A 144,179-nucleotide genomic window follows, 5' to 3' on the forward strand; every position below is an offset into this window, starting at 1 on the left:
TTTCTAGGTTCCACTACATGCATTAATATACGATATTTATTTTTCTCTTTCTGACTTACTTCACTCTGTATAACAGTCTCTAGATCCATCCACGTCTCAACAAATGACTCAATTTCGTTCATTTTTATGGCTGAGTAATATTCCACTGTATATATGTACCAAATCTTCTTTATCTATTCATCTGTCGATGGGCATTTAGGTTGCTTCCATGACCTGGCTATTGTAAATAGTGCTGCAATGACTACTGAGGTGCATGTGTCTTTTTTTTTTTTTTTTTTTTGGTACGCAGGCCTCTCACTGTTGTGGCCTCTCCCGATGCGGAGCACAGGCTCCAGACGCGCAGGCTCAGCGGCCATGGCTCACGGGCCCAGCTGCTCCACGGCATGTGGGATCTTCCCGGACAAGGGCATGAACCCGTGTCCCCTGCATTGGCAGGCGGACTCTCAACCACTGCATCACCAGGGAAGCCCGCATGTGTCTTTTTGAATTGTGGTTTTCTCTGGGTATATGCCCAGTAGTGGGATTGCTGGATCATATGGTAATTCTATTTTTAGTTTTTTAAGAAACCTTCACATTGTTCTCCATAGTGGCTGTATCAGTTTACATTCCCACCAACAGTGCAAGAGGGTTCCCTTTTCTCCACACCCTCTCCAGCATTTGTTGTTTGTAGATTTTGTGATGATGCCCATTCTAACTGGTGTGAGGTGATACCCCATTGTAGTTTTGATTTCCATTTCTCTAATAATTAGTGATGTTGAGCAGCTTTTCATGTGCTTCTTGGCCATCTGTATATCTTCTTTGGAGAACTGTCTATTTAGGTCTTCTGACCATTTTTCAATTGGGTTGTTTTTTTAATATTGAGCTACATGAGCTGTTTATATTTTTTGGAGATTATTCCTTTGTCCGTTGATTCGTTTGCAAATGTTTTCCCTCATTCTGAGGGTTGTGTTTTCGTCTTGTTTATGGTTTCCTTTGCTGTGCAAAAGCTTTGAAGTTTCATTAGGTCCCATTTGTTTATTTTCCTTTTTATTTCCATTACTCTAGGAGGTGGATCAAAAAATATCTTGCTGTGATTTATGTCAAAGAGTGTTCTTCTTATGTTTTCCTCTAAGTTTTATAGTGTCCTGTCTTACATTTCGATCTTGAATCCATTTTGAGTTTATTTTTGTGTATGGTGTTAGGGAGTGTTCTAATTTCATCCTTTTCCATGTAGCTGTTCAGTTTTCCCAGCACCACTTATTGAAGAGACTGTCTTTTCTCCATTGTATACCTTTGCCTCCTTTGTCATAGATTAGTTGACCACAGGTGTGTGGGTTTATCTCTGGGCTTTCTATCTTGTTCCATTGATCTATGTTTCTGTTTCTATGCCAGTACCATATTGTCTTGATTATTGTACCTCTGTAGTATAGTCTGAAGTCAGGGAATCTGATTCCTCCAGCTCCGTCTTTTTCCCTCAAGACTGCTTTGGCTATTCGAGGTCTTTTTTGTCTCCATACAAATTTTAAGATGATTTGTTCTAGTTCCGTAAAAAATGCCATTGGTAATTTGATAGGGATTGCATTGAATCTGTAGATTACTTTGGGTAGTATAGTCATTTTCACAATATTGATTCTTCCAATCCAAGAACATGGGATATCTCTCCATCTGTTGGTATCATCTTTAATTTCTTTCATCAGTGTCTTATAGTTTTCTGCATACAGGTATTTTGTCTCCCTAGGTAGGTTTATTCCTATGTATTTTATTCTTTTTTTTTGCAGTGGTAAATGGGAGTGTTTCCATAATTTCTCTTTCAAATTTTTCATCATGAGTGTATAGGAATGCCAGAGATTTCTGTGCATTAATTTTGTATCCTGCAACTTTACCAAATTCATTGATTAGCTATAGTAGTTTTCTGGTGGCATTTTTAGGATTCTCTAGATATAGTATCATGTCATCTGCAAACAGTGACAGTTTTACTTCTTTTCCAATTTGTATTCCTTTTATTTCTTTTTCTTGTCTGATTGCCGTGGCTAGGACTTCCAAAACTACGTTGCATAATAGTGGTGAGAGTGGACATCCTTGTCTCTTTCCTGATCTTAGAGGAAATGCTTTCAGTTTTTCACCATTGAGAAGGATGTTTGCTGTGGGTTTGTCATATATGGCCTTTATTATGTTGAGGTAGGTTCTTGCTATGCCCACTTTCTGGAGAGTTTTTATCATAAATCGGTGTTGAATTTTGTCAAAAGCTTTTTCTGCATCTATTGAGATGATCACATGGTTTTTATTCTTCAGTTTGTTAATATGGTGTATCACATTGATTGATTTGTGTATATTGAAGAATGCTTGCATCCCTGGGATAAATCCCACTTAATCATGGTCTATGATCCTTTTAATGTGTTGTTGGATTCTGTTTGCCAGTATTTTGTTGAGGAATTTTGCATCTATATTCATCAGTGATATTGGTCTGTAATTTTCCTTTTTTTGTAGTATCTTTGTGTGGTTTTGGTATCAGGGTGATGGTGGCCTCATAGAATGAGTTTGGGAGTGTTCCTTCCTCTGCAATTTTTGGAAGGGTTTGAGAAGGATGGGTGTTAGCTCTTCTCTAAATGTTTGATAGAATTCTCCTGTGAAGCCATCTGGTCCTGGACTTTTGTTTGTTGGAAGATTATCAATTACAGTTTCAATTTCATTACCTGTGATTGGTGTGTTCATAATTTGTTTCTTCCTGGTTCAGTCTTGGAAGATTATACCTTTCTAAGAATTGGTCCACCTCTTCCAGGTTGTCCATTTTATTGGCATAGAGTTACTTGTAGTAGTCTCTTAGGATGCTTTCTATTTCTGCGATGTCTGTTGTAACTTCTCCTTTTTCATTTCTAATTTTATTGATTTGAGTCCTCTCCCTCTTTTTCTTGATGAGTCTGGCAATGGTTTATCAATTTTGTTTATCTTCTCAAAGAACCAGCTTTTAGTTTTATTAACCTTTGCTATTGTTTTCTTTGTTTCCATTTTATTTATTTCTGCTCTGATCTTTATGATTTCTTTCCTTCTGCTAAGTTTGGGTTTTGTTTGTTCTTTCTCTAATTGCTTTAGGTGTAAGGTTAGATTGTTTACTTGAGATTTTTCTTGTTTCCTGAGGTAGACCTGTATAGCTATAAACTTCTCTCTTAGAACTGCTTTTGCTGCATCCCATAGGTTTTGGATCGTCATGTTTTCATTGTCATTTGTCTCTAGGTATTTTTTGATTTCCTCTTTGATATCTTCAGTGATCTCTTGGTTATTTAGTAACGTATTGTTTAGCCTCCATGTGTTTGTGTTTTTTACGTTTTTTTCCCTGTAATTCATTTCTAATCTCATAGTGTTGTGGTCAGAAAAGATGCTTGATATGATTTCAATTTTCTTAAATTTACTGAGGCTTGATTTGTGACCCAAGATGTGATCTATCCTGGAGAATGTTCCTTGCACACTTGAGAAGAAAGTGTAATCTGCTGTTTCTGGATGGAATGTCCTATAAATATCAATTAAATCTATCTGGTCTATTGTGTCATTTAAAGCTTCTGTTTCCTTATTTATTTTCATTTTGGATGATCTGTCCATTGATGTAAATGAGGTGTTAAAGTCCCCCACTATTATTGTATTACTGTCGATTTCCTCTTTTATAGCTGTTAGCAGTTGCCTTATGTATTGAGGTGGTCCTATGTTGGGTGCATATATATTTATAATTGTTATATCTATTTCTTGGATTGATCCCTTGATCATTATGTAGTGTCCTTCCTTGTCTCTTGTAACATTCTTTATTTTAAAGTCTATTTTATCTGATATGAGTATTGCTACTCCAGCTTTCTTTTGATTTCCATTTTCATGGAATATCTTTTTCCATCCCCTCCTTTTCAGTCGGTATGTGCCCCTAGGTCTGAAGTGGGTCTCTTGTAGACAGCATATAGATGGGTCTTGTTTTTGTACCCATTCAGCAAGCCTGTGTCTTTTGGTTGGAGCATTTAATCCATTCACATTTAAGGTAATTAGTTATATGTATGTTCCTATGACTATTTTCTTAATTGTTTTGGGTTTGTTTTTGTAGGTCCTTTTCTTCTGTGTGTTTCCCACTTAGAAAAGTTCCTTTAGCATTTGTTGTAGAGCTGGTTTGGTGGCGCTGAATCCTCTTAGCTTTTGCTTGTCTGTAAAGGTTTTGATTTCTCTGTCAAATCTGAACGGAGATCCTTGCCAAGTAGAGTAATCTTGGTTGTACGTTCTTCCCTTTCATCACTTTAATTATATCATGCCACTCCCTTCTGGCTTGTAGAGTTTCTGCTGAGAAATCTGCTGTTAACCTTATGAGAGTTCCCTTTTATGTTATTTTTCGTTTTTCCCTTGCTGCTTTTAATAATTTTTCTTTGTCTTTAATTTTTTCCAATTTGATTACTATGTATCTCAGCCTGTTTCTCCTTGGATTTATCCTGTATGGGACTCACTGCACTTCCTGGACTTGGGTGGCTATTTCCTTTCCCATGTTAGGGAACTTTTTGACTATAATCTCTTCAAATATTTTCTTGGATCATTTCTCTCTCTCTTCTCCTTCTGGGACCCCTATAATGCAAATGTTGTTGCATTTAATGTTGTCCCAGAGGTCTCTTATGCTGTCTTCATTTCTTTTCATTCTTTTTTCTTTAATCTGTCCCACAGCAGTGAATTCCACCGTTCTGTCTTCCAGGTCACTTATCAGTTCTTCTGCCTCAGTTATTCTGCTATTGATTCATTCTACTGTAGTTTTCATTTCAGTTATTGAATTGTTCATGTCTGTTTGTTCTTTAATTCTTCTAGGTCTTTGCTAAACATTTCTTGCATCTTCTTGATCTTTGCCTCCATTCTTTTTCCGACGTCCTGGATCATCTTCACTATCATTATTGTGAATTCTTTTTCTGGAAGGTTGCCTATCTCCACTTCATTTAGTCGTTTTTCTGTGGTTTTATCTTGTTCCTTCATCTGGTACATAGACCTCTGCCTTTTCATCTTGTCTATCTTTCTGTGAATGTGGTTTTTGTTCCACAGGCTGCAGGATTGTAGTTCTTCTTGTTTCTGCTGTCTGCCTTCTGGTGGATGAGGCTATCTAAGAGGCTTGTGTAAGTTTCCTGATGAGAAGGATTGGTGGTGGTTAGAGCTGACTGTTGCTCTGGTGGGCAGAGCTCAGCTTGACTGTTGATGGGTGGGGCTGGGTTCCCTCCCTGTTGGTTGTTTGGCCTGAGGCAACAGTACACTGGAGCCTACCTGTGCTCTTTGGTGGGGCTAATGACAGACTCTGGGAGGACTCACGCCAAAGAGTACTTCCCAAAACTTCTGCTGCCAGTGTCCTTGTCCCCATGGTGAGCCACTGCCACCCCCCACCTCTTCCTCCAACACTAGCTGGCAGCTCTGGTTCAATCTCCCCTGGGGTCACTCCTCCTTTCCCTGGGTCCTGATGCGCACACTACTTTGTGTGTGCCCTCCAACAGTGGAGTCTCTGTTTCCCCAAGTCCTGTTGAAGTCCTGCAATCAATTCCCACTAGGCTTCAAAGTCTAGGAATTCTCTAAAAGTCTAGGATTCTCTAGGAATTCCTCCTTCCGTTGCTGGCTCCCCAGGTTGGGAAGCCTGACATGGGGCTCAGAACCTTCCCTCCAGTGGGTGGACTTCTGTGGTAGAAGTGTTCTCCATTCTGTGAGTCACCCTGTGAGTGACTCACTCTGTGAGTCACTTCTTTCTTAGACTCCAGTTCAAGTTTTTGGTCCATTTTTCTAATGGGTCATCTGCCTATTTCTCACTGATTTGTAGGAATTATTTATATATTCAGGTTCTTTACACAATGTTCACAAACAGGCAAAGCTTATCTATTTTAGTTTTTCGAAAATATTTTAAATTGAAATAAATTTACTTATACACACACACACACACACACCACCACCACCACCACCACCACCACCACCACCACATGCACAGAGTAATTGGTCTGACCTAAAGAGGTGGTTGCAATTCTCAGTCCTGGGAGGAACACGAGAGCTTTGGGTCTTCTAGGCCATACAGTGTGCTTGAATCTGCTCAGATGCCTCCATGTTAGCGTGGTCACTGAAGGGCATGACTTTCAGGGGCTGACTGCATAGGACATGGAAGAAGTCAGCACCAATTGCCATGGTCTCATGGCCTTACAGCAGGTCCCCACTATTGACCTGGTCATCAGCAATTGAGATCATTGGAATCAAGAACAATGTGGTGCCCATTCTCATTTCACTAGATTTCCCCAAACCTTGCATTCTGGTGTGACCCAAGCATAAGAGAGAAAGTGCTAAACATGCACTGATATTAAATTTACTGCTAGTCTCAGGGTGTAAATTTTGAGGTAAAAGTTAATCTAATTTATAACTTAAAGAAATATTATATTTCTCCTATCCTCATGTTGTAATTCCAATAGCTACCAAACAAAAAGAGCTAACATACTTGTACTAAGATCTTATATCTCTGCCTCTCTACATTTTCTTTTGTGGGTGAGAAATCGTAGATAAAACAGAAACTCAAATTCAATGGTGGCTTAGTATCTATTACTGTGTGACTTAGGAAAATGAGTGAATAATTTGGTGGGTCAATTCTTATACTCCTACTAGCAGGATCATGCTAGGATTAGTAACTTAATGTTTCACAAGTCTTTTTTATCCTTGAATATGGTATCCCCATTCCTCTCAATATTAGCCTAACAAAAGAGAATAAGATGGTCACATTGGCTATTGTAACTAATTTTACCCCAATAAATTTTCAAGAAATCTGGGGGGAGAAAAATTAAGATGTGTGTTAAGGTCAAGAGGTCAAAGTCTGCATTCTAGGTTCAAGGAGAGCAAAAGAGCTATTTAAATCCAAAGTTGTGAAATTTCGGGTTTCCTAATGACAGCTTAATTACAAAACATTTTGTACACAAATTCTCCTATAAACTTTAGTAATTTGTGCTATCATAATGATTTTTCTTTTATTCAATATGTCAACCTACTTGCAGCAAAACTTTCTAATGGAAAAGAAAAAATATATAAACTCATTGCATGATGATATTAGTTTGAGTAATAGATATTTATTCAAAAATCCAATTGGCAGGAACACTTTTTCACTGCTGGTAGGAATACAAAATGGCACTGCCCTTTGGAAGATAGCCTGACAGTTTCTTACAAAATTAAACATCGTCTTAGGATACAATTCAGTGATCGCACTCCTAGATACTTACTCTAATGAATTGGGAAAATTATTTTACCACAAAAATATGCACACAAATGATTGTAGCAGCTTTATTCATAATTGCCAAAAATTGATAGCAACCAAGATATCCTTTAAGAGCTGAATGGATAAACTGACCATTATACAACCATACAATAGAATTTTACTCAACAATAAAAAGAAATGTGTTCTCAAACCAGGAAATGACATGGAGGAATCTAAAATGTGTATTGCTAAATTAAATAAGGCAGTATGAAAAGGCAGTATACCGTATGATTTCAACTATATGACATTCTGTAAAGGCAAACTCTAGAGAGTGCAAAAACATCAGTGGTTGCCAGGAGTTTGGGGGAAGGGTAAGAGAATGAGTGGGTGGAGTGCAGGGGATTTTTAGGGCAGGGAAATTTTTCTGTACTATCATAATGTTATATACAAGGTATTTTGCATTTGGCAAAATCCATAGAACTGTACAGCATGAAGAGTGAGCCCTAATGTAAACTCTGGCATTAGTTAATAATAATGTATCAATAGTGGTTCACCAGTTATAATAAATGTACCACACCAATGCAAGATATTAATAATAGAGGAAACTGAGGCCAGGGGAAGAGGAATTTTATGGGAACTCTATACTTTCTGCTCAATTTTTCAGTAAACCTTAAACTGCACTAAAAACTAAATTCTATTAATTAAAAAGAAAAGCTCAGTTGACTATATAACAATAGAGTCACATCCTTAAATTGAGTAATGATGTTATTTTCAACTTCTATTTGAACTCAATAGATTAAGCAAGTAATTTAAAACAATTCTTCAAATGGAAACAATTAGAAAAACTGGATCCCCATTTCATACCATATTAAAAAATAATGTCCAGAGGGGTCTAAGATTTAAATGGAAGTAAATATACAAATAACATACATAATCTTTGGATTGGCAAACTGTTATCTATGCATGGAAATCTAATATGATTAACAGAGGGAGATTTTTAATACACACACATAAAAATGCACATGTGGAAAAATATAAACAAAATCAGTAGGTTCTCACTAAAAGTTCAAATTTTGTTTCCATGTATTAACAAGACTGATATCTATATTATACCAGGAGCTCTTATAAATTGTTGAGGAAAAAAGACAAGCAACCTGAAAAACAACAAAAATGAAGGGAAAATATGAATATTCAGAGAAGCAAATCCAAATAGCCAAACAGGAAAAGTTGTTCAAATGCACAGTAGTGAAGGAAATACTGTTCAAAAAACCGATGAATATCTATCTATCTATACATATCCATTAGACTGAAGATGGTTTAAAACTTTCTATAACATCTTAACTGGCGAGACTATTTGAAAAGGGATATACCCTCATACATTGCTGGTGCTCATTTGTTTGGAGAGCAATTTGACAATAACTATCAAAATAAAATAAATACAGAAGACGATATGTCAGAGTAGCAGGAAGCAAATGAAGAGAAAGTAATCTGGAAGAAACAACAGCAAGAGGAGAAATTATCAGGAAGGAAGATGTGGGTAATATTGCCAAAGCTACAGAATGGTCATTTTGAAGGAGGATTAAAAATGGGCCTTAAATTTGGTAATTAAGAGAGATGATGGCCTTCAGGATAAGAGTTTCAGAAGCAGAGTAGAGAGAAAGTGGTCTGAAAAGAGCATAGAAGCTGAGAATGTGAAGTGTAGGCAACTCTTAGACCTCACACTTTCATAAAATGGTGGGAAAATGAGAAGCAGCAACGTACTCATTGTGATGTATTTTTAAGTGGAATAGTAAATTATTAAATTAAAGAAATTAAAGAGAGTTGAAGATTAATTATTAAAGAAAGAGAGATGAAGATTAAAACCAAAACCAAAACCGAAAACAGGCTAGTTATTGTAATAAGCTTTCACAAGATTTGGGAGGACAGAAGAACCGGTACAGCAAAAGAATTACTACCCTTAGGGATGAGGGATAACCCTTCCACTAAGGATATTTTCATATCCTCCTTTCTAGTTGAAGATTTGATGGGAGGAAAGAGAACACCTAGTCCTCGGGTGGGACAACTAATTAGGAGGGGCAGAGATGGAAAATCAGTGGCAAGAAACCTCACCGATGTTCAAAGGGAAGAAAATATGAATACAAAAAAAAAGAATGCAGCCACCTACAAGCCAAGGAAAGCAGCCCGGAACAGGTTCTTCCCTGATGGCCCTTAGAAGGAACCATCCCTGCCAACACCTTGGTCTCAGGCTTCTAGTCTCCAGAAATGTGAGAAATTAAATATCTGTTGGTTAAACCACCCAGTCTATTTGGTACTTTGTCACAGCAGTCCTAGCAAACTATTACAGATTTATTATTTATCTAAGGACATCCTTGGTTAGATGGCCCACTAACAGTCCCCATATAATTAATAGTTTTTCCTCGTAGAGAATTAAATGAATTAGCCAATTTTGAGTGTTGATTATTGTTTTTTTTTTTATAGCTCCCACTAAATCTGTAGGCCCAGCTTTCAGAGATAATTTACACGTATATTATAATGGAGAGAAGACGTAATGTACGATGGATTTGTGTGCGAAATCTCTCTTTGTTCAAAAGGTATTCCTTCTTTCCTCCTCCTTATTCCTCTCCATTGACCTGGTCTGGATGATGTAGCAGAACTGGGACTAGATGTTCCCGTGGTTGTAGGAGAGGCAGTGGCTGGGTCCCAATGCCTCCCCCCACGGGTTGCCCTGTCAGCCCTGCAGAACTGTGGCTAAAGAGTACCAACAAATCCCTTGGTGTGCACCCCGCAGAAAGTGCAGGTCCTGCACTGCTTGCAGTTGAAAAGGAAATTTATCTCACCAGTGGAGAGTAAAAAACAAATTTTCTTTGCACAGTTTTGGATAGCGGTGGACATTAGAACAGCCTTTGACTGTTGTCTCTTAGTGTCCTGAAGTATTGATTATTATGAAGAATTTAAAAGCCATTTTGTCTAGAGTATATGGTTATCTGATTTCAACAAGGTCCTAAAGCAATTTTACTTTCCTCTTTCACTTTGCTATTGCAAGACAGATGTTACCGTAGTTTAACAGTAGAGTTTTGCCACGACATACCACATTTTTTTGACATGCATAACAGTGGCAGGGGATTTAAGACCAATTTTAATAACTGAAGGATTCAAAAATGTCTTTCAATGCCATAATTGTACAAAAATATTGGATGTGACCCCTGTGTAGCTAGCTGGTATATAAAAATCATTTTTTAAATTTTTATAAAAGATATTTTATAGTTTTTATACATCCCTACTACAAAAGGTTGTGAAATTGCCATAAAATAAGTATCAAAATATAAGGTAAAAAAGAGAGGAAAAGCTGCACACTTTTTATAACCAAGATCATCTTTAAGCTCAAAGCCAAACATGCAAATTCTAACATTTTCCCTAAATCTGCTACATAACCAGGAGTCTTTTGGAGAGACTAAAAATAAGCAAAATGTGAAAAAGAAACAATTCTAAATTCCATGCGTGATAGCCAGGTTCAGAAGAACCCCAAGAAATTTAAATTCAGCTAATGGGTTTATAGTAAGCAATCCAGAGAATTAAAGATCCTTAGGCAGTTCTTCCTTCCATTTGAAACTATATCCTGTTGCCTGGTTAAGGTTTTGCATTTTTTAGAGGCTGTGGCAGGTGCTTGCAATGTGCACATTTCAGTTTAATTTCCATCTGGGTGAACAAGAAGTCAGCTGCCTGGAGCTGAGGCATATTTACCGTGGACACAGGTAAATTTGCTCAAACTGCTCTAAGTGTAAAGAGAATAAAGGCTTAGTTGAGTAAAGAGAGAGCACAAAAACTCACTGGGATTAGAAATGATGGGTTAGACAAATATTCTTTGTAGCATTTGATATTTGCAATACGGAAATGAAATGCAGATCAGAAGAACTGACTCTTGGACCTCTTAAAACGCAGTGTCTCCTAAAGTTCCTTTAAACAAAAACATCTAAGTTACATTTCTATGTAGCTTGAGTGTACTAAGTTTACTATCACTATAAGGTATTTTTTAAAACTCTATAGATGGGGTTTTGTGAAAACTAGTACCGCATTGAAGAGAACTATTGTATCATGAATGTCACTACCATACAAGAGATTTGCTGAGAAGAATTAATGAAGAATCCATTTTGTGAACAAACCTGTTTTGCAGAAGGAGTCAGCGCAGTTCAGAATGTCTAACTGTGGTCTGATGAATCATGACTTTAAAATTTGCCACAGGGTGAGGAAGAGGGGGAGGGAGACTTGCCGGGGATTGCACGATACTGCCGAAACTTAAGTAAGGAAAAGAAAATGCCTTTCCTTTCCTTGAATTACTTGTATTTTTCTTTACGAGGCAATTCGAGTTTAATGTGACACATGCTTCAAACTGAAACATAAACTCTTAAAAATAAAAACAGAAGAAGTTTTTTTCAAGTTACTCATTTCACTTTAAGGAAAAATGGTAGAAAGGCCACATTTTTTTCCATGGGAGGGCACTCGGAAGTGCTTAAATACTTGTGTCTTGAAGAAGCTGCAGTGCTTAACAAATTACAGTAAAGTTATTTCAGCTACTGAAACATACTATTCTTTATTTCTGCTGGTCTCATGAAGGCTCAGAAAAGATTTTAAGACTGATTTCTAGGGCAAGGCATTCTCTGCCTTTGAGCTTCTCTCTGCGGAAATTCTATTCATATTTTAAGACACAGCTCAAAAGCCAATCCTCTATAGCATAACTTCAAATCTCTACAGAAAGGAGTGTTACTTCTCAAGAAAGCAAACAGCACATTGGTTGGATCTTGAATACAGAATCATTTCACTTGAATGTTTAGCGTACCTATTTTTATATTGTTGCTCTCCCCTACTAGATCAAGTTTCTGCAGGATGCACTCTTATTCGTTCTCTAATTGTCCACAGGGCTGTGCAAGTTGTAGGGGCACACACACTGAAAAGCAAACATTTATTCAATTATTTAGCAAAATAATTCAGCTCTACAGTCACTATGTGTGAGCTCTCCAACAAATGTTAGCAATCACATGTACTAGGTCCTCTTCTAAGCACTGGGGACTTGGTGAAAAACAAGACAAAAATCTATGACCCTCACAGAACTTACATTTTAATGACACAAGTTGTATTATGTCAGAGAACCCACTCCAAAAAAAACCCAAAAAACTTACACTTTTTGTCCCTATGGAATTTTTAAATAATCTACTCATTAGAGTGTAGACTTTGAAATTGCACTTTTGCCTTATGAGGTAATTGCAGCCAATAGATCATAAATGGAAGATTGTCTGATAGTTTAGGTCATTCTCTTATAATCATAGCCAATATCTTTGATTAAAAAAAAAAGAAGAAGAACCAGAGTAAGTTGATAACATAAGGCAGTAAAAATTTAACCTTTGAAAGCATCTAAATTCAATTCTCTGCCCCTTGTGGACATACTGTGAAGAAATCCCATCTATCCCTCCATAATATGGATCAGAAAGGGTTGTGAGAAAAAAGAACCTTGAAAAATCCAGGATTGGCATTGTGTCCAAAAGTGAAAGTCAAATTCAGGAGGAATAGCTTATCCCACATTGGCCAATAGAAGCAGGAACACACAGAGGAGGATCAGAAGACAAATCTACTCCAATAAAAATTAATTAAAAAAAAAAAAAAGACAAATCAACTAAAGCTAACTGTAGTAGCTCTCAACAGTAGAGGGGCAAAAGGCCAGACTGTTCAAAGTCTATGTAAAGGGCCAGAACAGGTCGGATGGTATTAAGGAATTACTAATACTTACTGAGCTTTTGCAGTGGGCTAGGTAATGGCAAGTAGGCTTTACTAGGGAGGAGGGTAGAGGACTAGATTCAAGACACAGAGAGAAGGTTTTGGCAAGTTAAGCCTTGTGGGAGTCTCAGCAACTCACCCGGGGAAGATAGCATTAGAAGTAAGGGAAGCTTTTCAACTAGCTTGTCATCATTGTACAAGTAAATTAACCTCTTCTTAATGTAAATAATATCTGTGGTATTGTTGATTTGTGCTGTCAAATGTAAGTTCCCTGGATTAGTCAGGATTGCTAATGCAGAAACTGAACTCCAACAAGCTCAGTCAGAAAGGGGGAAATAGAGGAGAACAGGACTAGAGGTCTTTTTTGTAACTCAAGTACAGATCTAGCCCTCAGACTCTTAGAGCTAGGAATTTGCATGTTGTTTGAAGTTTCTGTCTCTTTCTCTTATCTCTGCATTAATCAGACTAGTTTTTCTCCTAATGGTGGGAAACTTAACAGACAAAATTCTTGTCCTTCACACTTCTCATCACTTCTCTATCAGAGGAGCATTGCTCCTTCCCCTGTCTGGGAAAAAAAAAAATCCTGGAAGGGTTCCAATTGTCCTAGCTTGGCCGATACCTTATACCTTAAACCATCCACTGGGGACAGAGAGCTGATGTATTATGACTGGAGGACTTTACCAGAAATGGTTGGTTGGTTTTACACAAAAGAAGGTAGGGTTATTCTTAACATCAATAAGAATGTTTCTCAGAACAAGCAACAAATGTCTGCAACATTCTTTCAGGGACGGAATCCACTGTCTTCCTTAGTATCTCCACTTTTATTGCCTGGAAAGGTTTAAAATCCTTAACTTTCAGCCTACAATGCATTGCCTTTATTTTCCCCTTGGTATAGCTGGAAAAAAGTCATCTACATTCTATACAGTGATTTATGGATAATAGGAAATTTTAAAAGTAAGGAAAGGCTCGACTCTCCCAGACTACCAGGAATTCGGCCCACTGTTCTGGCAGCAACCCTTCCCTCTAATAAATTCTATCTTTACATTAAAAAAAAAAAAAAAAAGTAAGGAAAATTTTTGTACATTGCTTCCATCATGAACAACAGGCAAAGAATAAATTCTCCCTTTGGTACTGACTTAATGTGAAAAAACAATCAAATCCTACTTTCCGTATAAGTAGCATCAAAGTTAATCGGTTTAATTATTTATGCATTTGCTGTTTTTGCAAATGTGTTATAAATTTGTAACCACTTGCCATGAACAGATAAGGCCTACTTTCTTTTTACAATTGCCACAGAACCTCATTTCATCTATTCTTTATCGTAGTGAAATATTGTGAAGGTGGGGAAAATATAGTCCTTATCAATGTACAACCACCAACATGATCTTTTTGTTGTTTTTTCATTTTTGCTACTCTGATCACAAGCCTTTAGTTTATACAGTACATCACTATTTGCAAAGTCCCGTTATATGATTCTCTCATTTTATCGTGGTTGACTGCCATGTTCTTTCTTGGCTCAGCCCATTCCAATGTAACATAAAAAAGCCTTTGGGCTAGAGATTGACTGACTTTGAATAAGATGTGCATTGTCATTTAGGTATAGACAGAAATAAGATGAAGAGTAGAACTGAATTTTCATGACTTTTCATAAGATGTACATTCAACTGGATAGCCCTCAAAGGTAGCAAATTTGAGGTAATGAGAGCTTATTAAAAGTATGTTTTTTGTTGGGAATTTCATGACTGGTTTGTAAGGCTCCCAATTGCTGCCAGTTTACTGCTTAGCTAAGAGGTCCATTTGTAGTCAGGAGGACAAGAAGTATCCAATTAAGGTTTACAGTCTACCCCAAATTCTAGAAGATTCATTCTAAAGATGGAGACAAAGAGTACTTAGGAATGTCCACCATTTTGCACTTAGGAAAAGCACAACTTTTCATGTGGAATGTGAGATTTAGGTTCAGATCAGTTCTTAGAATACACACTAAGTCAAGGGTGAATTTCCCAAAGGTACTAATTCAAATCATTTTGTAGTTATAACTCTAAATAATGTATATGTCATTGATAGCTCCAGAAGAATGTTTGATTCAGGTTCTGGAGAATAGAAAGCAAATGCCCAAAGCCTTGGAAGATTGGTGTGCAATATAACATTTAAATTTCCTTTAAAAGAAAAAGTCTAAATCAAAAATATTTATTTTACTAAAAAAAGAAAGCAATCTTTTTATAAAGATTGGCACCTTGCTTTTCTTTTTTTATATATATTATTGAGAACATTAACCAACATCTCTCATTTTTAATCTTCTTTTTCTCCTAATGGTTGATATTTTCATGTTGCTTTTTTGATGCCTGAAGGTAATGATCTACTTTCATATACACTCAGAGATTATAATTGCACTATTATAAAGGAAAATGATGATTTCAGGTAGAACTCTGTGGAAGAAAATAGATGTGTGTGTATATATATATATATATAATATATATTCTGATATATGTATTCCATCAATGCTGAGAATACATATAAAATTATGTGAAGTGAAATAATACAATAATTTATATTTCTAATTGACAAGTTTAAACAACTGCCATGTTCATTAAGAGCCTGTTGTTGCCCTGGTTCTGTACCTGTCCTTCAAATGAAATCTTAGTTCACAGGCTCAGGGAGAAACTCTTTCCCTCAATATCATTTCTCGAGAAAAACACAGAACATGTTTTATAAAGTAAAAATGTAAGAGTTTCATCTCTGCTTTAATCTCTAAAAATACCTAAAAATGGGAAGATAATGCAATGGCTAAATATTATTTTTGTTTGCTTTATTTTATTTTGTTTCTTACCTTCTCCTCTGCAGTCAAGAGCTAAACCCTGAGGGCTTGCCTCTTCCTCTCCCATTCTATGTCCTCAGCTTCACATGTACCCTCAACCAAACAAGACTAATTTCTCTACCATTTCCCAAATAATCTCTGTTCCCACTTGCGCACATTTGCTCATCCTGTTCCCAGTAAAGACACTCCCTTTTTTTCCCATAAATCTTTGCATTCTTTAAAGTGCAGCTGCAACCTACAGTATGTACTCCTGAACTTTCCAATTCATTCCTTTGAGTAATCAAATTCTTGTTTACATTAGTACTTAATAGTTCCATAGTCTTAGAAACTTCTTTAGAGCACCCACTGAGTTTTTAATGCTTCTTTAATTTAAACCTTAAAAAGATCCTGTTAGAAATTGCTACCATCTCCATTTTTCTGTTGATAAAAATGAGGTGAGGTTCACAGAATTTCAGATTATTTTTTTCTCCTAAAGGAAAAGTGAATTAAGTGACAATATTTGAACTCAGGTCAGTTTGTTTAGGACTACAAATGACATTCTTGTCTACCACATAGAGCAGAGCTCAAAATATAGTAGGTGTTTGGATTAATTGTTTTTCATACATTCCCTTTTAGGATTAGAAGGAAACAATTAGTCTAATTATGACTTAAGAGGAACTGAACTCCTTTTTAATGAATTTGATGTGAATATATAGTTCCTTGTGTAGTTTTCTATGTAGTTATGTGTTTGATATCTATTTCCCCCAACAGACTATAAGTTCTTTGATTTATTTCTTATTAGTTCCATTCCCTAGCACAGTGCCTGAAACATAGTAGGCACTTAGTACTTGTTAAATGAATAATGAATGATGAGATATCTCTATATTAGAATGAGATCATTTGTCTGAGGAATTCTTTAATAATAAGGAATCAAATAGAACAATCTGGTTTACTTTCCATGACTGGGAAGCCGATATTCTTTTTTTTTTTTTTGCGGTACGCGGCCTCTCACTGTTGTGGCCTCTCCCGTTGCGGAGCACAGGCTCCGGACGCGCAGGCTCAGTGGCCATAGCTCACGGACCCAGCCGCTCCGCAGCATGTGGGATCTTCCCGGACCGGGGCACGAACCCGTGTCCCCTGCATCGGCAGGCAGACTCTCAACCACTGTGCCACCAGGGAAGCCCCCCGATAATATTCTTTTTTTTTTTTTAAGAAGATGTTGGGGATAGGAATTTTTATTAATTAATTAATTTATTTTTGCTGTATTGAGTCTTCGTTTCTGTGCGAGGGCTTTCTCTAGTTGTGGCAAGCTGGAGCCACTCTTCATTGCCGTGCGCGGGCCTCTCACTATCGCAGCCTCTCTTGTTGCGGAGCACAGGCTCCAGACACGCAGGCTCGGCAGCTGTGGCTCACGGGCCTAGTTGCTCCGCAGCATGTGGGATCTTCCCAGACTGGGGCTCGAACCCGTGTCCCCTGCATTGGCAGGCAGACTCTCAACCACTGTGCCACCAGGGAGGCCCTCGATAATCTTCTTTTAGGCTCAAAGGAAATCTACTAGCAGTGCTTGGACAGAATAAAGGTGAGCCAATACTGGCTGTTACATAATACAACACAGGTCCTGTGATTGAGCAACAGATATGGAAAATTTATATCTGTGAAATCAATTCTAGTTTCAGTTTCTGCATTATAACATTCTTTTTTCTCCCTTTCTTCATTTTAAAATGAAATTCTTTAGTTAATTAATGATATGATGACAGTAATGAAAAATGGCTTTCTTGTTTAATAACCCATTGTGGACACATTATTAACTAACAAAATTTGGAGTGACCAGAATGGGATTTAGAAGAATATCATTGTAAGGAAAAAAATATTTGGATATAATTTTTAAAAACAGGACTGGGAGGTAGAGGAGAGTGGAGAGGAACATTTTAAGGGTGAAACTAACTGAGAGAAGCGAGGATAAAAGAAGCACTGTTAATACCTGCCTGACTTGGATAAGTTCCCGAGTAAATAAATCCTTTACATGGGACCAGTGCAGAGTTATTTGAAACTGAGTAAGGAGGCAATTCAATTCATCATGGTAAACCTGAATTAAGACTCTTTGTTTCTTTAATGCTCTAGCTACTGCTGATATAAAGTACATCTCCAGCCAATCAACAGGCTTTACCTACCCATGATTCTGAACTCTGAAACAGAAAGCTTTACAGGGCATTGTGCCTGGGTGAGCAGGTGGGAAGGTAATGATGCAACTGTTTATTTATGGTTAACTAGCTGATTCCTTGTGGTTTAAGACTGAAACTCAACAGATTCCACCCTGTAGGACACACTCAGGCACATATTTGAGATTCTGGAGACAAGCTTAAGCTTTCCTCAAAAGAGCAAATGCAAACCAAGGAGTGTGGAGAGGGGTGTTGCAGCCCCAGTAGAAATGTTTTACCTCCTATAGCAATGCTTTATCATTTAAATTATAAAACTGAATTGGTTCTGTTCTGCTGTAATACAAATGTGTGTGTGTGTGTCTGCCTGTGTGTGCAACATTTACTCAATGTCAAGGTTCCTGAATTGCAGTAACTTAAATTTTCTCAATATTTTTGAACAGGTGATAATGGACAACATTTCATTTGGAAAAGTTTAAACACACTAGGAAAGTGGACTCTGCTATAGAATCTGACTCAAAGGGGACCACAGTCATCACGTTATATTCATCTTACTCTGATTCCTGCATAGAAGCTTCATTGGCACTTTGCTGAACAACACTGCGTAGATTTTTCCAAGAATAATAAGGCAAATATTGATTCAGAAAGGTACGTTTACTCATGGTCATTTTTCAATTTAAGGCCATTTTATTTAGAAAAATACATTAGAACTGTACTTACTAAGACCAGAAACATTAATAATTCACTATATTTATAAGACATCTCAGATAGAGTGCTTCAAACCACTTTATTGGTTTGAGTGGAATATTTAAAATACTTATAAATATGTATACTTTATATTATGTATACATTATATACTTATATATATAATGTTTGCTTATTTTTGAGTATAGATGATAAAGTTGTCTTCTTGCCAATAATCATGTTACTGTTCGAACGAAGTATATGATTGATCACCTGGAATTTTATCTTCTGACTGTCTGATTCTTGACAAAACCACCGTGCAGTCAGGGACATTAAAAAGTGGCTAGTGGGCTTCCCTGGTGGCGCAGTGGTTGAGAGTCCGCCTGCCGATGCAGGGGACATGGGTTCGTGCCCCGGTCCGGGAAGATCCCACATGCCGCGGAGCGGCTGGGCCCGTGAGCCATGGCCGCTGAGCCTGCGTGTCCGGAGCCTGTGCTCCGCAACGGGAGAGGCCACAACAGTGAGAGGCCCGCGTACCGCAAAAAAAAAAAAAAAAAGTGCCTAGTGTTTTCTTCTCAAATATGTAACTACAAAGTCTTTAAAATGAGAGATAGAAGTGAAGTCCTATCTGCTACATTCATGAGGGGTGAAACTTTCTATTGGTTTTACACTTTAGGGCTTACAAAACTTTTGTCACATGTATTTATTCCATCCTCACAATTATATTGTGGGAAAGGTAGGGCAGGTGATATTATCATTGTACATATTTCAAAACTGAAATGCACTGAAGTTGAGATTTAGTTAAAGTGAGTAATCAGTAAATAGGAGAGTGAGGAATCTAGACCTTATACTTTCTTTGAGTGCAGACCATGGTGCCCCCTTTAACTTAGACATTTGGAGGCATAAAATTATCTAAAGTTCTAAATTACAGATTGACATAAATTATAGAAAGAAAATTATTGCTTGACGGTAAAATCAAAACATAAGACCAGAATGTGAGGTTTGTAGTGACTACAAACCTACACATACACTTACCATTTAATACTGATAGAACCACAGGCATCCATTTTGTTTCCCCTCTTTAGGAGGGTGTGGGAACCTCAAAAGCACACCCATATTTCTAACTACTACATCATTATTTAATTTCCTGTACGATTCTTGAAAAACCAGGTCTTTGGGAGTTAGCACTCACCGTGTGTTCATACTCTTCAAAGTTTTCTTTCTTTTTGAAACTTGTTCTTCTCAGTCATTTTTCATGCTTGACACGAGACAAAGCTAGGTGATGAAATAATGAGATGGTTTGATTAATTCATTGTCTTTATAATGAATGGAATGCAATGCAAAGGCATCATGCATGCCTAGTTTTTGTCCGCTCAAAACCTTTTCTCTGGGTTGATTGCTCTTGAACTCTACTGTTTTTCATGATTTTCTTTGACTTAGTCTCTGAAGTTCTTTTATCCTTGAATTACCTCTTACCTTTCAGTTTTTATGTTGAAATCTTCTTTCATTATGTCTTTCCTTCTATTCCCTGAAATCACTGAAATACTTAGGTTCCAATTTTCTTAGAGTTCTTTAGAAAATAAATAGTTGACTCTCCAGACAACCTTATTTGTATTTTTGATTTCAAATAACTTATAATCCCTATAAAATTGCCAAGAATAAGTTTTATTGATTACAGGAAATGTAATACAAAATACCATTATTCCACCTTCAAAACAAACCAACTAGAAAACTACCAAAGCATGAACTAAGTCAAATACATAGATATCATGGTTTATTTTGATCTCACGTGTTGAAGAACAATCCAATTAAATAAACTTCAAAATACTCTGCCACTCTGTATGTGTGATGTATTTAAATAATTGATGGTACTATTGACTGGAATTCTTGTTTTATTCATCTTTCTAGAAATTTAGAAAATTTTATGATATAAAGTATTCCGCTTCCATCAATGACATGAATGATATAATTTGGGAGAAGTATTAAAAATTTCAACTTAAAGACCTTGCTAATTATTGAAGAGCAAAAGATAAATTATATCATTTTCATCATTCTCAAACTACCCATCTTAGATTTTAAAAAATATCATCAAGATGATGACTTTCCCACCCTCACCCCCCAAGAAAACCTTACACTTTCTACAGATTCTGGGCTACAAATATAGGAATGATTTTTAAGAAAACAAGTTTAGGAAACCTTGTATTTCTTCTTAAGGAAATAAATTTGGGAAAGAAAAAAATCAACCAGTCTACCATGAGTTCATCACTTTCAAATGAGAGGAGATTTGGAAACTTTTGATGGGACATCAGTAGATATTTTTCCCCTAACACTGTGGCCATTGGCTAATATTTCAGCACAATTTTGGGTAGAGGAGCAATGCAATTAAGAAATGTTCCAGGAAATATTCTGTGCTATTTCACATGATACATAGTTGATGCTAGGATGACATTACTTCTCTGAGAATATGACAAGACATATGAAAGACAGGGAGTATCAATCTAAAAGTACCTCTTGAAGGTATTTGGATTATGGATGGTTACCTCAGGTGTCAGGTACACAGAAAGCTACTTCGGTGAGCAAGAGGCAGAATGTATTCTACGTACAAATGCTGAGGCTTGCTACAACTGGTTCATCAGGGTGGGGCCATAAGAGTCAACCAAGGAAAAAACTACATCACACACAAAATGCAAACATCAAGCCAGTTGTTGGCCAGAGTCCTGACAGAGCCCTTAGTAAGATTATTAAGAAATAGATACCTTGGCTCACCACAGAGTATACAATGTGAATCACAAATGCTCATCAGGATAGCTAATTTTTATGGACACTTTGTGGGTCATTTATTACTGATAGAGTTCCAAGTATAAAGGCTATTCTATTTTTTACTATTTTCTTAATGGGATTGGAAAAACTCACACATCCAGTAACTAACTTTACCTGAAATCCAGTGTGATGAAACATTGAGTTATGAAGGTCTTTTAATTAAACTATTTTATTTAAGCTATAATTTAAAACATTAGATAAAAACTAGAAATAGTAAGGAAAACAAAAAGAATCTTTCACAAAAATAAAACCATAATCCAGTTTTACAGAATCAGTCATTACAAAGTAAATCTACACGTTACAGAATAAAGCAGTGGCATTAGGTGAAGCTTTAAAGCTAGAATTAATTAAACTACTTCCAATCATACCCATTTATTTTTCACTCTGTATTCCCTATATGTCTTATATGTAGAATCTGAACATTTTCCACAGAGAAATCCTCTTTTCCATCCAAAATCATCTTTCATCTTTTTTCTGCCTTCCAATTTTGCTTCAGCCCATCTTTTAAAGGCAAAAGATAATATTTATTGCACACATACACGCTGTAGAGCATTATGCAAAAACTTTGTACCATGTATTACCGGAGATAATTCTTGTAACAGTCAGTGAACCAGATACCATTATTATCCTTACCTTACAAGAGGCCTCACATTGGTTAGATAACTTGCCCACAGTCTATATGTGAGAGAACTTGAACTTAAACAGGGGGCAATTATTCTCTAAAGACCAGGCTCTGAAAAGCTATACCACAAGCAATCCAAGTGCAAGCCTCTTTCTTATAGAACTTTAATTTTAATTTGAATACAGTTTAGTGTTACATGAACTTCGAAAGTTATGAGAAAATGAACTAAGCCAGAGGAGTAAAACTTCGTTTCACACACACACACACACATTTTTTTTTGGTTTGCTTATTTGTTTTTTACCATTCTTAAAGAAGTTTTTGGAGGGAGTGACTTTATGTCATTTCTCTCATCTATAAAAGAGAGATGGTGTCAATGTCATTTATTTTTTTGTATCCATGGACGTGATGTGAAAAAATGGTGATGTATAGTTAAGAATGGAGGCGAGAGTATACAGTGGAGAAAAGACAGTTTCTTCAATAAGTGGTGCTGGGAAAACTGGACAGCTACATGTAAAAGAATGAATCTAGAACACTCCCTAACTCCATACACAAAAGTAAACTCAAAATGGATTAAAGACCTAAATGTAAGGCCAGACACTATAAAACTCTTAGAGGAAAACATAGGCAGAACACTCTATGACATACATCACAGCGAGATCCTTTTGACCCACCTCCTAGAGAAATGAAAACAAAACCCAAAATAAACAAATGGAACCTAATGAAACTTAAAAGCTTTTGAACAGCAAAGGAAACCATAAACAAGATGGAAAGACAACCCTCAGAATGGGAGAAAATTTTTGCTGACAAAGCAAATGACAAAGGATTAATCTCTAAAATGTAGAAGCAGCTCATGTAGCTCAATATCAAAAAACAAACAACCCAATGCAAAAATGGGAAAAAGACCTAAGACATTTCTCCAAAGAAGATACACAGACTGCCAACAAACACATGAAAGAATGCTCAACATCATTAATCATTAGAGAAATGCAAATTAAAACTACAATGAGATATCATCTCACACCAGTTAGAAAGGCCATCATCAAAAAATCTACAAACAATAAATGCTGGAGAGGGTGTGGAGAGAAGGGAACCCTCCTGCACTGTTGGTGAGAATGTAAATTGATACAGCCACTAAGGAGAACAGTATAGACGTTCCTTAAAAAACTAAAAATAGAACTACCATATGACCCAGCAATCCCACTACTGGGCATATACCCTGAGAAAACCACAATTCAAAAAGAGTCATGTACCAAAATATTCATTGCAGCTCCATTTACAATAGCCAGGACATGGAAGCAACCTAAGTGTCCATCAACAGATAAATGGAGAAAGAAGATGTGGCACATATACAATGGAATATTACTCAGCTATAAAAAGGAACGAAACTGAGTTATCTGTAGTGAGGTGGATGGACCTAGAGACTGTCCTACAGAGTGAAGTAAGTCAGAAAGAGAAAAACAAATACCATATGCTAACACATATATATGGAATCTGAAAAAAAAAATGGTCATGAAGAACCTAGGAGCAAGACGGGAATAAAGATGCAGACCTACTAGAGAATGGACTTGTGGATACGGGGAGGGGGAAGGGTAAGCTGGGACAAAGTGAGAGAGTGGCATAAACATACATACACTACCAAACGTAAAATAGATAGCTAGTGGGAAGTAACCACATAGCATAGGGAGATCAGCTTGGTGCTTTGTGACCACCTAGAGGGGTGGGATAGGGAGGGTGGGAGGGAGGGAGATGTAAGAGGGAAGAGTTATGGGGACATATGTATAACTGATTCACTTTGTTATAAAGCAGAAACTAACACACCATTGTAAAGCGATTATACTCCAATAAAGATGTTAAAAACAAAACAAAACAAAACTACAATGAGGTATCACCTCACACCAGTCAGAATGGCCATCATCAAAAAATCTACAAACAGGGCTTCCCTGGTGGCGCAGTGGTTGAGAGTCCGCCTGCCGATGCAGGGAATACGGGTTCTTGCCCCGGTCCTGGAAGATCCCACATGCCGCAGAGCGGCTGGTCCCGTGAGCCATGGCTGCTGAGCCTGCGCGTCCGGAGCCTGTGCTCCGCAACGGGAGAGGCCACAACAGTGAGAGGCCCAAGTACTGCAAAAAAAAAAAAAAAATCTACAAACAGTAAATGCTGCAGAGGGTGTGGAGAAAATGTAGCCCTCTTGCACTGTTGGTGGGAATGTAAACTGATACAGCCAGTATGCAGAACAGTATGGAGGTTCCTTAAAAAACTAAAAATAGAACTACCATATGACCCAGCAATCCTACTACTGGGCATATACCCTGAGAAAACCATAATTCAAAAAGAGTCATGTACCAAAATGTTCATTGCAGCACTCTTGACAATTGCGAGGACATGGAAGCGACTTAAGTGTCCATCGACAGATGAATGGAGAAAGAAGATGTGGCACATATATACAATGGAATATTGGTCGCCATAAAAAGAAACGAAATTGAGGTATTTGTAGTGAGGTGGCTGGACCTAGAGTCTGTCATACAGAGTGAAGTAAGTCAGAAAGAGAAAAACAAATACCGTATTCTAACACATATATATAGAATCTAAAAAAAAAAAAAAATGGTTCTGATGAACCTAGGGGCAGGACAGGAATAAAGATGCAGACGTAGAGAATGGACTTGGGGACACAGGGAGGGGGAACGGTAAGCTGGGATGAAGTGAGAGAGTAGCATTGACATATATACACTACCAAATGTAAAACAGCTAGCTAGTGGGAAGCAGCCACATAGCACAGGGAGATCAGCTCCGTGCTTTGTGACCACATAGAGGGGTGGGATAAGGAGGGAGACACAAAAGGGAGGGGATATGGGGATATGTGTATAAGTATAGCTGATTCACTTTGTTATACAGCAGAAACTAACAAAGCATTATAAAGCAATTACACTCCAATAAAGATGTTAAAAAAAAAAAAGAGGGTAAGATGATGAGAAACTTTGTAACATGAGAGCTAACAGCAGAGATTCTGGAATCTAATTATAGCAGAACAAATTTGATTTGCTACTGACTAGCTATATAACTTTTTAAAAGTTTCTTAATCTTTCTGTGCCTCAATTTCCCATCTGTAAAATATACATAACAATTAGTATTCCACATAGTTGCTAGTTGATTATATGAGGAAAATCTCTGTAGAAATCTTAGCACAGTATGTGATACATAGACATTTCTCAATAAAGATTTATTTTGTTCCTCACAACAAATAAACTAAAGACTAGACCATAAAAATAAGAACAAAGCTGGTCCTTAATTAGGCAAGATAATTTTCCAAGATAAAATGGAGTTTTAAAATGACAAGTTTAGGTTTTCTTTTGTAAATAGTTGCTTTACCATTCTGCATTTTTTCGGGATAAAAGTGAAGTTATTTTGCAGAATGAATTCATTTTTTGTACTTTTTTGATGTTCTCTGAACTTCTGTGTTTTTAAAGACACATGATCCAATTTTCCTAAGAGTTCATCACTTAAGGAAAATAGATTAGAAGAGATCTTAAAAAGCTGAAAGAAAACAGGTGAATTATCGATGATTGCATTTCTCCTGACTGTGTTTATGAGCTTCCATTCAGAACAAACAAAATGTTTATCATTTTATTATCAGAATACTACATGTCATAAAACAGGAATGAGGGGACTTTTATAAGCGATTTAATGAAAAGCTCTGAAGAAAAAGAAGCAGCATGTTAGAAAAAGATGCCAATGATGCTGTAGGAGCAGAAATATTACTGATACTAGAAACCAAGGAGGAGAGAAAGACATGGGCTTCTGAAGCTGTAATGTTTAATACTGGAAACTCAAGGAGATACAAAGCCCTATGGCCGAGTGCTAAGCCTGTCACAGCATGTTCTTCTTTTGAGTCTGTGTCTGTCAAGGCACTTCCTTAGCTGGTTGCTATAGAAATAATTATAGTACAGGACGTTGAGAATTCAAAGCAGATGGATGTTAAAGTAGAAATGCTGTCATCTTTGTGTGTTTGCTCTAATACCCTTAGGATTAAAAAGGAAATAAAATTAAAAGCAAAAAGCATCATTGCTTGAATTGAAAATTAAGAAATATGGGTTTCATAGCTTAATGAAGTATTTCATTTCAGCACAAAACAGTTAAGTGCGAGGTACTGGATGAAGTCCTCAGAGTAATCAACAAATGCTAACAAAAATGGGAACCAAGGGCTTCTGTCAAGTGGAAGAATATCTGATTTAATCAAGAAACTGAGGATAAGTATATTTTTGAAAGGATTATATCATCCTGTAAATGGTCTCTTTTTTAAGTTTGTGGTTATATGCTGGGATGTGACTACCTTGAAAAAAATACTCAAAAACTCAAAGCTCTTTTTTTGCTATCACCATATTAACTTTGAATCCTTCTTTCTTTTTAAATTTTTTCTTGCGAGATTTATCATATATAAAGAAGATTTTATAAGCTATAAATGTGTGCATGTGTATATTTGTGTGTGCATCTATAAAAGTAGATAGATAGATAGATGATAGGCAGATAGATAGATAGATAGGTATTATTTCTATTCTGTTCTATCTATCTTTTAGTCTTTCTCTTAACCAGTACCACAGTATCTTAATTTCTAAAATTGCATAACAAGTTTTGATATTGAATAGAGTGGTCCCAGCATCTTCTTCAAGTCTCTCTGGGCGAAGACACTTTGATAATTTTCAGCATTTAGGAAACAGTCACATTTCCCATTTTGGCACGATAATTTATGGAAGGATACAATGATAGCGATTGTGGCTTTGTAGTCAATATGAAGTAATAGATGACAGAGTTATAAAAGGGCCTAAGTTGTAAGACCACGTACCTGTTCTACAGCGGCTATTATTTCCTTTGACTCATCTGATGTTGAAAACATAATTCCAGCTTGAAAAAAAAAAACCCCTGAATTTAATCTACCTGAATACCCAGGTTAATCATTCCATATTAAATACTCCTATTTAAGTTTATCTCCAGGATTTCAAGTAATTCTGCCAATTAAGAATCTAAGATAAATGTATGGATGTAATAATATTTGCATTCTTCTAAGCAGTGATAAACAGCTCCATTTCTAGTTCAAAGAATGAAAGGGATTAAAATGCTAAATGGAAAATTCTAATTAAGATTTTGTTAAGCAAGAGAGCACTGTAATAAGTACTGGCATATAAGATTGATCCTGTTTGCAAGGGTCTAAGAATCGAGTTGGAAAAATGGACTTTTCTTTCTTTTTCTCTTTTTGATTGTGCTGCGCTGCTGGCGGGATCTTAGTTCCCTGACTAGGGATTGAATCCACGCTCTCGGCAGTGAAAGCACAGAGTCCTAACCACTCGATCGCCAGGGAATTCCCAGGACTTTTCTGTACGTATAAAAATTTCAACAACTAATCAAGGCTGAATATAGTAAATATTAAATGAACAGGATAGCTGTTTAGAGGAAGGGGAGACTACCAAGACATGGAGGTCATTGAGAGAGACTTTACTGAAGACTTAAAACAGGGTAGCACTCACACAGAGAAGGTGCAAAAGTGTATTCCGGACATGAGAGGCGTCATTAGCCAGTATAAAGAGACTAGAATGTACATAGTGGACTTGCTGACTAATTTCAAATTAGAAGTGAATTATATGCAAAATATGACAAATTAAATCGCAGAAAAGTCTACAGTATATACTTGTGGCATTGTAGGGCCCTTCTGTGGGTGTGAGGACTGGCTCAGTTTTTAAACTGGATGAGGAAGTGGTATTCCATGGGCACTGATGAAATCAGCCTTATGCCATCCAATTCTAATAATTTTTCATTATGTATATCGAGCCATGCTCTTGTCATCTGTCCATCTATTTTTCCTTTAGCAACATCTTGGCATATTAGCCATCACCATAGATCCCTAGTGGTTGAGTATTGCCACTTGACCTCTGCTATTCTGGAATCATATCATTCCCACTGACAGCAGGGAACCTGGTTCTCTAATAATATTGCCTATCATCAACCCTGGTGCAGTCACCACTGAGCTTGCCAGACATGCCAGTACCTCCATCACTAGCTTATTCTTCATAAGCTTAGTGATGAGAGCATTTTCTGGCCCTTCCAAAGAATGGTTAGCCAGCTGATGGGTTCTTAACCGTTATACAATAGAGCCATTCTAACAAGCTTACTTCCCTGAGCCTTTTGATTTCTTCCTCAAATCTCTGCCAGGGGAATTCTGTCATTTGCCCTTAATTTAATAGGAGCCTTTTGTCCCCGCAAGCCTCCAGTAACCATCCCAACAATATTTTAGGACCATTTCCAGGTGTTCTTGCCAGGGAGTTTTCAGTCATGGGAGAATGCTCCCTTATTGGACAGTTCTCCCTTACGGAGCTTATCTTTCACCATCCCTAACCCCTACCCAAATCCAATGCTATCAAGATCTACTTCCTGGCCTGCTCTCTCCCACCCCCACCCCGGATTTCTTTTGCTACAATTAATCGTGTCCTGAAGTTCCTTAGGTAAATAATTCCTTTTTGCCTCTAGCAAGGAAGTACTTCCCTAGTTGGCCCATGCTGAGACTTGTTAAAGAACTAGAGGACAAGGAGGGGGAGTGGGGTCAGATCTTGAAGAGAACAATTACTATCCTCCAAAGCATCCAACTCAGTTGAGGTTTTGGTATGGTCTTCAGGCAAGAGAAGGCTGCTATTTCTTCAGCAAAACAAAGTAGGCTGTGCTTGCAGGCCCAGGGGTTCAGAGGAATCAGGGGTCCCATGTTCTGAACACATCTACCCATATGTCTCCATTCAATGTCTTAGAACCCCACTCCTTTCCTATCAGGGCTTTGATTTTAGCATAAAAAACTTGCCAAGGCTGTGGATTCAGTAATCATTACTTGTCTACTATTTTTACAATAAAAAAGTGCTTATGAAATAATAGAAAATTTATATATTGTCTTCTGCCCCCAGTTCTTGGCACAGAGTTCCTAAAGCCTTGTAATTTCCTGAGTGAGAAGAGTATTAGGGGTATCTTTTGTTCTAATATTTGGCTTTTGACCCTTGTTCCTGACGTGGAACTCCTAAATCCCTTGGAATTTACTGGGTGATAGTAGTGTCCTTTGTTCTAATGAGGTGACCCTTGGTGGGCTCTTTGATGGGGGCTGGTCACCAAAAAGAACAAGCCATGATGAGAACCTTGGAATTTTTTAGCCCCACTACCCATTCTCCAGAGAGGGGAGAAGGGCTAGAAATGGAGTTTATGATCAATCATGCCTATACGATGAAGCCTCCATAAAGATCCCTATAGTATGGGGTTTGGAGAGCTTCCCAGCGGTCAAACACATGGAGTTGCTGGGAGAGTAACGTGATGTACCCAGAGAAGGCATGGAAGCTCTGCACTCCTTCCCATATACCTTGTCCTACACGTTTTTCATCTAGATGTTCATCTGCACCTTTTATCATATTCTTTATTATATAATAAACTATTAAGTATAAGTGTTTCCCTATGTTCTGTGAACTGCTTTGTGAGCAAATTATCAAATCCAAGGGGGAGGAGGCCATGGGAAGCTCTGATTTAGAGCCTAGTCAAATGGAAGTTGTGGGCAACTACTATGTGTGATTGGCATCTGAAGTGGGGAGAAGTCTTGTGGGACTGAACACTTACCTTGTAGGATCTGATGCCATCTCCAGGTAAACAGTGTCAGAACTGAGATAAATTGTATCACATCCAGCTGGTGTCAGAATTTCCTGGTGTGGAAAAACACCCACACATCTGGTGTTGGAAGTGTTGTGACTATGGTAGTAGTGTGAGAACAAAAGAGACACAGAGGAGGAAGAGTGAGTTTTTTCCATATAGTTCATCATCCAATCTTCAGTTCCATCTGCTTTCTAGCTACAGAAATAGCGGATCTCTTTAAATGCTTCCATGGAGGCTTTCTAACTTTCTTTCACACAGTACACCAGGTTGGTAATTGACAAATCCCTCCATATTTCTCAAATGCTTAGTATTGTGCAAGTCATTGCATCTCTTCTCACCTGTATCCCATCCCAACTCACCACTGGTGAAAATTATAGCAGTTATAATGCTAGAGTGAGTTGGAGGTTTTTAACACAGTTTATCTCTTACAATGGGATCTTTATTGCTATACAGCTGGCAAGTGATCTAATTCCAAAATCACATCCAAGAGTATGCTATCTGGGACCACTTCTGAAATTACTTATTTTCAGTTGGGTTTCTGCATTGGTTTCCTAGGGCTACCATAACAAAGTCTCACAAAGTTTGTGGCATAAAACAACAGAAATTTGTTGTCTTACACTTCCAGAGTTTAGAAATCCAAAACGAAAGTGTTGGCGGGGTTGGTTCCTTCTAGGCACTCTGAGGGAGAATCTGTTCCGTGCCTCTCTCTTGGCTTCTGGTGATTAATTAGAAATTTTTGGCATTCCTTGGTTTATAGATACATCACTCCAACCTCTACATCTGTCTTCACAGGCTGTTCTCTCCTTTTATTTCTGTGATCACATGACATTCTCCCTGTGTGTCTCTGTCTCTCTGTTCAAGTTTCCCTCTTCTTATAAGGACACCAGTCATATTGGATTTAGGACTAATACTGGACAGTATGGCATCGTCTTGACTTAAGCACACCTACAAAGACCCTATTTCCAAATAAGGTCACATTTACACATTAGGATTTCAACATATCTTTGGGGGAGTCAAAATTCAACTCATAACAGTCCCAAAGACAAAGAAAAATCCTGTCATGGGAATTTGTGTGTAAGTGATTTATTAGGATATATTCCCAAGAAAATACCGTAGGCGGGTGAGGAAATGGGAATGGTAAGGGAAGAAGACCAGTCAAGGATACGTTAATTAAGCCGCATTCAACTGAGGATAACTTTTGCTCACTCCAGTCATGGAGTTCTGGGGACAGTGTAGGCCACAACTCTGAATTGGTCCTCAGAGGCAAAGAAGTTAGATTATTCTCACCTCTGTACCCATTGGTTCAGAGCAATGGCTGGGGGAACATAAATTCCCAGGCATATTTCATTCCTGCTTGTATGGCAAAAGTGATTGTAACAGACTGAAGATAACTGTTATGGACTGAATTATGTCCCCCAAGACTCATATGTTTAAGTCTTAACACCCAGTAGCTCAGAATGTGACTGTATTTGAAGATAGGGTCTTTAAGGAGGTAATTAAAGTAAAATGAGATCATATGGGTAGACACTAATCCATTATGACCGATGTCCTTATAAGAAGAGATTAGTACACAGACAACACACAGAGGGACGACCATGTGAGGACACAGAAAGAAAGTGACCATCTACCAGGCAAGGAGAGAGGCCTCAGAAGAAGCCAAACCTGTCAACACCTTGGTCTTGGACTTCTAGCCTCCAGAACTGTGAGAAAATTAATTTCTGTTGTTTAAGCCACCCAGTCTGTGGTATTTTGTTATGGCAGCCTCAGAAAAGTAATACAGTAGCCATTGACAAACATACAGGTGCTGGTTTGCGAAAGTTGAGCTCATACTGGGGGCACGTGTGCATGGAGTGGAAGAAGAATCTGAGGGGATGTGGGAAGAGCACTCATGGTGTCTGCTCTGACCTTAACCCTTGAAACTCCCAGTAAACCATTTCAGGAATGTGTGCTTCTTGTCTCCACAATGTCAATCTGCTCTATTAGACATTCTGGTTTCCAGAAAGGATGTAATAAGGGTTCTACTGAAACCTGAAACTCAAACCTTGTCAGTGTAGGCTCTGAACAATTACCCAGGCTTGTTTTTATACAATGGAGACAGAAACAAGTATATATATGGACCTCAGGAGATTCCTTTAGATGCATCTTGATATTTCTACACCTGATGATAAAAATGAGCGGGTTAATGCAGCAACTGCAGTCGGATGAGTGCAAGGTACCGAGAGAGCATGGGCCATTCAAGGTTGAGGAAACGGGTCACTCCACAAAGTGATCAACCTAGACCAGGTACAATTTTAACCAAGCATGGGAACATCTTGAATACTTAATGGAGGAGTGAAAAGAGCCCTTAGTTGATTGGTTGGTATTGAAAACTCTGCTTAGTTCAGTATATCTAAATTCTATTTTCATATCTGCATACACAAGGGACTTACATCACAGTCCTAAAAAGTACAGTTCATAGCCAAGTTTGAGGAATTGTTGTATGTGGCTGGGGAAATATAGTAAACAATCGCACAAATGGCAGAACCTCTTTGCTTCTATAAAGGACTAGTTCTAAGACTCATGTTATCATCCATTAGGTTAAATCTGTTTTTATATGCGTTTATGTTTCCAAATCTAATCAGTACAATGTCTAATTGAAATGGCATTCTACAATATAATACAATATTAAGGTTGATCTTACTTTAGTCATTCCTAATCATAACTGTATTGTTTGCATAATTTTTATCTTTAGTTGGAGTTATAATTTTTTGTATTCATTTTCTACAGAAATAATTTACTGTGGATCTGTAACTCAAAAATTAGTATTTCAAATATTTTTCTTGTTACGTATTTAAAGAAAAAAATCACAATAATGATAATTCAACTCTCAAACATTTAAGAATAAAATGTAGAGATGCAGTTCTTATTTTAGAAAAAGGAGCAACATGATAAATGTGATATTACGATTTTTTTTTCCAATTAGGAATATTTTGTGTAATATATACATGTCAGGTTATTATAATTTTGATTCTGTCAAGCATAACAATGAATGTGAAATCACTTAGTAGAATTTTTAATAATGTAAATTAAAATTTTTGCATGTGACTCTAAGTGATATAAGAAAATTATAGGTTAACTGCAGGGATGAATCCATTTAGTCATTGTTTATAGTCATAGAATGGAAAATATTCCAAAAACAATTCAACCTATGATAGAATAATCTTCAACATTTTTCTCAGAGCCAAAATAAACATCTAAATAAATCTTGCATTATGTTCTATACGAATAATTATTTTGATATTAGTTTCACAAATGTTATTTTCACACCCAGTGTTAATTAACTTTTAAATCTACTAATTAAAACAGCAGAATCTGGGCTTCCCTGGTGGAGCAGTGGTTGAGAGTCCGCCTGCCGATGCAGGGGACATGGGTTTGTGCCCCGGTCCGGGAAGATCCCACATGCCGCGGAGCGGCTAGGCCCATGAGCCATGGCCGCTGAGCCTGCGCGTCCGGAGCCTGTGCTCCGCAATGGGAGAGGCCACAACAGTGAGAGGCCCGTGTACCGCAAACAAAAAACAAAAAAAAAGAGCAGAATCTCATGTTCTAATACAAATAGAGACAATTTTCTTCCCAGGGAACCAAGTTAAGTCAGTATTCAAACTTAGAAACAGAATATAGACAAAAATATTAACCTTCCATTTCAGCCAACCTCTAATTAACACATGCATGAAAAAGTAGATTAAACAAAATTCTTAAAACTGAATAACTCCATGCTTACAGATCATCAGCTCATGATGAAAAACAAAACAAAAATTGCTTAATTCTTGCATAATTGGACAAGTTAGGAACCAATGGTGGAAACATTTTATGAAAACACAAATCAGTACACATTCTAATATTATCTCAATTAAACCTACACTTACTCATGTCTCTACCATCCTCCTTGTTTCCTCTAACCTGCAGAACCTCTTCCTTATTCATCATCCCTTGCCCAGTGACTGAGAATAGTTAGCTGGAGGATATCCTACCTGCCTTCTCATCTCAACCAATATCAATCAAGCCAGGCAATATTTTAGGGACTGAAGATACAGGAGCGATCAGAAGTCCATATACCTGTCTTCATCAAGGTTATATTTTTACTCAAGTGATAGACATAAATGAATTAAAAATAAATAAGTAATGATCTTAAATCCTGAACCTTACTGTGCAAACTTGAGTTAGTTATTTAACCAGTTATTTAATCTACTAAGCCTCAGACTTTTTTTAACCTATAAAATGGGGATGATAATACTGCTTACCAGTGGCTGTGTGTGTATGAACATATATACAAGAGAATATATATAAAATATATATATATATTTATCTGCCTTAAGATAAAATTAGCTTTCTTTAAAAGAGAATTATAAATCCCAATCAGATTGAGCAAGGATCCTTGTGTAGACAGAAATCAAGCTCATGGAAGTAAGCATATACTTTAATCAGATCTTGTGCTATAAATTGCCTTTGTTGACATGATGGAATATAAAGAAAGATATAAATTATGGATGATCCAGTGAGCAAAGAACCTTGTTATTTGACTACTTGAGCTGAGGCATGAAGCCCAGAAAAGTGAGAAAGTTAAACATCAAATACAAATAATATTTTACTATAAGGCTGCTTTCTTAACCAGAGGAGTGCTGACTTAATTTGTGATATGATCTCTTCAGAACAAAAGAGATCACCCTGCCTCAAAATAACTTCCAGTGCCCAATATTCTACCAGTAGAAAGCCAAAAGAAGTGATTTTCTTAGTTCTCTTAATGGTTTTAGGTCAGTTTAGGTTTCAAGATATACACAGTTACTAAATAAAGTTGCTTTTTAGGTTACTGGACATGAAAGAGACAAGGAAGGGTCAAATGTCACTGAAGGTGGAGACGGAACGGTACAGAAGATGTACTGCCTACACTGAACTTTTGAAATAGATGATCCTGTTTTAGTATCTGGCAGTGACCTAATTTTTCAGTGGAATGTGTCATAACTTGCCCAACATGAGGCAGACTACCCGCAAGTTCCAAGAACCTGCCAGAGGGGCAGTCAGAGGGTATAGCTGAATCTCTACATAATTTGAAGGAGTACAAGAGCAGGCAAGAGTCGATTTGAAGCTGGGAGTGGCAGAACCAGGAAATAGAAGATGGGACTTGAGCAATGCACGTTGCCTCACCCATACAAATCAGACCTGCTGAGTCAAACCAGACTTGAGCAGTTATATGGTACCCTGGGAAAATGAAGAAAAGCCAGGGAAACAATTATGTTGAGGTAGGAAGAGAGAGTCACTAAAGCAGGCTGGAAAGGGAAACAACCTATGTCAAACCAGGAGAAATACTGATGGTCGCACAGTGGCAAAGAAAATGCATGAATAGGATCCACATGATCTTGTGTTAGACACTGCATTGCTCCATCCCACTCATATTCTTGCTTATTCCATACATAAAGGTCTTTAGCATACCTTCTGGAATTTTTGTAATTATGACATATTATTCATGCTGCCCTGATATCCCAGAGTTCACTGACCTAAGTAAGACCACAGGGAAAAGAATTAAGTAGTTCTTTCTTTGTATTCCTAAATCATGATGGCAACAGTCCCCTCATTTGATTGGTAGAACGTAATGACCACGAAAGTGTAATGTCATCTAAGGTGTCTCACACGCTTCCCAAGTCAGTTTTCAGCTACCATCAGGATACAGGGTCTGTGGCCATTGCTGTGCTGGAAGGGTGACCATGAGCTCACAAGAGCCAGCTGTGCACATTTCTCCCAAATCCATGTTTAGTGAATTTATGTTGATAGCTTTCAATTGGCTATGATGGAAAAGACTATAAACCAGGGCTTTTTAATCCTCCCTGGAGAGCTGGTTGTCAAATATTACCAGCACACCACCAGGTTTGCTCTGGTCTTTCTTTCCAACAGCTCTCATTTGTGGCTTAATTCCACTGCTCATGAAGCCATTTGGAAAAGCCCCACCATTGCCACCGCTTACCGTGAGTTCAATAGTAATGTCAATAGTATTGTTGCCAGATGCATCAAAGGCTTCCAATCTTGGGATTGCCAGAACATTCGTGGATTCCATGCAAAGATGGGAAGAAGAATCTCCTACCTCAACTCTTCATTTTTGTCACCTAGGCTCTAAAAACTCTTAGTATTCCCATGGTTTCTTGGTCTATTTTATTGACTTCTCTGTGGTGTCTCAAAATGAATCCAACAAACAGTGTAGGAGATAGATGGTATTCCAACCCTTCTCTGATTTGTTTCACCCCTTAAGGGCCTCATGCCAACTACCAAAATGTGGTTCTTCTTCCCCAAAGGCATATATATATATATATATATGAAACTCTGGGAAAGGAGAGAGAAGTAATGTTGTCTGATGACAGGAGGGGCAGATGGAGTCCAACTTAGCCAAAAAGTAAGCATGCCATTTAAACTTATTTTTTAAAGTCATGCACCAATTGTGCTATACATATCTCTTTTGCTCCATTTCCCAGATTAACTCTTCATGCTTTTTCACTCTGCTCTTTGTTGTGGGAAATTAATACATAGGGACTACCTCACTGGTTCCCTTTCCTCCTCACCTCCTGTTGAGTTTGGCCAAAGGAAGACACTAGCAGGAGATCTGAAGCTTGGATGGTCTTTTCTATATAGCTGCTCTCCCTAGGTTCTCATAACTGTTCTCTCCTGTGTCCCTTGTTCTAGGGTTAGAAACAGCTCCCTGCTGTTGCTAGTGTCAGGATACAGCACCATCCCTCACTGTTTTCCTAAAACCTCACCCTGTACCTTTTAAAAAAAATCCTTTCTATTAAAATCTCATCAATTATCCAGTTTGAGTATGCCATTCCTTATTCTGCTGGGATCCTGGCTGCTATGCCAATTAAACTGTCATAGCCCATGGAGTTTAATGTTCTTCTCACTAAAAGTATTTCTATTTGGTATATTAATAAATCATATACTTATGTTGTTTCAACTATAAAAAAACAAGAAACCTAAGAATCATTCTGCGAAAAGTAGTGGTTTACTTGACCTTAATTATTGTACATCTATCTCACCTATAATTTTATGAAATCTTGTCAGAGTTCAGTAATTTTTTTCTGAATGCATAATTTCACTTGACATACAAAGAGAAAAATCAAAGATAATGGAGGAACATTGAGGACACTGTAATATATGTAAAAATATTTTTGATGCATATTGGTGTAAGAAGAATACAGCAATTTTATCAGGGTATTAAATATACAGTGATGAATTGAAACAAATAGGTTCCACTCCACAAACACTCTTTCTAGGTTCAGTTACATTACGGTGAATATCTGGTGACATAATTTTGGTTTAAAGTAGGGAGGTGTTAGAAAATCTACTCTCATGTTAGCAGGATCTTGAGTTTCACATTATTTGGCTGAAGAGTTTCCGGAAAAATATTTCCCTACTCACTTATTCTCAGAAAACCAACAATTGGAATAATTCCAATCAGGAATTAACCAGGAAACATTTCAGACTCTAACCCTCTATGCTCCGGACCATCCTGAGTCAGTCATCCAGCTACAGTGCCTGCTCCAAGGCCAACGCAGTCTTGAGAGTGAGAAAGAGGACATCCTTGCCCAGACTTGCAACCAGAGACTAGGAGAAAGGTCATGTGACATGCCTGACTTGTGAAAATGGGGGAAGGAAATACTGGGTCATTTCATTGTTTCCCAATGACTGTATAGTTTGTACAGCCTATGTATTCAACTGGGTAAGCGTTATATTTCCTCTCCTTATGATATAATTTCTACTATCTTACCTAATGACTCTAAAAATGTGATCTTGTAGCTCCATATTTAAATTTAGTTAAAAAATAATGTGATTAAAATGGGGAATAAACCCAAATAAGAACAAAAAAGATAAAAAAGCAAGGCAGAAGACATTTCCAATCCAACTGCATTATTCAGGATGGGATAGGCTACATCGTATTAATAAAATGACCCCTGAAACCTCACCAGCTTAATATATAAAAGTGTATGTCTTGTTTACCCAAAGTCAGCTATAGTTTGATAGTTCTCCAGAGCAGTGCCCTTCCCAGTAGTCCCACAGATACCCAGGCTCTTTTCATCTTCTGGGGCCACCATCAGAAATTCTCGTTTTCCAGGGTGGCTATGTTGGGGGAAAAGAGAGCTGAGGATTGTCTAGACTCTCACTGCTGAGACTTAAAAGTCGCATGTGTTCTAAGGCACAGACCATAAAACTCATCAAATATTCCATGTGCTCTCTTACATCTTCCAGTCTCTATATAGTTAGTTCTGGACAATAAGACTACTTCCAGCCAATAGGCTATGAGCGGAAATGGCATGTCATCTCTGGAATGAGGCACTTAAGTTCTTCAAGCTTTCTCTCCCCCTGCCATGTGACTGCAGTTCCAAATGGTAGAGCTACAAGATTTAAAAGGAAAAAGAAAAAAAAAAAAAGAACCTGATCCCTAAGTCACTGTTTAGAAGGGAGCTGCCCTAGAGAGCTACTGGACCTACAGATGGCTTTGTGTAGGCAAGAGCAGAGTAAAGTTGTACGTGCTAAGCCTTAAGATTTGGAATTGCTTTCACAACATAACCCAGCCTATCTTTACTGATACCCCAGTGAAGATGAATACTTCAGAACTCAGCTCTTCAGTGGAGAAAGTTATAATGAGCTCGGTTTCCTAGAATCCTACTACTGTTGAAAGATGAATATTACAACTCAAAGTTAACAGCATTGCATGAACAGGGATAAAGTTATATGGCAAGAAATGCATCTATCCAGTTTAGAAGCAGTGATATATTTTAAATATAACAGCTAGTTCTCCCAAGAACAGATTTTATCTTACCCCTAACCATTTTTTTTTCACTTTCTTTTCAGAATCTAAAATAATCTGACTAAGGGTTTTTTAACTGATGGCCAACAAATGTTTTTATAACAGACCTGAGTGACCATTTCCTCACAGTAAAGGATAATAAATTTTCAGGCATCCAGTTCTCTTATTAAAATAGGTCTTCCCAATTGCCTTTTCTCACCTATCAAAAATAATTTCAAGTATTTTTTAATTGAGCATGATATAGATTACAGAAACTGTAGACTCATAATCTCACTCCCTATATAAAAGATACTATTAATATTTTTAATGTGTTGGCTTCAGATTTTTTTTTTATATTTGGAAGTAGAAAGGGCCTGACCCTCTCTAAAATTGGAAACAATTCATGTTAGATGGTCCTAAGAGAAACAAGGCTATAAAATTATTTTTACTAACTTTGCAGATTTTAGTTTAAATATAAGTTGTACATAGTTTGAAATTACTTAATGGGAAACAGACATCCTTGCTTCTTGGTTGGGCCAAACCTCATGACTGGGAAATGTACAGCCAGAGAAACCATGAAAGTACATTTTAAATTTTGCTTTGAGTTTTGAATCCTTTGGTTTCAGTCAAGGTATATGAAGTCAGGTTTATGACTAAGAAAGCCACTTCTTCCCTCTCATGCAATGAATCGGAGGCAATAGGCAGTTAGCTAGAGCTCAGCATATCAGAGAGAGAATTGCTAAGCGGTCAAATACTCTTTTTTTTTTACATCTTTATTGGAGTATAATTACTTTACAATGGTGTGTAAGTTTCTGCTTTATAACAAAGTGAATCAGTTATACATATACATATGTTCCCATATCTCTTCTCTCTTTTAAAGACAATAGCAGGAAACAAAATGTCCAAGTACTACTTTAAATTTATAGAACTATTATAAACCTAGGAATTTTTTTTAACACTCAAAACAACATAAAAAAGAAGTCTTAAAGATATCTCTTATAGAAGAAATGGAAAATCAGTCATGTTATGAAGTGATTAGTAATAAAAAATTTCTCCCCTTGCTTATAGTATTTCTTTAATAATTGATTTTATATATATTATTCTTTTAAACATGTCACCCTTTGTTATGGTACAGGAAAAAAAATTACAGGTGAATTTTCAGAATCTCTTGTATCTCTCACATACCAGGAGGATTTTTTTTTCTTTGTTTCCATAATCTGGGGCTTTGTTGGGCAGCCTGGAATAGGGGGTGAAGGACGAGACAGTAAGAACAGTAAACAGACCTAGAGTCTGTCATTCAGAGTGAAGTAAGTCAGAAAGAGAAAGACAAATACCGTATGCTAACACATATATATGGAATTTAAGAAAAAAAAAACGTCATGAAGAACCTAGGGGTAAGACAGGAATAAAGACACAAACCTACTAGAGAATGCACTTGAGGATTTAGGGAGGGGGAAGGGTGAGCTGTGACAAAGCAAGAGAGAGGCATGGACATATATACACTACCAAACGTAAAGTAGATAGCTAGTGGGAAGCAGCCGCATAGCACAGGGAGATCAGCTCGGTGCTTTGTGACCACCTAGAGGGGTGGGATAGGGAGGGTGGGAGGGAGGGAGCCGCAAGAGGGAAGAGTTACGGGAACATATGTATATGTATAACTGATTCACTTTGTTATAAAGCAGAAACTAACACACCATTGTAAAGCAATTATACCCCAATAAAGATGCTTAAAAAAAAAAGAACAGTAAGCTGAAACCCATTCGATTGATCTTCACTGCTCAGGGCTGGGAGTTATTCTTTTGTAAAGAAAGAGTGAAAGGGCAGAGACAGGAGTGACAAGAGGTTGGGTTAAAGGAAAATTTTTAAAGACTTTAGAAATAGAGGGAGAAGATTGGGATTAAGTTGCCATACTGTGATGAGTGGGTCTTTGGGGTGATTGAAAGATAGATGAAGAGGATTTTTATGTTGGGTTTTGTGTTATGAATGGAAATCTTCTTTTCCAGAGGATTCAGTAAAAATTAAAGAATCTCTTTCCCAATTAGAGATGATTTTTCTCAATAAAATGCTGAAATGGGCCAAAGAGTGACCAGCTTCATAGGTTGTTCTGACTTTTAACAAGGTATTTTAATTATCTAGAAAAAAAAAGTTAACCAGACATCATTTTGCTATACAAAGCCAATAAGAAAACAACAAATAATGATTGATCAATGTGGTCAATCACTTAAAGAAAATTCTCAAAATAACAGATCAGAACATATATTTCAGCGAGGAATGCTTCCACTTAGAAGTATCAGAAATGCTTCCACTTAGAAGTATCAGAAAGCATGTCTAACAGGAGCTTAACAATGGTGGGATGCTTTTCTTACATCACAAGAAATCTGAAAATAAGCCTCTGTTGGCATTTGTTCAGCAGCTCTATGATGGCAGACCTAACACCTCTGTTACTTTCTTTACTTTTCAAGATTGAAATGTGTCTGCCACTTAACAGTGGCAGGTCCTTGAGATGAGAGAAAAACTGGTTTGATCCTTCTAGCTTATGGCAAAGAAAGAGGATGACATAGGAAGTAGAGTGGCCCCAAAAAGGAGGCTTGGGGAAGACAGCAGAAAGGCTTTTGTGTAGTTCAGTGTTACCTACTTCAAGTTTGATTTCTAGGGGTGTCCCACAGAGAGCAATATTTTTGTTTTTTAATGATTCTCCTGTGACTATCCTCACTATTCAGATATTTCCCATTAGTCTGGTTAATACCAGATTGAAACCAGAGTCAGGAAATAAGGATGTATCTGGGCTCTGAGGCATAACTTACTCCTTCTATCCACCGTCTTCCTGAAGTAAAAATCGTTTCACAAAGCAGTATCGATATAAGCAATTTGGCATATATTTGTACCACTAAAAATCTCAGGTTCTTTAATTCTAAAAATGAGCTGCCTTTTGGATAGTAACAGAGGGGAAAGTTGTATCATCAAGGACTCTATTGGCTGTATGAAGTAGCTGGTATATTTTATAATCTTAAAATCTCTAACAACGTAAAGAAAAGGAAGGTTTTCTGTTTGTTTGTTTGGCTTTTTTTTTTGCGGTACGCGGGCCTCTCACTGTTGTGGCCTCTCCCGTTGCGGAGCACAGGCTCCGGACGCGCAGGCTCAGCGGCCATGGCTCACGGGCCTAGCCGCTCCGTGGCACGTGGGATCTTCCCAGACCAGGGCACAAACCTGTGTCCCCTGCATCGGCAGGCGGACTCTCAACCACTGCACCACCAGGGAAGCCCCGAAAAGGAAGTTTTGTAGGGAAAGCTAGAGTTTAATGTGGGTCACGACTCAAAACTTTTACATTTCCACCTGGATGGAGATTTGAAAACTTGACAGATTTCCATCAGAATAAAGTCAACATAACTTATGCCACCTACTTAAATGTGCCTTCAAGCATGTTTGAAATAATGCAATAGAGTATAGCTTCCAGCATCCCTCATTTTGTGCAGCACCACCTTTATGTGCTGTTTTGGTGGCTGGAGTGGCTCTAGTCAGCCCCTGTTCAATGAATATGAGCATCTTTTCTCTGAGACATTACAACCCTGGGCCATAATGAGGAAGTATTCATTAGAAGTGTTTTTATTTTCCTTACTGTGTGGGATTTATTACTGATCTCTCATTTAGGGTTGGTCTGAGAGTAGACTTTGATCACTTCCAGATACCTTCCCATGAACGTTTTTCACCTGAGTTTACTTGTCTCTTTTGAAGTTGAAGAGCTGGGAGTGCCCTGGATGGATAGATTTGGCATCAACAAAAAGCTGTTTTTTCAGGTGGCGCACTGTAAGGAAAGAAAAGAATACAACTGTGGAAAAAGGTATTTTGTTATACAATATGCAAATATTTATATTACCTTGTAGAACAGGTTTGATAAAACACACCCCAAACCAAGAAGAATAACATACACATAGCCTATTCTTCCTACTAATTCTAGCACCATAAAGAATGTGTTTCCATTTCCTTATCATTACAGAGGGTAAAAAAAAGTTTTTGGTGCTATACTGATAAAATTGAAAGATGACAAGAATTGCTATAATCCAAAAATGGTAAGAATAGGAATAAATCATATACAAAGAGGTGTTCTAATATATTAAGCCAACAGAATATAATGTTTTCCAAAAATGTATATATTCTTTTATTTATTATTGATAATGATGAGGATGAAGGTAATAATAATAGCTACTTTTTATTAAATGGCTTAATAAATATCTAATGACATGAATTTTATTTATTTTTTAAAACCACTTTATTTAGGTATGATCGTCATACAAAAAGCTGTAGATATTTAATGCATACAACTTGATGAGTTTGGGAATAAGTTTTCACTTGTGAAAACATCACCACAATCTATGCCATAAACATATCCATCACTATCCAAAGTTTCCTCATATAAATTTCAATTTTACATTAGCCCATTTAATCCCCACACCAACTTTAAGACATAGGCATTTCTTTTACTCTGAAAGGAGTGATAGTTTGCCTCAGGTCAAACTCATTGAATGTTGTAGAACTAGGAATGAAACTCAGGTTTTCAATACTTCAAAGTATAATTATTTAACACCTATTATTTTTTTTGTCTCTCAAACTTTAGAATGTATCCAAAGAAAATACTTAAAAAAAGAACAAATATGCATATATACCTGCATTTATATGTATATATATGCAGGCATATTTCAGCATTATTCATAATAGAAAAAATTTTGAAGTCATTAAAATTAATGAAGAGTGTATCAGTAAGTAAAAATGCTTATAGTAGGATGATGAATTTTAAAAGCTCATTGTAAAAAAGATAGGTGATCCACAGCAATAAACAATAACTCTACTTCTGTGGATAGAGATTTAGAGATGTATAAATAAAAGAAAAACATTTATGAGGGTGAAGTATATACAAGGCATTTTAAGATATCACACAGGGCTTTCACTGTTTTATATGTGGACAATGGATCAAAAATAGATATAAAGGCTAATTGTCTTCTTTTTCTTAGATGGACTGTTTATTTTTATTTATTTATTAAAATTTTATACAATTTTTAAAAGTTACTTTCCATTTACAGTTATTACCAAATATTGGCTACATTCTCTGTGTTGTACAATACAACCTGGAGCCTATCTCACACCCAGTAGTTTGTACTTCCCACTCCCCCACCCCTATATTGCCCCTCCTCCCTCCCCACTGATAACCACTAGTTTGTCTCTGTATCTGTGAGTTTGCTTCTTTTTTGTTAAATTCACTAGTTTGTTGTATTTTTTTAGATTCTACATATAAGCAATATCATAGAGTATTTATCTTTCTCTGACTTATTTCACTCAGCATAATGTCCTCCAAGTCCATCCATGTTGTTGCAAATGGCAAAATTTTCTTCTTTTTTATGGCTGAGTAGTATTCCATTGTGTGTGTGTGTGTGTGTGTGTGTGTGTGTGTATGTGTGTGTGTGTGCATGTACCACAGCTTTTTTATCCATTCATCTGTTGATGGACACTTAGGTTGCTTCCATGCCTTGGCAATTGTAAACAATGCTGCTATGAACATTGGGGTGCATATATCTTTTTGAATTAGTGCTTTTGTTCTTTTTCAGCTATATACCCAGGAGTAGGATTGTTGGGTCATATGGTAGTTCCATTTTTAGTTTTTTGAGAAACCTCCATACTATTTTTCACAGTGGCTGCACCGATTTACATTCCCACCAACAGTGTATGACGGTGCCCTTTTCTCCACATCCGCCCCAGTATTTGCTATTTATGTTCTTTTTGACAATAGCCATTCTGACAGATGTGAGGTGACATCTCATTGTGTTGTGATTTGCATTTCCCTGATGATTAGCGATGTTGAGTATCTTTTCATGTGCCTGTTGGCCATCTGCACTTCCTGTTCGGAAAAATGTCTATTCAGTTCTTCTGCCTGTTTTTTAATCAGGTTGTTTGTTTTTTTGATGTTGAATTATAAATTATATTTAAAATTTCCAAGTTAGTTTAAATATTTTCATTTCTTATATATTATGAGACTAATAAAAATATTACGACATATCTTATAAATTATCATATTGAAGATCTCTGATTGTAGATAACAATGAATTCTTTGCTTTGTATTACATTGTGAGAGAATATATTAAACGAAGTTGATGATGTAATCATTAATACTAAAAATAGAAATAAAATATTTTCTCAGTGCTAAGGTAGCTTTTCTCTTTCACATTTTAACTTTTTTGAAATTGGGATGCACCTTGTAATCTATGCAAATATTTAGTGCAGGTTATGAGACATAATTTTTTATAACATATGAAATATTATATCAAGTAAACCTTTGGTATATGTTAGACACTGTACTTGACTTAAAAATGGTATGAAGTGAGGCAAAGATCATCGGGTTTAGAGACATAACAAATTTCTACAACTAGACACATTAGTAACTAAGACTAAAAAGCAAAACCTTGAACTAGCTAATAACTTTTTTTATAAACAGGAATTTTGGGGAGGCTATAATTATAGCACATTGGTATGAGTAAAAACTCAAGGCAGGAATCTTTGTCTGGTTCATGGATATAGCCCTCAAATCTAGTGTAGCAGCTGGCATGACTCAAAGTGTAAATGTTGAGTGAATATTTGAGCTTCTCAGAATTTTACAAAGTTCTAAATATTTAAGTCAAATTAGGTAACAATGGCAAGTACAGATATATATCTTTTGTACCAGGCCAAGTTCTAGGTGCCCTTCTCATATGAACTCACTTATACTTGTCAACCTTATAAAGTAGGTGTTGTTTTTATTCCCATTTGATAGGTGAGGAACCAGAGGCTTTAAGCAACCTGCCCAAGGTCACACAGCTAGTAAATGTTGGAACTGGGATTTGAACTCAAGCCAGGTATCTCTGAGCTCTGTTCTCTTCAACAGTGCACTACACTGCCTCTGTAGGATTTTAAGGATTATCTAATCTATATTCAAACCTCACCTGAGGTCTCAAGCATTACTGACAAAATCTGTTAGATCAGATCTTTATTCTTTCAATTCCCAGTCTCATATTTCTGCCTACTACGTCAAAGGCGAGGCCGACAATCCAAGCATGGGGATTGGTGGTGGTGGTGGTCTTTGTGATTAAAGGTTAGGTGTTTTGCAGTTTTAAACAAATAATAAAATTACTATAATAGTATTTAACTATTTTTTGCTGCCCTGCGAGGCTTGAGGGATCTTAGTTCCCCAACCAGGGTCAAACCCGTATACCCTGCAGTGGAAGTGCAGGGTCTTAACCACTGGACTGCCAGGGAAGTCCCTGTTTGACATGATATGGCTCAGGTTAAGCAAAAGTTGTTGAACAAAAATCTTAGTATTGATTTGGAGGTTACATGGTAAAATTAGGACAAGATCCCACCTATAATAAACAAAATCAAAGTGTAGGAGTTGCCAATAATATTAATAATATCTTTAAGATAAGTTCATTATCATAGAATGAGTTTTTAGCAAATAATTATATCAATACACATACAAAAAACTTATGAATAATGACTCCATTTAAACAGAGCTTATGCTTCTGTTACATGTTTCTTATTAAAATGTATTTTGCATGCAATTTTAAAGAATTAAATGAAATTATTCAATAACTCACCTTCCTTTTTGATAGCAGAGTGTTAGCAAATAAGACCCAACTTAGCTTTTAAACAACATATACTGCTGGTTATCTTGATTAATAAAAGGTTTAGGTTTAAGGCATCTTTCTTTATACCTCAAAATGCAATTATAAGGCACTATAATTGTGTCAGAAATCGTAGTAAATGCAGAATCGATATCAAAGCCACAGCGGGGATATGTGGACAGATTCTGTTTATTCCCCAGTCAGCTTCTTAATGATTCAACCTCTTAATCTCTGTGCGTTTCCTGATATTCTAGACAGGTGACAAGACCACTACCTAAGGCTCCCAGAACATTCTGCTGTAGGCCAGGCCCAACCAGGTCAGAGAAGAATGGCAGGCTCTTCTTAACATAAAAATAACAGATTCTTTGAATGACATCAGCGCCTTTAGCACATGGTGAAATTAGGCAAGATTTTGTTCTCAAGTGCAGACCATGAGAATGAGGAAAAGGAAACTTATCTCTGAGAAGAGAATAATCCCACGTACTTGGCGGATACCAGCCACTGGGCAAACAGCTGATTGGAGGAGTAGTTTAGGAGAAGAGAAAATTACACGGGAATTAGAGTCAAAAACTTGGGTTCAAATGTCAAATTAACCACCTTTTAGTAGTGTGAGCCTGAAGAAGTCTCCCATCTTCCCTAGGTAATGATTCCTACACCAGTAAAATTTGATTAATAAAACCAACTGTGAAGATAATTTTTGAGAATTAAATAAGAATATGTCTAAGTGTTTAATATAGGGCCTGTATGTAGTAGATGATAAAAATTTTTAGATGAATCCTGAAAACATCATGTTAAATTTTTAAAAGTTGGTTTATATGTCATATAGGCCTTTCTTCTCCTACTTTTTAATTTTTCCATTTTTCTCTCAATTTTTGCAGATGACAAAGGATGTGCACCAAATGCAACATAAAGACAAATAATCAAACAAATGGGGCTTAGGAGAAAAGAAGAGAAGATGAAGGATGTACACATTTTCTATCATAGCTATGCTATGGTACGTAAGTGCTAATAATCTACCATTGACCTAATTTATTTTCTTGCATTATAACCCATTTTCTGTTAAAAAATTATAATAATATGCACTATCACATGTCTTATGGTACTCTTTCTAAGGTATTAATTTATCTGATTGATGTACTGACATATTTAGCAATCAAAATCTATAGTTTTTATTTTGAGAAAAGATACCACTGATGTACAGGTCCTCACAGAAAATGAATTTGCCTTTGCACCCTCATGCTGCAGAGGCAGGTGACAGCTCCCCCTACTGACCAACAGTGAAGAGGAAACTATGCACATCTGGTCATATGTGCATACGCTAAAAGCTACTAAGAACTTAATTTATGGGTCTATAGGTGGGAAGACATCTAGACAAATACACACACACATATGCATGCAAGCACACACACAAAAACGCTATCTGCATGCACGCACACACACAAAATTCACGTTTTCACTCCTGTCCCATATGCATAGGCTTGACAAACGCTGAGCATATGGAGAACCAGTTGACAGAATTGAACGGCATCTTCTTTTTGTGCATAGCAGGAGTGCAATCCAGGTGGAGTAATGTAGGCATTTAATAACAGCTATGTAAACCTGCATCCCAGGCACCAAGACATTATTTATTTATAAGTCATTTATGTTTAATGCCTCAGAGTCTGAATGCACAAACCATCTACCATTACAGAAGTACTGGTGGGCAATAAAATGCATTAGAGCTATGTACAATGCACAGTTTAGTATCAAAACCTTTCTACACTGTAGAGTTTTACAAAACTATTAATGACATCAAACACTAAGCACTTAAGACACCATTTTTTTTTTCTGCTACCACATTAGGAACATCAATGGACAGTCCATTTCAACTTGCATCATCCATCCATTTCTAGTATGAAATTAATTTTCTGCTTATACAATAAAGTTTATCTCCACAGTTCTCTTGATTTTGATCCACAGCAGCAAAGGCATGTACATCAGCAGATCAGTACATCAGACAGTATTTTAATTTCATCCAGTTATGAGGTACTCAGGAATCAATGATGCCTGCATTAACTATTTTTTTCATATTCTTTTATTAGTTTCTAACTGTGTCAGACTCTTTTTAATTTATTGAACTATTCAATCAATGTTCATTAGACGTCGACTCTGGGCCAGGCAGTATGCTAAGTGCTGGGTATGCAGCAATGAGCCAACCAAACAAAATCTCTTCCTTCATGGAGATTACATTCTAGTGGGGAGAAATGAATGTCCTCAGTAATTCACACTCAGTCTCTGTCTTCAGTGTATAAAATGTTTCATATAAGTAACAGTGAGTATTCATCATTCCCTTAATGAAGTTTGGAAATGTGAGTTTTGATTGTCTTATGATGGCCTAGACACTATAGTCGACCTGTTCTTTAATAAACTTCTGGCTCTATTTCTAGTTTGTTGCTGATGTTTTTAAATGGGCCCCAAAATGCTAATAGATGGACACCTTGTGAAAATCAGATATTGTGAAATAAAAAATGTGAAATCAGTGGTGCTTACGATATGGAACTCAGTGGGAGATGTGCGTGCATAAAAGAACTTACTACTATTTCTTTAAGACCTTGATCTTTTTCCAGTGTCCCAAAATATAAGCCATCTCTATCACTAAATTTATCATTCTTCTCATTTACAGGGAGTTACAGAAACGCTAAATAAAGCATGATTTGCAAAATCCCCATAAGCTTTGAAAGAGCAGGAAAGATCATCAAAACAAAAATGCCTGTGTACAGACCTGAGTGGGGTTCACGTTTAAGGTTACCTTCTGTTAAAGCTCTGTTTTTAAGCTACTCAGATTAGCTTGTTGAAGCCAAAAGATAACCTTTCAAGACTGATACGTTTATTAAGTCAAGACTTGGCCACAGAAGACAGTTGCGTTACCTTTTAGCTCCAGGCTGGTGTTGATTATCACTGGGCTGAAAAGTGACTTGCTAACCATGCCCAAGTGCAGGGGAAGCATGTGATCCAGAGTTCCCAGCTACTCTTCTTGTTCCTAATACCAGCACAGTGCGAGGTGGGTGGCCTTGACCATTACTGTCTCTCTCTACAGTAAGGGGTTTGTTGAAGTTTTATCCTGTAGAATGTGCCTGAGTAGTAAGGAGAAGAGATTACATTTAGTTAATGCACTTTTACGGATTCTTTCTCAGGTCTCTATAGAATGACCATGAGAGGAAAATAAAGATACCAAAGAAATATTTGAATCAGGTCATGACCAAGTAGTACAGAAGAACAAACACTGGTAAGGTCCAGTGAAGGTAATGTTGGAATGTAAACTGTTCCCTAGAAATGTAATTCTATATAAAATACTAAATAGACCTATAGAGATAATTCTAGCTAGTACTGGAGAGCAAACAGCTCCTTTTTAATATTAAACATCTTTCCTGCTATTATCCACACATTTCTTCTCTTCTTCCTTCTGCTGTTTGTATTCTTGGTTGGTAGAACGGAAATGGTTCAAAACTAGTTGCAGCCATCTTCTTTAAGTAAGGTAAAATGCAATGGATAAATTGCGCTAAAGAATAATGATTGGCCTGCAGTTACTCCACTTTTTTTTTTGTTTGCAGAAAACTACTGCAATCATGTATTTAATCATGTATTTACATTTTTAAAAGTCTGAAATGGAGTTGTAGATAATTTGTAGAATTCTGTATCCTTTCAAGTGTCAACGTTGATATTTGGTCCCTTGGAAGAGGAAACAGAGCTTTCACAGCCCCAACTCACTTTGGAAACTTCTTCACACTCTGAGACTTAGGACACACCATGAGAAACACGAGGGGAAAATTAGAAGGTTGGACCTCGGGGAATCGGCTGACTAGTTCTTGGTTTTCTCACCTGAGTCAGTACAAGAAGTTTTTCTCCTTAACTGTAATCTTAATTTAAAATGTTTCTCATACAATTACAAAATTAACAGTGTACTTGACTAAAAAGCAAAGTTATTTTTCTCTTGAGTTGCTTTTGAAACTTCAGTTTTGGGGAGTGAAGACTGTATTCATTTGCTATTGTAGTTTTAACAAATAACCACAAATTTAGTGGCTTAAAAATACACAAATTTATTACCTTATTCTGCTGGTCACAGGTCCCAAACAGCTCTCACTGGGCTAAAATAGAGGTGGGTAAGCTCTAGGGGAAAATTCATTTCCTGCTTTTTCCAGCTTCTAAAGCTGCCCGTATTGCTTGGTTTGTGCTTCTTCCGCCAACTTTTTTTTCTTTTGTCACCAAGTGTAAGCCTTTTATTTTAAATTTAGTATATGACAGGGATTCATTTTCTCTCCAGAAATGTGATGCTAAATATTGACCATTTAAAACCTAATAAGGGCTTCGCTGGTGGCGCAGTGGTTGAGAGTCCGCCTGCTGATGCAGGGGACACGGGTTCGTGCCCCGGTCTGGGAGGATCCCACATGCCGCGGAGCGGCTGGGCCCGTGAGCCATGGCCGCTGAGCCTGCGCGTCCGGAGCCTGTGCTCCGCAACGGGAGAGGCCACAGCAGTGAGAGGCCCGCGTACCGCAAAGAAACAAAAACAAAAACAAAAAAACAAAAAAACCTAATAAGATGCTGAGTGGGAAAGATTAATAATTCAAATAAATTAACATTGCAAATGTCTCTGAATGTTGCAGGCTGCCATCATAGCACGTATTTTATTTGACTCCATGGTACCATTACGCTAGCTGCTGCTCTAAATTCTTCCTCCATCTTTGAAGCCAGCAATATAGTATCTCTCTGACACTGCTTCTGTTGTCACATCTGTCACGTCTCTTGTCTCTGACTTTCCTCTTCTGCCTCTTTCTTCCACTTTTAAAAACCCTTATTAGGGGACTTCCCTGGCCATCCCGTGGTTAAGACTTTGCCTCCCAATAGGGGGTTGTGGGTTCAATCCCTGGTCGGGGAGCTAAGATCCCACATGGCTTGTGGCCAAAAAACCAAAACATTAAAAAAACAGAGGCAATATTGTACAAATTCAATAATGACTTTAAAAATGGTCCACACACACAAAAATCTTAAAGGGACTTCCCTGGTGGCGCAGTGGTTAAGAATCCCCCTGCATTGGCACGGGGTTTGATCCCTGGTCTGGGAAGATCAAACCATGGGTTTGATCCCTGGTCTGGGAAGATCCCACATGCCGCGGAGCAACTAAGCCCGTGAGCCACAACTACTGAGCCTGTGCTCTAGAGCCCATGTGCCACAACTACTGAAGCCCACATTCCTACAGCCCGTGCTCTGCAACAAGAGAAGCCACCGCAATGAGAAGCCTGCACACCACAAGGAAGAGTAGCCCCTGCTCGTCACAACTAGAGAAAGCCCACTCAGCAACGAAGACCCAACGTGGTCAAAAATAAATAAAATTAAAAATAAATAAAAATTTTAAAATGTTTTGAATTCAGAACACAATGATAAAGAAAAATTTATTTAAAAAAATCTTAAAAAAACAAACTCTTGTGATGGCATTAGATCCACACAGATAGTCCAGGAAAATCTCCTTAATTTAAGCAACTGATCAGCAACCTTAATTTTATCTGCAACTTTAGTTCTCCTTTGCCTTGAAACCTAACATATTCACAGGTCTGGGGGATTAGGACATCCAATGGGAGGACATCTTTCAGATGCCACTATTCTGCCTACCACAGAGACAGTAGGTGAGAAGTATTTAATTTCATAATAAAAAGTCAGTTGATAAACACATATAGTGAAACTTGAATTAAAACTTTTAACCTCACCTCCAGATTATGGGGTGATTTAATAGCTTACTTTGGTCACCTACTAACTGACCAAATACTACAGCTGAATGGATCATCTCTCTGTTAATTCACTCAATTTATATTCTAGCATTCAGACATAATTTTAATAATATTCTCTAGAAATTCACTTAAAAATTTTTGAGACTATAACTGATTTTGAAGTATCTTTTTTTTGTCTCAAAAACAATCATATATAAAGATAACAATGTTTAAATAACGGAAAATCCATTGTTCTGCCCTTCTCCTTTTAGCTTCTTCCAACGTATATAGGCTCTGATGAAGAAAAATGACAAATTTATGGAAAGAAAGAACATTTCCTTCAGCAAGCAAAGAAAATGGAAAAATAGGAGAGAGAAAAGGTAGGTTGAACAAGTGTACTTTACCATTCATAGTTTGGGCCTGATGGAGTTTCAGTTCGAAGCTTTTATTGTATCCTTGCTCTGTCATGGCTCAAAGTTTCATTTGCAGTTTTTGTGAATAATAACCCATCAGTTTTTCAATCACAATTTATGAAGCAAAGTGCTAGATTCTAGGATTGTAAAGAGGAACGAGACAGGGTGAAGGCATAAAGACATACAGTTTCAGTGCAGTAAGGGAAGTATGTTAAGAGAGATATTTGTGGATTATTTAAGGGAGCACTAAGAAAGTGTATCTAACACATCCTGGAGAAGAAAAACAAAGACAGATTCAGGAATAACTTCCAAGCAGATAAATGCCTGCACTGAGTACTAAAGCATACAGGGTAGAAGTGGAGCACACATTCCACGCTCAAGGAAAACCATGAAAAGAAATGTGAGGAAGCCCCTAGTGTAGCAGGAACTCTAAGCGTCTCCTTGTCACCATGGTCAACTTCTTTCCACTCTTCAAGATACACTTCACAAACCATCCCCTCTGAGAAATCATCCCTAACCAGCCTTATGTAATCAAAACTCATTACCATAGCTCCCTATTTACTTCTTTATTGGTATTTACTACAGTCTTTAATGCTGTTAATGCATGTGTTTAGCATTTTGCTTCTTTTCTCCCTCACTAGAATGTATAATAAACTCTACCAGACACTATCTCATCAGTGCATTTTTCTAAAGTTTTTCATTAATGAAATATCTGCAGTGATTTTAATGATAATTTCTTGTAAGTTTCTTCCTTATTCTTCCTCTTTCTTCAGCTGCCCATGAATTGCAAGAAATCAGAGTGGAGCTGGGAAAAAGTCCAGAAAAATCTGAAACTTGCACATGGCCATCCAAATGCAACAGTGTCCCCAGGGAAGATGATTTCCTAGGATTTGGATGTAGACACAGAACAAGAGAGTATAAACAAGCTTGGAAATGTAATCCTTTCTCATGGCTTTAGAATAACTAAAATAATTTTTAACAACATTAATTTGGTGACCTTCAAGTAAATATCCTTCCGATATTTAAATTTGTAATGCAAGACAGTGTATAAAAAAATTGAAAACATCATGTTGCTTGACATCCAGAAGGAATACATTTGAAGGCATTTATTTCATGGATACCCAAATGTATATATGCCATTTTCTTTTAGACGTCTACTTTTTTTTTTCTCTCAAAAGACTTTTAAAAAATCACAACGTTATGTTGAGAGGTAGGTTCTGGCTTTTAGGTAAAGTGCATTATCTAGCTAAGTGACTAAATTCATACTGTACCACAGTTGAGAATCTTCAAAACTATATCTTTAAAAGTGAAGATTTATTCTTTCTGACTTTTGTGGGAAACAGCCAGATGTGTATCTTTTAATTTAGAGTTCTAACAAATCACTGGTTATCTACCAAATCACAGGTTATAACTAAGACACACACACACACACACACACACACTACACACTACACACTCATGTCTTCCTAGGCTGGAAATAAGGATTTAGTTGTCTAAGATTATAGTTTTCATTTTCCTTTCTTTCCAGCATCTGGTAGCTTAGAGTCAGACACACAGCAGTTACATAAGGCAGACTCCCACTAGGCTCACAACCACAGCATCTAAATTATTTTTCAGGTAGAACAAGATGTTTCCTATACCTAAGTTCACATGAGAGATGTTTTCTTTTCACTTTTTTATTTAGAAAAAAATTGGTAAAATTTACATATAAGTAAGAAGCATATATCTCAAACAGACCTTCTTAGGATTAAAAGGAAAAGAAAAAAAACCCTTTTAGCTTACTAAGATACTTTTGTTGAAAAACAGAACACTGCCTTAGGTCTAAGAAAGAAATAAAAATAAACACACAATTATGTTTATTCCCGGTTGCACTGGACAAAATCAGAATGATAGAGCCAGCCAAGCCAGAGACAGTAATCTTCTTAATCAAGATTATTCTTTAAGACTACAGAAAAACTGGGAAGACAGTTCATTTGCATTCTTTTCTTTTTTCCCCCCCACAATGACTGGTGTTAAAATTGATCTTCAATTACTAATGTAATTATTCATTTTCAGTGGTGAAATGTAATCATTAGTTGTCTCACAAATTGCTATTAGTTCCCTTGCTATATTTAAATTTTTAAATTCATTTCAATATAATGAATATTTATTTTATTCTTACTATCACAAACATTTCAGATTTACTTCCTTGTCTACAATATTCCCATCTGTAAGCAACATCCTAGTTATAACCTTAACTGTTAAGAATGTTTATCCTGGAACTGTACATACTTATCTCTGATACAAGAGAGAACATGAAAAGAACTTTAAAAGAGGTAGAAGTTTTATAAAGTAATCACATAATAACTGAATAGTGTTTCCAAAAATATATATAGTATCCCACAAACGCATCTTCAAATAAATTAAATATTTCTCTGCTTTTTTAAACTTTATAGCACCTGATAAATCACCGTGGATTCCATAGGAAATATTTCAAGATGACTTGAAAATTAATGAGTTAGTAAGCTAGGTTCAAAGCTCAAGAAACCCATGAAAATGTTGAGGAACACTTAACTTTTGACTTTGCAAGCCTTGGAAGAGAATTTTATGACAAAAATTAAACTAAAATAGTATGCAATTATAAACATGAGTTTTAATTTAACTTATTTTTATCACCTCAAACTCATACTCTCATTCCACACTTCTTTAAAGCACTGATATTTCATGCCATCATAGCAAATTAAACAAGAGGATAGTTGGCTGAGATCATTTGAACTTAATGGTAACAAAATATCAACTGTAAATATAAATTTTGACTTAGAGGATATGTAAAAATATGACTCCCACTGGCTATAACATTAATTGCTGAAAAACTAGAACTTTTTAAGAGTTTATACAACTAAAATTTATAGTGATATACCCTTAACATTTAGACCATTATTTAAAATAATTAATTACATGTTCTTTATGGGAGAATGACTTTATTTCCAGAAGACAAATGGATAACTCAGTGGTAGATATGGTGTATATTTTTCTTTCATGATAATTGTGGATAGTCAAGATCCAGGGAAAGAATATAGTGGAAAAGTATCTTAGAATTATGATTGAAAATACAAAATTTTTAAAGACATTTTTAAGATTTAAAACACTACACATGATTACATATCCATTCATTCCACATTTATTTATTAAGTTAATGTTGGCTATCCTCTAGAGATACTTCAGTTAATAAAATGTTCTTTTTATACTTATCCATTCTGTTTCTTGCCCGTTTAGAGTACAGGTAGAAACTTTCTGTGAAACATATTTACAAATAGCCTTTAAAAGTCTGGTATTAAAAAAAACAAAACAAAAAAAACAAATAGCCTTTAAAAGTCTGGTATTGAGTTTTATAAGTTATTCTTTTTTGTGTGTGTGTGGTACGCGGGCCTCTCACTGTTGTGGCCTCTCCCGTTGCGGAGCACAGGCTCCGGACGCGCAGGCTCAGCGACCATGGCTCACGGGCCCAGCCGCTCCGCGGCATGTGGGATCTTCCCGGACCGGGCACGAACCCTCGTCCCCTGCATCGGCAGGCGGACTCTCAACCACTGCGCCACCAGGGAAGCCCTATAAGTTATTCTTAGAGCCGTTTTTCTCCACTCAAGTAAGCAGTCAGTTACTTGAAAAGACTTAACTGCAACAGCAACAAACCCCTTAATTTATACAGTTTTAAACAATTTCCCACAAATTTCTGGAACATTAAAAAAAATATTTTCAAAACACATATCTCAAAATTTAAAGTATATGTTATTTCATACAGGATTCTTTGCTTTTTATAAGTACATTTTATTGCTGCTTTTTAGCACATGATGACATAATACTGTTTGCTAATATATTCTATTTATTTGAAAGGATGCTCAGTAATGTGGTAAAAGGTAACATGGTGGTATTTTAATATAGACTTTTTCTTGTGCTGTTTACCATCATCAAGACTGTAGTTTATGTCTGTAGAGCAGTTGATTAGAACATTGGGTTAATCATATGTTTGATTTCTATGTGGGCTGCATGGTATAAATCCCTCACAACCTGGAAGAAATGGACAAATTCTTAGAAAGGTATAACCTTCCAAGACTGAACCAGGAAGAAACAGAAATTATGAACAGACCAATCACAGGTAATGAAATTGAAACTGTGATTGATAATCTTGTTTGTTCTTTAATTCTTCTAGGTCTTTGCTAAACATTTCTTGCATATTCTCAATCCTTGCCTCCATTGTTTTTCCGAGGTCCTGGATCATCTTCACTCTCATTATTCTGAGTTCTTTTTCTGGAAGGTTGACTGTCTCCACTTCATTTAGTTGTTTTTCTGGGGTTTTATCTTGTTCCTTCATCTGGTACATAGCCTTCTGCCTTTTCATCTTGTCTATCTTTCTATGAATGTGGTTTTTGTTCCACAGGCTGCAGGATTGTAGTTCTTCTTGCTTCTGCTGTCTGCCCTCTGGTGGATGAGGCTATCCAAGAGGCTTGTGCAAGTTTCCTGATGGGAGGGACTCTTAGCATCTTTATTGGAGTATAATTGCTTTACAATGGTGTGTTATTTTCTGCTTTATAACAAAGTGAATCAGTTTTACATATACATATATCCCCATATCTCTTCTTTCTTGTCATTGACCTTTAATTGAAGCACCTAATTAGCTTTCAAATGCTAAAGGCAAGAAAATGTTGATGTATTGGTATCTTAAACCTTGAAAGCCTAGTAAAAACTGATGCTGGAGTTATGATGGTCACTATCAACTTTATATATAAAGTATTTATAAAGTATCCTATTATTAATATGAATGTCTTAATAAACATTTAAATGTCACAATTCTGTTTTAAATTTTATGCCTGTTTTTCTTTTGTTTCCTTTTTTTCTTGTCAGTGGTTAAAGCTGCACAGCTTAATGCCAGGTTAATGATCAACTTTGTTCTCAGAGTTAGTATTTATAAATAATTATCTGAGTACAGGAGTGGTGAGGTATAGAGCCTGAATAATTTAAATGGTCGAAGCTTAGAGAACATCCATAGACAAAATGACACTTAATGGAAAATCTCAACAATAGGGCATACCTTAATATAAAACAATTGAATGATTTGTTAAAGGATAATACGTCTATATGTAATTTCAAAAATTATCCATTAAGTCGTAACAGAGAAAGCAGGCAGTTTTAGTACACAATACAAACTTTTACAGCCTTGAAAAAAGAAAACATAAAATTGGAGAAAAGGTTTTGAGTATTCACAAAATGTGAATAATATTTTGCTCAAAAAAGTCATGGAAATAAAAATTGTGTTACAACAGTGCAGAACTATATTGAAACAAAACACAGCAGTTCCCTCAAGTTACACGGGGTGAGTTACAAAAAAGACTTGGTGTTCCTATAACACATAGACATGCAAAAACCATTGTGTTGCACTAAACACACACAGTCCCAGCTCACTTGTTTGAATTTTGGGGGAGAGAATAAAAATGCATCAGTAAAGTCGCAGAATCATAGAATCTTGGAGCCATAATGAACTTCAAATGACATCTGATCCATTGACCCTCCTGATTCTTGAATCCTTCTCATAACTTCCCAGCCTATTGCCCATTTAAACTTTGTCCACGTGTCTGTTATGGTGGAAGAGAATAGTTGAATAGTGCTAAAGAGAAAGTTTAAAGTCTCTGTCAAAAAATGATCATATCTATTTTTATCAGGTCCATGTTATATACTGTGATATCCTAGCTGCATAGCAAAGAATCCACTACCTGCTCATGTACACAAAAAATGATCCTTAGATTTTTTTTTTTTTTTTTTTTTTTTTTGCGGTACGCGGGCCTCTCACCGTTGTGGCCTCTCCCGTTGCGGAGCACAGGCTACGGACGCGCAGGCTCAGCGGCCATGGCTCACAGGCCCAGCCGCTCCGCGGCATGCGGGATCTTCCCGGACCAGGGCACGAATCCGCGTCCCCTGCATCGGCAGGCGGACTCTCAACCACTGCGCCACCAGGGAAGCCCGATCCTTAGATGTTTGAGCACAAGAAAACAGATCATTGCATATGGGCGACGAACACCTGGTACCATAAAGCATTTGGAAGGATGTACCAGAGGATCTCGAAAGGTACTTTGAGATCTTATGAATTTATGAGACATATTCTTGGATTTTATTTTTTATATCAACCATTAGTTAATAAAATCACTGCTTTCAATGTGGAGTCATAGCTTTTAACCAATCCTACCTTATTGGAGATTTGGATAAAGAATACCACCTCATGAAACACCTGAAAGCAAAGCAAGGAGAAGAAAAATAGTTTGAGACCTCAGTTATATTCCTCTGCCTTTTAATATGCATTGCCAAATTTCCTACAAAATATCTTACTATATCTGTTTTGTTTCTATGTGAATATTAACTTTCTCAATGTTGTGATTTTATTTTTTAAAATCTATCATTTTAAACTCATGCCTAGTAAAAGAATCACCCTATCTTAATATGTCTAAAGACATGAAAGCATTGTATTATTTCCTAAGGAATAATGGGACCCCCAATTTTTTAAGCCATTTTACTTAACACAATATGTTACTGCTATTCAGGCTGCATTAATTCCAGTATCAAAATGTATTGCTGTAATTCTCAATGTTTTTATGACTTTCTAAACTGTGTAGTTGATCAATTTATGACAAATCTTTTCAGAAATCTTATGATGAACAAAACTCATGTGAATCCTCAAGACCTAAAGAAAGTAACACTGGATTGCTCTGAAATGACAAACTTCTCAAATTATTTATTACAAATAACTCGCCATTGCAGACAGGTGAGATTAATAACTAGTGACATTCGTGCACTTTCAAAACCCATACTGTTATATCTGTTTACACACTGGCCCATATGGGCTATTATGGAAAATAATTTTTTCCTAAATTTGCAAATTATTTAAAGAATAAAATTGCCTTTAAGTAAAGTTTTATCCATTCACAAATATGTATTGAATGTTTTACTATGACCAGATGCTATTTTCATTAATCAGCCTTATTGTGGTATAATTTCACTGAAATGAACTCTTCACTAAAATGAACTCAATAAGTGTATACTTAGTGAGTTTTAACAAATGTATATACCTGTGTAAGCAATCCATGATCAGGATATAAACATTTCATCACTCTAAAATGTTCCTTATCCCCATTTCCTCAAATCGGCAGCCTTTGATCTTTCTACCATACATCAGTCTTGCCTATTCTAGAATTTTATATAAGTGGAATTGTTCAGTAGGTACTGTTTTATATCCAGCTTTTTCATTTTTACTCAGCATAATGTTTTTGAGAATCACCCATATTTTTGTATTTCAGTAGTGCATTCCTTACTGTTGCTGAGTACTCCTACTGTATGGATAGGCCAGAATTTGTTTCCCTATTTACCTGTTGTTAGACTGTTTTGCCTGTTTCCAGTTTTAAGCTATTATGAACAAAGTGTTATGAATATTTATGACTATATCTTTATATGGACATACATTTTTATTTCTCTTGGGTAAATACATACAAGTAGAATTGCTAACTTGTGTTTAACTTCCAAATGTTGTTTTAAGCTCCAAAAATGCAGCCGTGGTGAAAAAAAATAGTCAAGATTTAATTCTCTCATCAAACTTATGTGCAGACTTAACTGGATTTACATAAAAATCATACAGCTTTGATATTTTAAAACTGAATTGAAATACAAGGTATATTAATTTTCTATTGCTTTATAACAAGTTACCACAAACTCAATTGGTTAAAACAACATATACTATCTCAGTTTCTGTGAGCCATGAGTCTAGATACAACTTAGCTTGGTCATCTGCTCAGGATCCCACAAAGTTGTAATTAAGATGTTGGTCAGGCTGTGTTTCTTTCTGGAGCTTGGAGTCCTCTTCTAAGTTCATGTGACTGTTGGCAGAAATTAGTTCCATGTGGTGTTAGGACTGAAGTCCCCATTTTCTTGCTGGCTGTTAGCCAGGAACCGAGCTCAACTATAAGAGGCTGCTTGCAGTTCCTTGCCATGTGGCCCTCTCACAGACCTCTCATAATAAAAATAAATCCAAATATATTAGTAATGAAAATACTTGTATATAAACTAAAATGGTTATGGTCATTCCCATTGCATTTGAGAGAAGAGCAAAACTTGTGTGACTTTATATTACTGGTGGCATTGTTAAATGCGACACACTTTGGTAGAAGGAAATTTGGCAAATTGACACAGCAATTTGACAACCACTCTGATAGTTTTTTAATAGAAAAATCAGAGAAAGCCATGATTGCAATGCATTATTTAAAATTCTAGAAAGGTGGGGAGGGAGGAAGTGAGGGAAGGAGGGAGGGAGGGAGAAGAGAAAAGCAGAAAGAAAGAAAGGCAAACAATTTAATGCTCAGAAATATAGGGGGATGTTAACATAAATTATGATATGGTCATTTGCTAAAATACTTTGCAAGCATTTGATACCTAAGAGACTATGTAACACTATGGCAAAAATTACAATCAAATAACAGAACTGTTTTATGAACACTATGATTACAATATATACAATATATGCATAGGAAAAAAATTTAAAACTATGTAAATGATTGTTTGGAGCCACGTAAATATGGGTGACTTTATAGTATTCCTTCCAAACTGTCTACAATGTAATTTAAATTTAAAGAAAGGGTTTCTTATTTCATAAATTGCCTCAGTGTAGTATACCTCAGAATCTTTCTGAAGATACATATTAGATGGTCTCTGTGTTTTTAGATTTGCTCAGGTATACATTTCACAAGTGGCCATCTAAAAATATCACAACTACATTTTAGGCTAACTTATAAACCTTTGCTCCCACACTGCATTTTCTTTTGTTCCTATCATGGAGAGGCTAAAGTATACAAAAGTCTGATCTGCCATTTCCACCAACTCTTCTGGAATAAACTCTTAATACTGCTTCATCTATTGTTATGATCTTGGGCAGAATACTTCGCTTTCTCTCTTTCTCTCTCTCTCTTTCTCTGTGTGTGTGTGTGTTTAATTAAATATGGGTAGAGGGTTGGCTATATGACTTCTGATCTCTTGGCTCTAATTATCTATAATTCCATCTCACTTGTTCCTTTCATTTTAGAATAGAGGCAAACAGAATGAATGCCAGTATAAATGCTGAATTATTCTATTTCAACCCTAATTTATATGGCTGGCAGAATCCTAGTGAGGATAACAGAGCTGAAAGAAACTTTAGACACGGTATAGCCCACCCTTCTCTCAAGGAAACTAAGCTCTAGTGCTCAAATTTTACTTATAAAGTTAATAATAAAACTGAGAGTAAAATCAAGTTTCTGGACCCTCTGTCCAGGAAATAAAATAATATCTACAAGGTGATTAGCAGAGTGGTTGGCTCATAGCCATGGTAATAATGTGTTTTTTTCCTGCTATACTACGCACAGTAGATATTCTGCTATGTATTCAGACAGGAAAAAGTGATTAAATGTTTTCAAATAGCTTTCTAAAGAAAAACATTAGAATTTCAAGGATGGGAACAGTATCACTATTTGCAAACAATTTCATGTTTTCCAGATAGTTAATTCAAAAAGCATTTATTAAGTTTCTACCATGTATAAGCCCCCTGCTATGCACTCTAAGCTGATAGAGATGAATGAAAATATGGACTCTGTCTTCAGAAAGGTAATAATAATGGAAAATCTTTTTTGCACATTTGCCGCATGAGAAGATGCCCTGTCAAAGAGTTTGTGTGCATACACATCATTCAGTTCTCACAGCATTGCTCTGAGTTATGTATTATTAGCATAATACATATGCTTTTTTTTCCAAGTGAGAAAATAGAGATTTGGGGCGGTTGTGCAGCCTCACAGCTAGTTAGTGGAAAAGTCGGGATTCAAAGGAGTCTAGGCATAGAAATGCTAAATATTAATGTTAATATTTAATATATAAAATAATGCCTTTCTGAATCTAATTTGCCATTAGTTATCACTTTAAGGTAAAGACCTGGCAAGAACCTTTTCTTTCCTCATCTTCAATCTGTCCACATGTCGTAAAAGTATTTGTTTGAGAAAACTGCGTATGAGAATTATATTGAAAAAGAATATTTCTAATAGGTAGAAGGAAATAAAGAACATTGAATACAGAAGCAACAGGAAATAAAAAGGTAGGGAGGAGAAAAAGCAAGAAAATGAAAGTTTGGGGAAAGAATCAGATTTGGGGGTTTAGTTTTTTGTAATTTGGGGCACTGCAAACTAATGCCCAGTAGGTGGTGCTAGAGTATATATATTCTAACATCCAGAAAGGCTGGCTGGGTCCCTTGCCTCCCACATACAAAAAGAAAACAAAACAGAAAAGCACACAACCAATCAAACATTGGGAATTGAGATTTGACTATTTGTTAGTGATGCCAACTTTAAATTAAATTATATTTTCAGTCATATAATGAAACAGGAGACTATTGGAAATGTGGTGCTGTTATGAAGAAGTGCTGGCACACCAACACACATGGCCATCCTTTATTCAGCGCTTTTCCTGTGAGGTTTTCTTCTGGTTTTCACAGATGTCTTCCGTGGCCCCTTCATAAGTACAAAGTCACTGGAACTTTAGAGATTCCCAGTTCCACACAGTAAATGTGATGTAAAAGGATATTTACAGAATGCTTACTTCCCTGACCTATTTCTCACACTGAAATAATGAGTGAGAAGAGTAAAATGTCAATATAATACGATTTTAGTTAAGAACACACTGACAGGTTAAAAAAGCAATCACAAAAATCCAACTTTTAAATTTCTCAATCAATTAACACATCCCCAAGAAACTAAAGCTAACAATCGTTCATTCCTGGCCCAGGTCAGCCTCCTACAAACACATGTTCATTGAAGTGTCATCTGTCTGTGAGCCCTTATGCTCCAAGATAGCTTTCTAGTATGTTGAGGAATGATTACTCCTCATTTTCAGTGCAACAATATCTTTAATTTAATTATAAATGAATATTTGACAAGCCTTTTATAAAAAGGAAACATATTTCCATTGGTCTCTTACCAAAAGCAACATTCATCTATTATTCCTGGCAAAGTCTTTCCACCTCAGTCTCATCTGCCCATGGGCAGTCAAGAGATGATTCCATTTCTTTAATGTCCTGAAGGGTACAGCTAGTGTAAAGCGTTTAGATAAACTGCAAGAGAATATAATGCATCCGCATATGTAGAATGACATAACTTTTAAATAAATGAGTGGTGACATTTTTAATTTAAGTTTCCTTCCTCCTTCTTGTTTCAGATCTCAGGAATAAAAAAATGGTGAGTGTAATCAGATTATAAAGGCTAGGCTACTGATGGAGGTTTAGGGCACTCCTTCAAACACTCACAAATTGAACGGCATGTTAGTGATGGGCCTTGCCTTCTTTTATCAGGTATTTCAGGTTATGAGGGGAGGGTACTCCTGCAAAAGTTGTGAGACAGTATAATTGATTGAGATATTAACTTGTGCTTTTTCCTTGATGCACTTTTTCCCACTCCCATCCACTCCAAGAAGGTAGTCAGTCCTTTCATGCTTTCTTGGCTTATACGAGGTTTTGCTGTAGGAATCAAAGGATAATTGTCTTCCTAGTACTTGAAAGGATTATGCCCAGGAAGGGAAAGGGAGCCAAGTATCTCCTGGAAAAGAGGAGGAAGAAGAGGATGTGCCCTCCAGAAGTTGAGGATGTGAAGGGAGATCTGGAAGTTCTCAATTGGAATCTGCAGCTGGCTTCCTCCCAGTATCCCAGGAAGTGAGAAGAGTTTTTGGTTAGGTGGGAATGGGATGGCTGCATGGTATGCTTGAGAGGCTGGAGTCTGGGCTCAGGTTCATAGCCTCTGCAAAATTTGCTGGGCTTCCAGATGGGACAGAAACCCAAGGCGCTCAGATTTCAGTAGCCTATATGAGCTAAGACAAGGCATCTAGAGGTAACCAAATGGGCACGAGACCAAAGGACTTCCCCCAATTGCTTTGCTTTTCATCAGATGGATGTGAGTGAGAGAGCACCTAAGTAGGTTCAAATTGAATTATTATGGGAGTGGAGCTCAGAGAAAGGTCCAAGTTTATTTTAAAAATACATGCTCTTTCTGAGATTTTGGACTAAGACATTTACAATTTAGTTCAAGTTTAGTTTCTCATTCTGAGAATTTTTTTTCCCCAGGAAATATCATTTTAACTAACTGTCCATCTCAGCCAAGGAAAATAGTGTTGGTTTCAAAGAAAATAAAAAATGTGAGGAGAGAGGAGGAAATTACTTGAGAACAACTTTTTCGTTTTTTAATGTTTTTGCCTGGGTAAATACATTAACTGGAGGATCAAATGACAAAATAAAAACTCAAGTAAATATCATTATAATGTAAGAAATCAATTCTTGTGATATGGGGATCAGAAGGGTGGAATCTGTAGATTTTAATAGCCTGTTACCTGCATGTGTACACTGCAACAAAAGAATCGTGTTTGGGCTTTCATAATGTGAATCAAGAGATACCCTCATGGCTGAGTTATCTAATGAAATTGAGAAGTTATCATTGGCAACATTAGGGTAACAAGGAGGTGACAGACATGAAACTAGCCAAGAGTTCATTCCGTTGTCTTTAAACCTGCCTTTTTCCAGTTCCTCAAACAAACAAGGTGTGTGCTAGCTTGTGGTTAGAATTCTCAGGGATAATTTTTCTTCTTTTATCCTACCTCAACTAGAGCTAAGACGAAAGAAGGCAAATACTTTCACCATTTCCATGTAATGGAAAGCAGCTTTTTCCCGCGAGATTTTGCCCTTTGAAGAATCCCAGCTTATGCCAGGGGTCCTACCTCCTACTCAGCTCTGGTCCCAAGCTTCATTTCCTGTCCCAAGGGCACATCTAGTACTCACTCACCCCCTCTTCATGGCTTTCTTTTCATTTCAGGTCTCTGCTTTCCCACCAAGCTTTAAAAAAGTGATAGTTAAATTGTATTGAAATTTTTCAATGTGCTTTACCAAAAAAGATTTTTCTGAATATCAAATCAGCTATCTTGACCCCATTTTCTATTAAATATATTTGAGTCAATTTTTTGCCCACATCAGTACACCAAAACTAATGTTAAAAGATAATTTTCAGACAAAGGTAAAAATCATGATTTTAACATAGATGAAAAATGGACGTGTGTTAAAGAAATTCTTTTATTCTTATGAATAGAACCAGGCCCATGCTATAACCGGTTCAAAGGAAAACTCAAAACAGTACAAATTCATATGGATTGAAGGAATATTGAAATGAATTGCAAATGGAGACAAAACTGTGGTTTTTCCAAGCCAATCAAGTCACTACCAAACTGGATAGAAAATGTTCATTAAATACTATCAGACAAGTCAGAATTTACTATCAGTTACCCACATTTACAAAGAGTTGCAAAATAGCTCAAAGGCAATGAACTGGGCTCCAATCTGATAACCCAGAAGGGTTGTCAGAAAAAGCATAGTTTCTATTGAAACACAAAATTTTTATCTACACTAATCTTGTCAAGGTCGTTAACGACCTCTACACTGAAAAATTTAACGTCATTTCTCAGAAATTATTTTGCTCTAGCTATTAACAGCTTTTGACATAACTAATGACTTCTTCCTTTTTGAAAAAAAATGTTTTTGCTGTCCCCTTTGTCTGTTCCTCTGGATTATTTTCATAAACTCTTCTCCATCTGTACTCATTGCCTAGGTGATTTCATCCAGTTCTGGGGGTTTAAATACCAGCTTTAGACTTAAAATTCCTAATACTATATCTTCAATCTTAACTTCTTCTGGGAAGTCTGGACACACTTTTAAAAAATTCACATTTACTGTCATGTTGCCATCTTAAAACTGTGTTATACAAAATTCTACTTCAATTTCTTTCTATCTATCTTTTTTTAACACATACACACACGCATGCACACACACACACACATGCACGCACACACACACGCACACACACACACACACACATACACACACACACACACTGATCCTCATGCAGTTCTAGTTACTCGAGCCAAGTGCATAGAGTCATCCTGGATATCTTCCATTTGTCTCTCCAGATTCATTCTCCACCCTTCCACACCCTGATGCATGACACTGAAAGCTGACCTGTAGGAGCTAAATCAAGGTTCTCCCTTGTCCTTTGTTTTGCAATTGGTTTTAGTCAATGGGAACCTTTGCTCCTGTGGAGGCAGGTCAAAGTACTGATTCCTTCATCTATATCCTCATGGGGCAATTTTGAGCTGGGTGTTTTCCTTAAGGCAAGTCTGCTAAAATTCCGCTTAACACAGGTTTTTATATTCATTCTTCAGGGCATTGTACTATTCCTTGTGTTCCTCTATACCCTGCTCACATCTTTCTAAATAATTCCTTTATTAAACACGTCGCTAGTTATCTTAATTAAATGTGCCATATCTTTTCTGATAGAACATTGATACAAGCCCTCTGTTTCACATCCAGCAAATTCTCTTCATCTATTTTCAAAATGTATCAAATTTGACCATGTCTCACTTAGTGTTCCCTGTCCAAGCACCTTCATCTCTCTTCTGTGTTACTGTAATAGCCGCTTCACTGAAAGCCCAGAAGAGGGTGCTATAGAAAATGTGTAACTTTTCTATATAAGAAATGTTATAAGAAAATGTATAATTTTGAAACAAAAAATTTATTTTTTCTACACTAATCTTGTCAAGGTCATTAATGACCTCCACGGTGAAAAATTTAATGTCATTTCTTAGCAACCATCTTGCAGGTGTGTAGTAGCTCTTTACACTTGCCCTTCTACAGTCTATTCTCATATACAAACAGAGCAATCTTCTAGAACAAATATCATATCCCTTATGATCAAGCCCCCCTCCACGTGCTGCCTGTTTCTCCTGGATCCTCAATCTACTCCAGCCGTTTAGATGTTCTTGCTACTTTTTAAATATGCTTAGCATACTTGTGTCTCAGAGTCTCTTAACTTGTCCAAAATGTGCTTTCCTTAGATATCCATTTAGTACTTACTTCACTACAACTCTTTGCATAAAGGTCACCTTATCAAAGGGAACTTTCCTCACTATCATATGAAAGGGGATCCTCACCCCTCCCCACCTGCATTCTCTATCCTTACTCTACTTCACATTAATTCATAGTACTTACCACCACTTGACATAATTTATATTTTGCTTATAGGTTTATTTGCTCTGTCCTTTTTGGAATCTAAGTTCCATGAGAGCAAGATCTTTGTTTTCTGGTGATGTTTATGCTGTGCCTAGAAAAGTGCCTGGATTATAGTCATACCCACTTAAACATATGTGGAGTGAAATGAAAGAATGAATAAGTGAATTATCAACTGATACAAAAGTTACGTTTTGAAACCCTGAGTGATAAGTGGTCATTCCAAATCCTATTTGAGCCTCAACTATTTTTCAACAGGAAGCAAAGGAGTTCCCTAAATATAATCTCAGACATGATCAAATATTTGAAAGCTGTTGACTGGCCTCAGTATGACTTTAAAGCTGAAACATAAACAAAATCAGAGTTGTGCGATGGGTTGTAAGGAAGCCAATAATGAAGAAACCAGCTTTCTGGATAAACAGGTGGGCACAAAAGAAACTTCAGAACATCATAGTGGGTTCAAGCTCTATTTTCTTCGAGTAAAAGAACATAATTAGGGCTTCCCTGGTGGCTCAGTGGTTGAGAGTCCACCTGCCGATGCAGGGGACACGGGCTCGTGCCCCGGTCTGGGAGGATCCCACATGCCGCGGAGCGGCTGGGCCCGTAAGCCATGGCTGCTGAGCCTGCGCGTCCGGAGCCTGTGCTTCGCAACGGGAGAGGCCACAACAGTGACAGGCCCGCGTACCACACACACACAAAAAAGAACATAATTATGCTACTTACAATTAACGTTTGTTTTTTAATTAATAAAAATGCCTTGAATAAAATAATGATTGTCAAATGAAGTTCTAAACTCTCCATTAGAAAGGAAATATTAATGTATCAAATTTATATTGTACAGGCAATAGAAGATAAGTGTCCTTCATCATCCTTTCACACAGCTGATTTGCTTTATTTTTACAGTTTTGTATTTGTAATCCCCCATACTTTTTATTGTATCAGTACCTCTTAAAACTGGGCTCTAAGGAAGCAATCTCAGTTTCATCCTACACAACTCTGGTAACATTTCAACACCTCTCTTAAGTTCAGCTCTACTACCATTAAATTATTTTTTTCCATGACAGTAGTAGAGTGTAACTTGGCAGTTTTCTGAAGATTCCCAGCAACAAAGTCATCTGGAAGAGTCAAGTTCAAATGTCTATACATACCTTATTTGATAAGCAAAGAAAAATAAGACCTACTTAAACTTGCTTAAATCAAATGGAAATAGGGGAAGCTTATTGGCTTGAGTAATTGAAAAGGACAAATGATAATGGTTTCAGATATGGCTTGTTCCAGAAATTCAAATAATAGCTCTAGTACTTACTATGTCTCCACCTCTAGATTCTATTTTCCTTCATGTTGAGTTGTTTCCCAGGTTCCTCATGACAAGATGTTTTTCATTTTGAGTATCTCCTTCTAGCAGCTCCTGAAAAAGTCCCAAGATTAACTCTGACTGGACACTTCATGAGACTCAATAACTTTTTCTCAGTCCTAACAATAATGTTTGAAACTAAAGTGAAAAATAATATACATGTATAATATGGACAAAACAATAAAATTCTTAGACCTAAGTATAGCAAGAATAGTTTAAGACATAAAAATTAAAATTTGAAATGCAAATGCAGGACATAAAACAACCAGAATAAGAACTGTCATAGAAATGTTGGTATTTCTAAAATTAATACATAAATTTTGCACAACTCAAATTATAATCTCAATGAGCTTTTCTGTGGAACTATATAAAATAATTCTGGAATATGTAATGCAAAAATAAATCTCTAAAAGTAGCCAAGAAATTTATGAATACTGAATAAGAACAAGTAAGGCAAAGTGAGAGAATTTCAGATACTAAGATAACTATAAAGTCACTGTAATCAAAAACATGTAATATTGGCACATAAATATATAAATATATTAGTCAGATATGGTCGAGCATCCACAGAAAGATAAGTATATATGTGGTTTTTATCTAACTTAGTGAGAAAGAGTGCCTAATTTAATAAATGCTGCTGATATGATTGATAATCCAGAATTGGATGCCTATCTTTTTTTTTTTTAAAGAAAAATATTGGAAGGAATGGTAGGAGGCTATTTGTATAAATTTGGGGTGGAGAAGGCTTTCCTAAGTATGATAGGAATCTCAAAAACCATAAAGAAAAAACTACATATATTTGGCTATTTTAAAATCACTTATGTTTTCATGGCAAAACTTACCATAAACAAAATGAAGAGGAAATTGAAAGCTAGGTCTGTAAATTAAGTATGGAAAAGGTTCTATTTTTCTTAGAAACTAGTTACTGAAGGATTGTTGCATATAAAATCCATGTGGAATTCATAAGATCACCTACTGTACATACAACAGAAAGAAATTTCAAACTTTCTCAAATTATTGACAGAATTTCACAGTCAAAACTTAAGTTTTATTGCCCAGAAATACCTTTCTAATCAAGGGAGACTTCTAGAAAAATATGAAAAATTACTCCAAGTCTTTATTTTAAAATAGGTAAATAATAGGCAGAATGGTATTAGTTGGATAATAGAGTGAAACAGAGCAAAACAAACACAAGGGCAATGGAAAACAATACGATCTCAAAATGTTCTCTTCTGGATTTTCTTTTCTTGTCAGAGAGACAAAATTTGGAAGGGTCAACAGACTTACACTTCTGACCAAAAAGGAATTCTAGGAATGTGAGTTGATAGAACATCCTGTTTTTTCAGTACCGACTCTTTCAGCGAAAAGTAGAATTCTGAAAAATATAAAAGGCATATGTTACAAAATAAACAGATATAAATAACCACTTCTAGATCACTCTGAAATTATAAACTAAACATAGACATTATAATAACTGAGATACATTTTAAAGGCAGAAATTGTTTTGATAAATGGGGGAAATCCTGTAAAATCTCTTCCCAAAGAAATTGGAAAAAGACAGTCTTGGCAAAAACTGCTTTCTCAGGAGGCCCTGGTAACTGTGAGCTAAGACCATTTGTGTTTGGGGGAGGGGGGCAGTGGCAGGGGGTTGGATGATCATTCACTTTTGAAAGACTTCAGTGGATGAAAGCACTCAATCTGTCCTAGATTCATTTCATTAAGAGAGAATGAACTAGCTAACATTGCCAAAATCAAGTTCACGTAAGGTAACAGGCCAGGGATTTATCTGACCATCTGTCTCTTTAATAAGGGTATGTTTGCCATCATTGTGGCTAAACCAAAAATACAGAAAATAAGACAGAAAATATCAACTGTTGAAAAGGATGTGGAACAACCAGAGAACTTTTTCAGCTTGCTGGTGGGAGTATAAATTGGTACAACCATGCTGAAATATTAGTTCGAATTTCTCAATTAAAAAAACAAATGCTTTATGACTCAGCAATTCCAGTCCTACATTTATATTCGCCAACGAAAAAGTTTACATATATTCACCAAAAACTGTGCACAGGAATGTTCATAGCAGCACTCTTCATAACGACCCAAAATAGAAATTACCCAAGTGGCTTCTATCAATAAAATACATTCATAAATTTTGGTATAGTCACCTAATGGAACAATCGATAGCAATGAACAATGAGAATGAATGAAATACAACTACACACAACTTGATTAATCTTTCAAATAGAACATGGATGAATCTTGCAAGCACAATGTGGTACAAAAGAAGTCAAGCACAAAAGGGCACATTTTGTTTCATTCCCTTAATGTACAATTCAAAAACAGACAAATTGAACTATGGCATTGGAAGTCAGGATAAGGGTTATCCTTGAGGCACAGAGATTGGAGACTAAGGAGGAATGAAAGGCTGGGGGGCTGTGGAATGCTGGTGGTGGTCAGTTTGTAAAAATTCACCAAGCTTTAAACTTACATTTTGTGCACTTTTCTGTATGGATACCTTAATAAAAATTTCCTCATCAAACTTGCGTTTGTTGTATAGAGCAAGAAGCAGTGGTGAGGAGAAGTGAGTAACTTAACTTTCTTTAAATGGGGGAAATTGTTTAAAAATCTTAACTAAAAAGCAAACAGCAGCTTTCCATATATAGAGTAACTGGGTTCGAATCTATCTTGCCCCCAAATCTGGGGAAAACACCACCTTTGATTCTTTTTTTAAAAAATTTCATTTATTTATTTATTTTTGGCTGTGTTGGGTCTTCGTTTCTGTTGCGAGGGCTTTTTCTAGTTGCGGCGAGTGGGGGCCACTCTTCACCGCGGTGCACGGGCCTTTCACTATCGCGGCCTCTCCCGTTGCGGAGCACAGGCTTCAGACGCGCAGGCTCAGCAATTGTGGCTCACGGGCTTAGTTGCTCCGCGGCATGCGGGATCCTCCCAGACCAGGGCTCGAACCCGTGTCCCCTGCACTGGCAGGCAGACTCTCAACCACTGTGCCACCGGGGAACCCCCCCACCACCTTTGATTCTTATTTCAAAACCCGAAGCTATTATTGCTCCTGCTCCAAAGAATAGTTTTCATATACTTGGCTTCATTTCCCAAATTTCTGAAACACGTAGAGTAAGAATATTGTTAACCAAAGAGATATCATCCTGTAAATCACTTCACGGCCCACAGCAGTTTTAACTTTGGAGAGCCTTTTCACACAGTACTATTCCCTGGCCCACAGAGGCCCAATGAAGTGCATTGTCAATAAACACTTGAATGGAAGTGATTCCTCTGAATACATGTTGAAGGCCTTTATGTTCCAGACACTAAGCTAAGCAAGCACTGCTAAGATGGTAGGTGACGTTCTGCCCTCCAGCTGTGTTAAACTCTCATCCCAAGGTGCTGAATTTCTAAACCGCTCTGTTCTCACCTACTGTGAGATGGTAAAACCTGTTGGCAATTCTAAATAGATAGATGAAAATCAAAGTGCCAAGCAGAATAGTGAGAGGCATGGTGAAACCCAGTGAGGACCACTGAGTATGGAATGCTAGGAAATAGTATAACATAGGCCAAGCTGGCACAAAGGAATCAAAGAATGAAGACTCCTTAGAAGAGTGACCAGCTGTGCAAAGAGGTAAGTTGGCAGAACCATACGAAGCTCCTTGATCAACAAAGGGCATTCAGCCTGTCAAGGACTCTTCACAAAAAGAGAAAGTTGCAAAGAAATTTTCAAACACACACCCCCATTGAATGCATGAAGAGGGAACGAGAAAGCTTGAATTTTTATGACTAGTCTTAGAAAGAACAATTAAGATATGTACATTTAACTATATCATTGTGTATATATATATATATATACACACACTTATATGCTATCTATGCACATACACACGCACACACACACACTTATCATTCACCTCTATCTTAAAGAGCTTCTGAAGTTATAGATCATATTTTAGTCATCTTTTATTATGCCTGGCATCTAAAGAGCCTAGCTTAAAGTAGGCACCTAAAAACACACATTAAAAACTAAATAAAGTTAGTTTATCTAGTTATGTAGGTGTGTAGAGCTTCTTAATTGATCAATGAATGATCCCAGACTTTTGAGGTTTTATACTAACAGTGTGTGTCTCTTTCTTTATTCTCAGATGCCAGCTTTTGTTTTAATTTAATTAATGCAAAACTTCTATAACCTGGTGTTTTAATTCACAGTTCATGCATCTAGTCTGAAGATTCATCCCCCTCTCTAGACCAAACACATGAATTTTGTGATAGGTACTTGCTACCCTGAAACCTTTCTTCACCCCTATGTGAATTCACAGAAGTAGAGGAAATTTATAATCTCAAATAAATGCAATACTATATTTAGAGCATAAGCTGAAATAGAAAAAAAATCATATTTTTGTTGGCATTCTATTTGCATGTCACATCTTACACTTTCCGTGTGTATATATACACAAAATAATTAATAGTTACATGCAATATTTCACATTAGCTTTTTAAAATATATCACCTCTCCATGCCAATAAATAAACCTCCACAATAATTCAGTAGCTAGAAATATTAACTGTTTGCATGCATGTTTCACACATTATTTAGTTTTAAATTTTAGTTTGGAATCAGAAATGAACAGGTCCAGTAGGCAGAAAATCAGTAAAGACAGTTGAACTTAATTCCACCATCAATCAACTAAATAGTAAAGGACATCTTGTAGACTTCTTCATCCCACAACAGCAGAATGCACATTCTTCTCAAGCTTATATGGAATATTCACAAAGATAGACCACATTCTGGGTCATATTAGAGGAAAATTTAGAACACTGAATACATATATTAGAAAAGAAAAAAGGATCTAAAATCAATAAACTAAGTTTCCACCTTAGAAAACTAGAAAAATAGGAGCAAACTAAATCCAAAGTAAGCCAAAGAAAAGCAATATAAATTAGAGGAGAAATTAATGGAATTGAATACAAGAAATTACTAGAGAGAAAATAAATGACACCAAAAGCTGGTTCTTTGAAAAGATCAATAAAATTGATAAACCTCTAGCTAAGCTAACTAAAAAGAGAAAGAGAGAGAGAGAAAGAAAGCACAAAATACAAAGCCTATGGGAATCTGGGGGCAGGGTAGGTAGAGGATCAGGGAACTGCTCTTGTCCACAGAGAGCAAAGAGAGCAGGGAACTGGTGCAGGATGAGGTGCTAGGAACAATCTAGTCCTAGGCTTAAGCAGTAGGGCATAGGACATAATTTTGTGTGTATGTTTATGTCATTCCTTCCAATATTCCCAAACCTCAAGTAAGCTTTTTTCAGAATTACTCCTAACTCTCAGTTAAGCCATTGAAAAATAAGTAAACTCCAACACCCATCCTTGGGTGTAAACATTACAGGGAGAAAGCAGTGACCCCTTCTCTCCATCAGAGTGTGCAGGAGAAGTGACAGATGCCATTAGACAACAAATGTGTCTGGTGAAGTTAATGAATGGTCAGCTGCCTATCTGTATGCATGTGTGTTGGCAAGATGAAGATGTTGGAGCGGGAGAAACATTGACTTTTCTGGAGCACATTTGAGATGTTACTTTTGGATAGTTTCCTAAGTGCTAGGACACACTTTGACAGTGGTCCTGTGGGGATGGGGGAAGGCTAATGATATCCAGCTGGGATCTGATGTCATAAAAATGTGAGTTAAAAAAAAAAAGAATTAAGGGTGTATTTGATGAGGTCTGGACCTTATAGCTTAAACAGGTGTGAGAACACTGAACAGATTTTGAGACTGAGGCAACAGGTAGAAATTAAAATAGGAGCAGAGATGCCAGAAATACTACCCATACTAGAAAATCTCGGATACTTCCTTTTGCTACTCCGTTAGATTCATTCATTTAATCATTGATTCATTCCTGCATTCACTGAACAACTAGTTATCGATTGTCTGCTATGTGCCTGAAACAGTGCTGGACACTGGAGGTACAATGGAAGCCAAGCAGACTTGGCCCTGCATTTGTGGAGCTTGCAGGGAGCTGGGGAGGTCAGCATTAAGGTAATGAATGAAGGCAGGTATTGAGGCAGGGATGGAGGATTGATCAGGAGTTCATCAAATGACTATAGCCCAGTGCATTACCCTTAGAAATAAATGTCAATATAAAGTCTGAAAAAGATAAAACTATATTTAGTAAATGCATTTTAAGACATCAGAAAGACAGTAATTAAGATCCATTCAAATGAGCATTCTGGAACTTAGTCATCACACTTAGCTGGAAAATTCATTCATGCAACATGCTTCCATCCACAGGGGTAGAGATAAAGGCAACAGTATTGCCTGTATGTGTGTAGTTTATGGTTGATGGGGCTTGATAGTGATGTTGAATTAAGGTAAACTATTCTCTGTAAATAACCTGAAGGATAGAAAAGACATATAAACTTTTATAATTTTTGTTTTAAGCTCTCCTACTGCTAAAAATGTGTGTCATAGAGAATCAGTTGCCTGCATCCTGCTTTTATTCTTATCTGAAGGGGAAGCCAACGGTGCATTCCTCATAGGGCATTTGTTTTTTATAGCCTGTTAAGCTGTAAAACACCTCCCTTTAGCTATTTCTGATTTAAGGTGTACATAGTACGGTGCCTTTTTTGTTGTTTAAAGTATGAACCTTGGATTTTGTGGGGACGTCCTGTGTGAATCTGAAACATCAAATCATGTGTCCACACACTTGGAAGCCTGGATCTGTAGATTTTACAGCCTAATTAATAATTATTTAGAGAGTAAAATCCCCAAAGACCCCTTCTACCTCTCAAAAATGGTTCTGATTTCTTATCCTGTCATGTGGGTTGATATCACATCTGAGGTATAGGTTTAACTGGGAAGGAATTAGAGAATTTCAATGTGGGAATATATAAATGTCTTTATAAATTTTGGTGCAAGTTTTCGTCTCTGAAAAACACTTGGGACCAGACACATTCTGTGCTCACTTGCATCATGCAGTGGATAGTTTCTAGTCTGACCTTCATCTTCATGGTGTTACCAAAAGCCCCAGGGGGCTGTAGCTACAAGGGGGGCACAGTGTGGTAAGCATCCATATGTACCTTTGTATAGCAGGATATCTAATATCTATTACTCTTTTTACTTCATGTATAATGGCTTTAAGCACTTCACTTGTCTTGGATTACCACTGATGCAGAAATTGCTCCATCGTCATAATGAATTCTGTGTGTAGTCTCCAGTTGATTATTTAGAGTGTTTATGTTATAAGTTATTTCAATATAAAATGTTGGTACACTGTGTTGCGTCTAATTATATTTCATAAAATAAATTATTTCCAGATAAGTAAATACATATAATTAAAAATAGCTCATCGTTACATATTAAATGAAAATGAAATTAAATGAAAAAGAAAAGTTATTTCTATTTTGCTTTTAAATGTTCTTTTCCCTGTCTTATTCTTATCCATGTTTCTAAAATTACATAAACTGCAAACTTATGAATTATACAAAAAGCCCAACAGTACACTAATCATGCCTTAGGAGCAGAGTTAAAGTGAAAATTAGCATTTTACAATACAATGTGTTAAAATAAATGTATAGAATCTTATTTGCTTACTGTTTAAAAAAAAAAACAAAATAAGAGTTTTAGAAAAACACAATTCCTTAAAGAAAATACCAGATAAACAGATAACAAGATTCCTATAGTGTTCCTGTCCTCCCCATTATTAGTGCATATACAGAAGATTTGATAGTTTTTTACAGAAAAAAATGTAAGGATAGTTTCAGTTTGACACACTGTCACGTGGATAATACAAATAATTTCAAAAGCTTTTACAAAAAAGGACAGGCAATCCAATTTGTTTATTCCCAAGGATTATGCTGAATTTATTTGTACTTGGAAAGAAAGACAAAGTCCTGACTTTAATCCTCAATGTCTGTCAGTTGTTTAACTTCTCGGCTTCCACTGCAACATCCTGGTCAAGATGGTCATCATCCAGATGGTCTTAGGTCATTATCCCTAAGTGCTCTCTCCATTTGAATTAGACTCCAGACATGCTCTCAACTTCCGCCTGGATTTCAAGCCCTTTATAATGCAACTCCCCTTAAAGCTTCAATCTGAAATTCTTAGTTTTTCACTGTCCATTTTATGTCCTTTATATGCCTTAGCTCATTAACAAGTTCAATTAAAGAAGCACATACTTAGTGCTGGGTACTATACTGAAAAACTTTTTAATTGCTGTCTTTTTTTTTCTCATAACATGTTATTATGGGCTGAATTGTATCTCCCCCCCACCCTGCCGCAAACTCATATGTTGAAATCCCAAACCCCAGTACCTCAGAATGTAACTGTATTGGGAGATAAGGTCTTTAAAGAGGTATTGGGTTGGCCAAAAAGTTCGTTTGGGTTTTCCAGTAACATCTTATGGAAAAACCCAAACGAACTCTTTGGCCAACCCAATAGTTAAGCTAAAATGAGGCTGTTAGGATGAGGCTTTAATCGAATATAACTGTTGTCCTTACAACAAAAAGGAGAGACACAGGGATGGGTGGCCATTGAGAGAAGGCCATGTGAGGACAGCCCATCTACAAACCCAGGAAAGAGCCTTCAGGAGGAACCAACACTGCTGACACCTTGATCTTACACTTCCAGCCTCCAGAACTGTGAGAAAACAAATTTCTGTTGTTAAAGCCACTCAGGCTGTGGTATTTTGTTATGGCAGCCCTTGCAAACTAATACACACGTATATCTAGTAGGTATCAAAAGGAATTAGTAACATTGTAAAAACACCAATTTGCTCTGAAGTTAAATTCATAATCCAGAAAACATAAGAGCAGACATAAAAATAGATTTTGAAGAAACCCACCCCCGCTTCAAGTCCCATTCCCTGCCTCTCTAAATCTGGCTCAGTCCACCTATTATCACCATGAATGTTCTCTGCTGCTCTGGGTGACTCTAGCTCCCTTCTTTGGACCTCTTGAATACCTAGTACCTAGTCCAGTGGAAAGAAATATATTTAAAGTCAGAACCTTGTTCTTATTCTGAACCCAATATTTAAAACAAATATCAGTACACCTGTCTATTGTAGCTGGCGTTAAGGGAAGGAAGATAGAACTCCTTTTCCTGCTCACTCCATCCAGCAGTCCTCGTTCCCTTCTTCCATATTCACAGTGACACAGTGACACCTGGGACACCATCACGTGAGACATGGGTTTAAAACCCCATACACTCAAAAATTAACTCCTACACTAGGATGGCATACAATGAACTGAACAGCACAGCATAGGGGTATGAATTCTAAATTTCTTGTTAAATGAATTTGAAGCCCATAATTTTTCTGAATTAAACAAGAAACCCTCCACCCAGTCTGAGAATCGATGAACAGGAACTACCTGTGCAGCGGGTCTCTACTTGAAGTTGGTATGGTGTTGGCTTCATGGCTAAGCCATACATGGGTGTCAGGTCAAGCTCGGCTTCTGGGCACTTCTCCAGCTTGAGCTGCTGCAGAACTGTGGTGAAGAAAATGAATATCTCATTTCGTGCAACATCTTCTCTGAGACACTTCCGGATTCCCATTCCAAAAGTCAACACCTTCTCAACGAAGTTCTATTCAGTTCCATGTTTTCATATAGAAATCTCTCAGGTCTAAATAAATTGGGATTATCCCAAATAGTTCTGTATAAAATAGACAAAAATAAAAAATTTTAAAGGAATCATTTTATCACTTTTACCTTTGTTGCCAACTTTTCCATAATAATTTTGTTTTGCATAAAGTGTTCTGTTCAAGTTCAGAACATCCTTTATAAATTATATATACATATATGTATATAGTTATGGAGCTATGTAATTATATAATTATTACAGGTATATATGTCATTCTTTCCTTTAATATGTTGACAGGTTTAGTTATCATAAAAATTTAATACAGGGCTTTCCTGGTGGTGCAGTGGTTGAGAGTCTGCCTGCTGATGCAGGGGACGTGGGTTCGTGCCCCTGTCCGGGAAGATACCACATGCCGTGGAGCAGCTGGGCCCGTGAGCCATGGCCGCTGAGCCTGCATGTCCGGAGCCTGTGCTCCACAATGGGAGAGGCAAAAAAAAAAAAATAATAATAAAATTTAATACAATTATTTTTCACTAAAATGACTTCTGGTTCATTAAGTAGTGAATAAAATACATGAAATGTATTTAAATTTTTATCTTAAATGAATAATTCCACAAAATTCTCATTAGAATATTCCAAAATTGTGGCATAAATAAGGTAATAAATATTCAATCTCCTTTGCTTTAAGCAAAATAAGCAGGAATGATGAGACTGAGACACACCTCTCACTCTGGTGCTCTCTCACTATGTTTAGGAAATAGCCTTCATACATCATCACAGGAGGAGCCAGGTCTCCTGAAAGCAGCTCTGATTGAGGGGGTTGCCCACAGTTCCCAAATTGTTGTGCATTTGGTTCTCTCTTCTCCCTCCACCTTTTTTTTGTTACAGGCACCACATCTGGCTCGTCTACGACAACTAATGTTTGTGAGTTGCCTACATCTTAAGCCATACATCAGGGACTCACTTGACTTCATAAAGAACTGGGTCTCTTTGCCTATAGATGTCACCCTCTGTCTAGGAGAAAAATTTGTTTTCTCTCTGCCCCAGAGGTCATGAACCTGGGGACTTACAAGTCATACTCAGTCCTCCAAGAAACTTCGTTTTGCTCTCATAATCTTTTAAAAATAGTTAATTGTTGCTGACATTTAAAACTCAGGAGATTCCACATGAAAATCTACATTTTCACGTTCTTTTTTTTTATAACTGAAAGAGCTGATAACAGTGGGACAATGCCCTGCTCGCCAACAGTTTACTGGGTTGAATTAGATGCAGCAGATGACCTCTTGCCACTGCTTCAACAAAGTACAATTCTTTCATTTTTGGTATTTTCCACTGCTCAGTGGGTGCTTGAGTTTGTGACCTTTTAGATTCAACATGAATAATTTTCCCATAATATCAAGTCCTGAATTACATACTCATTTACTTAAACAAGTGCCTCCATACAAACAGTATTTCTTTACCAGCACCTGTGTTAACTGAGTTTGTTTGATCATTACTCAATATTCAATACAATCACAAGTTCTTAGGATACTAGAACACTTGGGATACTTGGGGTTGTACCAACTGAAAATAAATGCCATTCAATTTACACTGACTGTATTTCTTCTTATAATGCGTTTAAAAATGCTTAGGTTTATCGAATATGATCACTGGGTGGAGAATGGATGTATCAATCTCTCTGACAATCAGTGTTCCAGTGGGACGGTCTGTGCAGTGTATTCTACCATTTTGCTAGTTACAGAGATTGTGAAGGTGCTGTTAGGTACACAGGATAATCACCTCCCTCCCTAAGAGCCTGAAGCCTAAGCCATCAGTCAGATGAGATGTTGGGTGAAGACGGAGAAGCTGTACAGAGTACTGTACATACAACCGGCTGAGTGTATAAGAACGCTATCTTGGGAATTCCCTGGCGGTCCAGTGGTTAGGACTTGGTGCTTTCACTGCCAAGGCCCAGGTTTGATCCCTGGTTGGGAACCAAGATCCCGCAAGCCGTGTGGTGGCCAAAGGGGGGGAAAAGAAAAGATTGCAATCTTTACCAGTTTACTGGCGACATCAAGCCCTCACCACATGGAGCATATAATTTCCATTAAACAAGATCTACATATTAAACAGGATTTACACTGGATGTGAGTCCTGCTTCTCTTACCTGCTGAACAAGTGATCGTAAGTAATTTGTTCAATCTGGCTGAAAGTTTCTTCATCAGTAAAATTGGGGTCATGCTAGCACCACTATATAGGATTACTGTTGAGGTCAGAGGAGATACATCTGAGCTTTTGTGCCCAGCACACAGTGGGAGTCTATAAAGATTAACTGTACTCACCGTTATTCCCACCAGTGCCATCACCACTCATCACCCTCACTTTTCACTGCCTGAGGTACCTTAGGCTCAGACTGCCCTTCCGTAGTTGATATGGGCAAGCCTCTAGTTGCATTTTATTCACAAATATTTACTGAGTGCCTACTATGTGCCAGGCACTGATCTAGGTACTGGGGTTGAGGAAAAAGCAAACAAACAAAAAGGGAGAGAAAAAACAAGTCCCTGCTTGGTGGCTTACACTCCAGTGGGGGGTTTCAGGCTGCTTTTCAAATATCAGCTGGTCATACACATGCAGAGGGTGAGCCCACGAAGTCCTTCGCTCACAACTCCCCCAGTGAGCCCACTTTTGAAATTCGATTTACCCTGAATGAATCTGTATTAAGATTTCATCCTTCCTATTATCTGTGAGGAAAGAAAACTGAATTTATTTCCAACTTCTTTCAAGAGAAACAGAGGGAATGAAGTTTGGTTAAGAAGAATGTAAATTTTTCCCAGATTAATAAATAGCAAACAAATAACCAAGCAAATTTTATCTCAGGAAATAATTTTGGTGGCTTCCTCATCATGATTTACTTGATACATGTTAATAAAGGTGCATGTTTTCCTGGGAATGAAATAACCATTCAGAGTAGTATCTGATGTAGTACTGTAGGAAAGAGAAAGGCAGCATTACAACGCATCCTGTAAATTCAAATAACCCATCCCTAAGCTGCCTCCCATGATGCATGGACTATTTTTTGTTAGTGTTATTTTTTACTGCAATAATGATGTGACATCTTTATAAATCTCCCTTTGTTCATTAATTGATATATCTTCTACCTATTGTCAAATCACTAATTTATTCTTTTTCTTGTATTTGTTAAGCAGGCATTGCTATGAGTTAAAATCTCTAGAAAATTATCTCAGTATTTCTATGACAGAGTTGGTCATAAGTAGACACATTTGAATACAACCAGAAACTATTAAGGACATTATAAAACATTTTCTTTGTACCCCATGTGTTTTTGGCTTCTATTAGTAGATTAGAAAAACAAAACATAACATCATTTAGTACTTGATGGGAGGAACTAGGAATTGGAATGGAACTGGAACTAGGAAATCTGAACTCTAGATACTGGTCTCAGTGAGATGTTGGGCAAATCTCATATCTACTCTATGGTTTCATTTCCTAGCTGTGAAATGATATTGGTTGTATTGGATGGTCTCTAAGCTGCTTCTAGAACAAGTATTCTATTTTTCTAGTCCCATACTCAGACTTCATTATGTATATTGTACATCTTTCCCTTTTATACCTCTGTAATTATGCACAGTTTAGATTAAGCCATGTTATATTTCCATATGGCACTCCCTAACTTCTGAGATGGCCCTCACACTCACTTCTCCCCAGAGAAGCAGTGACATTTCAATGTGATGAGTTTAAGAGCAGTCACTGGACACATTTGTCTTAGCCACTTCTGGGTTCTCTTTTCTGATGAGCCAACCTATAGAGAAGGTAATACATCTCATCTATAGTTATTAATGGGCTGAGCTGAAGAGCAGGTTTCGTGCAGAGGAGACTGCTGTCGTCCAACTTTGCCAGAGTCTGAGTGTAGAAGTATGTCTAATTCAGGTAAAAAGTATAAGTAAGCCTCCTTGGTCTAGCTGTAAGCCAAACTGTGCAAACTAGCTCTGATCATTAAAAAAGTTAATATCTGAAACTCTCTCTGACCTACTTTCATCTTGCAGCTGGTACTGAACTTTGGCAAATAATATGGGTATTCTTCATCGGGTGCCCTCAAAACCCAACAAAGGAGAAGGTCAAAAAAGGGATGGAGCCATTTGTTGGAAGGATTACCAGCTCCTGGTATAGCCACTTGCCTTTCTCAGTACATTCCTGTCCACACTCCCTCTGTGGATTCAGCTGCTCAAATTCTACTCTGCATAAAAACCACATGCTCCCACCCTATGGAAACCTAGCATGTAAAATTTGATTTCACTAATATTAAACTATGAGTGACTATATATTCTAAAGAAGGACTCAATGTATAAATTTATTCATTGTAGGGTCTCTCTTTCTAAATATATACTTCTGAAACTTCATATATAAAAATGCCTTTCCACATAACTTTTAAAGAGCACACATGCAATAAATATTTATTAGGGTACTGTTTGGTCTTTCGTGTATGTGTGTGCATAAGTTATATATAATAGCAAAACTTTTGCCCCCTTACCTAAGATTCTTCCATTTATCTTTTTAAAATTCATTTCATTTTAACCATTTTCTGCTCTTTAATCCCTTGTCCTTTTAAATGGAAAATGGTAAACATCCAAGTGGAGAACAGATTAATCCCAAACAACATATCAATATATAAGATGCCTTTTACGTTTGTGCTAAAATTCTTGGTTTATATCACACTACTCTCATTGGCCGATGCCTCTGATCTTTATAGTTGATATATTAGTTTATTTCTTCACTTCTAATAATATAATGAATACCTATTTCCTAAAATATATTTCTCCCTATTAGTGAGGCTCTCAGATGTGTTTTCACGATCCCAAAGATTATGATCACTTTCATTTCATCCCAAATAATGCCTGTAAACTTGGCAGGTCTCTCTGTTCCTGATTTCTTAGTAAAGCTTGTAGGTCGTACTCTTTTATGAAGCACCCAAAGTCACCCTACAGAAGCCTTTGGAACAGAAGAGCTGCATATTTAAATGTAGGATGCTTTTTATACACTTAAGTTAAAGATGAAGTCTACTTCAACCAGAAAGGGGATCTGAAGAAAAGGGATCACAGTGAATAGATAGCATCATGTGTGAATATGGAGAGCAAATGAGAGAGGCAAAATACAGGGGACTGAGTGGCTCACTGTCTGGGCTTGACTCTGCTCAGCTAGTGGTCTGGCCCTTGGAGATACCTGGGCTGAGGCACTGCATTCTGCTCTGCCGATTACCACATGTCGTGAGAGACATTCCCCCTCCTTCGCTGTATAAAGATGGGAAGAGAAAAAGCACGGAGAATTTAATTTTTTATTTTAGTTGTGTGGAATGGAAACAGTTCAAACCACCAGAACTTTGGTTGTTCACATACATATTTAATAAAGCCTATCTACTTAGTCTATACTTGCATGCATTTGGGATCTGGAGAATCTGGCATAAGGTTCAGTAAACTTTCAAATATCTATAAATGTAGACTCTGTTTAATCTGTTTGTGGCAACTAGCTTCCTCGGTCTACTGTTCAGTAAAATTCTTAGCTACTGAAAATGAAGCCACATCACATTAGCAGGCGGCTAACGCTACTCGTAAGGGGAAGTTAAGTGAGTTTGTACAACGCTTAATAGCCAAACATATATTGTGGTTGGATTATCAATTGTTCCAAATTTCTATATCCTCTCTCCCCTTAATTTTTAAATATAAGATGAAAGTTAATGGCATCATAGTTTAGTTATAAACAATATTCACAAAATTTGCCTTGCTCTATGTTAAAATTTCATTAAAGGTTTCAAAAGAAAATAAAATGATTTTAAATAATATTAAAATAACATTAACATACTATAGATTTTAAAGCACTTAAAGTATTCAGTCTAATGCCTGAGATTCCTCACTCCTCCCCACACCACCTTTGGGAGAGTTGTTGTCCCAAAGGAGCAGCATATCCTTACCAATGAAGAACAGTAAAAGGAAGAAAGGAGGCATGTCTGAATATTTCATTTATGAAAGCTTCTGTGGAGGGTAAAATTTTCCTGTCTTCAAACCTGGTTGATTTCATCCCAATGTTTCCATCTGGGTAAAAAAAAAGGTTTTTTAAAAAATTTAATTTAAAAATGAAAATATATTCTTATAAGAATTATACTTTTCATCTGAAAGCATGTTACCAATTTCTTCTTGAATTTTGGCTTGAATTTCTGGATAGTGTATCAAATAAAGAAAGCTCCAATATAGACATGTTGATATTGTTTCAAACTCTGAAAGAAAAAAGAGAGAAAAAGTGTCTTGGAAAAAAGTATTAGCAAAATTGGATCCTCAAGTTACTTTGTATTTGAATACTAAGAATCCAGGGAAAATAATCTAAATATGAATACCAATTAATAATACAATTATTATACATTAACGTTTATTTCAAAATATAGGCTTAACCTCTTACCCATTAGAACAGCCACTACCAATAAGCAGAAAACAGCAAATGTTGATGAGAATGTGGAAAAATTGGAACCCTAATGCATCGCTGGTAGAAATGTAAAATGGTGCAGTCACTATGGAAAACAATATAAAGGGTCCTCACAATATTTAAAAAAGAATTACCAAGTGATCCATTAATTCAAAAGAGCTGAAAGCATGGATTTAAAAAGATATATGTACCACCATGTCCATGGTAGCATTATTCACAATAGCCGAGAGGTGGAAACAACCCACATGTACATCGATGAATGAATGGATAAACAAAATGTGGTATATGCATGCAATGGAATATTATACAGCCTTAAAAAGAAGGAGATCCTGTCACTTGCTACAATATGGATGAACCTCAAGGACATTATGCTATACGAAACAAACCAGTCACAAAAGGAAAAATACTGTCTGATTTCATTCATATAAGGTATCTAAAGTAGTCAAAATCGTAAAAACATAAATTAGAAAGGTAGTTGCCTAGGGCTGGGAGTACAGAGGTGGGAAAATTGGGGTTTAATGGGCATAGAGTTATAATTTTTGCAAGATGAAAAAGTTCTAAAGATCTGTTACACAACAATGTGAATATACACAACACTACTGAATTGTACATGTAAAAATGTTTAATGTAGTAAATTTAATGTTACATGTTTGCAACCACAAGAAAAAATAAAATAAAAGTTTTAAATATATAGGTATTATCTATAAGGCAAATGAAAACACTGGAAATATTTCACTACAAAATAAACCATTGTTACAATGATAATGGCTATGATCTATGTATAATAATAATTAATATCATAAATCATACATAGCTATTGAATGCTTTTTCTGTTCTATGCTCATTTTATTGAAGAGAAAACTGTGCTACAAGGACATTATGAACCTTGCTCAAGGTGACAACTCAGAAGAGACAGAGTCAGGACTTAAACTTGGACTTATCTGGCTTCAAGGCCATAAGTTTGTATAAGTGCCTAATGGAAGGTTGAGTACATTCAATTTTTTTAAATACTGATTTTTAGTGTACTTGCTTTGTTTTAAAATTCATCCTTTAAACAACGTATCTTCACTTTTGATATTATCTATACATTGGTAAGATGTTTTTCATTATTGAAAATAAAAGCCAGAAACTCTATGTAAAACTTCATCTTTTTCTCAAGGATAACTTTATACTACATCAAAGAATGTGATCAGGGCTTCCCTGGTGGCGCAGTGGTTGAGAGTCCTCCTGCTGATGCAGGGGACGCGGGTTCATTTGCACCCAAATGTAGCTACAGAGCAAAGTAAAATCCTTCCCAATCATCTCTTCTCAAGACTTGGTTCTACATTTTTTGAATAGGGCAATCTCTTACAGTGAGCCAGTAGATTCAACAGTTCTCATGCCACAAAATTTCTAACATGACTTCACAGTGCAAGGAATTATCCTAAAAGTGAGTTGTCCAAATGCAGTTGCCAACAATGGTGTTTGTAGTAATGTGCAGTATGGTGTGAGAAAATGGACTTCTATTCAGAATATATTGACTCTATTCACTATCAAAAGACAAACGAAACAAGTCATGAATGCTGCACGAAAGACACTGATTTTGCACATTGTAGAGCCATGGACATTATATCCAAGACCTAGGTCTATCTGGATAAATAATAGGATTCATATTTGGATCATCATAAAATTTTCTGTTTATATCAAGGTTTAAGCAACCTATTATTTATCTTGGCAGATTATCTAACAATCGAGCTTATAATAAATTATTTTGGGAGAGACTGACTATAGCCAAAGGAGAAACTAAATTATCCCTATGATCAATTTGAAGAGTCAAATATGGAATATAAATGTTAATAATACAGCAGATCGGATGAAACAGTGTGCTCAAAAATTTTATCCACTAAAATATGTGGTTTAGGGCTTCCCTGGTGGCGCAGTGGTTGAGAGTCTGCCTGCCGATGCAGGGGACACGGATTCATGCCCCGGTCCGGGAAGATCCCACATGCCGTGGAGCGGCTGGGCCCGTGAGCCATGGCCGCTGAGCCTGCGCGTCCGGAGCGTGTGCTCTGCAACGGGAGAGGCCGCAGCAGTGAGAGGCCCGCGTACTGCAAAAAAATAAATAAATAAATAAAATAAAATATGTGGTTTAGCACTCACTATTTTCTTCTAATAAAGTATTCTATCATGTACCACTAGAGCAGAAGCAGACACATGTAGAAGTTTTTAAATTAATTTTCTTTATTACTCTTATTTGAATTCAAAATGAAATTATTTCAGCCAGGTTTGTTGCATTAATAAATGCTTAAATAAATAATGTGTTACACTGAATATTACTTATTTTTCACACATTTTATCTAAACTATGTTTAACTGGATTGTGCACATCTGGTGGCACTCTTCTATATTCTAATCATTTTAGTTATTTGCCGTAATTTTGTATTTGTTGATTACTTCAGGATCTCGGCGTACTGTATATTTCTGAAATAAATTTATTAGATATCTCATGGAATTCCAATGAAAATAAAGCCCACTTGTTGTGTTAATCACACCCATACACACCCAGTCTTTAGTACTCAGTGGTGTTCAGGCTTTAAAAGAATGTCCTCACAAATTCTAACGATAGTATTTAGCATCAGATAGCTGGCAGAAGAAATGCTAAGTACAGCATGATCAAATTCGTATGATAAATAACCCCTGCATCCATCAGATTTAAATCATGATCAAAATAATAAATATATATAAATGTGTGGGGAGGGGGAGCAGAGGGGAGCATGAGGAAAAATAATATAAACCCAAACAAATGCCTCTGTTTGCAAAGAAAATTCAGGAATACAAATACATAGATCCTAGAAAAAAGTGAACCCAATTGCCAATAACTATCGCATAAAGAAGAAATGAAAAAACAAGTCTGAAGAATATTCCACGTAAAATGAAACTACTAAAACACCTTTAGAATTTTGTTGTTACACTAAGGGAATTTTCTTTCTGCAGTCTAATATCTTACAGGAACTATAAGAAATTTGATAGTGTCAACACAAATAAAAAACAATCTATAATAGGTATAGAAGAGAGTTTTATTCAAACTAAACTGAGGACTATAGCCCAGGAGACACAGATTCAAGAAGCACTTGAATTGTGTTTCCCCAGAATACAAAATGGGGAAGGTTTGTATAGGCAAAAACTGCAAAGCTACATAGGTTGTCTGTCAAGAATTATGGTTGGAGCTGGCAAGAAGTAAGTGTGGTTGTTCAACAAGGGTTGGCTGGGGTCTGAAATGGTTGCTTAGTTACAAGGGGAAACCTTCTAACCATAATATTGCAGCTTGCAGCTACTAGCAGATATTGTTTTAAAAATGGCTGGTGTTATCCTTGAGTTTGATACAGCATAGAAAATTCAAGTTCTCAGTGATGCAGGGACGTGTCTGAAATCACATCCACAATGGCCATCCAGCTCCATCATGGTTGCCTGAACCACAGTTTTATATTTTGTCAGAACAAAGAACAAACATCAAACATGACAGGGGTACATTCCTTCAAGGTTTCAAAAAAGACAGGTTAGTATATTTACAGTGAGTCAGCATGACCTTGGTGTCTGAGAAGGAAACTTCATCTTCAAAGGAGTACTAGCATTGGTGTCATAGGAAGGGGGGATGACATATATATTATATCTATCTTCAAAGTAGACATTCCGAACAATCTGATAAATGCATTCTTCTTCTTTTTTTTTAATGGTTAAGCAGATGTACAGTGCATGTTTGACAGGCCATACTAGTTAGCATAAAGCTCAAGCCAAATCACGTATCCACCATGATGACTTCCCCACACCTCAATATGTGAAAATTTCTTCCATCAATAGGTAAAAGTGATTTAGAAAAAAACTATGAAATGTAAGAATGATAGTAGTGTGGTGGCAGTATAAACTGTCTTTCTGAAAAGGATTTTGGTAATCTGTATGAAAAACTCAAGAATCCTTTTATTAGGTGACCCAGAAATTCTGCTTCTTAACATAAGACCATTAATGAAAAAGGAGGGAAAACTGATGCACAAAGATAGTCATATTAGCATTGCCAATATCTGCATTACTGAGACAGCAGACTAGTAAAATGTAGGGGGTACTGGCCATGGAGTACTATGCAACCATTAAAGAAGCAAATTAGAAATACACCTGACAACCATGATTGAACCTTAAAAATAAAGGGCTTCATGAAAAAAGTTAGAAATAAGTTGAGATGTAAATAACAATGGTAATTTACATATATTAAAATTCATGATAATATTAGAATACACGCTAATACATGAAAATATAAAGCCCATTTTATAAGAATACATGAAACAAAAAAACAGCACTTAAACAAATTAAGAGTAAATGTCAATGGGTTGGGAAAGGTACTGGGAGTGGGATGTAGGGATCAAAGTAGTAAATGGCCGATATCAAAAGAGGGAAAGACTCTAAAATGTAAACAGTAGAAAACAGAAAATTGCAATTAATCTTGATTCACCTTAAATATATATATATATATATTTTTTGCGGTACGCGGGCCTCTCACTGTTGTGGCCTCTCCCGTTGTGGAGCACAGGCTCCGGACGCACAGGCTCAGCGGCCATGGCTCACGGGCCCAGCCGCTCCGCGGCACGTGGGATCTTCCCAGTCCGGGGCACGAACCCATGTCCCCTCCATCGGCAGGCGGACTCTCAACCACTGCGCCACCAGGGAAGCCCCACCTTAAATATTGATAAATACTTTCACATACCAGCTCCAAAGAGGTCATTCACAGTGCTTATGATTTCATCATCATTTAAGGTGGCTGTTTTGGTAGCAGCATATTTGTTGTGGCATGTATTAATCAGAGCATCAGTGCTATCTTGGATATAGTCCTGAGGATATAAACCTTAACATGATTAGTCATCCCTAACTACATTTTACAGCATATATGACTCTCATGCAAGAAAAGCCTTGAAATGAACTTGAAATGAACCCAATTAGCTTAGGAATATAAAGAATATAGGTAGATCATTTTAAACCTTGCAACCAGTTTTGCTTCTTAATGCTTAATCTTAAGGCAATGTTCAATCTTAAAAGAATGTAGAGGGCTTCCCTGGTGGCACAGTGGTTGAGAGTCTGCCTGCCGATACAGGGGACACGGGTTCATGCCCCGGTCCGGGAAGATCCCACATGCTGCGGAGCGGCTGCGCCCGTGAGCCATGGTCGCTGAGCCTGCGCGTCCGGAGCCTGTGCTCCGCAACGGGAGAGGCCACAACAGTGAGAGGCCGGCATACCTCAAAAAAGAAAAAAAAAAAAGAATGTAGAATAGAAAATCAAGGTACCAAACTCAAATTTCTTCTTAAAAGTTTTTTTCAATCAATAAAGAATATACCTATGTCTGGAAGCACACTTAGAAAAGTCAGAGGTTAACTTATTACAGGGAAATTGCTAAGCAATAAATACAATAAGAGGTTTTCAAACCTATTGTAAGGATTTTACTATAATCACCATGAAGAGGAAGTGGGGCTAGAGTAGGTTAGGGAGTAGGAAGCAAAATTTATGAATTTCACAAACTGTTTTACTTACTGTATCTGATCTAGAATTCCCTGCTGGTACCCTGAGACACATTGTTTTCTGCCTCTTCCTTCTAATCGGAGGGGACTTAAATCCTCACATCTCTTCATTTGCTCAATTACTCACATTTTCATGGTTTTTTTTTCCCGATGCCCTCCTCTCAGCAAATTGGTCCCCAAGAACTAGGATTCTTTCTAGTACATACATACTTCAAGAGAGAAATTTACTCTTTTGTGGACCATCAAATTGGGCCAAAAACATCTCAATGGCCTCATAAGAAGGTTTGCTTCTGTCACATGGATAACATTTCTACATGTGTTATGACCTCAAAGTTCATTTCTTCATAGGAAAGAAACTCAAGTAGGATATGAGGGTAAATTGGAAGGTTCCTATAGAATATTCTTTATAATTATTCAAAACACTTTCTGAAAAAAAATATGCTGATAATTTTAAGACCCGATAGTTTCAGATGAAAAATTAGAGAAACAAAATTATTGGGTCATTTCTTCAGGAGGCTCACCTACATGCTAGTCATCATTTATCAGTCAATTACAGATTCATAATTCAAGTATGTGCCTTATCAGCACAATAGGGAAATTTCTGATGTCTCAAAAAATTCAAAGCTCTTCTTATGGTCCCTACACGAGATCTAAGTAATACTGCCCTATAATTGCTCTGATTGGACCTCACATTTACCAACAGTTTGGGTAAGGTTCACTATGGAAAAATTACAGTGAAAGAACCAAAGAAGTACATAAAGTTGTCTGAGTTCTTAATGCATCTCACCCTTTTTTTTTTTTTCACTTCTCACCAAATCCCCAGTCCTGGCATGAATTTAAACCCTTACCTTATCATATGTTGTAAGATGATCTTGTACATGTAGAGCAATAAACTGATTCAGGGCCTGATAAAACTCCTGGGGAGAATTTATAATTCGCAGTGGAAGGTAGCAGAAACACAGTATGAAATCGGCAGGATTAGCAGCATTGGAGGCTTGAGTAAGTCATCATTCTTTTTTTTTTTTTTTTTATAAATTTATTTATTTATTTATTTTTGGCTGTGTTGGGTCTTCATTTCTGTGCGAGGGCTTTCTCTAGTTGTGGCAAGCGGGGGCCACTCTTCATAGCGGTGCGCGGGCCTCTCACTGTCGCGGCCTCTCTTGTTGCAGAGCACAGGCTCCAGACGCGCAGGCTCAGTAGCTGTGGCTCACGGGCTTAGTTGCTCCGCGGCATGTGGGATCCTCCCAGACCAGGGCTCGAACCCGTGTCCCCTGCATTGGCAGGCGGACTCTCAACCACTGCGCCACCAGGGAAGCCCCAAGTCATCATTCTCTTTAACTATTCTAAGAAACTCCTCATCACTGTGGTCACATCTCTTGCCCAAACAAAGGGCACAGACAACGTTGGCCACTGCACACGTAATAGCACCTCTGGGGTCAAAGCTGCCATTCTTGGAAGTCAAGTCTGCAGAGACTTTTACCAGCTCAGAAACTTCCTCAATGACATGTTTCTCAAGTAAGCAAAAGCAAGTGGAGGATTTTGCTTCTGCTTTAGAAAATGTTGTAAAGCATTGGAAGCAGTTTTCTTATGAAGCTTCCAACTCTCTCCATAATTGACTGAAAACCTAAGACTCTTTCCTTCTGCCAGGAAAGAAAATATATGCATGTTAGGTCGGCCTGAAAAATACTCTCCATCTTTTTTTTTTTTTTCCAGGTACGTGGGCCTCTCACTGCTGTGGCCTTTCCCGTTGCGGAGCACAGGCTCCGGACGCGCAGGCTCAGCGGCCATGGCTCACGGGCCCAAGCTGCCCCGCGGCATGTGGGATCTTCCCGGACTGGGGCACGAACCCGTGTCCCCTGCATCGGCAGGCGTACTCTCAACCACTGTGCCACCAGGGAAGCCCTCTCCAACTTTGAGTAGTACTTGTTTCACCATTTCCATCCCATTCACCACCAGGACAGGCACCATGCCAAGTCTGATGAGAAAGACATTTCCGTATTTCTTCCTCGTCTCCATGAATGTAAGGTAAGGATGGTCTCTAAGCTGAAGAAGATTTCCTATGATGGGGAAGGACCACGGGCCAGGAGGAGACACCCGCTTTCTCCCTTTGCTCCTTAGGGCTCTTACAAAAACAAAAAACATCCCCCAAGTTATGAGAGAAGTGGTCACCTCTCCAGGAGTGATTGCCATGCCGAGTATCATTTTCAGGAATAAAACACTAAAATAGAAATACGTAACCCTTATTTTTGCCATTCTAAGCATAGACTAAGAGTAATCTTTCTCCATGTAAACAGTTAAAAGAAAAGTACAGACCCTTTGTATTTAGTTAAAAGCTATTATTAAACAATGCACCAAGAGGGTAAAATTAAATTCTTGTAAAATGCACTGTACCTTTATCTCAATTCTATTACTTTCATGATTCTAACCACCAGACCAAATCCTTTCATGTCAGTTGTTGACACCCTATGGCGTCAGAAGAAGAGGACAACTCAATGTAGAAAGCAGCCTGGCGGGTAGGAAAGGGATTGAGGCTATGGAAGCTGAGTTCATACTCATTAGCCGCGGGATCTTCAATCTGTCACTTAATCTAAGTGTATGCCAGTTGTCTCATTTAAGTGTCCTACCTAACAGAATTAGTCATACATTCTTTCAGCAAATATTTATTGAACACCCCAGTGTCAGGCACTAAAAATACAAAACAGGGGCTTCCCTGGTGGTGCAGTGGTTGAGAGTCCGCCTGCCGATGCAGGGGACGCAGGTTCGTGCCCCGGCCCGGGAAGATCCCACATGCTGTGGAGCAGCTGGTCCTGTGAGCCATGGCCGCTGAGCCTGCGCGTCCGGAGCCTGTGCTCCGCAACGGGAGAGGCCACAACAGTGAGAGGGCCGCGTACCGAACAACAACCACAACAAAAAATACAAAACAAAATTTCATAGACTAATCAGGAAACTAGATAAACAAAAATAAGATTACAAAGTGAAAAGTGTATAGAGAACTGTGAATAGAGTGGTCTGTCATTGAGGATGAAATGAAATCATTATTAAAAAGTACTTGGTGAATTACAAGCCATTTAGTGGATATCTAGTTGGCTGACTGCCTAGTCTGTTCTTGAACTTCTCGTTCTGCTTGTAAAAGTGACTTTCTGAAGCAGTTCTACTGTTTTGAAACCTGCCCACATAGTCATGGATGACTGATCCAAGGATAAGCCCTTGACCCAAGATGAACCTTCCTTATGAATATGGAATTAGGGCTGTGAAAGTTCATCTTCTCATTGGGCAGCTAGATCTATAAGATATAAATCTGAAAATATGATTTGGGGACCTTTCACTTACTAGGAGGACCTAAGAAACTGTGAAAGCACGTCTGAAAAATAAATAAAGTAGAAAGGAAAAGAAACAGAGAGAGAGAGACCTCATGACCTTGCATTCACTGTTTCTAGTACCTTCCTGAGATCTTGTCCTTGGATTGAATTCTTTCCTGCTTAAACTAGCTAGAATTGGTTTCTGTTACTTGAAACCAAGGGAGTCCTACCCACCCCTCCTTCCCCCACCCCCGCAAAATAAAGTTTAATACACATGAAGAATATTTTTTGTTAGCTATTGCATTTTATAGTAACTATAGAAAGAATACAAAACTTTCTCTCCCTTGAAAGAATACAACTATATTTCACACTTCTCAAATTACTTCCTGAGACAAGTTAACATTGGTGGGCAGTATACTCATTTGCCAGTGTAAATATCCAGTTCTTTTTGAGTTTTTGAGTAGGCCAACACTTGATTTCATATATATATATATATATATATATATATATATATATATATATATATACACACACACACACACACACACATTCATATTGGGAAGCATTCTTGCAAGCAGCAATGAATTTGTTTTCCAGTTCAGAAGAAAATGATAGGGTGGTAAAAAGCACTACGCTTATGTTCTACTTTTAAAAAGCACCAAGGATCAAAGAAATGTGTATCTTATGGCCCCCTCTCTGAATACGCAAGAAAACCCTTGTCTTCTATTTTAGTTGATTGTTTTACCTTTCCAAGTTCACAGATAAAATGTGGCTAATTACACCAACTTGGTTGGCACTGTTTTCTAAGGAATTAACTTTGGAGTTAAAAGTGAAAGATCAACTTGTTTTTATAGGGGGAAAATTGTGCATTTAAACTAAAAAGAAAAACTGAGTCCCTAATCAATGCAACAGCTACAATTTGCAAAACTTCCCTTTTCTCTCAGTTCAGGAAGAAAACAGTGAGAATGTCATTGCACTGAGGCTTTGCAGCATACTGATTTTGCGAAACCTCTCTCGCTTCTATGACCATTTATTGCTCTCTTACCAGATGCCAGATCCAGAACTAAGCACTAAATCCACACTTTCAAAGCTCATACCTCTATGAGGTAAGGAATCATCCTGTTATGGGGAGGCTTCGCGAGATAAAGTCATTTTCCTCATTTATTTCCCATGGTTTTTGAGCTTAATAATGAATCACCAATTACTTCTAGCACTTGCCTTTTCATAAAATTCCATTTCTCTTGGGCATTCACCAAACTTCCAATTTGACAAATGCACATTGACAATTATCAGAGGCGTTTCCAAAGCAGACAACTAAATAGATGAGAAGTGAGTGGGTGTGGCTAGAAGTAGGTGCGGTTTGACTCCCACAAAGATGACTGGGTTTCCCCCGCCTACCTCTTTCCCTATTTAGATGTGGGAACTCTTTTAAATTATAGTGTCTTTTGGCCTCAGTTTTCTCATCTGTAAAATGGTCCCTCCAGACTAGTAGACTTTGAAAGCCAGCTCCAGCCTTCAGTAATCAAAGTTAGAAGGAAAAAGCAGGCAGAAGCCTGAGTGTGATGTCCAGGGTTAATTGCCTGGCTATATTGTGTTGCCAGAGTTTCCAGAGCAGTTAGCAGTTCCACAAATGTAAGTAACTGTGTGATCACCCTGGATTCTTTTTCATCTTGGGCCCTTCTAGTCTGTAATTAAATTCTCTTTGGCAGTTTACCAGACCCAGGCGCATTGCCAACTTTCCTGGCAACTTTCTTGGAAAGCTCTGAAGGCAAATTCTGTTCCTGTTGTTTTGGAGTGAGCTAGGGCTGAAACAGGGTATACAGCTCCCTAAGTGTGGGCTGCAGCATCGTCAAAAATTCAAGGTGAACTCTAACCCCTTAAGAGAAGAACCAGGTGAAAAAAGCACAAGTAGGTTGAAGGCTTTTGTTTTGGTTCTCAAACCTAGACACACACATCAGACCTCCCTCGGAAGCTGTGAAACCATTGTAATACCCACGTCCCAAACGGACCAGTTATCCAAATCTCTAGGGGTGGATGCATGTTAAAAAGCTCCTCAATATGACTAAGGGCCATTCCAAGTTGAGGACCTTTTTGGGGAGAAAACCACCTGCTATGAGATCAACAAATCCATTCAGCCAAATTACAATGAAGCTTGGAAGGCTCACCCGTGTCCAGAAATCTTGCAGTCAGTGCGAGGAATCTGGTGGAGGGATCTAACAGCAAAGAAGGTTTTCTAGAAAGTTGCGTGCATCCTAGGAAACAGGAACAGTGTGGTCACAGCAGCAGCAGGCCTGGGGAAAGCCTGGGAGAGAACATTCTGGGAATAGAGAATGAGGGGTGGACTTTGGACCTGTGTGGGGAGGAGTTTGGAGCTGGATTAGGGTATTTGAGAGCTAGAAAGAGGAATGGAGAGGCCTCTGCAGCCAGAATTGGGCCCTGGAAGCTGGGAAATTCCAGCATGAGTGGAGGGAGAGGGACCACATCTGGAGCTAGGCGTGGGAAGAAGACTGTAGGATGGAAATTGATCTTGGAAAAAAGCAGGGCGGGAAAGGGAGGCTGCAAAGACTAATCCTTTTAAAATTGCTGGTGACAAGCAGAATTAGGGTCGAAAGATAGGCAGCAAGGAAGCAAAGAGCAAGAAGGAAATGTACCGATGGTGCAGAGGTATTGCTTTGCTGTGAATTTCAGGAAAGCAGGGACATGCACGCAGCCCTCTGGGCAGCCAAGCACAGTGGCGGGAAGATGGACGAAATAAAAAATCCAGGAAACTCAGGTTGCCTTTGTCAGGAGGGTTTGGTAGCTTCTTGGGAGTCTTCATCAACCAGACAGATTTGTATTTCCACAACTAGAGCAGTTAATTCTGAGTATGATATTCACAGCTTTGATTTGAGACAATATTCTTACCTGCGTCAAGGCACTTTTGTTTGACCTGTGTAAACACCAATTTTTCTACCTCTACAGTGTGTGAAGTCTAGTTTTTCTACCTGTTATTAGGGAAATGCTGGGTGGTTTGGTGACATCATCCTTTCAAGGTGTCTGTAAGTTATTACATAATAAACTTTTCTTTAAAGCTTTGGAGTCTTTGGCTCCGTAATTATTCTAGGTTTCAACTCAGCTTTTAATGAGACTGTCCAAGAAGGATCGCTGGTAGCTGGTACTTTCTCACGTGGTAAAGAAAGCAAGCCCCCAAAAAGAGTGTTAAACCTCAGATATTTCCTCAGGGGTAACCTTCAGGCCCTGAACTACTGTGTCATATTCACAAAACATTGTGGATTTCTCAATATCAAAACTCTTGAAATCATACGGCCAAAAAAATCTGACTCCAAACCATAGGGACTTTCTGACCCAGGGGCAGAATTTTCCTAACCAGCATTTAGTCATTTCATACTTAGCTACTGAAAAAAAAATTTTTTTTTATTACTAATGTTTTTCTTTAAGTATTACCTTCTTAATACAACTAACTCCACATTGGATTAATGTATAGACATTACATAGCCACATCAAGTTCCTCGTGCATGTACCCATGTTATAGACAATTGATAATAATTGCTTGGCAATGTGTTATTTAAAAGCCTTGTTAGGAGAAGATAATGAGAATTTCCTTGCATTCCCATTGGTTAAGAGGAAAATCCGTTCCAAAATATTAATTGTGATATCTAATGTTTATTGTGTGCTTCCAAGGAATAAGCATTTGAAAGTACTTTACATATTATTTCAGTTATTTCTTATATCCAACTTCTAAAAGAACTGCTATTTTTTCCCTGTTTATCCCTGATAAATTTTGAGGCACCAAGAAATTAGAAAAATTGCTCAGGCTAACAGAATGTAAATGGTGTAAAAAAAGTTTTGAACTCAAGTAATATAACTCTAGTACTGTGCCCATAGCCTCTGATTATACCACCTTCTACTAGAGAATTCTTCAGCAGATGTATACGATGGAATATTAGTCAGCCATAAAAAGGAACGAAATTGAGTTATTTGTAGTGAGGTGGATGGACCTAGAGACTGCCCTACAGAGTGAAGTAAGTCAGAAAGAGAAAAACAAATACCGTATGCTAACACATATATATGGAATCTAAAAAAAAAAAATGGTTCTGAAGAACCTAGGGGCAGGACAGGAATAAAGACACAGACATAGAGAATGGACTTGAGGACATGGGGAGGGGGAAGGGTAAGCTGGGATGAAGTGAGAGAGTGGCATAGACATATATATACACTACCAAATGTAAAATAGATAGTTAGTGGGAAGCAGCCGCATAGCACAGGGAGATCAGCTCAGTGCTTTGTGTCCACCTAGAGGGGTGGGATAGGGAGCGTGGGAGGGAGACGCAAGAGGAAGGAGATATGGGGATGTATGTAAATGTATAGCTGATTCACTTTGTTATACAGCAGAAACTAACACACCATTGTAAAGCAATTATACTCCAATAAAGATGTTAAAAAAAAAAAAAGAAATCCTGGTATTTCTGGAACAGATATATTGTGTTGTAGCAAAAACATCTAACACCTATAATTTTTTGAGGATTATTTGGAATTTTACACAAATTGTCTCATTTAATCCTTAATAAGAGCTTTTTGAATTTGGTATAATTACACCCATTTAACTATGGTTCAGTGGTATTTTTTTCAAGGATAGTACAAAGAACTCCCATATAGTCTTCAAACAATCTCCTGAAATAGTAACACTTATTACATTATCTATCATTCTCTTTTTCTCTTCAATAACTACAATAGGAATAAAACCAGGAAATTAACGTTAATACACTAATATTATCATATTCAAATTGCCTGATAATGTTCTTTATAGCAGAAGAAAATATATTGTCTGTAGTTGCCATGTTGTTTTAAGCTCCTTCAACATAAGTCATTCCACAGTTTTCCACGACTTTAACACTTTAGAACAGTGCGGTCTAGTCTTTGCTAGAATGTTGTTAAATGTAAGTTTGTCTGATGTTTCCTTAGGACTATGTTCAAATTATGCATTTTTGCCTGAAAGGTCCAATGGTCATTTGTAGCACAATTAAAGTTACACAGCTAATTAAATTTGAGGCCAGGATTTGAATTTGAGTGAGAATCCAAAAGCTACATTCTCAACCTCCATTTGTAACATCATGAATAATTACAGAATTTCTCATACAATCTCTTTAGCAAAGGATAATGACCTCTATAAATATCACAAAGATTTACTCTTGCATCTGCCATATTACAAAATGTGAAGGCAGGAAAATCAAATGGTATGATGGTATAGAACCTATTACAGGAAGTACATGTTTATTATCTATTACTTGGGGAATGCTATTCAAAAATTTGGATTAATATAAAACTTTACTGTATTCTGTATGTCTTGGATTATCAAGTTTATGGTTCCTTACTTTACTTGCTTATTTGGCTTCTGTCTTCTTTTCTTATCCTAAAAAGTTGTTACATGGTAGAAAATGTCAGTGTAATTCTATAGTACTTCAATATACACTAGTCATTTTCTAAAAAACATAATATAAACATTATAAATAAACTGTACCACATTCCAGAAATTCAACTCCTAAAAGCTTTGTACACAGGTAATGATTTCTATATAATATCCTGCTCTTTTAATTATTTCAATATCCAACACGTTAGAAAAGTCGATAAAAAAATAGTAGCATGAGTCAATATTAATAAATAAACTTCCCTACTTCCAAAACGCTATACATCTTGGGCTAATTTTTCTAATGTCATTACTATGTTGTAAATTTAAGCAATACTCAATACTCAATTATCACTAACATTTTGGTCATGAGTATCTTTAAAAGCAAACAAGTTCTACAAATAAAAATTTAAATTTCCTGGCTACCCTTTATTTTAAAATTTCAGTTTATATACTCTTTCAAAATCACGATTAACTTGATTTCTATTAGTAAAAGTAAAAAGTCCCTGAAAACAAACATAGCTTCTCAATATAAACTGGTATTACATTTAAGAACACAAATAATTAAATGGTGTACTTCTATTAACTTAACAGTACCGTGTCTCAGATATCACCATACACTTTCAGAACCAAAGTCCTAGAAAATCCATGGCCCATTGAGAAGAAGTAATGACTGATACACAAGGACAAGTGACTATTTTATTTAATCCAGTGTTTTCAAGGATGTGGGTTTAGCTTATTAGTAGGTCATGACCAGTGTTTTAAAAAAACAAAATAAAACAATGGAGAATTTCTCAATATGTCATATGGTAAATGTAAATATTAATATGTGAAACTTTTGTTTTAGTATGTGTGCATCTTTTGTATAGTGTGTGGAAAGGAAAAATAGTTTATTTACTGTGACACAACCAAAGAAAGCTTGGAAGCCACTGGTTTAATCAGAATTCAAATCAACTCATTTTTCGCTGTTATTCCTATGAGTAACAAATGTGATGTATTTCATGCTTTATTAATTTTCTTTTGTCTTGCCTGTACTTGACATTTCTAGGGCCTTTTTCACAGCCCTTACCTACCCTCCCCCAGCAATTCACACAGATAAACACTTCACCTAGAAATGTTCCTCGCCTTCCACTCCAGCTTTCTCATAAAAATGAAAGCAGTTTCAGCCAGCACACCAGGTAGATACATATTGTAGATGTTAAGAGTTCTCTTCTTCCCATTGGCAATAATCTTTAGTCTCTTAACTGATGAAATTTGCCTCAACAAAATGTCAATTTGTCTAATTTGCTCACCCTTATATACTGAGTTCCTACTCCATGGTATGGGCTCTGTAAGTATTTATTAAATAAATAACTGAATGAGTTATTTATTAAATAAATAACTGAGTTATTTATTAAATAAATAACAGAATGAGTTATTCATTTAACTCACACAGACCTATGTGTGAGAGTGATCCTATCTACCAGTACACAGTGGCCTTTCTAAAACACCCCTCCCTACCAGACTGTTTAATCTGATTCTCACAGGACTCTTAAAGCATCCTCCTCTAGATTACACAATTAAAGGGGTAAGGGAGATAGAGGACTCTTTTTTTTTTTTTGTCTTTATCCTTTTTTTTTCAAACATCTTTATTGAAGTATAATTGCTTTACAGTGGTGTGTTAGTTTCTGCTTTATAACAAAGTGAATCAGCTATACATATATATACATCCCCATATCTCCTCCCTCTTGCGTCTCCCTCCCACCTTCCCTATTCCACCCCTCTAGGTGGACGCAAAGCACAGAGCTGGTCTCCCTGTGCTATGCGGCTGCTTCCCACTAGCTGTTTTACATTTGGTAGTGTATATATGTCCATACCACTCTCTCACTTCGTCCCAGTTTACCCTTCCCCCACCCCGCGTCCTCAAGTCCATTCTCTACGTCTGTGGAGGACTCTCTTCTTGATTGAGATTATAATAGGGCTGGCTGCAGATTAAATCCAGCCAGCTTGGAAGTCTGGGATTAGCAGATGCAAACTATTATATATAGAACGGATAAACGACAAGGTTCTACTGTATAGCACAGGGAACTATATTCAATACCCTGTGATAAACCATAATGGAAAAGAATATGAAAAAGAATATGTGTAACTGAATCACTTTGCTGTACAGCAGAAATTAACATAACATTGTAAATCAACTATACTTCAATAAAATAAATCAAAAAATAAATCCAGTCAGCAAAAATGGTTTATTTGGCCCACACATTTTAATCAATGTCCTACATTTAGATGGTAGAAATTCTCACATAAAAACTCAGCCTGTCTTGAAAGATCATAAGATCTGACGATGCCAGGTCTACAGTCGGCTGGAGCTGGGGTAGCTGATTCATTTTGATGAGTCACGTGTATACATCTTTTCTTCAGGTTTCCCTCCCTTAACAAGACTATGAGTTCCCCAGAATCCTCCTATCATGTTTTGTTTAGTCAGGACTCAATATGTAGCATGAAGGCATAAATTAGGAGTGGGTCACAGTGCTTAAGGTCAGTTTTGAAGACGGCTTATATAACTATAAGGTTCAGTTCTCTCCTCTCCTCCTCACAGCATCTAGAGTTCGTCCCACAGAAATCTAATCTTAGCTCATGGTTCAGCTCTCCTTTCTGCCATAAAGCTGAATCTGCAAGCCTGGCCTGCTTCTTGGATTCTAACCAGAAATCACTAACTGTCCCTCTCAGACTGTGTCATAAGCTTACTCTGTTATCCAGCCAAAACATACTTTCCAACCGATGGCCCTGATTTGTTTTAACGCTACCATCATCCTACCATGCACATAACCTTGAAGCCTCAGCAATTTTAACTTCCTTTTTCCTCCCTCGCCAGTCACATTCAGCGAGTTATCAAATCTAGTTTACTCATTCTTCAAAATATTGAATGTCTCTTTTTTTTCTCTTCTCCTTCCTCTGTTCAAGGTCAAGTTTCATCATCTTGATAAACACTTAATTGCTCTCCTTACCGCAAGCCTTTTGCCTTTCCATGTAGATTTATTTATAATAGCAATGAATATTTAGCCAGTGTCCACTGCTGTCTGAGGAGTTAGGGATACAGCAGTAAACAAAAGTGAGAGTTGTGGCTTTCATGGATTTGTAATCAGTGAGGGATACAGCAAACAAACAAACACGTATATAATCATATAATGTCAAATAGTAATACATTACATGAAAAAATAGCTCATATGAGGATAGGGAATAATGGATTAGAGAGGTACAACTTTAAAAAAAATAATTGTAATTCTTTTAATGTTTAAATTCATATGCAACTAAAGGACACTTATTGAATATAGTTTCCCATATTAAACTTCCTGAAACATGTCACATCATGGCACTTCTCTACGCAAACACATTTAACAGTTATTTATCTATAAAACAAGTGGGATATAGTCCAAAGTGGTTAGCTCAGGATTACTTAATCTGGTCCCAAATATTCTTTCTTGCCTTTAGTGGATAAACACAAAACTTGGTTAACTTCCTGGCTTTATGCTTTGCTACTTGATTGGCTTATTACCATCCTAAGCCTCTCTGAAGCACCCCTACCCTTCAGGTCCCAGTGCAAAAAAGCCCCTCTCCCTTCTCCCTGCTCTAGGTCACCCAGTATGACAGCAATCCACCACCTCATAATGAGCTGTCTCCTTGTGTTTATATTATATATTCCTAGGTGGATGGCATACTTTTGAAAGGTGACTGTATTATATTACTTTACACTCTTCTTAGTACTTTACAAAGTGGTTGGCAAACAAACACATGTTTGTTAAGTAAGTGTCGACCAACCAACTACATGAGTTGACCACAGTCAGCATCTGTGGCTCCAAGTGGGCACAGCCTCACATCATCTGCCCTTGGTGACATGAAGCCTATACCTGAGACAGAACCATCACTTGAAGTTTCCATTTGAATATGCCTTTTATTTTCCCCTTAAAAGCAGTATATCACTGTAATCCAAACAGATCTTACATCATTTTGTGTCTAGAATGAAAGGCCTTGCTTTATCAGGGTGTTAGCTCTCTACACTGGCCACAAGGGGGAGCAGCAGTTCTTTTCCAGGGACCAGAATGACTCCACACTTTTCATTCTTCTATAGTTAAGCCACCCCAATGTTCTGCTTTTGCCCATACTTGGTCCCATACATGTTTCTCTTTTTGCTTTTTCTCCTGAAGGTATTTCTCACAACCGAAAGGAAACTTCTTCTTCACCTTAAGAAATTTTATTTTAGTTTTCTTGATTCCATTTCTCTAGCTATTAAGAGTTTAATTTCCATTCGGATTCTTAATTCCTTACTTTCATAGAACTTCTCAGCACTTCTGGAAAATAGTTACTGTTGGAAACAACAATTCAAGGGCAAATGAAAAATTATCTTTCAATCAATATCTGACATGGACGACAGGTAGCATGTATTTTTGTCCCTCAGCTTACCTAAAGTATCGAGTGCAGATAGGTGTTTAATATTGACAAATAGGAAAAGCTCTTAAAGCGTCTTAAAACTGGATGTTCCAATACTCGACACATATACAATTCTAGAGTTAGCAGGAATATTAGAAATAAACTGGATCCAAACCTCATTACAAATAAGGACTTTAAATCATAGAAAAATCAAATGATGAGCTGAGCTAGTTCAAGAGCTCACTCCATGAAGCTCCGTTGTCCCTCTTTTGATCATAATGTAAAACCTGGTCTATAGTTTAAACATAGAGGTGAAATAGTTCTTTTACTAATCTGACAATATCATGCTAAGGATCATTATAAAAATGTTGCTTTGGGTTCTGAATACACAAAACACCTTACATCCACACATAGTGTGTTACCTTGCGGTTAAAGTTACTCAAGTAGATCTGTTGGTACTGGTTTGAGGTTCCAATTGAGTGAGGAAACCAAGATAAATAATATTAATAATAGAAATAATAACAATAATAATATTATGTAGTGTGATTTTTATAAAGAAAACTATATACGTAGATGCATGGATAAAGTTCTGTAAGTGTATACAGTCAAAATTGTTAACCCTGATACTTACTCTAGGGAGAGAGAAGGGAGCAGGTAAATGCCTTTCAGGGAGGCTTTCATTTTACACTGCATTTATTTGCATAATATTAGAGTTTTTGCAACAAGCATGTATAACTTCTGAGTTTATGAGCATTTAAAAGGGAAAAATTAAAAATATAAAAGGAAACACTGCATTAACATTATTATGAGAAGAAAATTTTACTTTTATGAAAGGCCATTGAATTTGATTAAAAAACAAAGACATCCTTTATTTTCCCACTGAAAACATAGTCAGTGATTAACCAGCATAATAATAAGAGCTCAAAATTCAGTCCTAATGGTGGCTCCATACTGAGTTACGACTAACAAAGAATGGACTTGTTTTGCAGGACTGATTAAAAAATTCTTAGGCGCTACTTCCTAGTACATCAACTACATTAAATCTCCTATTCACCACAGTGAATGTCTTGAAGCGGTAAAGACATCTAGGCTTTATTAGTGCTCAAAGTTCAGGGTCAGAATTTTTTCACCCTCCATTAATACTTGGCCAGTGAGAATGGCCAAGCCCTGGAAAGCTACTTCCAGGCAGCCCTCTATAGACGTCTTACTAGTGTCTCCTTATGTCCACTAATCCCCAGTCCGCTTTGTTTACTAAAATACAATTATGTTAATGAGTTTCTTTTATTTAAATATAGCTCCATAGTTTCTCCTTTCCTCAAATTAGGACGTAACAACATAAATTTTGAACCTCTTATATGTCTCTTGTCCTCTATATGATTTTGGAATCTTTTCTTAAAAGGAAACGTGTATCCATGCCCCTCCCCGACTCCTCACATTGCCATAATGGAAATGGTTCTCAGTCTCAACTCTCTGACTTAGAAGAGTATTAGAACAAATACTTCTAGCTCCTCTCTCTATCTGGCCATTTCTCTTTTGGATGAAGAAGTAGCTTATCAGAGTGGTGACTTCAGTTAGAATGTGGCCTTCATCTGTGCCATCTTTCTCTATTGGCTGAGATAATTGGTGTTGAAGGCCTTGTCCATGAGAGACTCCACCTCTTGTCTATTGTTCTTTTCCTTTTGGAGTGTTCTGTTCTCAAGTGGCACATACTTTCCTCCTCCAGCTCTTTTGTGTCCGTTTGGTACCTTCCTGTAGGGCATGTCTGCCATTCTCTAGATTGAGGAGATCAAATCCCAGTGAGAGGAAGCCCTACAATGCACTCAAGTTCAATATTTTAAGAATCTGATTCTGGACTTTGATCCCCACTTATCTCCTTGGGTTAGTTCCAAATTGTTTATAAACATAGGGGAAGATTTGTATGCATGCAACTCGTACTCTTCCCTGAGCTCCAGAACTGTATATCCACCTGTCTACTGTGTATCTTCTCTTGGGCATCTCAGAGTGACCTCAAAATTGAACACCCAAACTTAACTCATAGTCTTCTCGCTTGTGTAAAAATAAATTAACAAAATGCTGGTTCTCTTTGGAGCATCCCTTAGCTCAGCAAATGCCATTATCTTCTCTCTAGCTGTACAAGCCAGAAGCCAGAAGTCTTCCCTGATTTCTCTTCTCCATTTCACATATCCAATTCATCACATTTCCCTCCATCTCCACCACCTCCTCCCTATTCTTAAACAACCTCATCTCTCACCTGAACTACCACCATTGCCTCATAATTTGTCTACCCACATGTCCTCTGGGCTCTGTTCATTGAACTCACCATGTTATAGCCTGAGGCATTTTTTCCACGCCATTGATGGCATTCTATTTCTCTTTCAATAAAGACAAAACTCCTGGCAAAACCTGTTAACAGGGGTCAGCAAACTTTTTCCTCTAAGGGACTATATAATAAATATTTTAGGTTTTCCTGGCCATAGAGTCTCTGTTGCAACTTTTCAACACTGTTATTATAATGAAAAACAGCCACAAACAATAAACAAATAGGGGTCTGTGGTCCAATAAAACTTCACATATAATCAAGCAACAGGCTGGGTTTGACACACAGGCTCTAATTTGCCAGTCCTTGTCCTAAAGTGTTCTGCATATTGCACCCCTAATTACCTCTCTATTCTCTCATACAGAATATCCTACTGTTATTGCCATTCCAGTGCTTATTTCATGCTTTTATACTTAACATATTCTTTCCCACCACAAGGCTTTCACCGATGTCCTTCTCTCTGCCTGGGTTGTTCTTCCATCATCTCTTCACCTGGTTAGCTCTTATTCCTTCTTCAGATCTTGGCCCAAAGAAGCCACCTGTGGCCTCCCCGTCTTTGTAGAGTCTCTCAGAGCCTCCTAGATCCTTCCTCCAGAGCACTTGTCAAGGGCAATTCTTATTTCTGCAATTATCTGAGTAATGCTTGTTATCTCAACGTCAGATAACTTCCACTCCCTACCACCAACTGTGAGATCCAGAAAGGCAGGGATAGTATTTTCCTCTTGTTTATCATTGCATCCCTAGGCCCCGGTGCCCAGCACATAGTTAGCGCTCAGTAAATTCTTGCTGGTGGACTAAATAAGTGAATGGAGGCATGGATGAATTATTTCCACTCTCACCACCACTAGCTTCCAACATCCCATGGTGACCTGTGTCTATTTTCTCAAGTCCTCTCTTCATAAATTGTCTCTAGCAATGTCTCTCTCTCTCCCTCTTTCCATATCAATCTCCCTTTTTTCTGCACACTTGGAAGAATTTCTATTGCTGTTAATTTATCTCTCTGTCCTTTACATATATCTGTCTTTTCTGGTGAGTGTTCTTCTAGCTTTCCTTTGATCCCCAAATGCTCATGCCACAGATTTGTTAAATTTCTCCAGCCAAAAACCTCCCAGAACACATTTGTAGTATAACACGGTTGCTTTTATTCACTTGTTATAATGAGGAAGAACACGCCCTTTGAGAAACCTTGGAGGCATCTCAGTGAAAGGGTGTAAGAAGCGACTTAGAAGATTTGGACATACGTTTGGTGATCTTAGTAAGAGTTCAAGGAAGTAGGCCTTTTGCTCTGGATTGATTGCTGCTATCAAAAATTAAAGATAATTCTTTGGGCATCTTAAAAATTATTTTCTAGGCAGTAGAGAGGAATGGTGTACAGCTAAAACTGTAATTGGTCAAAAGGCAATAGTTACTCATAGTAGCCAGATAAGGGTAACATCTGGTCTTTTTTATCACTTGGGTAATGTCCTTGTTTTTGTCTAACACATAATTACAGGAGGTTCTTGTTTTTGCCTTGATCCAACAAAATCACAGTGTGGCCTTGTCTGGTTTTGGCATTCTCTGAAATTATTTCCATTCAATAAGAGAATACCATGGCTTAGCTGTGAGTGGCAGGCCAGCTCCTAGCAGCACAAGGCCTTCTTGTAGTGCCAGGGAGTCCTTGGCTTTCAGAAGCTGCTGATCTTTCTCTCGGAGTGAGTCCTCTGATGGAGGAGTGGGTATACATGAAGGGTGTCCACACATACGAAGGTTCTCTATGCCTCATTCTGTGCCTGGTAGTCTGTGCAGGCAGGCTGACCTTGGCTAGCATGGATTAGAATTTCAAGACTGAATACTTCTGTTTATCATTTTTCATTGTGTCCTAGTTGAAGAGTCACATTAAGTTATGAAGTTAGACAAATAAAATTCCTCACTTAATGAAAAATGCATGGAATCCTTTGGCCTGTGCTCACTATTATAATCACAGATAAGAATTTGAAAGTACAACAGCTCTCAATTATCTCTCTCCAGTACACAATTTTTAAAAAATCTCTTGAGTAATTTTGCAGATTGTCCATATGATATCGACTGAGAAGACAAACAACTGAATTTTGGAAAAGAGCCAGCCCACTAGCATTAATTATTGACTGCAGCCATTGGCCCTGGGTATGACATGTGAAAAGGATTTATGAAAAGAAGCCAAGTGTAAGGTGCAGCCTGAGGACTGTGATAAGGAAGGATCTGCATCCTGTATACAGAGTTTGAGGTTTCATATTAATATTAGATGGTTCTTGAAACAAGAGTTGCATAAGATTGCATTGGCTGATAGGAGTAGAAAACCTGATTCACCCAAATCCCTCTGAGATCAGTGAAGCACAAATTATGAAAGTTTCTGGAAGTCTCTGTTCAGTACATATTTCTGGGAGAAGAGTTTTGATCGTATCTGAAGTTATGCAAAGGCAGTTATCAAGGCTAAACAGAAGCAAAACACCAAGTCACTGGTTGGACATACAACTTCTTGGTTGGGGGAGGTGGTGTTGAATTTGAAATAACTTTGTAAATTTCAAGAACCACACACATATGATAAATTCATATTAGTATCATATTAATTATCATTCAATTATATTAAACAATCTACAGATGTGTAAATATTGGCCTGTGTGTGATTACCTGTAAAAGAGAACATTGAAAATGTGGGTCCTGATAGACTGCTTATGGTCTATCAGCTAATTTCCTGATAGACCATAAGCAGTCATGTTCTTCAGGGGGGTTAGGCTAGAATAGAATAGAATAATAATATAACATAATGCAATACAACACAGTACAATACAGTACAAATCTGCAACACTCTTTTTTTCTTTTAAGCTATTGAACTCAAAGTCTTCACTTTTCAAGTCTTGTATAAATTTTCAAAATGGAAATTCAGTATTACGGTATCAGATTAATTTACACTTTAGTATACAAATTGCTTTGTAAGAGACATTTGATGTTTAAGGAAACTTTTTAAGAATAAGCTTTTGTCAACACTATTTCTTTGAGGTAGAAAGTTGTATTTTGCCAAGAAAAACCAGAACTCAAATGTTGGCTTTATTCATATGACCTATAAAGCTGCCAAGCTGTGTTCTTCTGTCTTTAGAATTACACTTCTTTCAAGAAAATTTAAGTTAATGACTAAGTTGTAACATCCTTTTCTGTCTACTAAAACCTTAATTAGCAAAGCAATTCTCCATAATTAAACACTACAGTATGTTCTATCTTTAGAAGAACTGATAAACCTAAAAAATCATGCTCTAATATTTTTTAACCATTTTAAATTTCAAGTCAGGTATTTCATTGGCTTGTTAGATTTGAGTGCATAATTTATCCTTATTCTAATACACTTGTGTTTTGTTTTGTGTTTTTAGTTTGGAAACCTTTACATCATTTAAGAAACCAAAGCATTATTGAGCTCAACAACGAATGACGTTTACACTGAATATTTTGTGGCAGGCACACCTGAGAACATAGGATTCCTGATTTCCAGGCATGGGCAATTTCTACTGCTTTTCTGGCATTCCCCTCTCACTCACTGGCAACCCTGGTTGCTCTGGCCTCCCTCTCCTTGTTAACGTGAATTAGATAATGTGACATCCCAATCATGAATTTAGAAGCATTAATATTTTTAAAGTATAGTTGCCAAAATAAACTCCCCAAACCAGGAATGACTATTTATCAAAAATGATGATGATTCTTCCTCAGATATATAATTTTTTAAACCATATATATTTCTTTTATTTCTTACAGGGTATTAATTCCATATTTCAGAAGAAAAGAAAATAAGGGTTGATTAACTGCAAATTTCAAGTGCAAAACTTGCAATTTTGCCCATATTCTTGACTACAACTGTATCATGAAATGAAAATAATAATTTCCAAAGAAAAAGAAACAAGTGTTTAAAAGTAATAATAACCACAATGACAAATTTTGTAGAACCACATATATACATGCAGCACTAAGAGATATCTTTAGATCCCTTTTTTAGATGATTCCATCTATAATGGGACAAAAATACATAATAGCTACCAGAATACATGCTTCATTGTTTAAGACTTATTAAATCATTACAAGCAGATCTATGAATAAGGCATTGGAATCACATGAGGACATGAATCACTACGTCTTTAAATTTAAAATAAGATTAGGTTCTTATCCAAAGAATTAAATATATATATAGTATTTCATATACAGGAGATATATATATTATATATGTATATATATTTGCATAGAAATATACTATATATGTGTGTGCATATATATATACACACACATATATATACATATCCTACATGGAAATATATAGTTATCATAGAATATAAAACAGAGAGAATATCAAAAATTGTTACTAGAGACTAAGGAAGGACATTTTATCATGACAGAAAGGGTTAGAAAAAGTTAAGAACTGGAAGGAAATCAACCAATAATTTTTGAATGCTAAGAATGCAGAAAGATTTTTTCTTCTTAAGTATTTCTTGTGTTTCCCTATTTTTTAGAATCAGCTGGGTATTACTTTTAAATCATTAAAAATTCTTCCAGAAAAAGAAGCAAATAATTATTTGAGAGGATTAGCAATTTAAAATAGTAAATGTAACTCCTATATGATCTGAAAATTGCAACCCTTGTAATTTCAAGGTTAGTAGTCAGTTTAGCATTAAAATGGCATTAGTTCAGCATCTTAGTAACATAAATAATAATTTCGTAGAGACAGTAGTGAAACATTTCTATCAAATTAAAAAAATATATCAAATCATGTCTCAAATGACACAGGAACAAATCACTGGAGTATTGTATCATTTCCATAATTTGATGTAACAATAACAAATAGTAACATGTTAATAAAATTCACCTAACCTATGTAAACAATGCACACACCCATATTTATAATAAATAGACAAAATAACATAACTTATTGACATAAACAATTACAGTTATCTTAACAAGAATAATTAAAATTTGAGGGAGCTACCTTCTGAAAGACTAAAACCCCAAAGTATTTTCCACTTTAAAATTTGGGGTAGGTAACAGAGCTTCACTACTGGGTCTAAATCTATTTCCCAGTTAAGTTGACTCTAGCAATGGGCTTCTGTCCTCTGAATAAGGGTATGGGCTCCTAGTGTCTGCATATTGAGGTGATCCTCTCATTTCACTGGGAGTACCTACATGGGATGGAACAGAATACATTTTATCTCCTTGACTATATCTGATTTGGGAACCAGTGAGTTGAGGTACCAGGATCTGCATTGCAAAAGAAAGGCAAAACGGCTTGAAGACAATTTTACCCTCATTGGGGACTCTTTTGGGCTCCCTGAAAACTCCTCCTGAAATAGCTGACGCTGACTCAGTGGCTTTGGGGACATGCTTACTGTAGCCAACATTTTTTATGGCACTTGATTATGAGATCCTAGATTAGCTACATTACTTGTTGACACATGAACGTTTTCACTTTGACTTACCTAAATTCAAATTATAAACTTTCAGAAAGAGCACAGATGGCTTTAAGATTTAGCATTTTATATTTATAAGGAAAAAATATACTCTATTCTAATTTATTCTCTTACCACAAGAAAATCTATGTTTTGTGCTAAGCAATTCCACTTATATCTACATGAAATGTCCCTGTCATTTCTTTCAGTCTCCACCCCAGCTGTTCTCATCACTACCCACACTCAAAAAATCTCTCTTATATACATTTTTAGTCATATTTTCTGCTCTAGAAAGGAATGTGCAGTAATTCAAATAACACCTCAGCCTAGCATCGTAGCGTAATTGGCACAAGAGAGTGGGGAGGGGGGTAACTAAGAAAGAGAAAGAAGAAGTAGGAGGAGGAAGAGGGAGGGGGAGGAGAAGAAGAAGGAAAGAAAGAAAGAAAGGAGGAAAGAAGGAAAGAAACAGAGAGGGAGGGAGGAAAGGAGGGAAGGAAAAAGAAAGGGAATTTGCATCTGAATTGCCATTCGAGAAATTGCTTTTCTGATTGTGACAAATTATTTTCAAAGGGACTTATATACACAGTAATTATCATTAAGATTCAAACAATGTAATAAGAACAGAGTGAACATTTCTCCAAAATTTAGCTAACAACAAATGTTTGTAAAGAATCTAAAACAAAGATATTTATCACAGCATAATGTATTAATACAAATTATTTAACACATCCAAAAATGAGGGAATGATTTATGATATATTAGTATATCTATGCAGTACAGAGATATACTAAGACCTTATGTGGACAATAACATTGTGATTGCGGATTATTTAATGACAAATAAAGATGCTAACCGTATATTAGATTATTACACATAAAAGAGGAGTTTAAAAAATTGCCTGTAGAATATGACCCCAGTTTCTGCAAATATAAAGATGTGTGTGTGGACATAGAAAACAAACCTATGGTTACCAAAGGGGAAGGGGAGGAGGGATAAATTATGAATATGGGATCAACAGATACACACTACTATATATAAAATAGATAAACCACAAGGATTACCTGTGTATAGCACAGGTAACTATAGTCGATATCTTGAGAAGAATAGAAAAAAAATATATATATGTATAACCAAATCACTCTGCTGTACACATGAAACTAACACAGTATTGTAAATCAACTATACTTCAATTTTAAAAAATGTGTGTGTGTGTGTGTGTGTAATAAGAGCAAAAGATACACCAATTCTTTTTAAATTGTAGGATTATAAGATATTTTTATTATATTGTTTTACTGTTTTACTCAATAAATATGTACTGCTTTTTAATATGGAAAGTAAGCCAGTTCAAGTTACTTTTATACATGTTGTGCAGTAGACTAAGTTGACGATCAGTTTCGTGCTGCGCTGGTTATTAACCTACTGTATATCATCTCCAAACCCATTCTTCTATGCTCTGCTCTGTCATGCTGAGGTTTCAACTTTGCAAATAATCTTTCGGCTTTCTAGCAGGTTTCCTGTTAGATTCTACCAATGGGGGCACTCCTGGGAGACTGAGAGGCAAACACACAGAGAAGGGATATGCTCTTCCTATTTGCTTCTTTCTGTGGGTGTCATCCCAGCAATGGCCTGTCACAGCACAATTTGTTTCACTCGCGAGCTCATTTCAGCACTCCCAGAACAAGGCTCACCGCACCCCCTTGGTAGTACTAGCATAAAACGGGCCGTGTCCTCTCCCAACTACTAACCGCCCTTACTGAATCACTTCTAAAACTAACACGTTTGAGTGGAAGCAAAGCAAGAGAAGGCTCCCCTTCCCCATATCAACACCGAGCTCACACATTTGGCTGCACCCCGTGCAGTGAAGGCGGTGGGCACCCCGATGGCAGGGCGGGCGGCAGAGGTATGGGGTGGACGGCACCACTCTCGAGATTCACAGATGTGGCAGGCCCACCTGATTGGCAGGGCAGTCAATCGTCCTGTACAGCTGTTCTCTTTAAAAACACTTACGATACAGTAGAGTTCAAGTCCAGGAGTTGAAATGCACAGTAATTGAGGACAAAGGTTGGTGGCCTTGCCCAGGGCCTACTGGGACAGACCCTGTTTGAACTCTGCCTGGATTCTGACACCTGGGCAGCAGCCAGCTGGGGAGTCACAGGCCAGGGCTAGGAGTTCCACAACGGAGTACATGGGCTTTTTTTTGTTGGCCAGGTAGGGAAAAAGCTCATGATGTCCCGGAGGGAATCACTACTGTCCTATGCAATAGAACTGAAATCAGGGAGTAGTAAGAACATTCACATTGCTCTGGCTACACTGACCGTGAACTATTCTCTTTTCATAAAGACCATAACATTGAAGGGAAAGCTTAAGGCTTGTCAGTAATTAGCAAGTCTTGGAAGTTGTACAAGACCTGGCAGCTACTTTTAGACTTCTTGTGGCTCTTGGGACACTTATCAGTGATGATTCAAATGCAGTACAATTAGCCAAGTCTTTAGGCATTGATTTTCAAATAAAAAAATATGCCTCAGTATTAGAACCAGCTAAAATAAGGGGATGCTGTAGACTTACCCTAAATTTGCTGTAACAGTGGGGTAAGAGGCTGAGATTTTAAATTGACTAGTGTTTTTTTCCTTACATTTTACATGACTGAGTACAGATGATGAAAAGAATGCTGTGGATTAAGTAAAATTTCAGATCCTCTAAAGTGCGGGGGAAGGGAAAACAAAGGAGAAATAAAATTTTTGCACTGATGAACTGTGAAATTTTCCTGTATAATGTGGGTAGGTTTTTAAGAGTTTAGAAATAAATTAAGAATGAGCTGTGACCACCATCAGCAACAACAAGAAATGGGTGATTAAAAAAAAAGCAAGAGAAGGCTCTGCTGCAAGTCCAGTGGTCCTGCCTGGCCACTTGTAGACTCACAGTGGCAGATCCTAAGATCCTAAGAGTCTGGGTAAACAGGGGTGCTGCAAGGAGACTCCGGAAGGACCCAAGAGGAGGACCACCGTGAAGACCTCTAGGGCTCGGGAGCAAATCTATGCTCTCTCCGATACATTCTTTTCTTCTTTTGAGAAATGGTTCTTGGAGTGCTTTTTTTGTTTTTTGGTTTTTTTTGTGGTTTTTTTTTTTTTTTTGCGGTATGCGGGCCTCTCACTGTTGTGGCCTCTCCCGTTGCGGAGCACAGGCTCCGGACGCGCAGGCTCAGCGGCCATGGCTCACGGGCCCAGCCGCTCCGCGGCACGTGTGATCTTCCAGGACCGGGGTACAAACCCATGTCCCCTGCATCGGCAGGCGGACTCCCAACCACTGCGCCACCAGGGAAGCCCTTGAAGTGCTTTTGACCCTTAAAGAGACTGAAATCCTGACCATGGGACTGTCGACTGAAAAAAAAAATAATGCACAACCTAAAAGTTGAGAGTTATGTTTTATTTGGTGGACAAAACTGAGGACTTCAGTCGGGGATGCAGCCTCTCATATAGCTCTGAGGGATGGCTCAGACGAGGTAAGGGAGGAGCCGGGATACAGAGGAGTTTTTGCAACAAAGACCAGGTAGTCAGAACTTCAAAAGATTACTGTTAATTAATTAGAAAAATAGACATCTCGAGTTAATGAATTTAGCGCTTTTCTATGTATGGGAAGATGCAAAAGTCTGGGCTCACTGAGATCATTCATTTGATGTGCACCTCAGCTATCTGGGGCCAGTATCCTGTGTTTTCCCATCCTGAGTCTCCTTAGGGTGCACCATCGGGGGTGGCTGTAGCGGCTGAGGGCTTGATGGCTGCAATGTCCTTTGTTCACTGATATGACAGGTGACATTTTTTCACTCACAGGACACGAAAATGACCATCCAACCTGAACTGCCCCTCATGAACTAGGTATTACATGGTTCACCAAGCCAGGAGTTTGGGCAAGTAATTAATCATCAAGTGGATACTTGATGCACATGAGAAGGTGGCTTGAGGCCTTCACTTGTATTTTGATATACTTCTTTGATACCGACTCCTGCTCTGGTGTCTCTTCTGCTTTGATCCAAGAGATTTTCTTATGACGGAGGAAAACAACTTGAGCTGTTTCCAGATGGTTAGATCCTGAGGAAGGTGGCTCTAACACAATTTAGGCTCTAATGGACACCAGAAGTTTCATTAAACTGGAAGCTAAAACTATTGCCTGGTCACTTCGGGCTCCTTATGGCACTGAACTAACACTCAGAAAAGGAGGTAGCTGCACAGGCTGGGGAAGTTGGTGTCGATTATCAAAGGGACTTGAGTAGCTTCTAAACAGGAAGGGAAGTAGGGAGCACACTGACAGGATTCTCTGAGCACCTATTAATACTTTCATGTCCAATAATAGAAGTTAATAGAAAACTACAGCAACCATAAAAAGGCAGGTTACTGAGGATTCAGATCCTTCAGAAATAAAAACTGAGGTAAGCCCACTGGTAAAGAAACCCAGTCGTTCGAACGGAACATGAAAAAAGAAAGTGACAAATATTAACCATCAACTCATGATTAGTTTTATAAATAAGGACTATAGAAGGTATGCATGCTTTCTTCCTCGCTTGTTATGTGTATTCATATTTGTATTATTATATACTCATTCATTTATTTTTATCTTTTCTCTTTCTCTTATTATTTTATATAAGATTTATTTATCTACTACAATTTAGACTGCAGATTAGTCTCCAGGTGAGACTGTTACAGAATTTGAGGAGTAATTAACATCACTCAGCGATGGATACCATGACTCTTTCCAGAGATGAACACCCCAGTTGGGATTCTGTGTCTACCTTTTTCCAGAAAGAGGGGAGAGCAAAGGACTATCTTTCTAGGCAAAAGCATAGTTTTTGCTTTTTTGGAAATTCAAAAATGGGTATAATACAGAGTAGTCAACGAGTGAACAATGCCAGTTCATTAAGCTATTTCTTTTCAACTCCAGACTCTTTGCTCTGTACTCAGCTGAGACTGCAATCTGCACTTCCCCTTGGCCAGATTGAGTCTTTCTAGACGACCAGTATGAGGCACTAGAGGGAAAATGGAAGGCAGAATGAAGGAGGAAAGACAAGCTCATGCTATTTCCTTACTCTTCTTCAACATCTTCCTGCCAATAGCCTTTTTCCATGGCAGCAGCAGAAACAGCCCCTTAAGAGCACAAGACAAGCCAAACTCTCTCCCCAGCCGGCTAGATCTCAGCTCTGTAGACCCTCCTCCCAGGGCTTGGATAACCCACTCCAACAATTTCCTGTTTTCGCCCAGCCCTACAGGTGTAACTGCTTCCTGCAGTTGATTTCTCTGTTTCCTCAATGTTCCTCTTTTTACCTTTTTTAGTCATTCTCCATTTTCGAGTCTCTTTGTTAAAATAAGTACTGTGGTTTCTGATTCCCTGATAATCATCAGGTACTCTGTCTCAGATCCATTGTTTTACCTAGTCTTCACATCAACCCTGTCCAGAATATACTAGAATCCAGGGTACTGGGGCTAAGGAAACTGAAGTTAAGCTTTGTTTCTCTTTCTATGGTCACAAAGGAAATGACTGTCAAAACCTGGATTTGAACCCAGAACAGGCTAACCCAAATGTCCACCAACTGATGAATGGATACATAAAATTTGGTATAACCTACAATGGAATATTATTGAGTAATAAAAAAGGAATGGAGTATTTATGCATGCTACAACATGAATGAACCTTGAAATCATTATGTGAAAGAAGCCAGACCAAAAAGGCAACATACTGCATGATCTTGCTAGTGTGAAATGTCCACAATCGGAAAATCTTTAGAGATAGTAAATAGAATAGTGTTTGCCAGGGCCTGGGGTCAGAAGGAATTAGGAGTGACTGCTAATGAGTATGGGGTTTCGTTTTGGAATGATGAAAATCTTCTCATATTAGATAGTGGTGATGAATATACCAAAACCCACTGAATCATAAACTTGAAAAGGATGGATCGATTTTATGGTATGTAAATTTTATCTCAAGAAAACTGTTCCAAAAATTGTATTTAAAACCAAATAATGGGCTTCCCTGGTGGCGCAGTGGATGAGAGTCCGCCTGCCGATGCAGGGGACACGGGTTCGTGCCCTGGTCTGGGAAGATCCCACATGCCGCGGAGTGGCTGGGCCCGTGAGCCATGGCCGCTGAGCCTGCACGTTCAGAGCCTGTGCTCCATAACGGGAGAGGCCACAACAGTGAGAGGCCCGCGTACCACAAAAAACAAAACAAAACAAACCCAAATAATGAAACATGGGGATGAATAGCTTAATTAGTTTTACTCCAGGAAAATAATTATTTTATCTTTTTGTTAATCAGCCTGAAATGATTTCAGAGAATAGCATTTTGTGTGTAAACCACTATTTTGCATGTGTGCTTGTATGTGTTTTTTCCACGAAAGGCATTCACACAGAGAGAGGGCTTTAATTTTTCATGGTGTTGCCATGTTGATCTCTGAGATTTTGCACAGTATTTTTGATCCTGGACTAAAAAAAGAGAGTAGGAGGGCATTTCACAAAAGAGGAAGTATGAATGGCTAATAATATAAAAAAGATACTCTACTTCACTGAGAGAATGTAAATAAATTTAACAGTAAGCTATCACGTCACACCCTCAGACCGGCAAACACTGGAGTGGTAACAAGTGAGGAAGAGAACTCTCATACATTACTGGTGGAAGTATAAATAGTGACGGCCGTTTAGGAAAGCATTCTGGCACTCTATATTAAAATTAATAATCTGCATATCCTTTTATTCAGCAATCCCACTCCTTGTATTCTAGCCCATAGAAATAAAAGTACTAGTGCATACGGAATAGTAACAAAGATATATTTTACAGCTTCAGAAACAATTGAGGACTAATTTAATATGTTGTGATAGTTTCATACAATATTATTTAGCTATTAAAAGGAATGAATTAGATCTATATATATTTCCCTAGAAATATGTCCATGATATACAGCTAAGGGACAAAAACAAAATTCAGAGAAATATATGCACCATTCCAATTATGTAAAACAAATTGGCAAAATGTGTTTTATATGTGCCGTATGTTTTTGCATATATGCATGTATGATTCCATATACATGGGGAAAGGTACAGAAAGGTATAGAAATCATCTACACCAGGAGGTAGATAATTTTTTTTTTTTTTTTTTTTTTGCGGTACGCAGGCCTCTCACTGCTGTGGCCTCTCCCGTTGCGGAGCACAGGCTCCGGACGCGCAGGCTCAGCGGCCATGGCTCACGGGCCCAGCCGCTCTGCGGCATGTGGGATCTTCCTGTACCGGGGCACGAACCTGTGTCTCCTGCATCGGCAGGCGGACTCTCAACCACCGTGCCACCAGGGAAGCCCTGTAATTTTTGACTATATAGTTGGTGAAGAGGAGATGAGGTGGGGAGGGGAGAATGGAGTAGAGGGAGAGGAGATGTCAGTTCATAAAAACAACTGACCCAGCATGTATTATATTGTCCCATTTATGGCATTTTATATACAGAATAAATATCTGTGATTGCATGAAGATGAATAAATGAATTTAACCAAAACGACGCAAATGGATACATGAGGGTAGCAGGATCTCAGAGGATATTTTCATTTTTCCCTATAATTTATGGTATTCTTTAAAGTTTTACAAAGGTTATGTACTATTTACATAATCAGAAAAAGTGATAGCACTGTTTTCAATGGGGAAAATAGATAACATAAGCAATATTTTATTATTGTTATTTTTAAAGGCATTTAACCTGGAATACCTTTGTTAATTTGTAGGTTCAGAAATTAAAATACTTTGGAAAATATCTGGGATTGAATATTACCTTTGCTAGACTGGAAATAAAAGTTTCCATCTAATTAATAGTGTAAATCCCACATGAGGAAGAGATGTGTGTAACTCACAGACATTGGTTTTCAAAATCTCTAACCCTAGTTCTCCCGCGCAAGTCAAGGGTGTGGCATCATGAAAATGGAACCACTGAGATCCAGTATGCGGTTCTTGCTCTAGCATTCATGTCTTATGTGGTCTCAGGGGCTTCTCATTTCTGGGCCTGGAGTTTCTGATCTGTTAAGTGGCCCAGACTAGATTAGATGTTCTCCAATCTGATGGTCAACAGACTCCCACAGCGTGAGGTCCATACCAAGTATAATGAATCAGAATCTCTGGAGCTGGAGGTTAGAAGTCTATATTTTTAAAAATCCCTCAAGTCTGGAAGATTTGAGAACCACATGGAACACCATGTCACATCCAGCCACGACTGTTTTAAATATCTGCTGCATTTTTTTGCTGTTACTGCCACACCCTCTTAGTGTGGAAAACAAGTCATCTCCAATGATCTGTTGCTGCTTCGGTGACTGATGCTCATGACTGACTTGATGCTCCTGATATGTAATAGTTGCAGTGGTTTCTCAAGGTCTGGGGGAGGGAGGAGAGATGGCTTTTCTTTCTGTGTTGTGTGCAGCTAAGGTTGTTGAGATTGAGCAGGTACCGCCTGGACACAAGTGAATCCTTGCTGTCGTTTCCTTATCTTTGTGGTGAAAACTATGTCTGTCCTTCAGAAGTGATGAATTGGATTCTCTGGGTGTGTGCTGTATTAGTTGATCTAACTATTAATGAGATTTTTAATGTACAAATAAAATGTAGAAAACAAAAGGAGTGAAAATTTACATTTGTTACATATATTACATTCTGAAACATTATAAGTCAAATTAAACCACTTCTATTAAAAGTCTAAAGGATCTAGAACATTGTGTGTTTCAAAAAGGAAAAATGTGTCCTCTTCTTACTGCTCCATATACTCTAAATACCAAATAAAACAAAAGTACATTATGTATTTCAAATAGGGTGCTTTCTACTCTTCGATTTAGTGGAGAATGTTCACATAATAAATATCTTCTTTTGTTACTTTCTAATTCTCATAGAGTTGAAAATATAATGTGATCAGTTAAATATTCATTGGAACCCAGTGATGAACCCGTTAGAAAATTTATCTTTTCATATATTTTATACTTCTATGACACATTTCAATGTGTGAAAAATGAGAGGTACGTTGTATGTTAAAAAATTGCTATTATTTTAAAATTATATTGTTAAAACAGTGTGATATATTATGTGAGGTCTTAGTCCTTTCATTTTTTACTTATTAAATATCTTTAAGAACGTATTATGCCCCAAGCATTTTGCTAAGTGCTGAAAATTCAAGGATGAACAAAACATAGTTACCATTTCCCTAGATCCTGGATTTGGTTGGTACACTGTCATATAAACAAAGAACTGTGATAAAATGTAATGAAATGGCCACACATAAAGGCATACAAAAACTTTTACCTCATTTATAACTTCCCATTTTTCCCATTTCCCCTTAATATAATAAAGTACAATGATATATTTAAATGCTTTGTAAAGTTTGTATACTTCTAGCCACCAAATAGAATGTATTTTAATATCACTGTTGATCTTGTTTCCTATTTTAAGGAAAGGTAGCTTATAAAAATGGTATGAGTTGAATGTATTGCCTGCTAATTTTGAAATATTAGTGATTTTAAATGAAGAATAACATTTATAGAATCATATGTACATATTATATTTAATAATATGATCAAGGAATCATATATTATATTTAATAATATATTTAATAATATAATTATAAATGTTAAATTCCATTTTTTTTCTATTGGAAAGGCTTTTTAAAAAATGCTCTCTGTGGAATTTTCTCCTCTTTCTCACTCTTCTTTTATTTCCTTCTCTCCTCAGTGTCAGTCATAGTGTTAAAGCAAATGAGGTGTTAAAAGAAATTTAAAAAAAAATAGAAATAATAACAACAATAACAAAAAGGGAAAGAAAAGAAAGTCAGAAACACAACATTGAGAAAATGCATATTTAACCAAGCCTGGGAGATCAAGCCAGATAGCACTTGGTAAATACTCTTTGAAGACAGTAATGCTCAAAGGTTGTGTTTGCTGTTGTGCTTGAAGTTTGCTTTTCGTGGGATCAAAGACACCAGATGACCAGTAATCTCACTTGCCCTTTCTTTTTCTACTCTCTGTGGGCTCTGTACACACCTCCTTTCCCCTGCAACCTTGCTTGCCCCTGGCCATCTCCCAGCTCACTTGTTCTTCTAAAGATGTCTGGGATGGTTAGGATTCAGCAGGTCACACCTTAGCCTGTCAGGGCCTGGAGCCTCCTATGCCTAGCATTAGTTCATCACTTTATTTCCCCTCCAAAGGGCCCAGTGACAAGTCTGCCTTGTTAGACATAAATCTCAGTGAGCCCAAGGCAGCCAGCAGTCTCCCGTTTGGTTACCTGTCATATCTCCTTATGTTTTGGCAGTCTGAGACACCCGTAGTTCTCAACCTCAGCCAGGGCCATGCCAAGGAGGGCGGACATAGGATAGACAACTCCACTCAAGGGCCTTTAGATTTAATCTGCACAAGGTCACCATTTACAAACTGCATAGGGTTAGACACAAATCCATGGTAAATTTTTTAAAAGTTTTAGTTTTGTTTAATTCAACTTCCCAATCATTTATTAAAGCTATGCAAGCTGAGGGAAACTGCACATGACACGTAAGTTTTAAAAGTTTAACTTATCACTCATTACCAGTTTTGATCTTCACAACAACCTTGCGAGATAGATGGGTAAATATTCTTCCATTGCATTGCATTCCATTCATTTATTCATCTATTCATTCACTTAACTTTTTTTTTTTTTTTAAAGAATCTACTCTATTTGGTACTGCTCTTGGATTAGAGCTAAAATAAAAAGACTGATGAAATGTTGTCCTTACTTTCCAGAGACTACCTGTCTAGGAGAGGCACAGAATTAGGCAGATACTACATAGAGTAAATGCAATGACAGAGATAAGCAAAGGAGAGTATATCCAGTGAGGTGAGATAAGAGGGTATATACAAGGGCTGGATGCTCCAAGGAGGTGATGCCTGAGGTGAAGTATGAAGAGAAGTAAGAGTCTGCCAGGAAAACAAAAAACCCTGACATATTTTGCCCTTATTTTGTAATTTCATAAAACCCTTAGAGGTTCTTATTCATATCACTGCTTCTCTTCAGATGTTTCAATCCAGGTTTAATGTAGTTATGGGAACTAGGCAACGTCACTTAGCAAATAATTGGCAGAAATGGGACAAAGCAAACTCATTCTGTCTGATTCACATTTAGTGCTCTTTTCATGAAGCAATGTTATTTCCTTAGAAGGAGTTAATTCCTTTTTGAAGACAATATTGATAGTGGAGAAGAAGTGAATTATAAGATGAGATCACTTTAATTATAAGCCAGAGAGCCAAAATAAGTTTAAGAATTTAGTCTGAAATACTCCAATTTTCCAACTCCTCTGTACAAAATAAGTGGACAAAAATTTCCATTTATATTTTAAATTAGGTTTATGTGGTAAATATTTTGTAATTTTTGTGAAGCACAGACTACCATTTGAACTTTGCTAAATAAGAACAGAGTTCAATTTACAGTTAATTCCGTATTGAAGAAGTTGGTGGTTTTTTTTTTTCAAGAATCATCAGAGAACTTAAAAGCATACTCTTACCCAGCCAAAGAGAATGCTTAAAATCATTTTCCTGAATAATTAGAGAAAGTGAAATCAGGTAAAAGAATATAAATGCATTCCTCTTGTAGACTTTTCTGGAAAAACAGCAGGAGGAACATTACAAAAGATCACTAAGAAAAATTACACAATGGAAAACCACTAGATAAGAAATGCCAGCTCTGCCAAGATTTGCTGTGTGGTTCTGAGTACATCACTTTACCAAGGTGAGCCCTTCTGCTTTCTTTGGTGTAATGAAGAAAATGGTCCTATTTTGTTCCAATTTACAAGGTTCCGGTGCATAAATTAAATGATATATGGGGAATAATTTGAAACATAAAACACTATGCATAAAGTACTGAAAAGAAGAATGTATTTATTATTACAAATTAAATATTTTGTGCATATTAATAAAGAAGAAGGTTTGTATTAGCAGATCTTCAAGGGAAAGAGCTGATATAGACATCTTAGGAAAACCACGAGTCCTCTCCTGAGTAGATTGTAACGACTCTTGTTATGTTGCCTACAATTCATTTTAAATATCTAGGCATAGATAGTGTAATAAAGTGGGTATAATTTAACTATAATCTACATGCTAGAATGGATTATTAACATTGAAAGTATTCTAGTTAGGATAATTAGATAGCATTTGAAAGACTCTAATCAGGGTTGGGTATCTTCCAATAACAATGACTTCTAATTATGACATCCCCAACTGCAATAGAACAGAAGAGATACTTGAGATACTTTTCCCCCATTGTAAAGGTGATTTGAGAACTTGGTGAGCCAGCGCGCACTATCCTTCAAAGCATGCCCTAGTCCTAGGACTCCTGTTCTTTCCCAGGGCCCCAAAGCAACATAAAGGACTCACCTAATTTTAACCAGATGACTAGCTGATCCTCAAGACTACTGTCACATGGGCCTCCAAAGAACCTTTCATGAAAGGTCAATGACTGAAGGACAGAGAGCTAAAATTTCACCTAGTTTAAAGAACACGTTGTTTGAATGTTTTTGTACCTTCTTGGTAATAAATTTGTTTATGCCACCTGTGTCTGTGACTTGATTTTGTTATAATGTACCACTTGGCATGTTGCAAACTTGTTAAGGAGATTATTACTTGGAGAGCCACAATGTGAGTTCCTATTTTAAAGACTTCAAAGAATTTTTGAAGAATTAATGTGATTCCATCTTTTTTAATAAGAGACTCATGGAGCCTACTTTATCTCCCTTTTTACTTTGGTTTGCAGAAAACTCTAAGTTTGGTTTGATATTTGATTGGAAGTCCTCTGGGATGATCCAAACAGCCTACATTTTTGTTTTCTTCCTTTACGTGGTTTTGATTTTTTAAATTTTAGGCAAATTGCTCTACATTTTATTATTCTAATGGCTATTTATTTCATTTTTTATCTTAAGTCCTATATGTAAAAAGGATTAGAATTAAAAACATACTTACAAATAAATTTATCATATAATATGAATTTACAATATTATAAATCCATAATTTATAATTATGGACTGCTGTAAGAAAATCCTACAATAGTAAAAAAGATTACCTTTTCTCTACAAGCTTATTTTCACACTAAAAACTTAGAGAAATGACTGAACATTAGAAGCATCAGTATAAAAGTAAAATTTTTAATGAGTTGCAAATTATGGAAAAATAGAATGCTGTGCACATTTTTAATAAGGAATTTTATTAATGCACATCTATAATAAATGGCTTTCTCAAACAAAATTAGAATAAAAGTTCTTATTATACATCTTTTAAAATGTCTTTAATACTATGTTGTAATACTTAGTCTTTATAAATTTTCTAAACTTTGAAAAAACTTGCTAAGCAAGTTTTTAAATCAATAAATTATTTTTTAATTGATAAAATATTTTCCTATCCCAACCACTTCCACCCTTCTCAGCCCCAAGCTAATGATAAATGCAGAATCAAGTGCAAGAAGTGCAAGAAAAGACTTAATATCACTTTGAAACTTAGGCTATTGTCCTTTAGGTGCTGAAATTCTTTTTTTGTAGAAATTCAGGAGATTGCATCCAAGTGGGTTAAAGCCACTAACTGGTTAGCACTAACTTCCAATACCTGTGAAGTAGTTAGTGCCCAATTTGTTCCTTTAACATTATTTCCTTTGTACCCAAAATCTTTGAGGTTGGAAATTAGGATTAATTTCTTAATCTTCATGTTGTAGTACTTATCATCTCTCTCATTAGTCTAATTTGAGTTAATTAGAATCTGTATTACTTCTCAATCTGTGTTATAGTAGAACAATTGAAAAGAGAGGCACAGACACAATTATGTTTTTTTAATTGTCTGGAGGAGACAGAAAGCCAGTGGGGCTTCCCTTATTAGGTTAATATCTACCTGACTTCAAAATGTTCCAATGGTACAAATAGCAATGGGAGCCATTGCACTTTCCAAATTCCATCCCTCTTTCCCTTGCCCTACCCCTTACAATCCAATTAATTCAAAGGTGATGGAAGAAGAGAAATGTTCTACATGTCAAAATGACAATGTCCATTACATGATTTACAGAATGAGTAGTATGTGTGATAGTCTGGGGTGAATTCATGTTTCTACTTTTAAAATAAATTCCCTTTTTGTCATGTTTCATTAAATCCCCCTTCAAATCAGTATGGATGAAGCATGTGCCTAAATAATCTCTTTTGATGACAATAGCGGTTTGATAAAAATGAGATTGAAACAAATATAAAACGTTGTGAATCTATTACCTCCAATTCCTTGATAATCTGGCAGTTGTGGTGTGGTTTGATACCCCAAGATGAAACTTTGCTTTTGAGTATAGGTTATGAAGCCAACTTTTATTGTAAAGGTAAGACACTCCATTCTTCAAAATCTATGTGGTTTAGGCCTGGTCTGAATTTCAATGAACAAATGTGCTATTTATAAAAACATCAAAAGAAAGGCATATTATTTGATATAATTAAATATACATGCCAATTACTATAATCAAGTGAACTCTAAGGCTCCAATCCAATGACTGGAAATTAGTAACTGTTAAAAATATAATCAATATGAATGAGTCATTAATGTTTAACAAATAGAGGGTTTTTCTTAAAAAACACACAGGGACAAACAATATTCATTGTAAATGTAGAAAGATCTTAAATTTCACTCCTTAAGAAAATTCTAGTTGAAAATCACCAAGAGCCATTAGAACATGAATAAATGTAAAACAAATGAAAAACAGATTTTAAGGTACCAAGATCAGGTGGTAGGAAACAAAATAAATGTCAGCTACTTAAGAAATCTACATTGAATAAGAAACTACTAATACTCTTCCAAAAGGGATATTAAGGAATTATCTTAAAGATATTCTCCTCAGAGCCCTCTAGATTCATAAAAGCACAAGCTAAGTTGTTTTTTCCTTAGTTTAAGTAAAGTATATAGAGTGAAAACAGTGTTTATTATTAACTAAAAATAGATTTTAATTGACTCTAATGCAAAGTTGTTTCTCAAAGGTAGCTGTTATTTTCAGGAATATTTTCAAGGGAGAACTTTTTTTCCGTAGGCTCACTTAGATAAGTTGTGAGAACAAAAATTCTAATAAATAAATTAGATTTGGGGAACACTACCTAGCCACTACTTTTTTCACTCTTTTAAAACATATAAATTAAATAACAAAACATGATTAAATATTTTTATTAGAAAACAAAATTTTGATTGAATTTTAGAAGCCCAAAATATGGTTGAATTATTTCCTTTTATTATAACCTGTTTTTAGCCTATAAATGTTACATTAACTTTTAGTTGCAATGTATATGCCTATAGGGCTGCCTCACAAGTTATGAGTTGTAATTTTATTTGCAAAGGGAAAATGTGGTAATTCTGTGTTCTATTCCGATCCAAAGAGGAAATTCAATTCCATTTTCTCAGTTGTAAAATGAGGACAATACCTGCTTTACTTATCTCCTAGTATTACTATGAGAATACTGATAAAATATGTGTGAAAGCTGGGAGAATAATAAAACCTTTGGCAAATGAAAGGTGATACCAGAATTTTTACTGCATATCATGTAGAAATATCAATGCACTCTATCTGGATGATTGGAGCAGAAAATAATGTTCTGAGAGTGCTTTTTATAATATTGCAATATTACATCTTGATGCAAACATGCAGAGTTGGCTAGCCCACGTGCTGCTTTTGTGCTAACTAGGAAAAAAGAACCTCCTCCTCCAGACAAATGAATGCCCTTGCCAGGATGATGACTTGGTGAGTGGGGTACAGGTTGGGTTTACTTAGGAACCCTTGTGTTGTAAACAACGTTTATAACTGTACACTGTGACTCAGCAAACATGCTTTAATTTAAAAACTCAGATTTTCACTAAAATATCAATCTAATATGGGCTGTGAACATTTACTAACAACTGAAATGGTCTCACAACCAAGGGGAAAGTTATGTCATATGTGGTTAGATTAGCTGTGGCTATACAGAATGAATACTCTCTAAAATACATGTGGTAACAATGGCCACAAATTTCCTAAAGTGCAAAATTTAAGTTTTAACTTCTATTTACAGTGCAGATCAGGGCTGTTCCACTGAAAATACATGCAAGCTATATTTGTCATTTAAAATTGTCTAGTAGCCACATTAAAAAATATTAAAACAAGTATATTTAAAAATTTTCAGTATTATATTTTGTATAACCCAATATATCCAAAATATTGATCCAACATGTAAAAAATAGAGAATTCATTACTTTAGTTTTGTTTTTCTCCTTTATTTTCATACTAAGTCTTTACTAATCATCAGATGTGCTTTGGAATTTTTTAAGGGATGGCACCAGAAAATTTAACAATTTTTTTAAAATGATGTTCAAATATAGAAGTAAATAATTAATCAAATTCCAAAAAGTAATATTTTAACAAAATACATAGGTTTATATAAAAGATTTTGCAGAGTAATAAATGTCTACTTGGTTGAATATTAATTTCCTATACTTGCTTATTAACTTACTCTGTGGATTGTCATCTTTTTTCATAAAATGACTTTTATATCTGTAACAGTCACATTCATAATTTTCTGTCTAAAAGTTAACTCAAATGTTGCCTCAATTAAAACAAAGCATCTCCTCCCATGCATCTTCTAACTTAATTGAACTTTGTACTGTTTACTTTCAAGGAAGGAAGGGGAAAACTCAATTTATTTCTTACCCTTTCAGCATAGAAGAAGAATTTGGAGAATATGTTTGATGCTTTATATTACTATTTTTTTTTAAGTTGCAACTTGGAAAATGAAATTATGAACAAAATTCTCAATATTCACACTCAACTACTCACATTCCTAGTCCCTGGGACAATGCAAGAATTGCAAAGAGCTACCAAGCATTTAAAAAATTAATGTTTATTGCAAAGTTTTATTGCACGATTTTTTTCTACTTTTACATCCTTCTTATATGTTCTGGAGAATGTCCACTTTTTAGAGATATGTTTTATTATTCTGGTGGGGAAAAGATCCTTGAGGATGTGTTCTATTCTAATTATTTTGTACCACCTTAGACACCTTCAACTAATGATATGAAATTCTTGAATATATGTTCTCTATAGGAAAGCAAATTTGAATGTAATAATCTTCCCCTCTCCAAGTAAATGGATAAATATCATTCAGATTTTTTATGTGTTTTTGCTTAACTGACCTTGGAAGTTTTCATTAATTCCATTGTAAAAATATATGTTAAATCTGCACACCTAATAAACGTTTTAGAAATTAAATATTTTCATTTTTTATAATTCTATTTATTGAAAATATCTATATTTCAGTTTTCTAAAAGTATCCTGAAGTAACATCCTTGTATTTGACACTTTGATAAGATGAAAAAGACCGAAATTTTATAATAGACGATTGCATAAAATCATTTTCCTCAAAAGTGGTTATGGTGTTTTAAAATTACATACTGAAAAAAAAAATCACACAGCAAGACTTCATTGTTCTATATGAATTTACTACCCAAAACCAGTCAGTGAAAAAGTGTCCAAAATATTGGGAGCAATTAACCATTAAAATTTTAAGTCTTCCTTTACTGAATCTTTTCATTTTGCAAAATCTATTCAGTTGTATAAACAACTTTGTATCTGGACTTGACTTGTGATGAACTTGAATGACTTTTATGGGTACAAGACACAAACTGGTTCTACGTTCACAAATTGTTCTCCCTTCCGTTGAAAATTACACAGAGGGCTCATGTAATTTCCCTGAGAGAAAGCAAATGTCGTGTTATGTTCCTGTTCATGATGTCCTCTGAATAGAGAAGCATTGTAATATTTATTTCAGCAATGTAATTCATGTCACTATAAATATGCTGCACTGTCTAGTAACTCCATGGAGAGGCAATGAATTGCAGTGATAAAGCAGTGTTCTATGCAGAGAATAATGTGCAAATAAGAAAAGCATGCAGCCTTATTTCTAAAGGAAAACAGCTTTTACAAGACAAATCCCATTGCAGATAGTTTGTTAATACACCTGACAATTTTTATACTAACATTTTACTGTCTGTAATGCTGCTTATAATAAGTAATACAGCAGTTAGGGTATAGAAAAACACAGTTTCACATATTTTATTTTAACATCAGTAGTTTAAATGGACTTTTTGAGTTCCAGCATAGAAAAGGAAACTCCATCTTGATATTCTTTGCAAATCTGAGTTAACTAAATCTTTTTCATATTTTGGTGTGCCTACTGGAAAATGTTTTTCATCAATGCATAATGCCATATTTAGCCATATAAATGTGAACATTTATTCATATGCATCACAAAGAACATGTCTACTTCTGTTTAGGTGTAAAAAATATTCTAGTTAAAGCATAATAATTCTTCATGATCTTTACTTAAAAAATACACCCAACCATGTTCTTTTCTGAACATAAATCTGTTATGAGTTGTCACTTTGCATGTAAGGAAAGATCTACATATTTCTACCAGCAGGATGACTGCTGGTCAGCTTTACCCCTTTACATTTATGTATCATTTTGGATTTTTGAGCCCCAGGATATAGTATGAGCAAGGGCAAAGATGGAGAGCTGGAGAATGTACTTGGAATTTTTGGGAACATTGTTTATTTTTCCCCTAAACTACTCTGGGTTCTTTGCTTGCAAATGCTAGGCTTGTCTCTTTGTTGATGAAATCGAGAGACTGAAAATATTGGGAACTGGGTACAAATGTGTGCTTCTTCCTCCCTCCTTTCCTGCCTCGATGCCCAGTAAAGTACACCACTCCTGCAGTGTCATGTAAAGACCATAACATGTTCTGCCATCCCGCATTTCATGGTTAACACGTGCTTCCCTCCTAAGTAAAGAGAAACAGATTAGATTGGGAGATGTGTATTGATTGCAGTGGTCCTCAAAGCCTGTCCCATGCCAGAAGCATAAGAAATACCTGGGGACTTGGTAGGAAATACAAATTCTTGGGTCTCACCCCAACCTACTAAGTTAGAAACTCCAACTTGTGTTTTAACAAATCCTCCAGGTAATTCTGCGTTTTAACCACTGGCATAGTGAAAGGCAAAACACAATCGTCCAAAGTCACATAGCCAGAGGTAGAACCAAGAGACAAGAAAGCATGTGCCCTGACTCCCAGCTGAAATCCACTTGCCCAAGACTCTGTGTATGTATGACTATCAGGTTCCTCTTGCATTTGTCTTTAAGGATGACTTGGATAATCTTTGAAACAGAACTTTCCCAGGACTTTAATTGAAGGAATTAATGACAGTGTGGATTTTTTATATTTTAATACCACAAAAACTAAATGAGAATATTATGAGTAATGTATACTTTTATTAAATATTTCTTGACTTTGGTGATCCTATTGGAGATAATGGCTCTCTGATCAGACTTAACCATTTCTGTTTCTAGGAATATTCTCCTACAATTGGGAAACCGAATATTTCAAAGTGCTCAACAAAATCTTTGTGAAGTCTGCTTCAGTGCTTCTGTTTGTGAAGTGAATCTTTTGTAGGACAACATTGATGTATTAAACCACACTGATGTACTCAGATACCTTTCTTACTTTTCTTCATCTTGGTATCAGAAAATTCATCTGAAGTACACCAGTGAAATGGTATTCAGTTATCTTGGCGCTTTGAGACATTCTAATGCTTTAGTACTGTCTCATTTTATTAGTTTATAAATTTGTAAACACATAAATAAACTATTGGCATCATCATAATTGTTTTATTGTTTGCAGCTAAGATTTACTCTCCATCCCTCTAGTCATAAAACAGATTCTTTCTCAATTTACTTCTGGTAATATCTATGTATTTTCATTTTATATATTTAAAAATGTTAACCTGGCGGTCTATCTTACCCTTCAAAATATTTAGGGATCTAACAAACTCCATTATTTGGGGAAAGAATGAATCATCTTTCCTCTCAAAGTTAATATTTCACAAATGATCATAGCTTGGTATAAGCATGAAGTTTTCAAAGGGGGCTGCTACAGGAACTTTTTCATTACAATACAGCTTTAAAGACACTGTGTAATCTATTTCTAAAGTCACAAGTTGTGGAAAGAAGACAAGCTATCTGGAGTGATTATGCTTAACGGGTTTGGTTTCCCTATACCTCAGGTATTCCCACCCACCACCTCGAGGGAGACTTTATGTTAAATACAATGAAATTATCATCACTCAGGGGTTTGCCCTGCCAAATATAATCCAGGTAAAACACATTTGTAAGATGCAGCCAAGTATATAACTTAGTGCGCTTATGACGGGATTCCTTTCGGTCTGTAAATTGATAGGCACAGCCAGAGGGATTATGTAAATAATCAAGGGAATGAAATGCAATGCAGAGGGTGTAACTCTATCCCAGGCTGCAAAGCAAGAGGCAGCATGCACCTGACAGCTCGTTGGACTCAAGCGAGGTATCTAAAAATGGAAGCAGTTCCTTTTTATAGTCCTGTTACTCAAGGGGACCTACTCCACATTGTTATGTTAAGCAAATCTCTGCACACTTCTGATGCTACCTGGGAGGTTCTAAATTGTTCCATAGTTTGCTGCTCACAGCTTTCTTGGAGCAAACTTCAGGCTTCTGAATTCAGTGTGTACTGTCTTCATAATAATTTTTTAAAAAATCTGTTATGTGCCTAGTATACAAAAGGAATGGTTTCTTACATCACTATCCCCCTTCCCCAGGATCATGATAAATGTTCATTCATGTAATGAATAATTATTCATTGAATACACCAACTTTAAGCCATGTGCTATACTAGTGTCTGGGGACACAGTGCTAGCAAAACACAGCTGTGTAATATCCAAGTGGATCTCACAGATTCATAGACACCCTAGTGTGTGGTAAGTTCTATGGTTAAAAGGCATTGGGCGCTTTAAGAGCCCAAATAGTCTTAAGGGTTGAGGAAGGTTTCCCAGAATAAAGTCCGTGTATTACTAAGACCTGAAGTAGTAATTAATCAAGCAAAGAAAGAGAGCCGGAAGAGAGGAAATTATCATCGAAACATAACTTAGAGCACAATTTTATAATTATATGGCAACAAATCGCTAAGGTCATTAGGTCTAATAGCTGCCTTCAAAACAAACCAGGGTCTTAAAAGTCAAGAACATTTACCTAACCATTATTTCTCTAGTATTTTGCCAACTCACTGAGTGGACCTTTTCCTGCATTTTCTTGCCCTTATAAATAACCCCACAGCATAGTGTCTGGAATATTGTAGATGCTCAGTAAATATCTGATGAAGTATTATTTAAAATAATCTCCCCTTATATAGTCTAGTATGAATATAGGAAAACAATCAAATCTTTTTTCTAGAAAATTTCTGCATGTATCGTTAGCTTTCTCTTAAGGGTAAAAAGTTTCCCTTAGAAAACTCAGTCACACCGGTAATATCCTACCACTAAGCATTCAACCCCAGGGTGCTGGGGTGTGGAGCAGGGAGTGTTTTAAACAGTAACCTTTATCTTAAGTATGAACGTTAACATCAAACTAATTTAACCCCAGTCATCATATAATGACAAAGCACTTCGGACATGCCTTTCCCAGTGTTATACAGGAGAAAGTGTTTCACCATTAAGCAACTATTCCTTGTTATCATATATCACCACATTTATGGAATCAGTCCTCCTCTTTATCTGCCTCAAAATGCAGTGTCATTAATGTGATGCCTAATTGCAAAAATATATATCTACAGATTTACTGCTTACATATCAAATATGTAAAAATCAAGAGGCTGTCTGGGACTTCCCTGGTGGCACAGTGGTTAAAAATCTGCCTGCCAATGCAGGAGACATGGGTTCGATCCCTGGTCCGGGAAGATCCCACATGCTGCGGAGCAAGTAAGCCCGTGTGCCACATCTACTGTGCCTGCGCTCTAGAGCCCGCGAGCCACAACTATTAAGCCTGCGTGCCACAACTACTGAAGCCTGAGCACCTAGAGCCCGTGCTCTGCAACAAGAGAAGCCACTGCAATGAGAAGCCCTCGTACCGCAACAAAGAGTAGCCCCCGCTCACTGCCAACTAGAGAAATCCTGCGCACAGCAATGAAGACCCAACGCAGCCAAAAAAACCAAACAAAACAAAGAGGCTGTCTGCATCTTGACTTTGAAACCAAGATTGCTTCAGGGAAAGTTGAAAGTTGCTTAATACCAACTGCTTTCAGCAATACAAGCTGATGATTAAGGATTTAATCTGCAACCTGGTAGGAAAATGGGGATCTATTCGTCTATTCACATTATATTTAATGGAGAAAACTTTAGTCAGTAATTCCTTAAACACTTGCATAGAAAATTATTTTTTTTAAGTAGGGAAAACTCATGTTAATGTTTCATTTGCTCTCTTTAGATATGTCACTTGAGTCAGATTGTTATCATCCATGGCAAATCAGTACCTTAAAGAGCACCTTGGGAGTATAAAGTGCACATAGAATTATGCATGATGAAGACTGAAAGGAAGACCCATCTAGTCCAAAGCATTGTTTCCCAGCTGGAGACAGAGAGGACTTGAGAGCCCACGAGCCTGCACCTGTTCAGCGTCCCACTGCTGATTTTTGGAGGGCTGGAATGGGGGCTCTGGACTCCCAAATCAAATCAGGGTTATCTTCCCTTGATCCAGCATTTCAATTTTTTGTTTAAGATTTTCCCAGTTGGGGCGATTACTAGATTGTGAACTGTATCTCAATTCCATGTTAGGATTTTCCAAATTGGAGTGATTAATACATTGTGAACTTCTGAAGAAAAATTAAAAAGTCATTTGCAATGAATATCTTTACATTTTGATTACCTATTACAGTCATTGACCTCTGTGGAGGATAGTTTATTAACCTGTTTTTTGTTTCCCACTGCCAGTAATTAGCTAAAATTTCACAAATGCATGTGAATTTGATGTATGGTTTGTGTTCCCTAGTAGGTACACATACTCAAATTAACCCTTTTCTCGAAAGGTTTTGAGGATAATCCTTAAAGTAATCATTGACTAGCTTTTAAAGATTGTTTGGTTAGTTGGTAATTCCTGTGATATATTAACCCAGGTTGTCTATTCTGTCATTTCCTGACCTATAGAAGGTATCTAAATTAGGGACGAATTATTTTTTCTCTCAAAGCCTTTTTCTCTTAATAGAATGACTTGGTGCAGAACAGGCTCAGGCAATATAATTTATGGTACACAGTCTCCTAAAATATAGAGCAAAAACTAGGCCAACGGATCTTCTAACATCATACAGGAGCCTGGGAAAAAGATACCTAACAGTAGATCCTCTACTACATCACTATGAAGTACACAGGCGCAAAGAATTGAAAAGGGCTTGTGATTCTGAACTTGGGACTATTCCTAAGAAATCACAATTATACTGAGAATCCTCCTTATTAAGCACTCTCACCTTAAGACTGATGGACCCAAAGCATCATTATCCAACCACGCCATTACAGCCAGGTTTGGAAAGATATCTGAGAAGAGCACCCTGCTGATGATAACAGAGCCCTGGCATTCCTCCTTAAAAGTTGTTCTCTGACTTAGTCATGCTGCTTCTTTTTCAAGAATCTACTATTGTATGCCTATTGCCATGACAGTTATTTCTCAGAAATGATTTCTTTCAGCAACATTCATTTTTTTTCCCAGAAAATACTTATTGAGCTAATGTATGATGTGATAGGATATTTTTCATATATCATATTTAATATAGTATATATTTTATATCATATAGGGATAACTGAAAATTTTCTTGAAATAATACTGACCCTTACTACATGCAGTACACTCTAATATATTATATCCTATTGAATTTTATTTTTAAAAATTTTAACAGAGAAGTACAAATCTAACTCCATATTGGATCTATTCTTTTAGCTCTAACCTTTGTGCTCTGTTGCCTGTGCTTAGTTATAATGGCTTTGCACCTTTGTAGAAGAATGTTTGCCTGAAATAAACATGATAGCCCATCCTCAAGGCTCTGCCTCCCAGGCTTGACCTTTAGAGGTATAACACTTTTCATTCACACAGAGATTTAAAAAAATGCAGAACAGAGAATAGCGTTCGTCTTGCTAAGAGTTTACAGGAACATCGTGACTAGACCTACGTGGACAGCTGCAAGAGCAAAGGATTATCACAATCCCTTGGGGGTCTGGCCAGCACCAGGAAGTTTGCAACAGCCAACCACACCACCTCCCCTTTTAGTGTAAAAGAGGCATGAACTCTAACTCAGGTAAGATGGTTCTTTGGGACACTCGTCCATCATTTTCTCAGTCTGCTGGCTTTCTGAATAGTCTCCATTCCTTGTCCCAACACCTTGTTTCCTGACTTAGTGGCCTGTTGTGCGGCGAGCAGTACAAGCTTGGACTCGGTAATAAAAATGCTTATCTTAACCCACTAAATTGATATCATTTACATTTTAGTTGGACAATTAATTTGGCTTAGTATTTGATTTGTCATTTGAAAAGTACTGTTTCAAGCCATATTAAAATTGGAAAGCCATTTAAAAATGATTTGTAAGCCTTGAAAATGATTGGGGGATTCTGAAGCTGTTTAAGAGTTTTTAACAAAGAAATGGAGTGTGATCCTTTGGTATCTTATTTTATTTTGTGCTCAATTAACATTTTAATTAAGGGTAACAAACAATAATTAAACAGATGACATTTAAATTAATTTTCTCACTATAAATAGTCTGATGGAAAGTATTGTAAAATCTGATCTAAATATTTCTCATCACAAAAACAGTGACCTCAAACTACCTATGATCAGAAACATCACCCCACTTTTTTCCAGCTTTATTAAAATATAATTAACATATAACATTGTGTAAGTTTAAGATGTATGACATATTCATTTGATACATGAATATATTGCAAATGATTACCATTATAGTGTTAGCCAACACCTCCATCAAGTAATATAATTACCATTTCTTTTTTGTGTTGGGAGCATTTAAGATCTACTCTTATCAACTTTCAAGTATACGATACAATATAACTAACTATAGTCACTATGCTGTATATTAGGTCCCCAGAACTTATTCATCTTATAACTGGAAGTTTGTACTCTTTGACCAACATCTCCCCTCACCTCCCCGCTGGTCCCTGGTAACTACCATTCTAGTCTCTACTTCTCCTTTTGGTATTTTAAAAGAAAATTCTGCCTGTGCCATGGAGCATGACTTGGAGGGGATGGAGACATCCCAGGTGTCAACCATCTGTACAAGAGCCTGGAACTTCACTGAGTAGCAGAGGGGCATCTGCCTCTCCTTGTCATGACTTGGCCCAGATGTCCTGGGAACAATTGGAAGGCTAGGGTTTTAAGATGGTGATTTCCACGTGAGCAGCAGTCAGACCAAGAAAATAAGGAACTAAAGCAAGGGGATTATGAAATCAGTCCAGTCTTTTGGAGCTGGAGTTTAGAAACTTCAAGCTATAGAATCTACTTGCACGATAGCCATGTGTACTTTGTTATCCAAATTACTTAGTATTTTAGTCACTCATGTATTCATTCATTTAAGATGTATAAAACAATTACTATCTGTCAAGACTGTGTTAAGTGTCCGAGATTTAAGGAAATAAGGCTAGTTCCCGGTCTTAAAAGAGATCCACACATCTTTCTCTGGAAGAAAACAAATCTTATGTTTTCTGTATTTATTTCTCTTTTGCTCTTTCTACGTACTTATTAAAAGTCTGAAAATCTAGCCTGGCTTTGTTGTAGTGAGAGGAACCTATAGTATCAGGAAAAACCAGCGCCACTGGAAAGGGGAAACTTGAGAGAACAAATCTGGAGCCACTTGGTTCAAAATGGACCTCTCTATGGAGACTTTGCTTCCAGTAAAAAAAATCTTTTTGAGGTTCTGGATTTTGTTTGAGAGAGTTGGCATTCCCTTAATCCTACATTATAATCTTAGTATAAGCCTTTTCAAGCATGTTAACTATTAGGAAAATCAGTTGTTTATCACAAAGAACTGAAAGATGAATGAATGACACTCTCCATTATTCATCAACACGTCTCTCTAAATGTGTTTAAGCTATCAGCGAGTAATGCTGGCAACAGCTGAAACAGGCTTACAGAATACTAAGAGACAAAAGATAAAGATCTGAGCAGTAACACAGAACAGAGGTAGGGTTATTCCAAGCACACTTTCCCCCAAACTCCAGCACACACAATAACTCCCTCTGTGAGTAGCAGTCTTCCGTGGAAGATCAAAGAACTAACACTTGAGACTATATCAAGAAATCTAGTCGTTAAGGAGCCAAAAATGTAGATCAGAATCTTCTTTCAGATTAACTCAGGATATGAAGCAGAAGAAAATGGGCAAAATATCTTTCCAGTGAAGTGAGAAAGGAAAAAGTACAAGAAAAGAAAGCAGTAATCTATAGTTCAAAGCAGACCCCTAAAATATGGGACATTCAAATATTGTATCTATTTTGGGTCCCTGTAGACTGTCTCATCCCCCACCAAGTTGCTGATTATTTGTCCCACATTCCTGAAGATTATAAAAACACTATAGAAAATTTAAAGTGCTAACTGAAAAACAAGGAAGTTCTGAAAACTGTTCAATAATCTTGGTCATTATCACTGCAGGGAGACTGGATTCAATGGCAAACCATTCTTGGTTTCCCGTTTGGCCCAAATAATTGGAACTCAGTACTTTTACAGGCAGTTTATGGTACCTAGTGAATAGTTCTTTACTACTTCTTTAACTTGCAGAATAAAATGGTAAAATGCTCTTTGTGGCACTTTCCAGCCTTAAGACCTTGTATGTTCAAACCTTTTGAAAGGATACACCCACTTGATTATATATATATATAATAAAAGGAAAGATTTTGTCGGTAGAGAACACATCCTAACTGTGACATTCCTGATAGATGGCACCACAAAATGGGTCTCATAGACTTCTGAATCTATCTGTCTTGATGGATAATTTAATATGCTAAATAAAAGCCCCAATTGGGAATGTGACTTATACAACATCTGTTGACAAAGACCACTTTAACCTGAGAAAAATGCAGTTTTCCCTGGATTTAATCTACATGTAAGGTTTGACCTTTAATTTCTTGCACAGTGAGTCAGCATTATTTGGTGCTGCTAAGGAGTGTAAACTAATTTCCACACTTGCTGTTATGCAACCCATAGCTTTATCTTTTCCCTTTGCATTCTCATAACCTTGAATCTCATCACAATCCCAAAAGCACTTGTATACGGTCTTTTGTAAAAATGCATACACCCTGTGTGTACACCTGAGGTCTTGTTTATATTTGGTTACTGTGGTGGTAACCACAGAGCACTTTTGGGCTAGGTGTCGCTGTTTGCATAAAAACTCAAATTCAACCTTAACTTATATACCCCAGAACCTAGTAAACACAGTGAATTCCATGGTGCTCAATTATTTTATATGTAAACAGTGCCTCCTAGAATTCTATGACTTTTGTGGCCTTAGTGGAGATAATCACCTCTTTCATAAAGATTTGAGGGAGCCAGTGGGGGCTTGCTCTGAGAAAGAGGCCACATTGTGAAAAATTTCTGAATGTGCTTGATAATAATAGTTCAAGCCTTGCTAAAATGGTTGTCTTCTGTTCTCTAACAATTATTTTGTGGATATTCATGAGAGGAAAACATGAAAGAAATCAGAATGTTATTTAAAGCATATTATTTCACGAACATATAATACCCTAGTTTATCTAAAATGTGTGAGTCTTAAAACAGCAGTTCCTCTATTAGCAGGTCGAAATGTAGAGTATTGCATAGTAGCCAGGAGATCCAAGTCCAGAAGGAAATAGTTTTAATATACTGAATTATTCAAGCCTATAATCTCTTGGATTGTTTTGTAACATTTCACTCCACTATTTGGAAACGTTTCCAAACCACAGAATGTCTTCAGCATTGCAAATAAGTTACTATGCCAACATCTGCCACCCTGTTGAGCCGCATTATAAGATGAGTTCCCTTAGTACCAATTATTTTTTGAGGGACTAGATTCACTTGGTTGGAAACATCATGCTTTCAATAACCTTTTAACACAAAAACCTGCGATCTCATTGCATGCATGCTTTCAGTCAATCAGCATGTGTTTATTCAGACATTTCCTAGGAGGTACAGGACTGGGTATAGTACAGAGAGTAAAGACAATTAAGAAACAGCTCCTGTCCTCCAGGTGCCCAAAGTCTAGGGCAGAAAACAGATAGATAATCACAACCATAAAACAATATGATTCAGATAATAAGCAAGATCAGTGCAAAATGCTCTAGTAATAGAAGGATTAGCAACTGACTGGTGGAGCCTAGAAAGACTTGAAGAAGTAAAATTGAAGCTGGAAATTGAAGGTAATATTTAAGCCATTCAGAGAAGAGGAATTAAGACTTTCATGGTAGAGGGTGCAACGTTATAAATTATAGAAACTTAAAAGATTAAAATATATTAAGAATATTAAGGCAATGACGATTTATATGGCATGGATGATTTACAACTTGAAATATGTTAGAGAATGTATGGAAGATGACAGGGAAGGTAGGATGAGTCTTTAGTCTGGTGTACCTATGTACCAGGCAGGAAGGCTGGACGTCATCTCGTGAGAAACTGGAAGCCTTTGAAGGTTTTTTGAGCAGGGAACTAGAGACATCATTATAACTTTACTTTAAAAAGATAATTCTGGTGGCCATATTTAATGAACATCTATTAGTTTTCAGTCGGTCCTACCACCCTTAGTTTGGAATACTGCCCCTTCCTTGCTCCTTGTAATTTTGGTGGGGTAGGAAGCATGGGTTTCCACCTCTCCACCATGGGGTTGGGCACATGGCACAAGCTGGCTAATCAAACTGGCCCAGGAGTGAACCCTGACCCATAAGAGCTTAATATAAATCTTTGGGGGTGGGGTGGGTGGATGACATACATGCTAGTGGTCATCATGCTTTTTTCTCTGGAACTGCTACCTAAAAGACTTATTCATGTGAGCCTGTGGCTCCTTGGCTATCTTTGTCACTATGTGGACAGAACCTGACCAAGGAGGCCAACGGTGAAAAAAGCAGAGCTGAGGGATGGAAAGAGAGACAGAATTCTGATGGCATCATTTGAACACCTGTATCTAGCTATGCTTGAAACCAACTCTCTTCTTCAGTTTTCTTATTTAGTAAATTATATTTTGTTGTTTATTTCATAAACATAATTTCAATTTGGTTTCTGTATTTGTAGTTGAAAATGTTCTCACTAATGTAGAGGATAAAAGTCAGATAAAAGTGGAAGAAGAGAGATGTACTTATAGGAATTAAAGTAATCTACATGAGTGATGATAAGGGCCTGAACTAAGACAATGGAGCTAAAGAAGAGAGGCTATATCCAAATGTATGAATCCTGAATGGACGCGCTTCAGTGACTTATTAGATGTGTTACGGAGAAAGGGGAGAGGGAGAACGAAGACTGACAGATGTTATCTATGAAACACTCTCCACCATAATTTCTAAGCAAGTGATAGGTCCCATTCTTAACTAAAATGAATGATTGAAGAAGCAGGATATGCTTTAGTTTTCCTTGGGGTTCAGTCCAAGGAAATTTATATAGTTTATTGCACCCTGGTGAATAGCCAGTGTGAAGAAACAGAGGCTGTGTGTGCATTTCCTCCTCAGTACTCTGGGAGTCAGGTTCCAAGCTTAGTGTATTGTAATTAGCTAACATAGCACTTGATGTTCCTTCATCTAAAAGCTGGGCACTGTCAGATGTGACCTGCCAGCTAAGCTGAGTGCTACGAAAGGATGAGGATGACTCACTGTGCTCTGCTGCTATGCCTGCCACTGCTCTGAATGAGATAGAAACTTCAAACCCTCATCTTTGAAGCCAGTCTTTGCGGGTAACTCTTGAGCAGAGCTGTAATTCAATCTCTAGTTCCCAGAGGTATAAGCGATGTTGTTTCAGAGAGATGATGCCACTTCTGTGCCAAAATGCAGCTGGAAGAGGATCTTGTGTGATTTGTCCAATATGATGGAATGAAAAAAAAAAAAAACAGACTAAGTAGGCGCTTAGAATGTTAGTACTTTAAAAAAGAAATCAAGTTATACAGTATCTAGTCTAAATCTGTAACCTATAAAGAGCACATTCAAATTTTTATGTAAAGCACCAAGACTTCAATATAAAGAGAATGAGCAGGAGACCCACTCATGAAGAGACATGCACAATACACAGACTCAAGGAAACCTATTTAGCCTCACGGGCAATCCAATAAATGCTTACTGAAACTAAACCAAAGTACCTTTGCATTACTAATAACTTGGAGGCAGGAAATTAAAATGTTAAAATGAAATCATGATTTTGGAATTGAGTATGGCAATATTTAACTTATGGTATTTAAAACCATAAAATATCATTACTCTTACTCAATATTCCTACTCTTGGGATTATATCCTTAGGATATTATTCGGCAGAAGAAAAAGATATGCACATAAAATGTCCATTATAACATTCTCTGTAGTATCAATATATTGGAAAAAGCTTAACTGACCAATAACAGGGAATGGATAAACAAAAATGCTGCAAAAAGGTATATAGGCACAATGTTATAAAACAATGTGGAAATATTGAAAATAAGATAACTTCTGAAATAAAGAAGCAGTATTCGAAATTGAACATACACTATGTGAATGAAAAATGTATATTTGGACAAGGACTAAGTTGACTCAAAGAAAATGGAAACAAAGTAATGCATGTATTGAAACTTAATTTATGACTGAGATTAAAAGGACAAAAAAGGAGCTACTCAATAAATAATGCTGTATGACACACAGACAAAAATCAATTCCAGCTAGTTAAAAAACTTTAATGTGAAAGGTAAACTTTTCAAACTTTTAGAAGATAATCTAGGAGAATTTTTTTCTGGCTTCAGAACAAGGAATAACTCCTTAAATCATACATTAAAAGCATTTACCATAAAAGAAAAATGATACAATTGACTTCATGAAAATAAGAAACTTCTGTTCATCCAAAGACACCCTCAAAAGAGTAAAAATACAAGCCACAAATTGAGAGTAGATATATGTAACACATATAACCCACAAAGCCCTAGTATACAGACTACAGGAAGATTTTAAAATTGGGTGAAAGTCATGAATATATATGCTTCACAAATGAAGAAGTATGAGTAGCCATTAAACAAACTCATTAATAATCAAGCAATTTTACATTACAATCACACTGAGATATGCTTCATTCCAGCGTTGCTATATATAGCTGCATGGATCACCCACTGCTCAACTCCAGGGAGCACCATCCTTATGAACTCAAATATGAGTGTCATCCCCTTGAAGCTGTGGAATGCACTGGCTCTGTTTCACAACCGCTAAACTGGCAAAAAATCAAAAGTCTGCCACATCAGCAAGGATGTGAAACAATGAGAATCTCAGTTACTGCTTACTGACGTGTAAATTGGTTCAACCCCTTTGGAGAACAGCTTGTCATTATCTAGGACAATTAATGGCAGGTTTAGAGTAGGAATGGGAAAGAGTGTTGACCAGTGACAAACAGAGAAATGAGCAGATATTAAAAATAAAAATGTGAAATGGCTCTAATCCGGATACATTTTTTTCCCCAGATGTCTTTAGAAGCCTGGCAACAAAAGTGAGGAAAGCAGATCAAGACAGGATAAAAAACTGTCAAGATAGATGGGGCTAAAGGTCAGGAGGGCACAGATAGGGTGAAGTTGAAATAATTATCCAGGCTATCCTTGTTCGTATATAGACTAAGGCATAGGCCAGCATACTATGACCTGTGGACCAAATCCAGCTTGACTACCTTTTTTTGTAAATAAAGTTCTACTGAAACACAGTCACATCCTTTCATTTCTGTGTAATCTATAAGCTCCTTTTGCTCTACAACAGTGAAGGTGAATAGTTGTGCGGAAGCCTATGGCCTGTTAAGCCTAAAATATTTATTATCTCACCCTTACGGAAACATTTTGCTAACCCCTGGACCAAAACATTAGGAAAGTAAAAAAAAAAAAAAAAAAAATTAGAGTGCTTGGTAAAATTTTAATGAAACAATGAAAAGATTCTTGATCTCTATCATGGAAGAGAATTACAGAATTCATGTACATAAAGTTAAAGCCAAAATGCAAGATAACAAAGTCCAGAGTGTGCTCATGCCAGTGGTTGCCAATCTGATATCAAGTTGTGATTAAATTTAGCAGACTTTTTGATCTCTAGTAATCATAGTGGAAAATCTGGAACAGAAGGCCAAACACTCCCTATGAATTGACAAAATTCTACATCATGTGGATGTAGATATAACTGACTCAATTAAAAAGACCAAAAAATAAATGGTGAGAGATTGAGTTTTGCTACTAGAGTGTTTGGGTATTCAATTACTTTTGATGACTCCTGTAGTTATGACAATAGTTTACAACAGGGGTATCCACTCACAGATGTATTTGTCAGGGCAAGACTAAACAATTATAAATGATTTCCAAAAATCCAGATAAAAACTGTCCTTGTCCCTCTCCCATAAATGTTCCTATGAGTTCACTTCAGGTTTGCAGGGGAACCCTACTCCTTGAGGTCATTCATAAGCCATATTCCAAAAGTCATTGTCATGCTACCCCTTAGGCACTATCACCAGTTGACACTGTCACTGTCACTTTCACTCTGGTCAGGACTGAATTCCCACCTCATCTAGCTTCCTGCTGGTAGAAAAGGAAAGAGGAGATAGAAGAGGTATACTTGATGCCTGAAGTCCTAGACCAAAAACTGGCACATATAACTTCTGGAACTGTGCCATGCACTCACATGTCAGCCTCAAACCTATTATTATGGAAGATGAGAATAATGGATTTTGGAAGAGAAGTAGCAGCCTCTCTCTCTCTCTGTCAAGGAATAGTAGCTTTCTATCTAGTAGAAGAATGCCAGCCCAATTGATGCTAAGCAGAGATGTAAATAATATGATTCCAAATGTGGAGATGATAAGGTAACCTATTCATAATATTTGCTTGAAAAAAAATCCATAAAAATTCTTCAGGGTTTTCTACTTTTAAACTG

The 144,179-nt window shown here is 36.9% G+C and overlaps 1 protein-coding gene and 1 long non-coding RNA gene across 2 annotated transcripts; both read right to left on the bottom strand.

Annotated features, from left to right (window-relative positions):
• Positions 1-11,944: 11,944 nt before the first annotated feature.
• On the bottom strand, positions 11,945-70,356 carry LOC137227766 (uncharacterized). Its single transcript, XR_010944996.1, has 9 exons — positions 70,249-70,356; positions 70,053-70,140; positions 68,718-68,819; positions 49,044-49,249; positions 42,201-42,295; positions 29,658-29,786; positions 26,866-26,924; positions 19,779-19,861; positions 11,945-12,128 (listed from the first exon to the last, which is right to left on the bottom strand). It is a non-coding gene; the product is annotated as an uncharacterized lncRNA (long non-coding RNA).
• Positions 70,357-78,042: 7,686 nt separating this feature from the next.
• LOC137228347 (cytochrome P450 1A4-like) lies at positions 78,043-92,542 on the bottom strand. The gene is given in 10 exon segments (XM_067745474.1): positions 78,043-78,335; positions 78,338-78,408; positions 81,214-81,300; positions 84,299-84,419; positions 84,512-84,601; positions 89,536-89,659; positions 91,189-91,334; positions 91,637-91,903; positions 91,906-92,016; positions 92,233-92,542. Coding segments are annotated over 10 exon segments (1,620 nt in total).
• Between the last annotated feature and the right edge of the window lie 51,637 nt (positions 92,543-144,179).

Source organism: Pseudorca crassidens, chromosome 7 (genome assembly GCF_039906515.1).
Source record: "Pseudorca crassidens isolate mPseCra1 chromosome 7, mPseCra1.hap1, whole genome shotgun sequence".
Lineage (NCBI taxonomy): Eukaryota > Metazoa > Chordata > Mammalia > Artiodactyla > Delphinidae > Pseudorca > Pseudorca crassidens.